This window comes from Chlorocebus sabaeus, chromosome 1 (genome assembly GCF_047675955.1).
Source record: "Chlorocebus sabaeus isolate Y175 chromosome 1, mChlSab1.0.hap1, whole genome shotgun sequence".
NCBI classification, from domain to species: Eukaryota; Metazoa; Chordata; class Mammalia; order Primates; family Cercopithecidae; genus Chlorocebus; species Chlorocebus sabaeus.
Genome location: NC_132904.1, coordinates 87279512 through 87423690, shown reverse-complemented (window position 1 = coordinate 87423690; position 144179 = coordinate 87279512).

Sequence of the window (144179 nt, the reverse complement as noted above, 5' to 3'; positions counted from 1 at the left end):
GAAATATAATTTGTGCTATTATTATTTGACATTTTTGCTGTTTTTGTCTCCATACTAGTAAAAACGTCAACATTAGGATCCACTGTTTAATGCAAATATGAATTGATATCCTTAAGATATATTCTTAAAATAACTCTGGAGGTAAGCAAAATTCTAAAGCATTGCCAATTTGCTCTATTTTTTTACTAATACAAACATCCAATAGTAGAATAGAGATTTCCCTATAGTCTGCAACTACATAAACATCCTTCTTTTCATTTAAGTCCAGTTAATTTGTTAACTGTAGAAGGATATTGTATTAAATGGCCATTATTTTGTAGCCAATAAGATTAAACATGTATTAATATAATTATTAGCAATTGGGACTATGTTTTGAATATTTTCTCTATGCTTCCTTTGCATATTTTTATATCTTTTACTTGTTGATTTGTAGGAACCCTCTCCATTTGAAGAAAAATAATGCTTTTTCCAGGAAAAATATTTAAAACACTGTTCCAAGTTTGTTATTTGCCTTTTTGTTGCTGTAATTTCTTTTCTGATGTTTGCAATTGTTGCTATTGTTTTAGTTGTAGTAAAATCCATGAAATGATCAGCTTTATACTTTCTATTCTTGTTTTCTGGTATAGCAAATTTTTTATACAAAAGAATGTGTAAAAAAAAGCTTTATTTTCTTCTTGAGATTTTATTTATTCTTTTTATATATGTATTCCATTTTAAATTTGATGTAAGAATGTAACAGAAGCTATATTTTTCTATAATTGCTTTATCACAAGGTTAAATCAAATTTGCACAGAAATTTTATAATGCAATTTGGCAATATTTAAAAATACATAATTGTTATAACATTTATGATAGTAATTTGTCTCAATGAAAAATACTTAAAGCAAGGAAAAGCTATAGAGCTATACCATGACAATTGCATAAATTACTAAAGAGTCCATTAAATGCCAACAACTGTGTTAAGGATATGATCCTATATAATTAGCATAAAGCTAGTTGAGGCAGCAAATTACATTGTACACAATTTACAGATGTGAAAATTGAGGTTCCAGTAGTTACACAGCTTTTATGATAGCAATTTATAGTGTTTATACTATGATTGCAACTGTTAATCCCAGATATATCAGATTATTGCAAGAAAAAGAAAATAAGCCAGAAATTAAAAAAGAAAGAGAAAGAGAAGAATAAAAGGAAGAAAGGCAGAAAGAAGGAATACAGGAAGGAAAGAAAGAAGGAAGAAAAATAGAATGAAGGAGAGAGGGATGAAAGGGAAGTAAGGAAATACTAACCAATTCCATAAATTATGCAATTTGTATAATGCATAAGGACAGTAGATGGAAAAAAAATGATAGTAATCATTTTTAGAGTTGTTCTATATAGGGGCATTATCCCCTTTACAATTTTCTGAAATGTTGTCTCTTTATAACAACAATTAAAAACCCTCCATATCTTCTTTATTCCAAGTTAGCTTTTATAACAGAGATAGCTATTCTTCTTTTACTTTTAATTATTTCTTTTAAAAAGTATCCCTTTTAAGCTTTCTTTGTACTGTACCCCAGCTCTTCTATGATTCTTCCAGACAGTCTCAAGGGCAGCTGGAGCAAGAGCGGTTTCTAGACAGTACAATGAGTTCAATTGAGCCTGGCACATTCACTGTATTTTTTTCTTTTTCTTTAACACCTGGATGCCAATTTTGTACACACTTCCCTGATGTGCCTTACATAATAGCTAAGCTATGGAAAAGAAAAACCACTGCTGCCACCCGTCTGTGTGTTCTAGCAATGTGCAGTGGCTCATGGTCCTCATAATCAGAAGGCATGCTGGGCTGCCACACAAGTGGGAGGCCAAAGAGGTTGGGAGGTCCAAGGCTTACAGTGGCGACTCATAGTTTAGCTTCTAAAAGAAGGATAATGATGCTTTACAATTAGGGCTATGTGTGCAACATACAATAGAGAATAAACCAATTATGGGGTTCTTCACTTCATTATAATTGACATAAGTATGGTTTAGAGCTTAAATTACTTGATAATTATACCTCCATTCTTTATCCCACCAGCTCCTCCATCTTTACTCCAATAAAATTCCGTGCTAGTTGCATAATGACATAAATCTCAGTATATTCTAGTTATTGGTTCTTTACCAACCACCCCTTCCCCAAGACTTGCCTCTGGGAGTACCTTAGGACAGGTTTTTTTTTTTTAATTTCATTTATTTAGTTCTCAGAATCTAAAACAGTCTTGCATATAATACATTCTGAATAAACATACATTAGCTAAAATTATTTAAATGTAAATTCTTAGCATGTTTTTTATTTTATTGAGATTAGTTGATAGACCAAAGTTTACAAACAGAGGAATCTGAATGCAAATAATCACTGTATCTTACAGCTATCTTCCCCATAGGCACAAGACAGAACAAAGTGGAAAATATTCGGTCTAATACAGAAATCTTCAATTTCTTCAGGTTGTGAAGGCTCCTTTGAAATTACTTATTTTCCATTATTTTTAGTTTGTAAAAATAATTTTACAATTTTAATCTTTATTCCCCATTGGCCAATTCAAGAAAATAGAAACTACTACTCAGAGGGGGGGAAAAAAAAAAGATTTCTGCTGGTTCTCACAATTGCATTCTTTCTTCCTGCCAGAGACATTTACATTTTGTGATGCTAAACCCATGGTTTTTTTTGTTTGTTTGTTTTAGTTTTCAATTTTCATATACCTTTTTCCTTTTCTCAAACTGCTTCTTAACCTATATACGTTATTAGTGGTATTAATTTTAAGAACATGCCATATCGTATAATATTGGGGCCAAACCACAAGAGGCATGTTTATTTTTTATTATTTATATATTTTATTATTATAATTTAGTGTTTGCTGATGCTACACTGAAGTACATTTTCTTCACTAGGTATGTTTGTCAAGTTAGATAGTAGACAAATGTTCTGCCAAAACATCTTTTTTCATGACAGTGTTTTCCCTAAAGGCTATAGTAGTCATGGAAAGATTAATTCAACGAAGACTCCTCCCAAGTTATTAACCTGTAAACATCAATTCCAAGTAGGGAAATTAAAGTATAGATACTCAGTACCTCCACACTGCATACCCCCCATAAGATATTTTCAATCATATTTTACTCAGTTCTGTATTAAAGAATATATTTGAGTACTATATATTGAAAAATTGAAGATAAAAATAGATTAAAGATACATTTTCTTCTCTCAAGGAGTTCACAGTCTACTAAATGCCAGAATTCAAAATACCATATTCCACAGTATGGTGCCTTGACACACTGAGTATTTTTTAGCTGAAAGGGACAGGAGGGCCTCAGAAGCAAGAAGATCTCTCTTACATTCTTCAGCCCTCCTGTCTCCTTTACATTTTACTCCTCTGAACCATGTCATAAAACCTGGGAAGTTCAATCTCTGACCTACCTTCCCTTAAAGAAGGTTATAAGACCCTCTTGTGACAGATGTACTATGTTATACCTGGAGGAAAGAACTGCTACATAGAGAGACCAAGAAGAATCTGGACAAACAGGCTTTGATGGATTCCTCCATTAAATCACACTGTACTTTCCAATTATGCTTCTTTCTCCACAGTTATCCACTTATTTCATCAGACTTAGCATAAAAATATACAGTTTTCCTTAGGTCTTTGGATCTTCATTTCTAAAGGCTTCCATGTCACATAAAACTTACATTAATAAATCTGTTATACTTTTCTCTTGCTAATCTGTCTTTTGTGATTGGGATGTCAGCTGTAAACCTTGCAATGGGTGAAGAGAGATATTACTTTTTTTGTCATACATAAGAAAGATAGACTAAGTAATAAAATATTATATGCTGTGCTGTAACGCAAGTCAAGTATTTAACACGTTGTTGGAGGACACATCTGGAAAGTCTTCCAAGATTAATGGACAAGTGAATTAAATCTTAAAGGTTTTATGGGATTTGACTAGCTATAAATGAGGGAAGAAATATTCGAAAGAAAGGAAGTTAAATGGTTTGCTAGGAAGGCCTGTGAGAACAGAACAAAACTGAGGAACAGCTGGATTCTGCAAAGATGGGTTGCAGCTGGATTAAGAGGGATGTTGCATGAAAGCTTGGACTTTAACCTGTACTCAAAGAAGATTTACCAAAGGATTAAGTAGGAAAGTGGCATGATGGAATTTATTTTATAACGATTGCAACAGATAAAGCAAGAAATAATGAGCCATAATGACATTCTAGTTTCAGGCAGTAAAAAGCCTAGTATTATGCCTAGTCCACAGTTGTTCAGTATATAACTGCTATGTAAATGAATAGTTGAAAGGTTGGGATAGGGAAGGGACATATGAAAAATATACAGAAATTAGAAATATGAAATTGACAAAACTTTAGGAGTATTTGGATATGGAGGCTGATCTCTAAGTTTCTTACTTGTATGACTATTAATCGAGGTGCACATCATTGAATAAAGCAAACTAGTAGAAGTAACAGATACACAGAAAGAGATGATTTTAGCATATTGCTTCTTGAATTTGAGGTATCTATTTAATGCAGGAAGTTGATTATATAGATCTCAAAAAGTAAGGACTGGATTCAAATTGCAGGTTTGGTAGACACATGCATTTGGGAAGCAAATGTTTGAAATTTTGGGTATGGATAACATTGCCCAGGGTGAGAGGGCAAAGAAAAGGGCTAAGTATAGAACTTTTAAACATAACTATAGTTAAATTGATAGAGAATGATATATGTATAAAGAGTCCCCGATTTTCCCTAGGAAGAGTAAGCAGATAACTTTGAGAAAAAAAAAAAATAGTGTCAAGATATAAGAAAAGAAGAGAATCTCAGGGATAGGAATTATTTAAAAATGCCATGTGCCTAAGAACATTCAGTTGAGACTAATTCAACTAGTCCCTATCATAGGATCTTGAAAAAGTAGAAATTTCTTGTTCATGAGACTAGATGAAAGAAAGAAAGAAAGAAAGAAAGAAAGAAAGAAAGAAAGAAAGAAAGAAAGAAAGAAAGAAAGAAAGAAAGAAAGAAAGAAAGAAAGAAGGAAAGAAAGAAAAGGGAGGGAGGGAGGGAGGGAGGGAGGGAGAGAAGGAGGGAAAGAAAGGGAGAGGGAGAGAAAGAAAGAGAAAGAAAGAAAGAAAAAGAAAGAAAGAAAAAGAAAGAGTTTGTTTATAAAGAAGCTCAGGTGTGAGAGGGTTAGTAAAGGGCAGACAATTTAGTTGTTCCACTTCTATTTAGGGTAGGAGATAAAATAGTGTGTTGAGATGAAGATTTTCCCAAGGAAGAGCAAGCAGATAATTTTGAGGGGAAAAAAGGGAAATAGTGTTGAGAAAATAAGAAAAGAAGAGAATCTGAGAGGGATGTCTCAGACAACTGGGAAACGTAAAGGAAGCTCTGTTTTGTTCTAAAGGACCAGATTCTATTGGAGATCAAGTAGAATGATATACAGATGACTCAAATGTATAAAAATAATTATGCCTCTTGAATGAGAAATGGCTCTTTTCTATAGGTACTGAAGTTTTTTAAAAGGCATATGAATATTCAGGTCTACCCAGAATTATGGTACAAAATTGACTTCTGGGATAAAATATACTGATTCAAAAGAGGCAAAGACATTTTCCAAATACAGACATACATCTTTTTATTAGATTTTGCTTCATAGAGCTTCACAGATATTTCAACTTTTACAAATTAAAAGTTTGTGGTAACCCTGTGTTAAAGAATTCTATCAGCACCATTTTCCAAGACTGTGCTCATTTCTTGCCTGTGTCACATTTTGCTAATTATTGAAATATTTCAGACTTTTCCATTATCTTTATATGTGTTATGGTGATCTGTAATCTGTGATCTTTGATGTTATTAACGTAATTGTTTTGGAGTGTCCATATGAGATAATGAACTTAATTGATACATGTTGAGTATATGTTGACTACTCCATCAAGTGGCCATTACCCATCGCTTTCTCTTTTTTCAGACCTACTTATTTCCTGAGGAACAATATGAAATTAAGCCAGTTAATAATCCTACAATGGCCTCTACATGTTCAAGTGAAAGGAAGAGTTCCAAATCTTTCACTTCAAATTAAAAGCTAGAAATAATTAAGCTTGGTGAGAAGGGCATGTCAAAAGCTGAGATAGATCTAAATTTAGGCCTTTTGCACAAAACAGTTGGCATGACTGTGAATGCAAAGGAAAAATTCTAGAAGGAAATTAAAAGTATTACTCCAATAAACACACAAAGGTTAAAAAAGCAAAACAGACTTTTTGCTGATATGAGGAAAGTTTTTGGGGTCTGGATAGAAGATTCAACTAACCATACAATTTCCTTAAGCAAACTTCTCATCCAGACCATGATCCTAAATCTCTTTAATTCTATGAAGGCTGAAAGAGGTGACAAAGCTGCAGTAGAAAAGTTTGAAGCTAGAAGAGATTGGTTCATGAGGTTGAAAGAAACATGTTGTCTAACAAAAACATACAAAGTGAAGCAGCAAGTGGTGATGTAGAAGTACATGTTATCCAGAAGATCTAGGTAAGATAATTGATGAAAATGACTACACTAACAACTCGTTCATTTTCAAGGTAAAATAGACAGGCTTGTATTGGAAGAAGTTGCCACTGAGAAATTAGATAAAGGGGAGAAGCCAATGTTTGAATTTAAAGCTTTGAAGGACAGGCTGCCTCTCTTGTTAGGGGTTAATGAAGTTGGTGACTTTAATTTAAAAGTAATTCTAATTTATTACTTCAAAGGTACTACTACCCTTAAGAATTATGCTGGCTGAGCATGGTGGTTCATGCTTGTAATCCCAGCACTTTGGGAGGCCGAGGCTGGTGGATCATCTGAGGTCAAGAGTTTGAGACCAGACCGGCCAACATGGCAAAATCCCGTCTCTACTAAAAATACAAAAATTTGCCGGGTGTGGTGGTGCGTGACTGTAATCCCAGCTACGAGGAAGGGTGAGGCAAGAGAATCGCTTGAACCTGGGTGGCGGAGGTTGCAATGACATGAGATCGTGCCACTGCACTCCAGTCTGAGTGACAGAGCGAGACTCCATTAAAACAAACAAACAAACAAACAAAAACATATATATGCCAAATTGACTCTGCCAGTGTTGTCTCAATGGAACAATAAAACTCGATGACAGCACCTGTGTTCACAGTGTGGTTTGTTGAATATTTTAAACTCAATGTTGAGATCTGCCGCTCACAAGAAAATAATTTTTTCAAAATATTATTGCTCATTGACAATGCACCTGGTCATTAAATAACTCTGATGGAGATATACAAAAATACTAATATTTTTATGCCTGCTAACATACGTCTATTCTATAGCTCATGAATCAAGGAATATTTTTTACTTTTATGCCTTATAGTTTAAGAAATAGATTTTGTATGGCTATAGCAGCCATACATAGTGATTCCTCCGATTGATCTGGGCAAAGTAAATTGGAAACATTTTGAAATGATTTAATCTTCTACATGCGACTAAGAACATTCATGATTCATTAGAAAAGGTAAAAATATCAACATTAATAGGAATTGGGAAGAACTTGATTTCAATCCTCCTGCATAACCTTGAGTAGTTTAAAACTTTAGTGGAGGAAATGACTGCAGGTGTGGTGAAAAATAGCAAGAAGAGTCAGGAGTTCAAGATCAGCCTGGCCAACATGGCTAAACCCATGTCTACTAAAAATATACAAAATAGCCAGGTGTGATGGCAGGCACCTGGAATCCCAGCTACTTAGGAGGCTGAGGCAGGAGAATCGCTTCAACCCGGGAGGCAGAGGTTGCAGTGAGCCAAGATCAAGCCATTGCTCTCCAGCCTGGGCAACAGAGCGAGAATCCATCTCAAAAACAAACAAACAACAACAACAAAATAAAAAACAAGAAAATAGCAAACAAACAAAAAAACTAGAATTAGAAATGGAACCTGAAGATCTGACCGAATTCCTCTGATTTCATAAACAAAACTAGAATGGATGAGGAGTTGCTTCTTATGAAAAACAGAAAGTGGTTTCTTAAGGTTTAATCTACACCTGGTGAAAATGCTATGACCATTGCAGAAATGACAACAAAGGATTGAGAATATTACACTAACTTGGTTGATAAAGCAGCAACAGAGTTTGAGAGGATTAACTTTAATTTTAAAGGAAATTATACTGTAAGTACGACAATATCAAACAGCACTGCATGCTACAGAGAAATCTTTCATGAAAGAAAGGGTCAATCAGTGCAACAAAAACAAATATTTCCTCTTTCATTTTAAGAAACTGCCACGGTCACTCTAACCTTCAGCAACCACCACCCTAATTAGTCAGTGGTCATCAGCATTGAGGCAATACTCTCCACACCAAAAAGTTTATGACTCACTGAAGGCTCAGATGATTGATAGCATTTTTTAGCAATAATATATTTTCAATTAAAGTATGATGCTGTTACACACTTAATAGAATATGGTATAGTATAAACATAACTTTTTTTTTTTTTTTTTTTTTTTGAGACAGAGTCTTGCTCTGTTGCCCAGGCTGGAGTGCAGTGGCCAGATCTCAACTCACTGCAAGCTCCGCCTCCCAGGTTCACGCCATTCTCCTGCCTCAGTCTCCCAAGTGGCTGGGACTACAGGCGCCCGCTACCTCACCTGGCTAGTTTTTTGTATTTTTTGGTAGAGACCGGGTTTCACCATGTTCGCCAGGATGGTCTCGATCTCCTGACCTCGTGATCCGCCCGTCTAGGCCTCCCAAAGTGCTGGGATTACAGGCTTGAGCCACCGCACCCGGCCAACTTTTATATCCACTGGGAAACAAAACACTTAAGTGATTTGCTTTATTGTTACTCACTTCATTCCAATAGTTTGGAATCAAACCTAAAATACCTCCAAGGTATGCCTATATAATGACATAAAGTATCACCTGCATTTACTTAGAAAACAACATGCCTTGAGATTATTAAGATAATACAATGTGGTTATGTCTCCATTATCCATGAGATCATGGTGCAATTTTTCCATATTTCTCATAGATGCCCCCTGGATTACCTACCACTTTGACAGCAATTTGATATATTTTAAATGGTTGACTGGATAGTCGAGATTAACATCTTGCTGTAAAATAAAATAATCAACATTGTGTAGGATCCAATAAAATAAAAACTTGGCTGACTAAAAATTAATTCATATTGCCTTAGCTGCTTACATCAGTTCACACTGCCTACCAAGGCCTGAGTGTAAATGAAAATTTAGAGACTGAAGACTGTAAGCATGTGTGAGAACTGTTAATAAATATGCACATAAGTATCTATAATTTGGCAAAATCCTAGGAAAAATAAGTGATATTTATTCACAACTCTCTCCCAAATCCAGAAACTGAAAGGATCAATATTTGAGCCATCCAAGTTCAAAAAGTTTTATGGAACATTCTACTAGCACATTATGTGCTCTGATGACTTGAGAGTGGTATTGAGTAAAATTAGAAAGATTTTAGAACTTCTCCTGTAAGTGGGTCAGGATAAATATGGCTTTTCATTTACATTGTAAAATGGGGTGGAAAAATCCAAATCATGAATAAATAAAATATCTGACTCCAAGTAGTAGAATGAAGTTTGTAGACTTTAATGTCTCCACTGATTGTGTAATTTTTCATATCTATCTCTCTTGTCTAATCAACTGGAGTCTCCATAAACATAAAAAAGGATTAAGATTTGTGATGTTCAATTGTTATGAGACAATCAGGAAATGGCCTTAGGGCAAGTTATAAATTAAGTATTATTCAAAAGTTGAAAATGGTACATGCAATTAAAAGAAGTTTAAAACCTATAGCTGAAATTGAAGCTGTTTGATAGTTTAAGAACTTTGTTTATAGAAGTATTTTCATGCAATCTCCTTTAACTATATATTGAAAATAAAAATGCTCAAAGAAAACAATGAAGAACTAAAAACTTACTTTTGTTTTTTCTTCTACTTTTGTATTTTCCCATGTATACCATAGAACTATATGGGAAATTAAATTGCAAATGAAATTCAAGACTTTATTAAAACTTTTAAAAAGTGATTTCTATTATATAAAATGAAATCTAGACATGCTTTTTTGCATATATCTCTTATCTCTTTCTCTCTACACATGCACAACAAGCACATATATGTCTCAGTTTATAATATTTAATTCCACAAAATCTATAGTGTATCTTGCATAGAAATGAGACTAAACTCCTGCATCTTTCCTTTACAAAATATAAATCATAAGCAGAAATAAGCACATTTAATTTAGTGTACTAAGATTAACCCTGTCTTTGTTAAAATTTAAAAAGACCACTTGTTATTGGGTCTGATTTTAAGAACAGAATTTAGGTCATGTGAGAGGTAATAAACACTAGACAATTAGTTGAAAAATTTACTTATTTATTCATAAATAAATAGACACATGATCACATTTCATCCTATAAAAGGGAAAGTCTGTGTGATATAGTGGGATCCTAGTCTGACATAAGGTAAATTCAAAGATGGGTTTAAAAGGTGTGAGTAGTGCTATGGGTTTGAATGTTATCTCCAAACCTCATTTTGAAATTTACTTGCAATTTCAAGTAAATGACAGTATTAAGAGGTGGTTAAATCACAAGGGCTGATAAGGTTTGGATGTGTGTCCCCTCCAAATCTCATGCTGATAGGTATTTGGGTCAGGGGGACAGATTTCTAATGAATGGCTTGGTGTCTTTCCTATAGTGATGAATTTTTATGACATCTAGTTGTTTAAAAGAGCCTGGCACCTCTGCCTCTCTCTCTCCCTTGCTCTCTCTCTTGCCATATGATATCCTGACTACCTCTCGGCCTTCCACCATGATTGGAAGCTTCCTGAGGCTGTGCTAGAAGCAGATGCTGGTCCACTTTTTAATAGTCTGCAGAATGGTAAGCCAAATAAACCTCTTTTCTTCATAAAGTACCCGGCCTTAGGTATTGCTTAACAGCAATGCTAACAGACTAACACAAAAGGTCTGCCTTCATGAATGAATTAAAGGAGCTATCATAAAAGTGGGTTACTTGTTGTATAGGAGTGGGTTTCTGATAAAAGGATACCATTTGGCCTCCATCCTCTTGTCTCTGTTTTATATGCTCTTTTGCCCATTCACTTTCCTAACAGAATTACAAAGCAGAAAGGTTCTCATGAGGTGCCAATATCATTCTTTTGGATTTCCTAGCTTCTAGAATTGTGAACCAAAAAACTTCTATTGCTTATAAATTTCTATCTGTGATAGTCTGTTACAGCAATACAAAAAAGACTAAGAGAAAATTCGATGTCAGAAGTGAAGATTCTGCTGTACCTGCAATATCTAAAAATATCTGAATATGTAGAAGTAGCTTTGGAACAGGGTAACGGGTAAAGGCTGGAATAATTTGGAGGAGCATACTAGAAAAAGTTCAGGTTTCTGTGAATGGAACAAGAACTACAGTAAAAGTCTGGAACTTTTTAGGCATTACTTAAATGCTCATGATCAGAATGTTGATAGAAATATAGCTGATAAAGGCCATTTTTATGAGATCTCAGATAGAAAGGAGGAACAAGGTATTGGAAACTGAAGTAAGGGGCATTTTTATTATATACTTTCAAAAACTAGGCAAAATTTTGTCTGTGTGTTGGCTGTTTATGGAATACAGAACTTGAGATAAATGAACTAAGAGTACTGAGAACAAGACTAACATCAAGCCTACAGAACTATAGAGCTACTAGCATTCAATGCCAGCCTGGGATTATTGCTGGCACAATACTCCAACACATGGGAGCTGCTGAGTGGACTGAGCCAAACAGAGCTCTAGAGCTGGGGTTGCCTGAAGCCTTGGGAATCCAGCCCTTGCCCCAGTGTGCCCAGGATATGAGACATTGAGTCATAGAAGATTAGTCTCCAGCTTTAACATTTCATTTTGTTTGCCTTACTGAGTTTCAGACCAGCTTGAGACCAGTGATCCTCTTTTTCTTGCCTATTTCTCTCTTTTGAAATGACAATGTCTATTCTATGCCTGTACCATCATTGTATTTTGGAAGCAAATAATTTGTTTTGATTTCACAACGTCACAGCTGGCGGAAATTTTCTTCAAGATTAATTGTGCCTTGATTCTCATTTATATGCAATTTAGATGAGTCCATTAGGCCGTTTTTGCATTGCTATAAAGAAATACCTGATATTAGGCAATTTGTAAAGAAAAGAGGTACAATTGACTGATGGTTCTGTAGGCTGTACAAGCAGCATGCCAGCATCTGCTCAGTTTTTTAGGAGGTCTTGGGGAGCTTTTACTTGTGAAAGGTGAGGTTGGAGTTTGCATGTCACATTGTGAAAGCAAGAGTAAAAAAACGCTGGGGGAGGAGCCATACACTTTTAGACAATCAGATCTCATGAGAACTCACTTACTCATCACCAATGGGGTGGTGCTAAGTCATTCATGAGGGATCTGCCTCCATGATCCAAAGACCTCCCACCAGGACCCACTTCCAACATTGGGGATTACAGTTTGACTTGAGATTTGATGTGGACATAGATACAAACCCTATCAATGAGACACTAGTCTTTGGACTTTGGAGCTGGTACTGAAATGAATTGAGACTTTGGGACTGTTGGAATGGAATTAACATATTTTGTATGTGACATATACATGAGTTTTGAGGGCCAGGGGAAGACTACTTTGGTTTGAATTTGCCCTCCAAAACTTAAATTGAAATGCAATTGCTTATTTCCTTCCCAGTCCCTAAAACCATGAGACAAAAGTCTACTCTTTATAAATTACCCAGTCTGTGATATTCTATTATAGCAATCTAAAATGAACTAAGAAAGGTAGGGTTAAGGGAAACCAAAAAGAAATGAGAAAATGTGCTTGGCCTAGTTAAAATGAGAGCTTTTTTCATCCCTATACTTTTAGTGGCAAGGGAGGAAATAATTGCAGGATTTGTGGTTTTAACCATAAGTAGACATCATGGACTTTAACAGAGGGATGTAGCCACTGCTAACTTGAAGCCCAACAGAGATGGAGCTGAAGAAAAAATATTTCATGTTTACTCTCCTTCTACCCTCCAATCTTCCACCAATACCTTCTGTAGGTTTAACCCAACTTGGGGTTAGATAGCAAACTGGCTGGTTAATACAATTCATTAGGATGAGTTTCTGGGCAACAGAGCATAATTAAATATAAGTAGATCTCAAGATGCAAATGAGAAAATCCAGCCCTGGAATGGACTGAGATTATGTTGGTCCCTTTTTCTTTTCCCTGTGTATGGAAATGCACTGGCCTTTTGAAAATTTGCAGACAAATTCCTCTTGATTAAAACTTACCATAATCCAGTGACCTAAAATAGTTCAATTTCTCCCAATATAATATGAATTTTAACCAGTAATTTCCTGAAAAATATTAGCAAAATATGTATTAAAATATTACAAAGTCGATAAGAAGATGAATTCATATTGACAGTGTACTTTAAAGACAGCATGTTCCTTGTTAAATTTATTTTTGTCCTCATTGGTTAAACCAGGTAGAAATAAAATAGAAGACTTAGAAAGTATTAGAATGTTTTAGCATCAGATTCATTACCAACCAAGGACCACACCTTATAGTTAAGTTTCCTATGTAATTTAATGTCTAATGAACTTTTAATTTGGTAGAAAGGGTAAATGGCTAAAATGTAAATAATTCCATCAACTATTTGATTTTTTTCTATATAAAAGCAGCAATTATTTGAAAGACAAGTGTGTCTATTTTTCCATATGTCATGAGATTTTCTCCCTAAATGGTCCATGAAATGTGAAATTAACATGAAGAACATGGCATCTCCTGACAAAAATGCCTAAATTAAACAGTATGATAGATAAATGAACACAGGATTTAGAGGGAAAAGACTTCAGTTCAGGTCCAGTCTCTGTATATAAATTTGGAGGTGATCTTGGGCAAATTTTTTTACAGGCTATAATCACTTCATTTGTAAAACAAGTATATTGGTCTAGGTTGATGATGTTATCAGTCATGTTTCCACCAGATATATAGACTATATAAGTTCAACTAGTATATATACTTGAATATACACATAATATAATATTATAACAATATATACATAATATAACACTATTATATATTATATTATATTATTATACATATATAGATAGATAGATAGATAAAGGGATTTATTACAAGGAATTTACATGATTCTGGAGGCTAACTAGGCAGGTCTGAAATATGTAGGGAAGGCCATGAAGAAGGGCAAGCTGGAATTCTCAGGCATAAATCGAAGCTTCAGTTCACAGCCAGAATTTCTTCTACAGAGTGACCTCACCTCTTAAAACATTTCTCTTAAGCCATTATCTTAAAATCTTTCAAGTGATAAAATCAGATCTACCAAGATTACTTAGGAATATCTCCTTTCTTTAAATTCAACTGATTATAGATGTTAATTACATTTACAAAATATCTTCAAAGCAACACTTAGATTAGTGTGTGCTTAAATAACTAGGGACTATAACCTAGCTATATTAGCATATAATATTTACCATCAGAATCAAAACTTCTTGATTTCATGGTTTAGTAAACCCTTTTCAAAAGCAAAGGGTGATATAGTTTGGATATTTGTCCCTGCCCAAATCTCATATTGAAATATAATCATGGGGGCAAATCCCTCATGACTTGGTGGTATCTTTGCAGTAGTGAATGAGTTCTCATGAGATTCAGTTATTTGAAATGTGTGGCACCTCTGTCCTCACAGTCTTTTTCTGTTGCCCCTGCTTTCACCATGTGACATGTCTGCTCCCCCTTCCCTTCTGCCATGATTGTAAGCTTCCTGAAGCCTCCCTAGAAGCCAAGCAGATGCCAGCACCATGCTTCCTATAAAGCCTGTGGAACCATGAGCGAATTAAAACTCTTTTCTGTATAAATAACCCAGTCTTGGGTATTTCTTTATAGCAATGCAAGAACGGCCTAATAGAGAGGAGAGTGACTTTGGTAGATTGTTCTCCTTTTACCTTTGCAATATGAATCTATCTTATCTGGTAAAAGATTATGTATTTATGCATTAATATAATACATACGTGTTAACCAATTATTAATAGGAAATAATTGTTTAAGTAGAACATAATTAGTCTTGACAAAAAAAGAACTGTTCTTATTTTTCTCATTTTACTAAAATTGTCATGAAACAACTCTAGTTGTGGATTTTGGAAACCACTGAAGAATATCGTTCCTACTGTCCCTTTCAGCTCTGAATTTCTCTGAATCTATGGAACCAATCAAATGACAAATGCTTGCTATATATATGGAGTTCTAAATGTTAACACAGACCAGTTTAAAATAGGTGGTGTTTTGGTAACATCGTCACAGTGTGCTTATTAGCAGGTGTTTTAGAGTCAATCGCTAGAGTAATCTTGGGCAAATGAACTCATCTCTCTTTGTCTAAGACATTTATTACAAAATGAAAGCAATAGTGCTTACTTTTTTGGATTGTTCAGATGTTAAAAATATAAAGTGTTTAGCACATGTAGTTCATTGGAGGTGTTTTATACATACTGGTTATTTTTGTTATTACTATTATTTCTTTTTGTTATACCTTTCAATTAGTTTTAGATGATCATCTTCTGGCCTTTTACGTAGCAAGTACAACTTCTCATACCCAAGAAAAACATAAAATAAGTTCTGCCTAAGCAAATTGAGTTTCTACTACATTGTCTAAATTGTAGATATCATGCTAACATTTTTTAAGCAGTTAATCCTGTCCACAACCCTTTCAGAAAGCATTGTTATCTATATTTTATAGATCAGAACACTGAGGGGCAAACATTCTAAATAACTTGTTCAATATTGTGAAGCTCAATATGTAAAAAAAAAAAAACAAATCATTATTTCAACTCGTATTCTATTCAAAATACTTTGTTATTTCTCTACATATTTCTGATTCTTAATGGATTTGTCTAGTTTAGCTATAATAATGAATTCCTTGATAACCCATCATAGTTCTTTCTCCCCTCTTCTCCTCATAACTTTTAATGGGGTAATGGATGTCAGTGAGGTTGCAGCTCCTGCTGGGTAAATTCAGCTGAAGAGGGGCACTGATATAATAGGAAAGCATTCCCAAACTCCAATAAAAAAACAAAGTTTAACTGCCTTTCAGTATTTCCTCCATACATTTTTTTAACTTGCTTAATATTTTCTTCTTTCATGTACTTCTTATCATTGGGTTATCATACCTTCGGTGGTACACAGAAGTGTGCCAGATACGAGAGATGTTACATATCCTGATACTGAAAATTCAGAGAAATGGAAAACACACGGTCTTTGATTTAGTAGACATTCCCATTAAAACAAAAACTAGAATATAATACAGCAGCTATTCACTTGGGAAGGCTATTACTTCAAATACCATAACAACATGCATTACTATAAATACAATTTTTCTTTCTTCACATACATATCTTTTTTTTTTATTATACTTCACGTTCTAGGGTACATGTGCACAACATGCAGGTTTGTTACATATGTATACAGGTGCCATGTTGGTGTGCTGCACCCATTAACACGTCATTTACATTAGGTATATCTCCTAATGCTATCCCTGCCCCCTCACCCCATCCCACAACAGGCTCTGGTGTATGATGTTCCCCTTCCTGTATCCAAGTGATCTCATTGTTCAATTCCCACCTATGAGTGAGAACATGTGGTGTTTGGTTTTCTGTTCTTGTGATAGTTTGCTGAGAATGATGGCTTCCAGCTGCATCCATGTCCCTACAAAGGACATGAACTCATCCTTTTTTTTTATGGCTGCATAGTATTCCATGGTATATATGTGGCACATTTTCTTAATCCAGTCTGTCATTGATGGACATTTGGGTTGATTCCAAGTCTTTGCTATTGTAAATAGTGCTGCAATAAACATACCGTGTGCACGTGTCTGTATAGTAGCATGATTTATAATCCTTTGGGTATATACCCAGTAATGGGATGGCTGGGTCATATGGTATTTCTAATTCTAGATCCTTGAGGAATCGCCACACTGTCTCCCACAATGGTTGAACTAGTTTACAGTCCCATCAACAGTGAAAAAGTGTTCCTATTTCTCCACATCCTCTCCAGCACCTGTTGTTTCCTGACTTTTTAATAGTTGCCATTCTAACTCGTGTGGGATGGTATCTCATTGTGGTATTGATTTGCATTTCTCTGATGGCTAGTGATGATGAGCATTTTTTCATGTGTCTGTTGGCTGCATAAATGTCTTCTTTTGAGAAGTGTCTGTTCATATCCTTTGCCCACTTTTTGATGGGGTTGTTTTTTTCTTGTAAATTTGTTTGAGTTCTTTGTAGGTTGTTGATATTAGCCCTTTGTCAGATAGGTAGATTGCAAAAATTTTCTCCCAAAAAAAGAGAATTTTAGACCAATATCCCTGATGAACATCGATGCAAAAATCCTCAATAAAATATTGGCAAACCTAATCCAGCAGCACATTAAAAAGCTTATCCACCATGATCAAGCTGGCTTCATCCCTGGGATGCAAGGCTGGTTCAACATATGCAAATCAATAAATGTAATCCAGCATACAAACAGAACCAAAGACAAAACCCACATGATTATCTCAACAGATGCAGAAAAAGTCTTTGACAAAATTCAATAGCCCTTCATCCTAAAAACTCTCAATAAATTCGGTATTGATGGAACGTACCTCAAAATAATAAGAGCTATTTATGACAAACCCACAACCAATATCATACTGAATGGGCAAAAAACTGGAAGCATTCCCCTTAAAAACTGGAACAAGATGGGGTGCCCTCTCTCACCACTCCTATTCAACATGGTGTTGGAAGTTCTGGCTAGGGCAATCAGGCAAGAGAAAGAAATAAAGGGTATTGAGTTAGGAAAAGAAGAAGTCAGATTTTCCCTGTTTGCAGATGACATGATTGTCTATTTAGAAAATCCCATCATCTCACCCCAAAATCTCCTCAAGCTGATAAGCAACTTCAGCAAAGTCTCAGGATACAAAATCAATGTGCAAAAATCACAAGCATTCTTATACACCAATAACAGACAGAGAGCCAAATCATGAATTAACTCTCATTTACAATTGCTTCAAAGAGAATAAAATATCTAGGAATTCAACTTACAAGGGATGTGGAGGACCTCTTCAAGGAGAACTACAAACCACTACTCAATGAAATAAAAGAGGACACAAACAAATGGAAGAACATTCCATGCTCATGGATAGGAATAATCAATATCGTGAAAATGGCCATACTGCCCAAGGTAATTTATAGATTCAATGCCATCCCTATTAAGCTACCAATGACTTTCTTCACAGAATTGGAGAAAACTACTTTAAAGTTCATATGGAACCACAAAAGAGCCCTCATTGCCAAGACAATCCTAAGTCAAAAGAACAAAGCTGGAGGCATCACGCTACCTGACTTCAAACTATACTACAAGGCTACAGTAACCAAAACAGCATGGTACTGGTACCAAAACAGAGATATAGACCAATGGAACAAAACAGAGCCCTCAGAAATAATACCACACATCTACAACCATCTGATCTTTGACAAACCTGACAAAAACAAGAAATGAGGAAAGGATTCCCTGTGTAATAAATGGTGCTGGGAAAACTGGCTAGCCATAAGTAGAAAGCTGAAACTGGATCCCTTCCTTACTCCTTATACAAAAATTAATTCAAGATGGATTAGAGACTTAAATGTTAGACCTAAAACCATAAAAAACCTAGAAGAAAACCTAGGCAATACCACTCAGGACATAGGCATGGGCAAGGACTTCATGTCTATAAATATAATTAATAAACTCAATTCCTTTGTAGTTTGGAAGTACATTTAAAAAACAAAAACAAAAACACTCTGTGGTCTTTTGCATTGGATTACATTTTAAGAGGGCATTTTGATCTCTGTGAAATATTCACCTGATGTCTGTGACACATTTTCCAACCCAATCTTTTGCTCAGCAACACAAATGAGTTAATTTTCAAAAGTTAACCAAGTACATTGAAGTTGGAAGGCAAGTTTGAGTCATGTTTTCCACTTTTGGGTTGATAAGTCAACTTAAGGCATTGATCTTGACAAATAATAGTAAAAACTTTTCAAAAAACATTATTCAAATAATAAAATATTTCTTTTAACTTGAAATTGTTCCTTAAAAATACAAAAGAATATAAAATCACTTTACTTGCAGAAGTAATCTTATTCTACTTCCTTAAGTTGCAAATCATGCACTGTTTCACCTAATAGTTTTCTATTTTGCTAAATTTCAAAAGTGGGTCAAAAATTTTAGATGTTGCCTTTTTGATTTTGCACTGTGTTAAGCATGTTAGGACAGAAGAATGAGCGGACTTTGAGTATTCATCTGGCCAAAGTGTTCCAAACAGCACTCTGAAGAATGGTAATATCAGACTGCCTACATCAGAATTACCGAACTGAACTTGTTAAAAATAGATTCCAGGGGCCAGTAGCGGTGGCTCACGCCTGTAATCCCAGCAGTTTGGGAGGCTGAGGCAGGCAGATCTCCTGAGGTCGGGAGTTCAAGACCATCCTGACCAACATGAAGAAAACCCGTCTCTACTAAAATTACAAAAAAAATTAGTCGGGCATAGTGGTGCATGCCTGTAGTCAGTCCCGTCTAATCAGGAGGTTGAGGCAGGAGACTCGCTTGAACCAGGGAGGCAGAGGTTGCGGTGAGCCGAGGTTGTGCCATTGCACTCCAGCCTGGGCCACAAAAGTGAAACTCTGTCTCAAAAAAAAATAGTTTCTAGGGACAAATTCCATTACAAATTCCTGTTCTACTGAGACAAAATCTCCCAGAGTAGTACCTGAAGATCCCTGTATTAAATAAATCCTGAGAACAATTCTCATGCCCACCCATGGTCAGTAGCCATGGTCAGTAATATATCAAGTCCATTTCTTTCCTAAATATAGGGTATAGAAATTATTCCACAAAGAGGAGACATAATTCTTGTTTTGGAAGTAATATATTTCTCCCATTTTTCAATAGCCCTTCTAATATTTCACAACTTTTGGCTTTTACTTATTTTTATGTTTTTTAAACAGAATAATTTTTTATAGTTCTCTTCTAGTGTACACATTATGTACAGGGAAAGAGAGGAGCTTATATGAATACATATACAGTTATCTCATAATATTGCTGATAGAGAAAATACTGATTACCTACACACACCTTAATTATTTCTCTTCTTTTCCTAAAATCTCCTTTTACTTGGAATACTTCCTCTTCTTTCCACTCCCCTTTTCCTTCTGTCCCAGTCTTCTTAACCATAGCTCTTCACATTGCAACCCATACATATTTTAGAATAGTTTTATTACTTTCTCATGCTTGAGGGTTTTATTTATATATTATATGCAATCATTGTAATCAACTTTATAATTTCCTCTAACTTTGAATACATTTCTAGCTTACTGAACTAAAATGTACAAATAAAATGCACATATTTATATATATAGTTAGCTGAATTGTAACAACTACATATATCCAAGTAACAACTATCCAAAAACAACAAAAAAAGAAAATAGAAAATTTCTATCAATGCAGAAAATATACTTGTGCCCTTTTGTTGGCAATGCCTCCACCCAGAGGTAATGACTGTTTTTATTTATGTCAACACAGTTTAGATTTACCAGTTTTATGATTTCATGTAGAAGAAATATAAAAAGATTTTTATAACTCTAGATTTTTTCATTTAATATATTTAATATTTTATATTCCTTTATATTGCTTGTCATTTGAATACAAGTGTTTTGGTAGACATATGTTTTCAATTATGTAAGGTAAATTTCTTGTTCATTAAATAAGTGCACATTTAATTTGATCGAAAAACTACCTATTGGGTACTATGCTTGTTACTTGGGTGATGAAATAATCTGTCCACCAAATGCCTATGACACACAACTTACCTACATAACAAAACTGTATGTGTACACCTGAACCTAATTTTAAAAAAGTGCAGAAGAATTTATCAAAGTGGTTGTAATATTTTATACACCAAAAATATGATAATCTGAATTACTTCATATTCTTGATAATATTTGCTATTGTCAGATTTTTGTGTTTAGTTTTCTTGTCTTTCTACTGATAGTGTAGTCATACCTGAAAGTTAGTTAGCATGTATTTCATTGATGACTGTTGACAAGGAGCATCTTTTCCTGTGCTTATTAGCCACACACACACACACACACATATATATATGTTAAAAATATATATTATATATAATATATAGTCTATATATTCTTTAATGTTGTGCTTTTCAAGCATTTTAATTAATTTGTACTTCTGTATAAATTCTGGATAAATCCTTTGTTAGAAAATATTGTGAATATTATCTTCCAATATATGGTTTGTCTTCTCACGTTCTTACACTGACTTTTGAAAAACAGAAGATTTTAACCTTAATAAATTCCAATTAATTCATTTTTTTAGCTGATAGGATTTTTATGACCTACATGAAAATTTTTTATCTTCCCCATGAAATGTCTTCTATTACAAATTTAATATCTTTAGTAAATACATAGCTATTTAGATATTTTATTTCTTCTTGTCTTACATTTGGAGTTATGTTTTTTAAAATATTGTGCTATTTAATTACAAAGTTGATGGCATAAAGCCATTGATAATATTTTCTTATCTTTTTGATGTCATTAGGATCCATAGTGTTATCTTAGCAAATATTATTGATACTAGTAATGTGTTTCCTTTCACTCATTCATTCTCTTTTCAATTGTTCATGATTAGATTTTCTAATCAATAAAATCAATTCTATTACCCTTGAAAGAGCAACTCCTTTTAAGAGTTGGGATCTCCCCTCTATCACAAAGACTGGAATGTGGTAGTATGATATAGCTCACTACTGCCTCCAACTTCTGGGCTCAAGCTATCTTCCTCTCTTAGCTTCGTGAGTAGCTGGCTTATATGATTTAGATCTGAGTCCCTGCCCAAATCTCATATTGAATTGTAACACCCAGTGTTGGTGGTAGAGGCTGGTAGGAGGTGATTAGCTCATGGGGATAGGTTTCTCACGAATGGTTTAGACCAACCCCTTGATGCTGTGGTTGTGATAGTGAGTTCTTGTGATACTTGATTGTTTAAAACTGTGTAGCACCTTCCCCATCTCTGTTTCTTGTTCCTACTCTGGCCATGTGAAGTGCCTGCTTCCCCTTCCTCCATTATTGTAAGTTTCCTGAGGCCTCCCCAGAAGCCTAGCAGATGCCAACATCATGTATCCTATACAGCCTGTGGAACCATAAGCCAATTAAACATCTTTTTCTTATTAATTACCCTGTCTTGGGTATTTCTTCATAGCAATGCAAGAACAGGCTAATACACTGGGACTACAGGCATGTGCCACTGCACTTGACTATTTTTGTTACTTTTTTTGTAGAGATGGCATCTTGTTATGTTGCCCAGGTTGTTCTTGAACTCCTGGAATCAAAAGATCCTCCTGCCTCAGCCTCCCAAAGTGCTGGGATATATAGGAGTAAGCCACTGCAACCAGCCAGCAAACTTTTGGCCTTATTGATTTCTTCTATTATTTGTAATATATAGCCCATTGATCTGTAATTGTTCTATTTATTATTACTTTTCTTCTACGTTCTCTCTGTTTTATTTACTAATTTTTTTAGCTTGATATGAAAGTGTAGATAATTGATGTTGAATCTCTGTTTTAAGCATATAATCTTATACATATCTCCTCTAAACACAGCTTTATCTGCACCCCACAAATGTGTTGTAATTTCATTAATGTTCAGGCCAAATTAGGTTGCAATTTCTCTTGTGTTTTGTTTTTTATCCCATAGATGATTTAAAATTGCATGGTTTCCAAATGTTTTGACATTTTCTAGATTTATTTTGGTTATTTAGTTCTAATTTACATCTAAGATGCTCATAAAAGACACTTTGTGTGACTTAAAGACTTAACAATTAATTGAGTCCTGTTCTATGAGAAAATACATTATCTATCTTGGTAAATATATCACGGTTACTGGAAAAAAATGTGTATTCTGGAATTTTTTATATGTGTTGGTCTTTAAATGTCAATTAATTCAAATTGCTTAAAGGTTGTTCAAATTTTCTATATAATTACTGATTTTTTTTCCATCAATCAATGAGAGAGAATTAACAAAATCTACAATTTGTGAATCTCTATTTCTCTACGTGAACCTGACAATCTTTATTTCATTCACTTTGAAGTACCAATAAATCACATATTCATTTAGAATTATTATATTTTAATAACTTAACACTTGCATTAATATACAACCAACTTCATTATCTCTGCATAAAGAATCTACTTTGGAGTCTTTTTTCTGACATTAGTGTAGTCATTTCAGCTATCCAATGATGACTTTTGCATGATATTTTGGTTTTCATCCTGTTATTAATAAAAAGATTGTTTTTAGATGTTACTTGCATTCCTTATAAACAATATTAAGTCAGATATTTCTATTTAATCTAGTCAGTCTCTGACTTTTAAATGGTCAATATGGTTGAATTTATGTCCATTATTTTGCAGTTTTCTATTTGTCCCTACTGTCTATTTATCTTTTCTTCCTTTTCTTTTTTTTCTTGGTAAAGTCAATAACTTACTGTTTTAGTCTAACTCACATTTTGACTTTAAATTTACATCTCTATAGTTTTAAGTAGTTTCTCTAGAGATTTTCTGTGATATAACTTATTGCATACTGTCTTGATTTCATGTAATTTTACATAATATGTAACAAACTGGTTACTCTATAATTACATATCTAGCTATACCCACACTTTGTGCTACTGTTATGTACTTCACACCTACATACCTTACATACTTCACATTTATTTGTTATGACTCTTGCTTTAAGTAATTTAAAGTTTTTAAAGATAGAAAACTTGTCTAATATATTTATCCATATATTTAACATTTCAAGTACTATTCCTTTTTTTCTGGGGAATTTACTTTCCATATGGTGTCATTTTCCTTCAGCCAATAGAGTATTCTTCTGTTTTTGTTCTGGGGTGTGTGTGTGTGTGTGTGTGTGTGTGTGTGTGCATTTGTGCATGTTTGTGTGTGTTTGATAGTACAGGTCTGCTTGTGAAAAATTCTTTCAGCTCTCAGTCTATCCAAAAATGTCCTTATTTTGTATGTATTTTGAAGAAAAAAATTACAGGATATAGAGTTCTACATGAAAATAATTCTTTCAACACTTTAAAGTTGTTACGCCATTTTCTTCTGGCTTTCATTACTGATGGAAATTCAGCTTTCAACAATATTAACGTTTTATCATACATTTTTTTTTCTCCTCTTGCTTTTAATGGTTTTCTCTTCTAAAATTTGATTATGATATTCCAAGGTAAAATCTGTTTTGAACTTCTATGGTGTTTGCTGAACTTCTTGGATATGCAATCTCCCCTTTTTGATCATACCTGGGAATTTTTTAGCCAGTATTTATTCAAAAACTTATTACACTAATCTTCTCTTTTGATATTTCAAATATGTATTTATTAACTCATTTGATAGTGTCTCACCAACCAATAAGCTTTCTTGATTTTCCCCCTCTAGATTTATTTTTACCTGTTTCCTGGTTCACTGATATGCTCACCTACTGTTTATAATTTGCTACTCTTTTTTTAGATTTTGCATTTTCTTCATTTCTAATATTTCCTTACAGGTAATGTTTATAATTTTTAGCTTTGTAAATTTATAGTTTTATAGTTGTTATAATTTCCAAATACTTTCTGAAAACTTTACTTTCATTTATCTTTTTATACAGATTCTTTCATATATTTATTATAGTTATTCTAAAGCACATGTCTGCTCATTACAACATCTAGATTGTTAGTACATCTACTTCGCTTTCATAAATTTTCTCTTGACAATGAATCAAACTTTTTCTGTTTTTTTTTAATCCTATATTTATTGTATTCCAGAAATAATGGATGACACATTGTATAGACCTCCCGTATTTTCTTATCTTCCCCTAAAGAATGTTAAGTATTGTTGTATTAAGCAGTTGAATTACTGATAAGTCACTTTCAACCATTCATAATTTAGTTCTATGTTTGTTAGGGTAAGTCTACTTTGCTTTTGCTGTTAATTTTAAGATGAACGTATTAGTTTTGGCTTTGTGCCTAATGTCTTCCTAGAATTTACTCAAAAGGTTGGCTTTTTCTTGGTGGGGGTGGGGGCATTTTAGTGGAAAGTCTAATACACTTTGAAGTCCTGCTAATTTTATGGGACTTGAACTCCAAACTCTTTTATCCCTGTAGTAGACAGCAGCTGTAATCTATGCTCACTTATTTCAGTCTTTTAGTTATTGTCTCTTTCTAATATGCTTATAATCTCAGCTGCACATGCCTAAGTGTCAGCTAATGATTTAAAGAGAGCTTATTTTCATTTTGAGGCCTTTCCTTCTGGAAGATTCTTCCTACATATATTGCCCTGAAATTGCCAGCTTTTCTGGTTTTTATATTTCTGTCGTTTGACTTCTAAGGCCACAAACACTACAACCCTCTGCTTGAATTCTGGCTGCCTCATGTTATATCTTGAGGTGCTGCCCTTGGGGGGAAGCTATATACAGATTGATTTCATCAATGTGGTTTTCTTTCAAAGGACGCATTCCTTCTAGATTCTTTCTGCTTTAGTCACTTACCTGTGCCTTCACACAGTTTGTTTTTAATACTTTTCCCAGGATTTATGTGTTATGACTGGGGGGGGTTAATTCAATTAAACTATTCTGTCATCACCAAAACCAAATCAGAATCACCTTCTTCATGTTGTCTAGTTGTGTCTCTTTTGTCTTCGTTTGTGTGTGCATGTATGTGTGTATTAACTTCTGTTTCTTTCCTCTCCCTGACTCGCTTTCTCTCTCTCAATAATAGTTGCTGAATTCATGTATACAGAAGGACTTTTGTTGTCATTTTCAAAAAACTCTCTTAGAAACCAAAAGATATGGAGCAGCATAAGATCTATTTCCTGTTATTAGATTTTTTAATTTATATAATCATACCACAAGTCTCTTGTGTGACTACTATATAGAGAATTATGCTAAGTAATAGAAATATTAAAGAGATACAAATGTAAATGAATAAATCAAAATTTCACAGAGTAATATATTAAATATCTGAATTCATATATGATTTCAAACATCATTTGAATGTGTAATATGTTATTTAATGTACAATGACTTTTTGTATAACCAAGATGTCTCTATTTTATAACTATGACTTATACTTGTTACTCCTTTTACTCTCTAAGAAATATTTACAAAATCAGTTTCCAGGGCCCTACCCTGTAAGATTTTAGACTATGATAATATTTGTTTATTAAGCTCCCTGAGAGATTCTGATGTATAATTAGATTGGTGAATCACTTTTCTGATTATATATACATATCAATATACTTTTGCCCCAAAACCTAAGAAAATTTTATTACCCAAGTATTGTAATCAAATAAACATATTCTATTTTCATCTTTCATGTGTGTGTTGGAAAATATCTCCACACTTGAGCTAACAGTCTGATATCCCTAGCTCTAATATTTTGCAAAGTTATATGCCACAGTAATGGCTTAAAATTATTCTAGGCCGGGCACGGTGGCTCAAGCCTGTAATCCCAGCACTTTGGGAGGCCGAGACGGGCAGATCACAAGGTCAGGAGATCGAGACCATCTAGGCTAACACGGTGAAACCCCGTCTCTACTAAAAAAAAAAAAAAAATACAAAAAACTAGCCGGGCAAGGTGGCGGGCGCCTGTAGTCCCAGCTACTCGGGAGGCTGAGGCAGGAGAATGGCGTAAACCCGGGAGGTAGAGCTTGCAGTGAGCTGAGATCTGGCCAATGCACTCCAGCCTGGGCAATAGAGCAAGACTCCGTCTCAAAAAAAAAAAAAAAAAAAAAAATTATTCTAAAAGACTCAATAGAGGAAAAGTGGATGAAAAAATAATGTTCATAAATTAAAAGTGTTTTTGTTTTCACTATTTTGGTCTATACCATGGTGGGAAAAATCTCTTGCCTACCTATCTGTATATTTCATTGCTAGAATCAAAATGATGTTAAAATAACTATTATCAAAGGAAACCAAAATATTACTCTCTAAAATACTGGAGATTGTTTAGCTAAAAAGAAAGACTAAAATGCAGACACACACTCTGACACGCTTCTCTGTCTTTCCCACCTAAATGTAAGTCCATTTACAACACTTGCTGATGAGCTCAGAAACAGAGCTCAGAGACAATGGCACCAGAGGATCTAAGAACAGACTTTAGTCTTCCCCTAAATTTACCTTCACACATTTTCTTGCCATTGAAAAGCCTCAAGATACTCTCTTCTTTGCCACTATATACGAGTTACGACTCTTTACTAAACCACTACTTAAACAAGGCCCCTAACTACTGCCTTAAGAAAAAAATACTTTTAAGCTGAGGCTTCTCCCACATGACCGGTACAGCACACATTAATGAACTTCTGGGGTGTTGCTGTTATTGTTGGTAATCTGACTTTTGTTTTCAGGAAAGTGTTTCAACTAAAATCCTAAAAGGAAAGAAAAAATATTTTTTCTTCTCTACAGTTTGGTGACCCATATGGCACTAACAGGTTCACTTTACTCACCCTGAGACACATAGATGGAATCGAACTGGGAGAAGCCTGCAGAGAAAGGCAAAATTTCTCACCAAAGTAAGCTTCTCGAGGCTTCTATCTGTGGTACCTGGTCAAGAAAGGAAGGTAAAAAGTGTTTCTTGTCTCTTTCTTTCTAGTTTCTGATTGGCGAAAAAACATTTATAATAATTATCTGTTTGGGGTACCTATTTCGTTATTGATTTTTAGTTTTCCAAGGGTCTTTGTTTTCCTGGTCTCTCTCTCTTTTTCATGGTTTGTCATGAGGAATAAAATCATAATAAGGTTCTATTTTCATTTTGTTTTGTTTCTTGAGAAACTTGGCTTGGTAATAAGTGAATTAATTCTCTGATTTCTACCACCCTGGAGGACATAAATTGTCAGGTTCATGTCAGTTAGCCAGCTGGGAGGCCAGCTGGGAGTCTGAAATGTCTGTTTGTCCAAATGCACCAACTCCCAGAAATATGCTTTAATTGTCTCAACCTTCATTGCCTTGTTAATAATGAGGGTCTTTACTTAGGGCCCCTAAGCTACTGCCTTAAAAGGAAAATACTTTTAAACTGAGGCCTATCCTGTATGATGTATTTAAAATTCTTTTAAACTGAGGCCTATCCTGTATAGCACACAATTATAGCTTTTATTTATTTTTATTTTTATTTTAAAATTAACCTGCCTTTTGTTTTCAGGAGGATATCTTAAGTGTAAACCAAAAAGGGAAAAAATATGTTTCCTTTCCTACAATATTTGAGGTGAATGTTTTATCTAGATTTTCAGCATTTTATAAATAAACTAGACGATGATCATGGCAGGTATTGCTTTTCCTGAACTCATTCTGCCAAAATTGACATCTTCTCCTGGGACTTAGAGAAAGAGGTGTTGTTTGATTGATTGCTGGCCAAAGAACTTTGAAGTGAGAGCCTGGTAGTGGGTAAAGAAATTATATTAGACAAATTGTGATAGGAGTCTCAAAAAAAGAATGCAGAAATGCACATCTGAATATAATAGGTACTGTACAAAAATAATTAAATAAGACCCCTTTCTTAACAGAAGCTAATCAAGAATTTAGCCATATTCTGGAATTTCATTTACTTCCTGCAAAAGTGCCACAGTCATATTGATGTCCCCTCTGTGGGGTTCAATTATAAAGATGTACACATAAAGGATTTTGAATGATGAATATAGGATGAAGCTGTCAAATATTACTATTTTTCAAATTGTGTTGATTTGGTGTATCTTAAGAAACAGATTACCTAATGCTAGGTAATATGCAAGTTTTCTCTAACCATCTTTTTTTTTTTTTCTTTTCAGAGAAATTTCAAGAATGTTAGAATTCTAATGATAGATTCAATGAAAAAATAGGCTAGTAGATCTCAGCTATGGCCTCGGTCATGAAGTTTCTAGTATTAAGTTGGAAGTTTCAAGTCTCTCTCTGTAAAGAAATAAACACTCTGAGACAGCTGGTCCTTTATAGTGTTTCAGTGATGATGTGTGACCTTCTATACTACATTACATTTTAAAATATTAATGCCAATATTATTTAATGAAGGTGTGATATTTACATTTCCATGATAAACTAAAACAAAAATCTAAACAGTCATTTATATTATTTTTCATGAAAAAACAATCAATTTTCATTAACAAGCTTTATTATCTAAATGGAACTCAAAGGTATAGGCTGTTTATATCCTCTGGAAAAAAAATTTCATTATAAAAATAAAAATAAATAAATAAATATAAAGATTTAAAGTCTAAAGTTAAGCAATAAATTAAACAAATATAAAAGTTAAAATAAGTAATTTTAAACATACTAAAAATGTCCAGATTTGAACAGAAAAATATATCTGTCTTAATACTTACTGTGACATTTGACCTTATAATGAGACATAATATTGAACAAAACACAAAATTATTGCCACATAAGATAATATGGTGTCAAGAGAAAAATGACCACTTTGACTTTTATTACTATGATCGATCACTAATGTCAGGCACAAAGCTGTGATTTGGCACATGTTGATTATCTAAGTATTGCTGAATGAATGAATATTTAATGGAAGTCAATTGGCAAAGAAGATTAGGAAATGTCTCTTTTAACCACTAAGGTTATTTTAATGAAGTGTTTTCTGCCCTAGGAAATTTGTGAAACAAATAGTAAGCAAAGGATTATTAAAACCAATAGTTTAGATTCATTCAGGCAGTTCATCATTCTGATTAAAGGGATTTCTTACATAAGAGAGGAATTTATTTGTGCTTTGGATTTTTTCTTTTATTTCCTTTCTTTTCTTTTGAGACAGGGTCTCACTCTGTCACCCAGACTGAAGTGCAGCGGCATGATCTCGGCTCACTGCAGTCTTTCCTGGGCTCAAGGGATCCCCAAACTCAGCCTCCCAAGCAGTTGGTACCGCGGGTGTGCTCTGCCATGGCTGGCTATTTTTTTTTTTTTTTTTTTTTTTTTGTAGAGATGAGATTTTTCTATGTTACCCAGGCTGGTCTTGAACTCCTGGGCTCAAGAGATCCACCCACTACCTCGGCCTCCCAAAGTAGTAGGATTACAAGCATCCAGCCAAATTTTCTATCATCTTATTATTATTATTATTTTTCATAAGAAGCTTAGTCTGTCTGAATGACAATGAAAATTCCAGTCCAGGTCAAATTATCTAGCATTATTCTAGAAGTCTGATTAGATATTTTAGAAGTTTATATTTCTATCCGTTCTAGCTGCCCGCACAGGATATCATTATACTTCATGTAATCAACAAGTGTGTTTTGAATAAATAAATGCAAATTCCTGTCAATTCCTCCCCCACAATATATCTTAGATTAGTCTATTTCTCTTTATATCTACTACACTATCCTGATCCAATGAAATAGCTTCCTAAATGGTCTCTTTACAAGAACCTTTAACCTATAAAGCAGGCAAGCTTCCTCTGAAAACACATCAGATCACATTACCCTTTCTTCAATTGTTTCCCTTTGCACTGGTACAATTGAAAATCTTTGCGGAGCGCGGTGGCTCACGCCTGTAATCCCAGCACTTTGGGAGGTCGAGGCGGGCGGATCACAAGGTCAGGAGATCGAGACCACAGTGAAACCCCGTCTCTACTAAAAATACAAAAAATTAGCCGGGCTCGGTGGCGGGCGCCTGTAGTCCCAGCTACTCAGGAGGCTGAGGCAAGAGAATGGTGTGAGCCGGGAGGCGGAGCTTGCAGTGAGCCGAGATCGCGCCACTGCACTCCAGCCTGGGCGACAGCGTGAGACTCCGTCTCAAAAAAAAAAAAAAGAAAAAGAAAAAGAAAATCTTTGCTGTTACTCAAAAAGTCACTTAGAATTCTGTGTCACCACATGTCACATGTAAGCTTCAATCAAGTTGATCTTTTTATTTTTTAAATTTCCTCAACGAAACACTGCCCTTTCCAAAGTTATGATTTTGATTTTTGTTGTATTTTCTTCCTAGAAAACTCTTTCCCTGTGATAACATGGCTGAATTTGCTTTCTGCTCTGTTTATAAACTCCCTGTCAGGCCTCTGAGCCCAAGTCAAGCCATCGCATCCCCTGTGACTTGCAAGTATATGCCCAGATGGCCTGAAGTAACTGAAGACTCACAAAAGAAGGGCAAATGCCCTGCCCAGCCTTAACTGATGACATTCCACCACAAAAGAAGTGAAAATGGCCGGTCCTTGTCTTAAGTGATGATATTACCATGTGAAAGTCCTTTTCCAGACTCCCTGGCTCAAAAAACTCCCCCACTGAGCACCTTGTGACCCCCACTCCTGCCCACCAGAGAACAACCCCCCTTTGACTGTAATTTTCCTTTACCTACCCAAATCCTATATAATGGCCCCACCCTTGTCTCCCTTCGCTGACTCTCTTTTCGGACTCAGCCCGCCTGCATCCAGGTGATTAAAAAGCTTTATTGCTCACACAAAGCCTGTTTGATGGTCTCTTCACACGGAGGCTCATGACACACCCCCAAAGTGCCTTTCCTGACTACCGTATGCATTTCTCTCTTCTCACGTTTTCCTTTCTCCTTATCCCCCATCACGTTATTATTTTCCGTCACTGTATGAAGAACATCCTGTTACCAGCACCACACATACTGATCCCCTTGAATTCTCTGTGAATGACCCCTTTGGATCAGAGTATGTATGTACAACAAAAAGGACATGTATCTTCCTTTTATATATACAGCTCATGCTATACTGCTGAAAGAGTAAATGGTGTGCCATCCCAAAATGCACCAAATTAGTATATTGATTATTTTGAGTTAAAAAATTGGAAACAAGGTAGCTTCAAAATGGATTAGCTGACTGCATGCATCCTGCATGCAACAAGTTATAAAGATCCCTTTGGGAGGGATATCCTCTTCATACCAGGGTGGGAAAATAGCCCTTATCACCAGAGATTGGGAATTAGTGGCTGCAATGAAGCTGAACAAATATGAATAATGAAGGAACTTTTATCTTCCACTGGATCTGCACCCCCACCAATATATTTCCTACTGACTCTTCTAGACATTTACTGTCCCAGTCAGCTTTTCTTTGTCCCATTATTTCCTCTCAAATGTATCATGCTTTGTCTAAGTGTATAAAAGCATCTTGCCTTGGCCAATTCTTTGGAGTTCATTCTCTTGTGAAGATCCCTATGTACATGTAAAACCAAAAAAATTTGTATTCCTTTCTCTCGTTAATCTGCCTGGAGTCAGTTTGGTTTCTAGATACAGCCGAAGAGCCCACATAAGAGCTAGAAGATTGGAGATGATCTCTGTCTCCCCTACACCATGCCTCTTCTATTATCTCTGCTTATATAATAATTGGTTACATTTTAAATCCATGCTATTTCTTCATTTATGTGTTTACTCTGGCTCCTCTTTTACCCTGGAAACCTCCTAAGAACAAGAATCATGCCTGTTTACGTTTGCGTAAATAGGCCTTGGATGTAGAAATCCCTCAATAAGTATTTGTTAAACAGATAAATGAAAAAATATAATTTGATAGAGTTAAGATACAGAACAGAGCAAATTGCAAAATTTCTAAATTATTTGTAAGAAATGACAGGTTTTTCTCTATTTTTGCAAAAATAAATGTAAAGTTTCTTCAGAGCATATTAGAGACTTCACTAAACCACTGTTTAAGAACTTGGACTTTGGTCTTACCTCTTCAACACTATATTAAAAATCCAAAGTGTTTTAAATTATGTAGATTCACATTCATTTGAGATATTTTAGGTAAAATTTTTAACAGGAAAGTCATCCAAAAAAGAAATGTTAAATTAAAATTAAATTCAGTGTAAGTATATTTTTCAAGCTCTGATTTTAATTCTGGAAATGTTGCCTTCAACCTGCCATGTGAAAATTTTTGATAAATTGTAAAATAATTAGATTTAGAGAACACTTTTTATTGAGAAACAATCACTCTCCACATATACTCACAACTATTACCTGACTAAGCCAAAAGAATAATGGTATTACTAATGGCTAGGTAAATATCTTTCCAATAATGTGTTTTCATTAGCACCATATTTTTGATGTTTTTATTTTAATTGTGTGGAGCACTGATGCTTTTTGAATTAGCTCTCAATGTCTGAAAAGGGTTACTTTGGTTATACAATTTTAACTACTGCAAAGCAGTTTAAGCAGTTAACAGTGGGGCAGGGGAGCAAGAAAAATAATAGGATATCTCCTTACAATAACAAATTTGGATTTTATTTCAGTTTTTAGTTTGATCATTTATATTCCTGTCTGCAGAATTTTGACAAAGCTTAACAAATTGTAAGTGGATACGTTATAGAGTAAACAAAATACTATATATCACAGACTATCTTAAGTGAGTTTGACTGATTCATCTGGGTGGGCAAAGTAGAAGTTTTACACTGGAAACATCTTAGGCATAGACTACACGACAGGAAAAAATGATAAAACAAATTTAATTTCAAATTAATTTACTAAGCAATTAGGAACTGCCAACTGAATAGTCCAAAGTTACTAAACTACAGCCTGTGGATCAAATTCAGCTCACCTACCATTTTTGTAAACAAATTTTTATTGGAAAAAGCCATATTCATTTGTTTGTGCCTTGCATAGGGCTGCTTTTGGCTACAATGGCAGTACTGGATAGTTGTAAGGAAGACGATCTGGCCTACAAAGCCAAAAATGTTTACTATGGAGTCCTTCAGCGAAAAATCTGCCAACTTGTAACAATTAAATGGTCTCACTTTATGGCAAATGGCACTAGGTGCTTAGATAATATCTTCTGTTAAGATATTTTTCTGGGATCCACATAATGATTACAGGGCTCAAAAGAGAAATTAATTTTTCCATTTGTTGCGCTAAGAAAGCCATCAGCTAAATGGTACCTAAACAAACTGAAAGAATGAATCATCTTTCACAAGTCTTATTGTAACCTCCCTGTATATGTGACAGCACTTGAGCCAGGACAGTGATAAAGAATAAATAATTGGGTAAGGGGTAATTGACTAGGAGAAATTCTGTGCTAGGTGGGAGTTCAGCAAACATAGAAACTCACGCCTTCACAGATCCTATACTCAAAAGTATAGTTTGGAGAGAGCAATCCATCAGGCACATGTGGATACCGGAAGCTGAGATAAAACACACCTGAAGAATTGCAATCCAGATGAGAAAAAAAAGGCCTAAAGGGAAGGCAATGTAAGGGACCAGCATTCACACAGGTGATCAAGAAGCGAGAAGCCCACAGAAACGAAGTGCAGGAGAGAATAGAAGAAGACATAAATGGAAGCACCAGAGGAGAGCAATCTAATTACTCAGGCTTCCATTATGAACAGGTCCAACAGCCTGGCCGGAGCTTAGCAGAAAAAACCCCTGTGCTGAGCAGAAATCCAAACACCATTCTAGCCTTGCCTTCACCACTGATTGTACCCTCACCCACTCAGCTAGCAGCTCCTTTAGACCCTGGCTGTTTTAATCGTTACTCACTTTCTTCTTTCCACATTCTTAGAACGAACGCCCTTTGAATTAACCAGCCAGCCACTTGAAACTGCTTCTGCCACCTGACTCCAGTTAAGTCAGAAAGCCATTTTTTCTCTTTTTCAGTTTTTGCCCTTTAGTTTTCCATAATTGCTTCATTTATAATAGAACAATGATTCTTAATCCTTGCTGGCCCATGCCCTTCTTTAATAACTTTATGATACAAAGCCCTCTTTAGCATTCTAATGGAATTTACAAAGAATATTAAATACTTATTCATATTACTTAAAAATCAATATAATATCCTAACAGTAATCTAGCAATCTATAAAAGAAATCTAAAAATAATTTATTATAATTTGTATTCAATATGTAAATGCTGTGTCATGGCTACTAGAAAACATAATGGAATGATCATATGCTTGCTTCTGTATATAGGATTATTAATGAACCACACATAAATTCAAATTGAAAGTTATATTGATGACTCAAATATCCCAAAGTGACCTTTCTACTCATGTGATTTTCTCTAAATGGTAAACCACTCCTGTTGAAATTTCGAGCAATGGAAAATATAATATTCAATCTATTTACATGCTATTTTTCCTGGAAAATTTAATGAATATTAAAATGATGAAAACTACTATAATTTTAACAGTTATATGAAGACATGTTTTAAGATTATATTTCTACAGACATGACTTTCACACTAATTAACAGGCACAAATATATTTAGAAGTTCCATGGAATGATGTACAAGGTTTTTGATAGGTGGAGTATTCCAGAACACTGCAAGAATACTAGCATATTCCCTATTTCCTCCTATCTTGAGAGCAGTACTTCCCTAATTATGACAACAAAAAATACCCTGAGGACATTATGACCCATTGAGATAGAGTAAGTAGTGAGGAACATGGATTCCTGGCTCAGCCCTCCTGTTGTCTACTCTTATCCTTTTGTTACTGTTTTGAGCTCTAACTAAAAGATTTCACACTGTGGGAAATAAAAGTACTGAGGAAATTTCAGAAACAAGCCAATTTTCCTGTTATAATATTCTGTTTCTTGCCTAGGAATTAAATTTAGAAACAAGGGAGGGGTTAATAATGACAGGAAGGAATACAGTGAAAAACAAGGTAAGTCCAGCCTAAAGGGTGGCAGGGCCCTGTGGATATACAATTATTTCACTCACAAAAAACTGCATTGACAATAGGCTTAAAGTAGGACCTCAGTAAGTACTCACTGATAATTTACATCAGAAATTCTAGATAAAGGAAACAGACCTGTTATTGATAACTTCATTGGTTTGTACTTAGTTTCTGTTCAACATACTGGTAATGACACTGAAAGACTAAGAGCCACAAATGCACTTTTCAGGAGATGATAAAAGTCACATTTGTGAATTTGCCTTCTGTTTAAATTCCAATTAGAAAGCAAATGTTAATAAGTTTATTTCTGTTTTATGCCTGAAGCACAGGTGTTATCAGTAAAAAAGCATGGCTTCCTGAGGTGAATACAAAATGGTGAAATTCCAACATACTTATAAAACCCAAGATGATTTTATTTATTAATCTACTTCTGAAGCCGAAATAAAATCATAACATATACAATATAGAAAAAAGGAAAGGGTATGTGAGTTAGAAATGGGAACACAGGATAGTTCATGTATTTGTAATGTCCTTATCCATAGAGATATCTGCCAGAAAATTGATCAACCTTCAAAAATCACTTCCCTTCTATTTTACTCCTACTTTTAGCCTTACCCTTACGATACATACTAAATTCGAAATATTCTCCCTTTTTTGTGGGTTTTGGTGAGAAAAGAAAGTTTAAAAATTCACTAGCCCTGCAATCAACTTTAGCATTTCTAATTTCTCTCATAGTATGAAATAAGGTCAAAATATCTCGTTTTAAAATTTCAAATATCAGTATATCATACTGAAATCTTAGAATGAGCAGAAATTGTGAACTTTAGTTTTCAATACCACATGTCCACTCTTCTTAAAAGTACAAAAAAGAATACTCAAGAGAACGTGGCAGGTTACCATGTGAAACGGACAGGCATCGTGGGAGCCCATGTGGTGGACATCTGCCCACACCTCCTCTATATATGCCATGGGGTACCACCTGAGGGTTAGGCAAAAAATAGACACAAGCAAAAATAGAAGCTAATTCTGCATCTTTCAGTCAGACCTGGGATAAATCACTTAACACACACATCCATTTCTTTGTTTTAAAATGACAAAATGCTTTCTCCCCCAGAAAAAAGTAACTAGAGGTCTTTAAATGAAAGACTGTGAGTCCTATTTTATTAATAAAGTATTATTTTTCTTCTAAGAATAATGATGCTGAGGCACTTATCCCCCAAGCCATCATCCATCAGGGAAGGATAAAGCATTCATAGTGGTTGCCTGTATTTCAAATGATTTATTGTTAATGCTGAATATATATCTTAATGACTTCAAGCTTGAGCAGTGCTGTGAAACCACAAAACTTGATGTTTGAGATTTATTTTTCTGTTCAGATAAAATTTCAAGTGTGTTACAAGCAATTAAAGTATGGGGAAAAGCTTGGTTTCCATTTAGACCTTTTACAAACTTTTAAAATTATATCACCATCTCTCCAACATGAAATAGTCTCCAGCTGGGAACCTATGTTAGAGTAAAACAGTGGTGTCTGTGTCAGGTTGAAAAGCTTGCCTGCAGAGATCACCTACCAACTTTATAAGGCAAAGCACGGGAAAAACATCAACATCACAACATTCTGGCCTTTGGATATAACTGTTATAAGGCAGAATGACATCAGCCTTGGATATGAGAAGGACAGAAACTACAATGCTCATTAAAATTGTCTGCAAATAAAAATGCTAATAAAAGATGGTAGAAAAAGTTTTACAACCATAAGTGGTATCTGAACATTTGTATGTCTAAACACATAATTGACTGGCTACTGGGCATTCTTTACTTATAAAACATTTTATCGTGTTTCAGGGATATCAGGGACCAGGTAAGAATCCCAGGCTGTGCATGCTGCATTTATATCTTCTCTAGTCCAAGAGTTCAACTCTCCCTAGCTTGTTCAAATCACATGAAGTGCCTTCTTATGTTTTGCAAAGCAGTAAATTCAATTAACATGTTTGCACAAAGATTTCTCAAGTAGTTTTTCTATTACATCATTCTATCATTTTATTGTTTTCCTCCCCTGTACACATACACACATACTGTTCTTTACATTTGGTCTCATTTGAATCAATGCTAAAAGCCAAAAATATATTATGCAAATGTAGAAGTAGAAGGACAATATACCTTTAAGAAAATTTAGAGATAACAACTGGATTTTAATTTTTCATTGCTATTTTGACACAACGTAAAAGGGAGCAAAACATTTATTCTTCTTAAAATGTAAATTTATGGAAGTGTCAGATATAAAAACATTTGAAAATCATCATTATGAAGACCAATGTTACTGGCTTTTAGGACTGGTGATATGTATTAGTATTAATGTAGGTTTCATGTCCCCAACAGGAGACGAAACTGAAAATTACAAAATATGCGTTAGTTAATATTCAACAGCAACCTTTTCTTCTATACAAAACTATGCATTAAAAAAGTGATGAATTAAAACTATATGTGGGCTCTGTACCTTGCTCTATCAGAAAATAACAAAGCAACATAGAACTACTCAGTTTCCTTGACTGGCTGATCCAACTATACCCTGCCTCATCACTGATTATAACTTATTTTATGTACTTAAACACATTTCTGTGTAATACAGGTGACCTGTTTTACATTGGAAGATCTAAGAACTAGAGTCATGTGTTCTCTGAGAGTGGATAATTAATCACATAAAGAAATGCAGAAATTAGGTAATGTCAGGGAAAGTGGCAGGGAATTCTGGAGGTTCATTTCTCCTCATAAAAACACTAAAAACTCAACAGAAACTATCAAAATCAATCCTACTGGAAGTCAGGGAGCTAGTCAAAGATTTAGAGCAACCAAGTAAACACTTAACCAGGAGAAAGGTAACTTAAGCATGGGATATGATCTTTGTAGCATTTAACTAGCCTTAGCTTCCTCTCCCTTCCAAACACAGTAGTCTTGGAGACTGTTCATTTTCATGCTGCTGATGAAGACATACCTGAGAACCGGCAATTTCCAAAAGAAAGAGGTTTATTGGACTTACAGTTTAACGTGGTGAGGAGGTCCCATAATCATGGTGGAAGGTGAAAGGCACGCTCACATGGCGGCAGACAAGAGAAGAGAGTTTGTGCAGGGAAACTCCCCTTTTTAATACCGACAGATCTCATGAGACTTATTCAATATCATGATAACAGCATGAGAAAGACCTGCCCCATGATTCAATTATCTCTCACAAGTCCCTCCAACAACACGTTGGAATTCAAGATGAGATCTGGGTGGGGACACAGTCAAACCATATAAGAGACTGTAGCCTACGTTACCAGTGTGAATACTTGATTTCTGAATGAGCAGAGCAGCCCTGTTTCCAAGAAATATTGGGGGTTTGTTTGTTTGTCTTACCTGACAATTTCCCCAAAGTATTAACATGAGGAAATTTTTGGTTTTTGTAAGAATTTTATCAGGCAGGAAAGGCTATGAAAACATTTAAAGACAAATGAAAAGGTGCTGCCACCTGGAGCAAAAAGTAACAGATGGGCCAAGTATCTGACACACTGAAAGACTTGAAGGAAAATCTGTGAAGTGCGAGTTTTGAGGAATAAGTCTGTGAAAAGTTCCTACATATACCAAGTTAACTAAAAGGCCATACACATGAACAGGGTAAGACACTCAGAAAAGACTTGAAGAGATCATAAGTTTGACTTCAGCTAAACTTTAAGCTCCACACTAGCAAGAGGTAAAGGCTAAGACAGAGTCAAAAATGGGCAGGCTAAGCCCCCAAACAGACACCATTTACAAAGACCGAGGGAATTTTTTTTCCTGCTTCCTTCTTTCTTTCCCTTCCTTCCTACGTTTCTTCCTGCCTGCCTTCCCACCTTCCTTTCTCTCTCTCTCTCTCTCTCTCTCTTTCTCTCTTTCTCTTCACCCCCCTCCCCACCACGCCTTCTGTCTTTCTTTCTGTCACTCCAAGCATTTAAAGAAAACTCTGCTGGGTCACTAACTGGTGAGCTAATGGAACAGACAGTTTAGTAACCACATACAAAAAGAAATACAATATCTGCAAAAACAGTTTGAAAAAGCCTCTTGAAAAAATGGACAACTGCAATCTACTATAAGCAACAAGAACTAACCCTGAAGAGTGGGGAGAATCTGATTTGCACAGTTACCACATTTTAAAATTCAAAATAAAAGATAACTAGCTGAGCACTTAAAGAACAGAGACCACAAATGCCAAATGCAACAAAGAATGTAGTATCTACCAAAATACTAAAAATCGAAAGTTTGAAAAAATAAATATGAGGCTTTCAAAGAAATTTCAAAGAAAATTTTCTTTCTTTGAAAAAAAATTTCAAATAAATAAGAAAATATAGTTCAATCAAATAAAAAAATAAACTAATATAAACTGACTCTGAGGAATCAACATCATAGGACATAATGGACAAAAACTTTAAATCAACTATCTTAAGTATGTTTAAATAGACAAAAAAAAAAAATCATAGATGGATAACTAAAGGAAAAGAGGAAAATTATAGCTCAACAAATAGAGAATATAAACAAAGATGAAAATTATAAAAGAAACCAAATAAAAATTTTGAAGCCAAAAAGTACAATAAATGAAATGAAAATTTCACTGAAGAAGTTCAACAGAAGACTTCAGTAGGAAGAAGAAAAATGAGCAGATTTAAAGAAAGGTCAAGTGAAATTATTCAGTGTGTGGAGCAGAAGGAAAAAATAATATTGTAAAATAAGTAGAGCCTAAGAGACATGTGGGAGACCATAGACATAAGGGAAATTCAAGAAAGAGAGAAAGGGCAAAAATACATTTGAAGGTATTATGATCAACAACACTCAAATCTGATAAAACATCTAAGAATCTCGACAAAAGTTTATAGATAGATGGAACCAGAGTGACACACAAAATAATAAAACTGTTGAAATCCAAGAACAAAGAGAATCTTAAAATCAGCAAGAGACAAATGACTCATCTTATTTAAGAGATCCTCAATAAGATAAACTGTAGATTTCTTATCAGAAACTATGGAAGCCAGAAAGGAATGTGATGACATTTTTAAAGTACTGAAAGAAAAGTACAATGAATAAAGAGTTTTATATTCTACAAAACTATGTTTCACAAGATATATTAAGATGATATCATATAAATAAAAGCTCAAGGAATTTTCTACTAATACACCTGTTCTACAAGAAATGCCAAAGGAAGTCTTTCAGGCTGAAATGAAAAGACATTAGACAGAAATTTAACATCACATGAACAAAGAGAATTATGGTTTAGATAAATGTAGATGTTAGTATTATTGTATTTATATTTTGTAATGCTATATTTTCTATATTAAAGAAAAATAAATTGAAAAATTATTATAAATCTATACTAATGGTCACACAATGTATAAAGATGTAATTTGTGACAATAAAAACATAGGAGTGAGATGTATAGGAGTAGAAATTTTGAATACTATTGAAGTTAAGTTAGTATTAATTCAAATGAGGTTTTTATATGGTTAAAATGTTCATTGTAATTTTTAAGGTAGCCACAATAAAATAAGTAAAACCTATATATGTAAAGCTAATATAATGGAATCAAAATGATATACTATAATAAGTCAACTAAACATATAAGTATGCAGTTTTGGAGGAATTCAGTAACCAAAAACACATAAGACATATAGAAAGCAATAGCAAAATGGTAGAATTCTTTCCTTATTGGTAATTACTTTAAATGGAAATTAATTAAACTCTCTACTTAAAATGTAGAGATTGGAAGAATGTAATTTTTTTAAAAAAGATACATCTCTGTGCTGGATAGGAAAGATTCACTCTTTATTCAAAGACACAAATAGGTTGAAAGTGAAAGGATGGAAAAAGATATTCTCTCCAAGTCATAAGCAAAAGAAAACTGAAATAGCCAAATATCACATAAAAGAAAAATGAAGTCAAAACTGTTACTAGAGATAAAGGGCATTATATATTAAGAAAAGTATCAATTATTCAAGAGCATGTAACAATTATAAACACATATTCATTTAACAGCAGAGTCTGAAAATACATGAAGAAAAAATGAAATTACACAATAGACAATAATAAGACAATTAGACAATAATATTGAACATTTCAATAGCTTGTTCTAATAGTGGATAGAACAACTATATACAAGATCTACAACGAAATAGAGAACTTGTGCAATGCTGATACATAGCACTTCACTCCAAGCAACCAGAATGTACATTCTTCCCAAATGCACATGGAATATTCTTTAGCATAAATCATATTCATTCACCAAATGAGTCATTTTTTGATTTGAGCTTAATTTATCTAGCTACTGGTTAACTAGCTATTAATCATCTATCTAACAAGCCAAACATATAATTTTTTCAACTTTATTGATATGTATTAGATATATAAAGTTATATACATTTAAAGCGTATGATTTGATATATGTATACATTATAAAATGATTTCCATGTTAATTACATCTATTACCTCACAGTTATTATTTTTTGCTTGTTTATAGTGAGACCAGTCAAAATCTACTCTATTACCAAATTTCAAGTATTATTAACTATAATCACCATGCTGTACATTAGCTCTACAGAAGATATCCTTCTAAGAACTTAAAGTTTTCTCTTTTTGACTAGCATCTCCTCAATTCCTCCACTTCCCAGCTCCTGGTGACCACTATTCCACTCTCTGTTTCTATGAGTTAAACTTTCTTAGATACCACATTTAAGTGAGATCATGCAACATTTGTCTTTGTCTGGTTTATTTCTCTTAGGATAATGCACTTCCCATCCATCAATGCTGCTGCAGATGGCAAGATTTTTGTTTTTTTTTTTATGGCTGAATAATATTTCATTACATGCATAAACACCACATCTTCTTTATCTATCCACCTGTTGAGAGAAGCTAGGTTGTTTCTATATGGTGGCTACTGTGAATAATGCTCCAATAAAAATGGGAGTTCATATATCTCTTTGACATACTGATTTGATTTCCTTTGGATATGTAACAGAAATGGGAGTGCTGGCTCATATAGCAACTCTGTTTTCTATTTTTTGAGAAAACTCCATACTGGTTGCCATACAGCTTTACTGATTTATATTTTCACCAACAATATATAAGTGTTCCCTTTTCTCTACCTCCTCCCTAAATCTTGTTGTCTTTTAACTTTTTGAAAATAGCCATCCCAACAGGTATGAGGTGATATCATTGTGGTTTAGAATTGTATTTCCTTGACGGTTAGTGCTGTTTGAGTACATTTTCATATACCTGTTGGTCATTTGTATGTCTTCTTTGGAAAAATGTCTATTCAGGTCATTTGCCAATTTTGTAAATTGAGTTATTTGCTTTTATATTTGGCTATTGAGTTGTATATCTTCTTTATATATTTTTAATGTTAACTCCTTGTTACATGCTTTACAAATATTTTTTGTCCCATTCAGTAGGTTGCCTTTTCATTGTGTTGGTTGCTTCATTTGCTGTGTTAAGTAGTTTGGTATCATCCTACTAGTTTATATTTTGCTTTTGTTGCCTGTGTTTTGGTATTACACAAAAAATCATTGCCAAGACTAAGGTCAAGGAGGATTTTCCCTGTTTCTGTTTGAAGTTTTATAGTTTCATAAAACTTATGCTTCAGTCTTTAATCTATTTGGAACTGATTTTTCCCTATGGTGTAAGAGAAGAGTGCAATTTTAATTTTATATGTGAATATTCAGTTTCTCCAGCACCATTTATTGAAGAGACTATTGTTTCCTTATTGCATATTACTGGCAATTTTGTTTTAAGTTCGTTGACCATATTTGCATGTCTTTTTTCAGACTTTCTATTCTGTACCATCAGTCTATGTCTGTTTTGATGCCAATACCATACTGTTGTGATAACAATAGCTTTGCAATATAGTTTGAACTCAGAACGTATAATGCCTCTAGTTTTGTTTATGTTGTTCAAGATTGTTTTAGCTATTTAGGGATTTTTGCTTGTTCTATATACATTCTGGATTTTTTTTCTATTTCTCTAAAACATATATAGAATATTTTATATATAAGAAATATATATGATATAGCATACATATGTGGTATATGTGACATATATGATATATAGCATATCTATAAATCTGTATCAAAAACAGATTGATATATCTGTCTTGCATGTATGTGAATCTAGGTAAAATAAAAGTTTGAGCAATTACTCACTTTTGGCAGTATTCATAGTGAGTTTTTCCATTATAGATTTTCTAGAAATTTTATGTTGCAGAAATTGTATCTGGATAACCCACACTATATAAAGTAATATATTCTAGTGATCAATTAACCCTATGTTAGTATAAGGGGATTTTGTTGAAAGTCATTGTATAAGAAGATGATTGGATTGACTTGAAGACAACGTATGACCAAGATACATGAAAATGATCTGATAATGTGACTGTCTCTCCTGTAGTCCTTACGTTCCTTAAGTGAAGGAAAAGTGTTAACATTTTCATAGTAAACCTTCTTAAAAAAAAAAAAAACACCCCCAAACCTAATTATTTTCCTTTCTGTTGTACAGGTGGGTTGGTCTGATTCTGCTCTACATTCCTCACCCACTATTAAATTAGTAATCTAATTAGAACATATTATTTGCATGCTGATGGCAGAGACACAAGAAGGCAAGCAAAAATATGTTATGTTTCTAAATTTCTAGTTTTGAAACTACCATAATGTCCTGCCTATCCACATGCCAAGGGCTAAATTAAGTCACTAGACCAAGTCCAAAGTCAAGGGCCAAGAGAGTATACTCACCAAAATAAGTTTGTAGTTAAGGGTATGGCTGATATTTGGTTCAATATTCTATTCACAACAATCATGTCTTTTTTTTTTTTTTCCAGAACATCACACAGTTTCTGGTATTCAGGAGATAAATAATAAATATCTGTCAAATTAGACTGAATCAAAGTATTACTTCTTTAACTCAAATCTGTATTTGGTATTTTTGGTTGCAATAGATACTATCTCAAACTTAGGAAATGGGAAATTTGTAGAAATTTTGGGAATAGTTTGTTTAGTAGGAAATTTGGGAGGAAAGGGTAAGAAAGTACAGGAACCAAGAAAACACTAGAATACATGAACAGAAAATTCACAATCTGGGCACTATTGCTAAAATGATTCAGTGCATGTGAATATTTGTAAATATTTGTAAATATTCTATGGAGGTGAGAATTTTTATCTTTTTCGAACATTAACCCTAATACCTAGATCAGTGTGTGACGCAGAATAGAGGATAAGCAAATTAACAAATATATATTTAATGAATAAGCATATGTACACACTTATACTAATCCACTCAAGAATTAAAGTTCTGGGAGATAGAATCTGATGGCCTAAATCAGGTCACATGACTGTCAGATGACGACTAGTTCACCTTGATTTATCATACCATGGATGCTTCATACAAGGGGTAGATTACTCAAAAGGAAGTTGAGATGCTGTTACCAGAAATTATGTGATTGTAATGACCTAAGTATGTGCTCTGAATTGATCATATTACTAGAGTGTGTAAAAATCTGATGACTCATGATTTCATCTATACACAGTTCAAACCTCATTCATACAAGGGTCTTCAAAATATAGTCATGACATTTCTTTCAAGGTTTTGATCTAATCAGTGTCCTCATTCAACCTGAGTCTCCAGCTTTTCTAAACATAATACAAGCATGTCATCTTATCTCATCCTTTCATAGTGTATTGGTTAGAGGATAAGCTAAGCTACTGTAACAAGAGGAACAGAAAATATAGCAGCCCTAATGAGATAAAATTTTATTTTTTATTTTGTGACACTTTAGACGTAGACAGGAAATTGAGAGTAGATGAGTACCAGGTCTCTTCTAATTGTGTTGCTCAACCATTTCCCAGGACAGAGCCCTCACATTCATGGTTAAAGTTTACTCACTATCACCTTGTCTGAATTTCAATATAAAAAAGAGGAAAGGGAGGAAGCAAAAAATAAGCAACTTCCTTTTCAAATTTTATGTTTATTATTACTTTCTTTAGAGACAGGGTCTTGCTCTGTCATCCAGGCTGCAGTGCAATGGCGTGATCATAGCTCACTGCAGCCTCAAACTCCTGGGCTCAAACAATCCTCCCCCCTCAACCTCTAGAGTAGCTGGGCTTGTGGGTATGGACCACTACACCTGGCTATATTTTTAAAGGATATGACCTGGAAAATAAAAACATAACTTTTTTTTACCTTCTAATGTCCTGAATGTAGTCACATGGCCACACCTAGTCAGATAAAAACAATTCCTAACCTCTATCACACATGCTTTTGCACATGTTGTACTCTATTTCTGAAATTCTGTATTTCCTCTTCTTTGTGCCTATAGCAGCCGTAAGTGCCTTCTATTCTGAGAAATCTTTCTGAACTTCTCCTTGCAGACTTATTTAATAGCTGTTACATTTTAGAAATTTAACACTTCCACTTTAGAATTTATCATTTACTATGCATCTCCTTGAAGACCAGAAACATATAGTGCTTATACATATTTTTATTTCCAGAGGGTAGGTCAGTGCATTTTTTATTTAAAAAATCAACATCGTAAGATTGTATTTTCACTTCAATTTACTATCAGATCACAGAATATATATCATGCTCATTAGTAAGATGGAGGCATATTGAAAAGCATTTGTTAGGAAAGGAAGCTAATGCACAAAGAATTTTGCCTTCATCTCCTGTCTCTTAAATGGGTTTACTGAAGCTTAATAAAGAACACTCTGGATGCAAATTTTCTAGGAAAGTTTTGGCATTCTGTATTAAAACCTATACTGCACACGGTTGTATTGTTAGGAGACATCCAAATACAGAAGTTTTCTAATGAGGACTTTGCACATGTGTAAAGAATATTTAAGGGACAACGCCACAATAAGTCAGCATGCAAAGCAATATATTTCTTCTGTTACTGGTTATGTTCCAAAGCACAGCTGAAAGCAAAGACAGCTGATAATTGAAAAAGCCATTCTGTGCATTTGTACTTCAATATGGTGAATGCAATTTCTATTAAACATAATATTTTTTCTCCACAACAAACAATAACAAATAAAATCATAGTCACTACTTGGCCTTTCAAAACTTCATAGTTGTTTTTTGTCTAATGCAGTTTGCTGCTGTTAAACTACTATTTAATGATTGAAACAGCTCCCTGGGTAAAAATAATAATAATAATAATAATATAATTAATACAATAAAACAGGCTCAAGTTGACATAGTTTCCTCATACTAGCTTAACTAATTTTGCTCAATCAGTTAAAACAGGCAGAAAAGCAATTATAAAAAAAAACAGCAATTTTCATGAAACTTGGAGACTAGTTTTGAGTTCCTTAGGTAAGACCTGAGAATATCTGGATAGAAATTAAAAATTCAGTCAAACTACTAACTTGGTTTCATATAGGCCACAAAAATATTGTTAGACTAAGTAGTCATGTGATCTATTTATTTTTTGTAATTCTGGATTCACGTAAAAATTATAAGTAAAGACTCATCTAGATGTTTTAGAGAAAATTAGCTCAGTTACTCATCTTCGTGTGTCTGTCTTCCTCAGTATAACTGAACTGAAAAAAATAATGTGTTTTACTGATTTTTGAACCTATGATAATCTTTCTAGTATCTTTTTTCTGGTCTTCATGGTCATGAAGACCTCCTCTTTTTTATAGAACTAAGTGGATAGTTGATGTCTTTTTAACGAAACTTGAAAACTGTCACCAGGACCCTGGATTGAAAAGTAAAACAAAAAAATTTTTTTGAAAAGTGTTGTGCTGCCCAATCTAGTTAGAAATGTTGCACTATAGCTAAAGAGAATGTCCTAGTGTTAATAACAAAAGACAGACTCAGTGTTCTAGAAAATCCTAATAGATATTCACAAATATTAAAACATTTTACATATCCATACATACATTTTCTGGGTAACACATTTAATAACTCACTTGTTTCATATCTCAGTAAGAGTTCAACAATAATATTTTTAAAAGCAATACATAATTATCTAAGATTAAACATTGGTTTTAGAAGATATTTTAAAGACTCTTGCAGGTAAGTGTTCCTATGACTTGCTAGATGCTCAATTAAAAAGTTTTATTGGTAACTGTCTTCTTTAGGGTTGAGCCACTTATTGTATAAAATGAAGTAAAATGTAAGCCCCATCTCAAAATATTTTCCAAACTCATTCTAGTGCTTGATTTTACCCATATTTTATATCACATTCTTCAAATTTAATTGAAGTTAATTGAAGATTTCATTCAAAATGTCTTTTTTGATTAAACCTACAGTGTTTTATCTTCTTAAGTTCAATATTCTTTCTTTTTAACGTTTTTTGATGTTCCTAGTTTCACTTTCACAGAGTTTGGACTTCCAAGTGCATTTGGTCTCACTATGTATCAATCAGGACTCAATCAGTACTATTAATACTGTGAGTCTTACAGAATAAGGAATTCATCATGCAAATTTAACAATAGGGGAAGGAACTATAAAAATAAAGTCATCAAAAGGAATTGGAAGGATCAGAGAAAAACCCCTACCCAGCTTTGGCACAGTCAGTTTGTAACGAAGTTAGAAAGAATAGGCACATCCAGCTGCTAGAGTTGAACCATGAAGGGGGGTTGAAGGCAGACTCTTGGTTCTATAGAATTTGCACATCTAAGTTTCTAGAAGTGTGTAGTGGTTAGCCTCAGGTCACTGTTGGTCGTAGGGGTGGCACTCTCACAGGAAAGCTGGATACAGACCAGACAGGAACAAGTAAACATTATAGTCCTCTGGAAACTATATTTGAGGCTTACTGCTTCTAACCAACAACCTGTGAAACATAAAGGTTCTGTTCTTTTATCTGCCAAATCTCACACAACTGCGACTTTTGTTAATTCCAACCTGAAACCACAGAGTTAAGGGGATTCTGGAAAATATTTTCCCCAACATAATACAATTATACAACTGACAATTAAACAGTCCAGTTCAGCTCATCCTTTGTCAAAATGACATCAACACATACCTTTTTTTTTTTTTTTTTTTTTTTTTACCATATTTAACTTCCAAATAAACGCAGTAGCAAAGTCATGCTTCTTCCTAATGTGATCCAATAATCTTTGCTTTCACACAATTCCAAACACCATGACACTCTCCCTAAACATGACACCTCAGAGTTCCATTTATCTATCTCTTGATGATGTTCATTTCTCTTCTAGTAGTCACACTATTTCTCCTAAATTCTACAACTTAATAATGAGATATAAAGTTAACCACTCTAATATATCCTATGCTTGATATGTGCATGTGTGTGTGTGCATGTGCACACAAGTGATATGATTTAGCTCTGTGGCCACACCCAAATCTCTTCTCTAATTGTAATCCCCACATGTTAAGGGAGGGACTTAGTAGGAGGTGACTGGATTATGGAAGTGGTTTCCCTTATGCTGTTTTCATAATAGTGAGTGAGTTCTCCCAAGATCTGATGGTGTAAAAGTGTTTGGCAGCTCCCCTTTTGCTCTCTCTCTCTCTTCCGCCACCATGTAAGACATGCCTTGCTTCCCCTTCACCTTATGCCATGATTGTAATTTTCCTGAGGACTCCCCAGCACTGCAGAACTATCAGTCCATTAAACCTCTTTTGTTTATAAATTACTCAGTCTCAGGTAGTTCTTTATAGCCACATGAAAATGGACTAATATTCTGTGTGTGTGTGTGTGTGTGTGTGTGTGTGTGTGTGTGTGTGTGTGTGTATTATGTGTCTCATAAGTATTACAGATCTTGTTTCTGGTCATATCTGCTATTTACTTCCTTCTTCCACTACCTTATGCAAAATTAACTCATTTGAAGATAAACTTATTGTCTTAAGAAGATTGAATTCTGCTGCATGTTAAGGAAAAGATTTGCTAGTTTAAAAAATCTACAAATACATTGTCATAACTGAAAATCAAACCTCTTGTATAAATTTTTAGAGAAGGTCTCCTCGGTTGAGTGTGGTCCTTCAATCAACAGCATACATGGGGCTATTTTGAACAAAGTTTTCCTAGTGTTCTAAGCCAGTATTGCTTAACCATGGCTGCATATTAGAATCACCGTAGGGAGTTTTGACACTATTAATGCATTGGCCCTGTTGCTTATAGATTCTATTTAATTAATCTGGGATGGGGCCTGGGCATGAATATAATCTGAAAGTGCAAAGGTGACTGTAAAATACAGTCTGGGTGGAGAACCAGCCCCAGCGCTATACCCATCATGAAATATCAAAATATATTTTACTCTGTCAGAGAAGAGTAGCTGGGCAAACTGGTTCAATTATTCGAATTTTAATTAAAGTATTCTAATATTTCAAAAGTAAAATTGTCATTTCTTCACTGATTTTTCACTTCATTTTATCCTTCACCAAGATATTCGGGGGGGAAAAAAAACTACTATTTAGTAATATCATTTCCTGCTTTTTTCCCAATAAACCATCAAATTCATCACCTTGCTATATGTTCCATTTTCTCGTATTTGATTGGGTACATTACTGAAAAACCATCATTAAACTCTGCATGGGCAAAACCCAAACATCTTTCCAATATGAGATTATTTTTCATCTTTTGATTGTCTTTGAAACACAATTTAATCCCTTCGATTCTGACACACTTGCTTTGGACTCATTGCAAGTTGTATTGAGGTAATAGATTTGGATAGTCAAAATGCTTTTTTCAATTATTAAAAAGTGCCTTTGAATTCTCTTAATTAGGAACCCCAGTTGGATTGCTCTCTCTCTTTTTTAATCTGTACTGAGTCCTGACAAATAATTAAATAATTAATGGTAAGTGCCAGAGAATCCCAAGTGAGTTTTCCACTTTTCCACTTACTAGAAACCTTACTAGGTGGTTTTATTTATTTATTTATTTATTTTCTGACAATGAAAAGACAGAGGATTCTGTTTTGTTTGGTTTGGTTGTTTTGCCAGATAGATAGATAGATAGATAGATAGATAGATAGATAGATAGATAGATACTAAGGGTGTGATTTCTGAAGAGAGGCTAGTTGGTAATTTATCCTTTCTAAGTTTAATAATTTATCCAAAAGCTCCTCCCCAGTGCTCTTTTATTTTGTAAGCAGAGATATTTTCAGTGAATTATGAATATTGACTATAACGTAAAAACCCTTCCTTTGCAATAAATATCTTCAAATGAAGATATTCACCTCCAAAATATGACCAATAAGCCTGCAAAAGGCAGTGACCATAATATAATTGCAGTACTCCTTATTAAAATGCTCAACCATTTGCTACAGATGCACAGTTCATGGTTACAGAAAGGGGTAATTTGTTTAATAATATATTCACTCAGTTACACATAATGTAATTTAATCGGCACATTATATGCAGGCTTCAAATATAAAGTATCTCAAATGATCAAAATGAATTATTAACAGTTTACAGTCATCAAGTCCTCTTGGGGGGAGGGAGACATGAAGATTTATGTTATCCCCTTATAAATCTTTTTACCTTTCAGCAGCATCTAAAGACAAGTATTCTGAAAATTACCTGCTATATAAATATTAAAAAAAAAACAAGAATAACTGGTCTTATGATTTGATATCAGTTTGTTCACACTGTAAGTTCATTTCATTTAAGAATAATGTATCAGTCACTTATTTTTCAGGCCAAAAACTTCTCTTCCTTTATACCCCATATTGAATCTATTACACATTCTTTAGCCCTACCTGCAAAATGTAATCACAATCTGACCATTTTTCTATTGCTGTTACACTGAACCAGGACACCATCTTTTCTTACTTGGGTCATTGCTACAGACTCCTGGTTTATCTTTCTACTTTTGCCCTTGTCTCTTTTAAGTACATTTTCAATTCAAGATTCAGAATGATGCTATTAAAATGAAAGCCAATTCCTGACATTCCTTTACTAGAAATTCTCCAGCAGCTCCCCATTTAAATAAGAATAAAAGTCAAAGCCTTAGAATTACCTGAAAACTCTTCTTGTTATTAGACCCCTATTAATGCTCCGACCTTATATCCTATTACTCTCCCCATGGTTCATACGGTGCTCTTCTAACTGGCCTCCTCTAAGTTTCTTCAACGTATCAGACATCTTTCCATGTTCAGTCTTGCACAGACTTTGCATCGGTATGGGTTATCCTTCCCTCAGATATCCTAATGCTTTACTCCCTCGTCTCCTGCAGGCATTTATGAAATGTGGCCTCCTTAAAGAGGCCTTCCCTAATGGCCCCATTCAAAATTGAAAGTCCTTGGCTTTCCCATTTCACCCTGCCTTATTTTTTTCTCAGTGCATATCACTTTCTGCTTTTACTTATATATCTAAGGTATATATTCTTATTTAAATATTTTGGTGTTATATCTCTGGCATGTGGCACAGAATTAGTAACTGTACTGGATTAGAAACTTATTGAATTCATGACTGTGCTGGAAACAGTGAACATCAGCAACAAACTACCTCTAGACCTATGGCTTGAATGTGCCCACAAATATGACTGTTTTCTTTTGACATGATGGCAATAGTGACAGAATTGTCCCCAGATTTGAATCACCAGTTAAGAATTCCACTATGCTATATTAATTATCAATTGTTGAATTAAAAATTACCCCTAAAACTCCATAGTTAAAACAATAAGCATGTATTTAGCTTTTCCTTGCTGGACTTGGGATTAGTTGAATAGTTTTATGGGTTTATGCCAGGTTCACCTGATCTTGATTAGCGTCACTCATGGGTCTATGGTCAGCTGGTTGGTTGATTGTGAGAACTGACTGATCTAAGACAGTGTGAACTGGGATGATTTGGTATCACATCACATAATTTTTAATCCTACAGCAGGCTAACCTCGGTATGTTCACATGGTGTTCTCATGGGGCAAAGCGAAAGAGTAAAGCTCACCCAGCCTCTTGGTCTAAGTTTGGTCTAAATTTGGAGTAGGCACATCTTAATTTCATGCACATTCTATTAGCCAGTGCAAGTCACAAGGAAGCCCAGATTCAAGGGCTTGAGAAAAGAGATTTTTCATTGATGGAAAAGCTGCAAAGCCACATTATAAAGAACATCTACCACATAAAGATTTCAACAATATCACTCAGGGTCATGAATCATTAAATCCTTACAGTAATGTAGAAAGTTTGGGAGATGATCTCTTTGCATACCACATAATGGTAAAATCGTTTTTACCCATTCTTAATGGAATATGTATACATATCCCCATTGTGACCAAGATCTGGTTATACTGGTATGTATACAAAATTTTCTTGTTTTATTTTCATACTCTTAATAGAATCAGTGTATATAATATTTTCTTAAAGAAGGGTAATTAGCTTAAGTCTTTTATTACTAATATGGAAAGATACAGTGAATGAAAGTATTTATATGCAACTTTAGCAAGGACTTTGCAAAAATATCTTGAATGAAGCACACATCAAAATCATACAAGAGAACTTGGCATTGTTTGCTAATTATACATCAGAATATTTTAATGGGGAGAGCAGTGGTCTTGAAAAAAAGGTGTAATTGTTCTGTAACTCTTGCCAGAGTAAGCAGTTAGATGTGAATAAAAAAATATGCATTCTATTTGTCTTTATACATATTTAAGTACATGTATTTTGGTTATTGATATTTCCTGGGTTTTTTTGTTTGTTTGTTTTTTGACATGGAGTCTCACTCTGTCACCTAGGCTGGTGTGCAGTGGCACCATCTTGGCTCACTGTAAGCTCCGCCTCCCAGGTTCACACCATTCTCCTGCCTCAGCCTCTCAAGTAGCCGGGACTACAGGTGCACACCACCAAGTCCGGCTAATTTTTTTGTACTTTTTTTTAGTGGAGACTGGGTTTCACTGTGTTAGCCAGGATGGTCTCCATCTCCTGACCTTGTGATCCACCCTCCTCAGCCTCCCAAAGTGCTGGGATTACAGCCACCACGCCCAGCCTATTTTTTTTAATTTTTCGCTGATTATCTATTCTTGTCTTGTTTGATTTTTCTGCCTTTTCTCTATGGTGAACCATAATTCTTTTTCCTTCTCACTTTTCTGATCTTGGAATAGGGTTACTCTTCTTTCTATCATATTCCCTTTTTAACTGGGTTGGAAGCTTGAGTTTGAAGGAAAGGCTGATTTTTGCCTTATTCTGAAGATATTTAAAGAATCCTAGGGGGTGGGGCCAAGATGGCCCACTAGAAGCAGCAGCCATCAGAGGCTGTCATGGAAAAAAAACATAATAACCTTGTGAATCCTTCATTGGCAACCATGGTATCCAGGTTCTCTCATCAAAACTGACTAGAAGGTTGGCATAACCCACAGAAAGAAGAGAAGTGTGGTGCTACTGAGAGAGGAGACCACTCCTCATATTGTCTTATACTTAATTTCTTATTTGCTGAAAAAGGAGAAGTTAAAAGAGTAGGCAGAAGTGAAAAACATAGTCAGACAACCGGGTGCCACATTTCGGGCCTGGTAGTTAAAATTCAACCCCTGACCTCACTGCTGTGCTATCTATAGATTCCAGACATTGTATGAAAAATCATTATGAAACTCCCTGTTCTGTTGTTTCATTGTGATGACTGGTGCATGCAGCCCCCAGTCACAAACCCCTCACTTGCTCAATCGATCATGACCTCCCCCTCACACAGCCCCTTTAGAGTTGTGAGCCCTTAAAAGGGACAGGAATTACTTATTCAGAGAGCTCGGTTTCTAGGACATGAGTCTGCTGATGCTCCCAGCAGAATAAAGCTCTTTCCTTCCACAATCCGGTGTCTGAGGGAGTTTGTCTACGATTCTTCCTGCTACACTATGGCCTACATGACAGCCACAAGGGGAAGGAGAACCTCTGCTCCTAGCCAAGGGAGGCAGTGTGTGAGCTCGCTAATCAGCCAGGGAAACTGTGCTTTTTCCATTGAACTGGGTAATATCCTGAAGTGCAACCCAAAGATCAGAAGATCCCATTCGCGATCTCACACCACCGAGGCCTAGCGTCCCAACCCAGGAACTGGCAAATTCTTGCAGCCTCTCAGCTGGAATCTGCTTAAGCCTACTGAACTCCCTGCGGGAGCAGCAGCCAACACAAGCTCTATCTAAGCTGTTTGAGCTCCTTGCGTGAGGGACAGCATCCAGCACTGGGGCTAGCAACTGCCTAACACACTAAGCTCCCTGGGCAGGAGAAGGTGGGGGGCACCCATTTCCATAGCTCCAGGCTGCGCTTTTCCCCTACTAGAGCCAGGGAGGCTGGACAGCTTGGTCCTAAGACTTGTCCCCATAGGTGAACACACCAGCTGTGGCAATCTGCAACCAGAGTGCCTCTTCAGATCTAACCCTGACACATCTTTTCTCAGTGGGTGAGGCTTCCCTGCAGGCTCTCCAATAACTCCAGCCAGTGGCTCCAGGACAGAATTCGGATATACCTGGGCCTAAACCCCTAGAGGGGAGGGGTAGCCACAATCTACAAAGCAGCAGACTAACCCTCTCCTCCTGGTAGTTCTGAGGAATTCAGGCATCCCAGATGAGTGGGTTTCCCCCCAGTGAAACATACCCTCTCCACCATGGGACAAAATGCTTCGTTAATCGGATCCTACTTCTCATGCCACCCAACTGAGTGAGACCCTCCAACAGGGGTTGTCAGACACTCTACACAAGAGAGATCCCACTGGCATCGGGTTGGTGCTCCTTGAGGTCAGACGTCCCAGAAGAAGGAGCAGGCACCCAGCTTTGCTGCTCTCCAGTTTACTTGAGGGATATCTCCAGGCATGGGAGCGAATCAGATGCATAGGGCCTGAAGTGAACCCCCAGAAAACTGCAACAGCCCCACAGAAGAGGGCCTTGACTATTGCAGGAAAAATAAACAAGCAGAAAATGACAACAGCATCATCAACAACAACATCAAAAAGTCCTCCACAAAAACCCCATCCAAGGGTCAGCAGCCTCAAAGACAAACTCATGAAGCCACTAGACAAACTCATGAAGATGAGAAAGAATCAAGGTAAAAGTACTGAAAACCCAAAAGGCCAGAGTGCCTCTTCTCCTGTAAATGATCTCAACGTCTCTCCATCAAGGGCAAAAAACTGAGCAGAGGATCTTACGGACATATTGACAGAAGCAGGCTTCAGAAGATGGGTAATAAAAACTATGATAAGCTAAACATGTTCTAACCCAATGTAAAGAAGCTAAGAACCTTGATAAAAGGTTGGAGGAATTGTTAACTAGAACAACCTGTTTAGAGAGGAAGATAAACGACCTGATAGAGCTGGAAAACGCAGTACAAGAACTTGGTGAAGAATAAACGAGTATCAACAGCAGAATCAATGAAGCAGAAGAAAGGATGTTGGGGTTTGAAGACCACCTTACTGAGATAAGACATATAAACAAGAATAGAGAAAAATGATTAAAAAGGAATGAATGAAGTCTCCGAGAAATATGGGACTTCATAAAAAGATCAAACCTACGATTGACTGGAGTACCAGAAGGAAACAGGGAGAATGAAAATAAGCTGCAAAAGACACTTCAGGATATTATCCAGAACTTCCCCAACCTAGCAAGACAGGCCAACATGCACATTCAGGAAATACAGAGAACACCATTAAGACACTCCATGAGAAGATCAACCCAAGACACACATTCCTCAGAATCTCCAAGGTTAAAATGAAGGAAAAACTGTAACGGGCAGCCAGAGAGAAAGGCCAGGTCACCTACAAAGGGAAGTCCATCAGACTAATAGCAGACCTCTCAGCAGAAACTCTACAAGCCAGAAGAGATTGGGGACAGTATTTAACATTACTAAAGAGAAGAATTTCCAACTTAGAATTTCATATTCAGCCAAACTAAGCTTCATTAGTGAAGAAGAAATACAATTCTTTCCAGACAAGCAAATGCTAAGGGATTTCATTACCACCAGGCCTGCCCTGCAAGAGCTCCTAAAAAAAGCACTAAATATGGAAAGTAAAAACTGGTACCAGCCATTGCAAAAGCAATAGAAAGACCAATGACACTATGAAGGAACTGCATCAACCAGTGTGCAAAATAACCAAATAGTAGCATGATGACAGGATCAAATTCACACATAACAATACTAACCTTAAATGTAAATGGGTTAAATGTCCCAATTAAAAGACACAGACTGGCAAATTGAATAAGGAGTCAAGACCCATTGGTTGCTGTATTCAGGAGACCCATCTTACCTGAAAAGACACACACAGGCTCAAAATAAAGGGAGGAATGAAAATATACCAGGCAAATAGAAAGGAAAAACAAACAAACAGCAGTACAGCAGTTGCCATCCTAGTCTTTGACAAAACAGACTTTAAACCAGCAAAGATCAAGACAGACAAAGAAGGGCATTATATAACAGTAAAGGGATCAATTCAACAAGAGTTAACTATTCTAAATATATATGCATCCAATATAGGAGCATTCAAATTCATAAAATAAGTTCTTAGAGACCTACAAAGAGACTTAGACTCCCACACAATAATAGTGGGAGACTTTAACACACACTGTCAGTATTAGACAGAGCAACGAGACAGAAGACTAACAAGGATAAATAGTATTTCATTGTGTGTATATACCACACTTTCTTTATCCATTCATCTTTTTATGAACACAGCTTGACTCTGTATTTTGGCTATTGTAAATAGTGCTGCAACACATGGGGTGCAGCTCTCTCTTTGATACAGTGATTTTCTTTCCTGTAATATTGTAAATACACAGTAGTGGGTTTGCTGGATCATATGGTACTTCCATCTTTAGTTTTATGAGACGCCTCTATGCTTTTTTTCTTAATGACTGTACTAATTTACATTTCCATTAATGACGTATAAGAATTTTCTTTTCTCTTCATCCAGGATAGTGAGATTACATCTCATTGTCATTTTGATTTGCATTTCTTTGAATAATTAGTGACATTGAACATTTTTTCTTATACCTGTTTGTCATTTCTTTTTTTAAGAAATGTATATTCAGCTCCTTTGCTGAATTTTAAATTAGTTTTTTTTTTTTTACTGTTGAATTGTTTGTTCCTTGTGTATTATGGATATTAGTCCCTTGTGGAAAGACTAGTTTATAAATATTTTCTCCCATTCTACAGATTATCTCTTCATTCTACAGACAGATTTTATTGCTGTGTGAAGACTTTTATATTTTAAATAATACCATTTGTCAAATTTTGGTTTTGATGCCTGTAGTTTTGAGATCTTACCCATAAAATCTTTACCTAGACCAATGTCCTGAAGCACTTCCCCTACTTTTTAAAAATATTAGTTTTCTAGTTTGGAGTCTTACATTTAAGTCTTTATCTCTTTTGAGCTGATTTTTGCACATGAGGAGAGAACAGGGTCTAGCATCATTCCTCTGCAAATAGACATCCAGCGTTCCCAGAACCATTTATTGAAGACATCTTTACCCAATGTATGCTCTTAGTTCTTGACAGTCTTGTCAAAAATTAGTTGGCTGTGAGTATGTGGATTTATGTCTGGGTTATCTATCTCATTCCATTGGTCTATGTGTCTGCTTTATTTGGTTACGATTACATTGCAGTGTATTTTGATGTGCATTTGCAGTGTATTTTGATGTAATGTGTAGTGTATTTTGCAGTGTAATGTGATGCCTCCAGTCTTGTTCTTTTTGTCCAGTGTTCCATTAGCAATTAAGGGACTTTGTGGTTCCTTACTAATTTTAGAATTTTATTTTTTCTATTTATGTGAAGAATGTCATTGGTATTTTGATACGTATTGCATTGAATCTACAGATTGCTTTAGATAGTATGGTCATTTTATGAACATAAATTCTTCTAATAGATGATCATGGGATGTCTTCCCAATTTTATTATGTTCTTTATTTATTATCTTTATTATATCCTTTATTATGTTCTTTTCTATTTTTTCATCAATGTTTTATAGTTTTTATCATAGAGATTTTTCACTTCCTTGATTACTTTTATTCCTATGGAGTTTTTTGTTGGTATAATAAACAAAATTGCTTTCTCAGGTATTCGTATTGGTATATAGAAATGGTACTGATTTTGGTATATTTATTTTGTAACCAGCAACTTTACTGAATTTATTTATCAGTTCTAAGAGTTTTTTTTTTTTTTTTTTTTTTTTTTTGTCAAAGTCTTTAAGTTTTCTATATATAAGACTATGTCACATGCAAAGAGGGACAATTTGACTTTCTCTTTTCTAATTTGAATGCTCTTTATTTCTTTCTCATGCCTATTTTCCTGTCTAGGACTTTTTGTACTGCATTGAATAAGTGGAGTAGAGGAACACATCTTTGTTTTGTTCTGGTTGTTAGAGAAAAATCTTTTAGCATTTCTTTATTCAGTTTGATGTTATCCGTGGGTTTGTCATATAACCCTTACTGTGTTGAGGTATGTTCCTTCTATATCTAATTTGCTGAGAGATTTTATCATAAAGGAACATTGAATGGTGTAATTTTTTTCTTTATCTATTGAGAGAGTTATCATATCTCACAATAACAGAATAAAGGACAAAAACCATATGTGTATGTTGAAGCATCCTTGCATTTCTGGGATAAAATGTGTGATCATGGTGTGTCACGTTTTTGATGTGGTGTTGGATTTAGCTTGCTAATATTTTGTTGAGGATTACTGCATCTATGTACATTAGGGATATTGGCCCGTAGTTTTTTTTGTTGTTGTTGTGTCCTTGTCTGGTTTTGGAATCAGGGTAATGCTGGCCTCATATAATGAGTTTAGAAGTATTCCCTTTGAGTCTGTTTCTCGAAAGGGTTTGAGAAAAATTGCTACCAGTTCTTTAAATGTTTGGTAGAATTCAGCAGTGAAGCCATCACATCCTGGACCAGGTGAACAGCCCTCCAGCCCCTGCTCAGCAAACCTGAGCTTCAATGGTGGCTGTGGCGGTCCCATGTGGGCTGGTTCTCAATCTCTAGGCAACAGGCAGGTGCACAACAGCCAGCTGCTATAGCGGATGGAGTCTTTGGTAGTCCTGAGAAGGTGGCTCTTAGGTTTTTATAAGCAGATACTATGGCTCCTTTCATCTTGATGACAGCTTCCCCTATGTAGTGGATGGCCTCTTCTCTGGGGTATAGAGTACAGTATGGGCTGGGATGGTGGGAAGGTAACTGCACTGCTGGGTCCATCTGGTATTGCAACGCTTTCAGCCCTTTCAGTGTATGTGGGGAAATGTTGGTGGAGTTCCAGGGATTTGGAGATGCAGATGCTATTGTGCCCCAGGGCTAGATGTAGTCTGATGTTTGCTCATCTCTCAAAACGGTGCTACAAAGCAGCAGCCTGGGTCTCAAGGGTAAGGAAGGCCTAGCATGAATTTTTCTCTCTGGGACAATGCAGTCACAGGGACTCCAGGCAGTTGAGGGCCCGTGAGGGCAATAGGGCTCTCCTGTATCAGGAATGCAGGTATCCATTGTGGGAATGTGGCAGGCGGCTTTGCTTCCCTCTTTACGCTGCCATGTGAAGTTTCCATGCTTCACGGGATCGGGATCTTTGTTATTTCCTTGATTTCCAGTGTTTTTTTTTTCTCAGAAGCTTTACTGGACATGTGGTTATCAATTTGTTGCTTTGGTTCTTCTTTGTGGAGGACATGAATGCTGAATGCCTCTACTCAGCCATCTTGATGATGCCTCCTAAAAAAGATCTCTTTAAAAAATTCTGACAGCTTGCCACTTAGTGTTGCTACTAAGAAACAGAGAGGGTGAGCCTATTATACTTATCTCATCTCAAATGAGGTAATGAAATTTGATTGGATAGCATAAATGCAGTAACAGGTGCTCTTTGAGAGATGAGGAAATTGGTTAGAACGCCTCTACATTTGAAGCGGCTTCCCTGTGTGTGTAAAATCCCCGGGGTATGTCTCTGAAAAATGTATGGTGATTTATATAGGCTTAAATGCATAACACATAAATGGATCTTAAAAGCAAAAGACTGAAAAAAATGTGTTATTACATCTGAATGGTGTGCAGTACTGTGCTGAGTAGTGAACAAAGGGGCTGATCTGTAAGTCTTTTACATTCCTCACATTTAACTAATTGTTTATGAGTATTATATTAGGCAGTAGATAGTGCTTATGATGACTCTGAGACATATTAATATTATAAAAATGTAGTAAATAGTTTCAATAATTTGCAAACATTTCCTATTAATCTATAATTGCAATTTAGGCTCCCACTAGGATCAGTACATTTCCAGAACAGCTATCAATTCTACTTGATGATGCTGGGTCACAGTAACCAAAAGCCAGAGGTCACAGCCACTTTAAAATTTCACCCCAAACCCAGTCAAGCTCCATCCTACTTGGAGAGTCCGGCTTTATCTGGAAATCATACAAAAAAAGAACCATCCTAGAAGTCTTGACTTTACTGGAATGTAGGAACAGGGGAACTATTAGCTGTATCTTCCCATGCTAAATTAGCTTCTGGGCACCCCATTTCTATGTTTCCTCTCTGGTACTTTAATGTTCCAGACAGTCACTGGGCAATAATTCCTAGTAGGCTATGTTTGTATGCCTTGGAAGCAGGAACCCATTTTCTGTTCTTGCTAATATTCCTCTTGTTCTACTTCATGCATCTGCTTCATGCGCCCAATAAACTGGTTCTGTACCCTCTTTTGGACCTGAAGGGCCTATTATCCCTTCCTCATTTATGGTGCCTGGGTATATAAATTATTTCAGAACGTGCTTATCCAAATTTCCTATTCTAACCCACCTGTTCTTCAACTTTTCTTTTCATGCTACAAATTTCAAGATTCAATTCAATAGTGATTAGTAGGCTTTACTGAAGCTTCCAGTTGTAACTGTGTGCTTCAACTCAACCTGCTTTACCTTGGCCTACTAACCCAGATATTAATAAAATACTGCTTAATTTATCTACACTCTGCTGTTTCATGTGTGCTTAATATGGGTTAATACATGTGGGGAGACATTGTGAGTTATGTTTTATTCATCTCTGTGTCTACAACCATACATTAAATACAATCAAATCCAGTGAGCAGAATTAAGGAGAGTAGTAGGGAAATGGCTTGATATTTGAATATGCAGGCAGAGCACACAGAAATAGTTCTTGTGTTTGTATTGAAGCTTTCTCTAACTCTCAAAGTTCTCTTTATAGGACAATGCCATTCCCAAAGTCTGGGCAGAATTTTCCATACCTCACCAGTAGTATATTGAGACTATTGAGGGTAGAATTCAGATCTATGAAAGGAAAATGTTTTCTTCTCTAGCCAGGATACTCAAAGGTCTAGCAAAGTAAAATGAGACATAAATGTATATTAAGCAGTAATAAATCTATAATGTACATTTAATTCAAACTAGACATAGCTCCCAGAAACACAGGGAACAAGCTGGCAATTTTGGATTGCTGTTTAAAAACCAATTCCTTAGTCTTTGTTTGTTTTTTGACTTTGTTTTCTTGTTCATATATTTATTTACTTTTTTAATGTTGAAGAACAAAGCCATGGATCAAAATTCCAGAGTGACAATTCAGACATATAGGCATGTAATTCTTCACCTTAAGATACTCAACCAATGTAACTCCTTCTGCCACGCTGGCCTTGCCTTCTTCTAACTCCTCCTTTCTCGTTGTTTTCCCTTTCCTTTCCTCTCCATTTCATTCTTTTATCCTTCTTTATCTTCTTCCTCCTTCTCTCCCTCTTCCTATTCTCCCTCCCTCTCTTCCCTATATGAATTCTTCCCCTTTTTTCCTCTTGTTCATTCTCTGCTCTTTCCCCATTGTTTTCAATTTTCTTAGATTTTCTTTATATACTTCTTCCTCTTTTCATCATTTTCCCCTTTCTCTTTTTTTCCTGTGTGTGCTCCTTCTGCTCTCTGCATTTCTCCAGAAGAATCACTCTGCTCTTGCTGATCTAACACTTTAGTCTTGTTCAAAATGAATTAGAATGTCTGTCTTTAAAAAGAAATTCAACATATGCATATAAATTATTTAATATTCTCTAGTAGTTTTGATCAGTGAAATTTACCTGAAGCACATGCTAATGGACTTTAAGGTTTTAATATGTGCTTTATTATGCTTTCATATAACATTTTCCTATTATCTGTTAGAGATGAAAAATCTCTAGACATTTTTACCAGCTTAATGAAGCAATAGAAATGAATAAGAATCATACTATTAGCTGATAGAATTAAGAAAATATGGAAGAACCATAAACCTTTTTCTGGATTATGTTTCTATGAACCTCTAGGTGTAATAAATCTCATTTAACTGTAAAATACATTTACCAAAAAAGTCTTCTTTTTGTTAAAAATAATGAAGCCTAATAATAACTTAGCATAATTGTAAAACTATAATAAAACATTCATATACTATTTTTATTAATCTTTCCTTTTGCGACACAGCATTTCAATGTAAAATATTGAGATAATTTCCAAAAGATCTCAGCCTATATGCACTTTTAAAGGATAAAAGATAGATAAACAAGTTGCCAGAAAGTCAGTAAGATGATAACATGCTAAACAGCAACCTAGACTCTTTAAAGAATTTCCCATTTAATAATAAATACTCAGAATCGGTTTAAGTATTGTCAATGATGAGTGATATTTTAGATGATTTGTGTAGTTAGAGTTCACCAATGAAACTGTTGCCTCCAAATTAAATTACACATGAATAATACAATTAAACAATTAAATTGAAGCTAAACAATAATTATGATATCTCAACAACTCAAATTTACCACATGAATTATCTACTCCAAATGCTTCAGATAATTATAGATTAAGCACATTGTTTCCTAATAAACAGTTCCTATACAACTAATAATAACCCAAATTCTACTGGAACATTTAACAATCTTCACTACTTTTCAGTGAGGTTCTGGGCCCTTCTGTTTTAAGTATGCTATAAAACATGTGTATTTACCAAAACGTAATGAGAAAAGGGTAAGGAGAAAATAAAGGAATGTTTTGCAGGCACACAGCTCCTAAGTGTTTCTCTGTGTCTGACCACACTTTGTGTGGCAGGAGGTGCTGCTGGCATGAGAATGTATACATGAGTCTCAATGAAGAAAGACCTACTTGTGAATTCCAGACTTAGCTTTATTCACCATTTGTGCCAAAATAAATTGCTACCTAATTTTATCTAGCAGCTGAGACAAGTGACAAGACATAGATGTTCCATATGTGAATACAGCTATGAAAGCACAACATAATCTTATGAATCACAAGCAGCAATATTTACATATTGCGACAAATGCCAGTGTAGACTAGTTGAAAACATCTCAGTGACTGCTTTTCCAATATCTTCTATTCTCCATTTCTGTCTTTGTGTGTCTGACTTTCCAATTGGTTTCATCTCTTATTTGTTGTTGTCCCATTTTTTATCATTTCTATTCTCCTTTATTTTCTTTAAAATCTCTACCTTTAAATTTGAAAGAATATACTAACAAAATAGATTATTGTTTTAACTTGAAAAATAGAAGAGTATAAACATCTAGGAATCACTTGGTACTTCTAAAGTTTCTATTTATGCACATAAACAGCTAGAAGTACAGAATCTGCCAAATATTTAACAAATCAAATATGAATTTATTTATCTAAGGAAATATTTCCTGTGAGACTTTATTTTCCTTCCCAGTGGATCTGTTGCTTTCAAATAAATAACTAAATTATTTTTTTTAAATATGCAGGTATATGAAATATAATCATTTTTACACAGAGGTATAAAGTGCAACGATGAGGCATTAAGTCCTGTTCTACTTCTTAGATTTAAAAAGTACAATTTGCAGCACACATTTGTTGATTCATTTTTTTAGTGGAGTTAACTTTATATGGCACATTTCTTATGTTATTCGTCTCAGTTTATGATACTACGTAAAATTTTTTCTCATAACTTCTTGAAACACATATTCTAAAAATGTAGGTCCTTAAATAGCTACACCTTGCTATGTTTCTATTAACATTAACTTTATTTGAATTTGTTAGCAATTCACTATTATAAAAAGTAAACATATTATTAGCATTTTAATAAAAATAAAATACATCTACATGTGAGATCTCAATGAATTTAAATTTGATGGAGTATCAATATTTTCCCATCGAATTTTTCAACGGTGCTTCCTAATACAATCCTCATGCTTTGGTATTCTTTCACCATTTCAAGCATTAATGTTTAACAGAAGAGTACTTACCATATTCCAGGTAATCTGTTAAGGAGTTTACATTCATTTTTCCTAGTTCCCAAAACAATCCTAGACAGAGATCCTACTATTTCCACTTACAGCTGAAAAATCTGAGGCTCTGTGAAATTAAGTAGCCTAATGAAATTCACAGAATCATAACTTGAATCTAACTCTGTTTGGCTCAGAAGTTCTTCCCTCTTTACTTCCCTAATTTTACACTTTTAAAAGTTGATTTTGACTTAGATATGTTTTATTATTTCTAAATCAATCACTGAGGAGTAAAATGCAATAGCTATAATTGTCTGAGATAGTTGTTCTTAACTCGGGGACAATCTTGCCTCCAAAAGTACATTTGACAAATTTGGTTAGGACAATTTGGTTGTGACAATTAGCTGGGGCTGGGATTCTGGGGAGAAGGCTACTAGTATCTAGGGAATGGAGGTCAGGGGATGCTGCTAAACAAACTACAATGCACAGAACATGCCCCTTCCCCCACCAGAATAGCTCATAATGTCAATAGTAACATTGTTGAACAACCATGCTTAAGGGCTTCGATAAATGTGCTGTCATATCACTTCCTAATCAAATACCAACTGACTTCCTCAACATGCCACAGTATATCCACAAAGCAGACTATAAGGAGATAAATTATTAAGAAACAGAAGTCAAAGTGACTGAAAGAGCAAGCTTCAACTATTGATTTTTTTCAAGAGTGTATATTAATCAGGCAGGTATCTTATTTTGTGCCCTGCCTTCTCAGAGATACCTGTACTATGTTAATACATGTGACCTTTCAGGAATTATACTCCATATTAATTTCATGAAATGTTTACGGTTAGTATGCTATTTTATTCCATAGCATTACTTAGAATACCTGAAATACAAAATAAGCATTTTTCTGAAAAAGTTTTGTAAGTACATGTAAGTAATAGAAAATATAATACAGATATTAACGCATTAAGTTTTTAGGCTATACATAGGCATTAAGTTTCCAGGGTGCCTTCAGTATAAAAAGTCATTCAAATGAAACGTAAACATGGAATAGTTTCTTATGGGGGTGAAAAAAAAATCAAGATTTCAGGGTTCATTTTCTTCAACATCCAGCCTCCTAGAATTTCATACTTAATGAACATTTTATATCCTGAAAGCAGCAAAGAATTTTCTTTCAGCTCTGTATCAAACTGCCATTTTTCCTTCTACTATTGTTATTTCTACTGCATTGTTGTATTTGATTTGTGATCCCTTTGTTTCCTGTCACCCAAAAGACAAAATCCAGGCAGTAGCAAGTGACTTTCTAGACTTACACTCCAGAGGCCCTTAAATTATACGAGGAACAGAGGTACTGCGACCTTCTCTGGGACCCAAGGACAAGGAAGGGCAGGATCGTGATCTTTCTGCTGGTAGTTGCCAACTTACTTTTTCTCTCTTCCTTACCTTTTCCGTCTTAACCAGAGAATTCTTTTCTACTCACAGTTTAATCTCTGATGAACTATTTAATTTTCCAATATTCCTATATATTATATCCCCATATTATTGTTTTCATATGCTGCAGTAACAAAGGCTTATATCATAGGTCTAATTAATAAAATATTTTGTCTAGGAAATTAACACTAAAACCTAGGGAGAAAGTACAAAGCAAAACATTCAGATATATAATTTATTACTCACCAGTAATAAATTGGAAGATCTCGGAACATTATCTCTAAAACATAAGCACAATTTGTATATTTAAAAAAACAGCTCCTTCAGCTAGGTGTAGGGACTCAAAGCCACATTCCCAGCATTTTCGGGGACCAAGGTGGGAGGACCGCTTGATGTCAGGAGTTTGAGACTAGCCTGGGCAACAAAGTGAGACCCTGTCTCTACGATAAATAAATAAACCCCAGCTCCACCTATAATGAGTGTAAACACTATCAAAAATGAAGTGTGCTGATATTGCTGAATGAGTGCTAAGAATTATACAAATGAAGCTTCAGGACCTGATTTCCTAGTATTTTACTAGGAACACACATGCCAAATATAGAACTAACAGTGTAAGTGATGGTGGTTATTCCAGTAGAAAATAGATGCAATGTTTAACCAACCACATCTATTAGCTGAATCATTTAATGCATGAAGTAGAGTGGTAATTGTAAACTAATGTTATTTCCAAGACATATAATAAAAATGAATTTTAAGAAAAAATAATTTGATTAAAAACATTTCAAACCCTATTCACTAATGTGATTTTATCTGTTAAATAAGCTTCTGTGTACCATCAGTCTCCAAAGAAATATGTATTAAACTATTATTTTTTACAATGCTGTTTATTCTAACATTTCCAGAAATTTCTCTGCAAGTAGTAATGAAACTGCCCACATTAAGTTTATTTTATCCACATTTCAAATTTTATATTTATGCCTGAAATTCTTAACTGTTCTGTTTTTTGCTTCTAGTCACTCAGCTTGAAAAGCTTATATAGATTAGTCTTGCTGAGCTAGTATCTTTTCCACACAAAAGGAAGGAATTATCCAAAAGAATGAACAATGAAAATAGGCCTTTATTAAAATCCTTCAGTATATTGAAGTTGGGATATTTAGATTTGGGTTAATGAGATGTATGTTATTTAGGTATAAATAGCATATATCACATTATTTGAGAAAATCACTACACTCAATTTCCATGTGCCTTAGTTTTCTAATTGCTAGATTACAAAATATTTACAATATTGTCCCTTTTTCTTTAATTTATGTGAAAAAGGAAAAATATATCTGATACAAAAAATTTCTTCACTAATTCAAGCAAATATTTTCTTGTTGATTTGGATTTAGTTTACTAAGCCTGTAACGACTAATTTAATGGCGCCTAAAATTGGAGTTTATTCCAACAACAGTAAATAGTCAAATAATTTTTTTAACTGGTAAATTAAATTGTAAAATGCCTTTCTTATATACCCTTATTTTGCTTCTCCTTTACTAGTTGCAATCAACAGCATATGCAAATAACAATAACTAGCCTGTACAATCCAGGGGCTGCTGCTATGAACATTACAGATGAGGTTATCACTACTTATATGCCTGGGAATAGGCAATAATATAAAAACAACATTTCTTGTTGGAAAAATCATATGAGAAAAACTCATACATTGAAACATGAATCAACTTTAATGAAAAGACTCAGTTGTGATCCATCTAAACCAACATTTACTGGTTGAATATTGTATATCGAACATTAAACTAGTTACTAGAAATACAGAGATATAGATAACACATTTTCAATCTTCTAAGATTTTAAAAATCAGAGAAAGAGAAAAATTGCTAATATTTATTGAGTGTTTACTAAGTAGTTTGTGTCCTTGTAGGCAGAGAGCTTTATTAACTAAAAGAGTAGAGTACATTGGTTAAGTGTAAGTAGTTTGCCACAGCTGAAGCAAATGGAATTATTAACTTCATTTGAATAGTCATGAGTCAACAGCACTTAAAAAAGTAGATGCTGATACAAGCACTAATGCATATGCAGATATCACATACACCTAACAGACACATGCCGCCATAGGATAGTCATGTTTTCAGTCACTATCTCTACCACCTGTTTATATTAGTGACTTCTTTTAAGTCAAACCAAAAGAACTGAAAGTTGATATCCAGGATCATCAACCTGGCCTTCAAAGTTTTGTGGCATTGATTAGATTTAGAAATTAGATTTAGAAATAAAACATGTAAACAACCAGACTTACATATTAATGCATGTTCTAAATAAAACTTTATGTGTTAATGAGTGTTCAAAATCTAAATTGATCCTGAGTCTTACACGTATGCAAAATGAAGGGCTAATCAGTCACTGCCACCCACCAAGTAGTTCATTTTGTTTTTTTCTTTTGTTTTGTTTTGTTTTATAATTTATGTTCTACAGTACGTAGGGAGGAGGGAAGTAGTTCATTTTGAGCTTTCCTCTTGGGTATACAATTCTGCTTTAATGTTCTATGTTAATTTATGTAATCATGCCTTTGTTCAACGTTCCACCAAGTCTTCATTGCATCCTTTCTCTGAATATGCTTCAGTATTCAGTTTGACAACTGAAAGAGAAATTTTTGAAAGAAATTTATTTTAACAAATTTCTTAACAAAACTCTGATTCAGAATACAAACGGAATTGGTCAATGAGGGAAGGATATTATCTGAAAGGAGCAAAGACACAGCTTGTAGGAATAGTTAGAAATGGCAATGACCAGAAAGAAAGAGCAACAGTGTGGTCTTTGCGGAAAAGCATAGAGATAAAATAAAAAGAGAATGAAGGAATGAGTGCTCTGGACCAAAGAAAAACTCCCCCACTTCAGTTCTAAGCAGACACACCACATCTGGCCCTTATTAATGAGAAACTGCTGCTATAAAGTCAGTATATTTGCTTTAGAAAGGCCTAAGTTGCTTTAGACGTTAAATAGGAATTACACCCACTTAAAGTTCAGAGATGATACTTTTGTATCATACCATATGTGTGAGAACTAAATTGTTTGAAAATTGGAACATGGCGTAAATGAAAGTTTTATTGACCTAAAACCTCAGGGGAAAAACGTTATCTTCTTTCACTTCAATTTTGCTGACAGAATTTGTATAAACTTTTTATTCTGAAAGAGATGCACAGGAAGTTCCAACGGTAATATAAAGTTGCCCATGTACACTCCCTCAGCTTTTCCCATTGGTTGCATCTTATATAACTAAAGTACAATAGCAAAACCAAAAAATCTAGTCTGATAATAGGGCTGTGTAATTTAATCACATGTGTAGATTCATGTAACCTCCACTGCAATCAAAGTACAGGATTACTCCATTACCAGAAAGATTTCTCTTACACTGACATTTGCATAATTTTCTGTGGCTGCTATAACAAATTGACATAAATTTGGTGGCTTAAACCAGTAGACATTTATTTTCTTTCAATTCTGGAGGCTAAAATTCCAAAGGTGTCTGCAGGGCTGCACTTCTGTGGAAGCTATAGGGAAAAATCAGTCCTTCCTTGCTTCTTTCTGCATCTATCAGATATCAGCATACCTTGTCTTGTGGCCATCTCTCTCTCTGCTTCATTTTCCCATCTCCTTCTACTCGGCGTGTCTTCCCTTTGTGTGTATATCTTATGATACTTGTGGCTGCATTTAGGGTCCACCCACAGAATAAATTCTTCATCTCAAGATCCTTAACTAATTCTATCCTTTGTCATAAAAGATAATATACACAGGTTTCAGGATAAGGATGTGGACATACTTTTCTGCAGGTCACCATTCAACTCACCAGTCCCTTTATAGCTATATATATCCCCATCTGTCCCGCTTCTAATCTCTAGGATAGCTAAGCCCTGACAAAAACTAACTACGTAACATCTCTAAAATAGCATCATTTTATTAATGTTAAGTAATGGATTTGCACAGTACCTTATCTTTTGATATTCAGTGCTTTCATTTAGTATAATGTCCTTGAGCTCTTTTCAAGTTGTGTGCATCAATATTTGTTTCTTTTTACTGAAGAGTAACATTCAATGCTATGATGTGCCAGTTTGTGCAACCATCAACCTACTTTAGAGGGTTTCCAGGTTTGGGTTTCTATAAATAAAGCTGTTATGAGCAATTATGTAAAGGTATTCGTGTGAACATATATTTTCATTTCTCTAGGATAAATATCCAGGAGTGTGATTTCTGAGTCACATACTAAGTGTATATTTAGTATTTACAAAATCATCCAACTATTTTTCGGAGTGGCTGTAACATCTCACATTCCCACCAAGAATATATGAGTGATGCAGTTTCTGTATGTCCTTGCCAGTATTTGATACTGCCAAAACTTTACATTTTACCGGTTCTAAATAGATGTATAGTGGTAGATCTTCATTTCCCTAGTGGCTAGTGATGATGGACATCTTTCATATGCTTATCTACTATTGGTATATCTTTTGGATGAGATGTCTCAATGTCTTTTGTTGATTTTTTAATTGAAGTATTTTATTTGTTTTGTTTTGCTTTTTATTTTTCCTAAATTTTGAGAGTGTATTAGATATGTTGTTTGAAAATCTTGTCTCCTAGTTGCTAGCTTTCTTTTTCATTCTCTTATAGCATTTTTTTTCTTACAAAGCAAAGGCTTTTAATTTTAGTAAAGTCCAGTATATTATTATTATTTTATGAATCATGCTTTTGGTATCATGTCAAGGAACTCGTCACAAAGCCCTAGGTTCTAAAGATTTCTTCCTGTACTTTCTTTTAAGTTCTTATGGTATAATTATTATATTTAAATTTATGACCCATTTTGAGTTATTTTTTGTATAAAGTATGAGGTTTAGGTTGAAGTTCCTTTTTTTTGCCTATCAATATCCAATAATTGTTCCAGTACTATTTGTTGAAGTTATCTTTTCTCTATTGAATTGCTTTTGCAATTTTGTTTTAAAAAATTGACAGGTTGTACCCACATGCAGCTAGGTATGTGCTCTCTATTCTGTTCTGTTGATCTATATATATCCATCCTTCTGCCAACACTATGTAGTGCTAATGACTAGTTATATAATAAGTTTGAAATTGGGTACAATGATTTCTTTCACTTTACCCTTCTTTTTCAGAATTTTCCTAATTCTAATTCCATATAAATTTTAGAATAATCTTTCCTATATCAATAACAAGTATTGCTGGAATAGAAATTTGGCAAGAACTGACATCTTTACTGTATTCAATTTCCCTTACCCCCAATTTCCCTTTTCATTTTCCTTACCCCGAATTTTTAGCCTTGAGCAATTTCAAAGTTCATACTCCACTCAACCCCAAGATGTACAGAATCACTGATCTGCTTTCTGTAACTAATATTTTAATTAATTTTTCTAGAATTTCTGATAAATTGAATCATACAATATGTATTTTTGTGCTTCAATTGTTTGGGTAAGCACAATATTTATAAAATTAATCTTTCATATTTCTGAGTAGGATACCTTTGTGTGTATAAACCACAGTCTATTTATCTACTCACCTGTTGATGGCCATTTGGAATGCTTCCAGTAATTTGGGCCATCATAAGCAAAGGTGAGTAGATATGGGTTTTTATTTTACTTGAATAAATATGTAAGAATTGAGTTGCTGCATTGTATGATAAATGTGTGCCTAATTTTATAAAGCATTGCCAAAATGTTTTCCAAAGTGGTTATATCAATTTACATCAACAGCAGCAATGCATATGAGTTCCAAAAAATAAAAATCTTCTTACTCTAAAAGAAGTTATCTTCTGCTCTGCTCTGCTTAGGAATTTCTTCCTAACTGTATTATTCCTATCATTGTTAAACCCTTTATATTGGTTATTAGGTTATTTCTTAATCCTTTTTTTAATATCTGGATACCGCCAGTCTCACAACCATTAGTCAATGGAAATTAACATTAGTCAATGGGAACACTGCCTTCTCAAAAGCTGGTCAACAAAATGAATTTCTTCCTTGCTCTCCATGTCATTTCTATAGGATATAACTCTTTTTTCTTGATAGCATCTTCTCCAATGTCTTTCATTACAAAACTTATGAATCAACAATTGATTAGAAGGCATAATATGAGGGATGAACATAACTTTTTTTTCCAATAATTACTTGCATTGAGCTTAGAGAATCATTTTGAATCTTAAACTCTTTTACATTTAAGTGGTTCCATAATAGAATACAGATAATTTTGAGGGACATTACTAAGATGAATTAGAATAAAACTTAAAGAGACAGATTTGATTCAATACAATTGTATTAGGATGTGGTCTTTCTTAGCTTGTGCTGGTATAATAAAATAGTACAGACTGGGTAGCTTAAGCAAGAGACAACACTTCTTGATGTTATAAATGAACAGTTCTTAACTTTCTAAGTTCTGGAGTCTGTGAGGTTCAAGATCAAGTTGCCAGCTGGAGGATCCCACTCTCAAGACTCCATCAAAATCTCATTACCTACCAAAGACTCCACCTTCACATATCATTGCTTAGGGAGCTGTGGCTGAGCATATGAATTTTGAGGAGACACAAAAATTCAGTCTATAACAGGATATATGTTAATATTAACTCCTTCTCCTCTTTCTGCTTTTGACAGACACATATTTCCAGAACTTGTCACAAATCAAGATATTTTTTCAAAATGAGCCACTTGAAATATTATTTAAGCAAGGAAAATATATGTAAAGCCTTTTAACATACAACATTCAACATTCAAGTGTTATTCCAGTTTGACGAGTTATCATGTGGGTCAAGAGAGCTTTGGCATCATGATACACTTGTTCTCCAGCAGAAAAGTGAAGTTCCTTTTAATTTCAACCAGGAAAACCCCAAAACTGAATTTCTAGAACCTGGCCAGAGGGTCAAGGTGAAGAGAAATCTTGATAATTTGGGAGAGCCAAGGCATTAAAGAGACACAGGGGCTCAGGAGGGAATAATGAAGTAGCATTCCTCTAGGAAAATGCTCCCCTATCCAAAATAAAGATTAAAGGAAGTACAAGTAAGATACAAGTGAGACAAGCTAAACAAAGTAAAAGTGCCTCTCCTAAACCCTCTCAAAAGATATGTTTTGCACAAACTGCAGTTCCCAACCAAAGTCTGAAGTAAGGAATTACATTTCTATCCTTATTGATTGTCTCTTGTGTATTGGTTTGGCTAACAGTAACATTTTTATTTTTTGATGTAAGACTGTATTAAGAACTCAGTCTCTAGATATGAATATAGTTAAGTGCTTTCAGGAGAAGCATGATTTCAACTTTTACAGCTGTTGGTGAGATTGTGAATTATTTGACAATAGATGTATTTGTTTTCAAGCAATGGGAATTGACATGCACTAGTAGAATGAAAAACTTACATTTTTGGAAACTGCCTCCAACAAAGAGAAATAATACTGAACAGGGAAAGTTTAATATAGACAAATATTAATAATAATAGCAGAATAACCATAAAAGTATAAGAAAAACACAAAAGATTAGGCTAGGGTTGAAGAGGCATAACCAAAGAATGAACCACACAGGTGGAGAGGAGCCCTCCTACAAGACTGGAAATCAGACCTCATTGGAAAATGCATGCTATGGACAACTTGATGGTGGAGATGTTCACTGGGATGCCCATGCCAGAGCTGGTCCACAGACACTAGGTAAGGAGGAAACACTTCTGGAATGTAAGTGGGCAAGGTTAGTGAGCCAGCATGCAGAGAAAATTGGCACATTGGGAGCATACAGGGCAGTAGTGCCCAGCCTGGGATGTGCAGTTATTCACATCAGGAGGGCCACAAGAAGCAACCTGCAGGCTGGAGGCAGGCAGAAGCTAAGAGGAGACACACAAAAAGGATCATTGTGTCAGACACACAAAAAGAATCATTGTGTCAGAAGCTCACTCACTGGAAGCATCGCACTAAGCCTGGATTAGTGTCCACTTCAAAATAATTGCAGTAACGTGATCAATGGGGTGTGACCAGATGTCCAAGCTTAGAGAGAGAGTGTGTACTCTGGTTTCACAGCTGAAGCAGAATGCCTCTGGTTTTGGCATACCAATGTGAAGAAGAAGAAGGAGAAGGAAGAGGAGGAGGAGGAGGGGAAGAAGAAGAAGAAAAAAAACCAGACATACAGCAACAAAGAGAAAACCCTTTTTCCTAGAGAGCCCTCTGGCAACCTCAACTGACACCATGCTTACTGCAAAGAAAACGTACCTAAAGGTCCCAACCAATAATTACAAAGCAAATTATGAAAGTGTGAACTTGGAGCTGAAAGGCAATAAATTGACAACTGGCACAAAATTTAAATGCAGTTCACCTTTGACTAGGCATGTGGTCTTTTGGCTCTGTAAGGGGTACTTACAAAGAAAATGAAAATATATAAAAAGTGATTCACACAGAGTAGTGCGCATGTCTCTCTTTAACTACTTTTAATCAGATATTGGCCTGCATATTAATCAATTACAGTATTCTAATATAAAATTAGACAAAATATCTTCTTTAAGATATTAAAGTAAACTAGAGATGACTCTAAATCATGAAAATTAGATGCAGAGTTCTAAAAAATAGCAAATCAAACCAATGATATAGAGAAAACACCACAAATAATAATCAAGTAAGCTGTATCCCAGGAAGATTGATGTAACCCTAGAAAAAAAGATCACTATAATTCACCATATTAACAGACTGAAAAGAAAAACAATATGATTCTTTTAATAAACATATAAAAATATTTGACAGAATCCACCACTGTCATCTTATAAAAACTCTCAGCAAACTAAAATTGAAGGAAACTTCCTGACCTTGGTAAAGGGCATTTACAAAAAAAAAAATAATAATCTCCATCTCACACCATACTTAATGGTAAGAGACTGAATTCTACTAAGACTGGGCACAAGAGAGCATATCTGCTCTTACCACTTTCATTCAAACTTGGACTAGAGTTTCTAGCCAGTGCAATCATGCACCAAAATAAATAAATAAAATGCAATGTGGAAAGGAAGTAAAATAGTCTTTATTGTCAGAGAACATGATTTTCTGTATGTAAAATTTTATAAAATCTCCCCAAAAAGCTACTAGAATTAAAAAGTGAATTTGACAAGGTGGTAGGACACAAGAACAATATAAAAACATCAAATGTATTTCTATATATGAGAAACAATTAGAAATTGAAACGTAATAAAATTCAATTAATCACAAAAATATGATGTTTCCTTAAAATATGTGCATATGAATACTCACAGGCACTTCATTTGTAATTGTAGTAACTGGAAACAATGCAAATATCTATTAACAAGCTAATGAGTAAACAAACAGCGGTATATCCAAATAACTGAATACTACTGAGCAATAAAGAAAAGAATGACTATGACATTACCAAATCTTAAAATAATTATGCTGAGCTTAAAAGGTAGATAGAGTATATACTCTATGACTCATAAATATTATAGAAAATAGGAACTAATATTTAGTACCAGAAAACAGATAAGTGGCTGCTTGGGAATGTGAGGAAGTAGTTGAAGACTGATATTATACAGAGCCACAAGGAAACTTTTAGGGAATGGATATGTTCGTTATCTTGATTGAGGCCACAGTTTTACAAACCTAGAAATGCATCAAAATCATCAAATTATGTATACCTTAAACATATGTGGCTTAATATATGTCAAACTTACAAAACTTAAAAGCAAAGAAGAATATCTTTACAGCTCTCAGAAACACTCTTATTCCCTCTCGCTCTTCAAGTCAATCATTTATACTTACTTGAGAATCTTTTCCCAAATTTCCTGGGTGAAGTTAAATCCTTCTATGTCATGCTTTACTGCTGTTTGTATCTACCTGGAGCATCGCAGCAGTCTGTAACCTGGTCTCTCCAGTGCCTCTTGCTCTCCCTACAATATATTTCCATAGAGCACCCAGGGTGATAAAATCAGATTATATCACTCTTCTGTTTCAAAACTGTCAATGATTTTCTTAGCTAATGATTTAGAATACAATTAAATTCCTTAACATAGTCTACAATAATGTACATGATGTCTACCTTTCTGAGCTGATTTCTTACATTTGTGCAGTGTTTATTTAGTATACAACTCTCATTTGGTTCTTCAAATGCTCCAAGCTTATAAAGCTTATATTGTCTTTAATGAATAGTTCTTAAGAGCACTGCAAATGAATAAATTACCCTGAATAAAAATTATTTAATCGTATGGTGATTATTTGTGTAACTTTCTGTCTTGCAGATTCAAAGTGCCTAAAAATACTCCTTTTGTCTTTGTATCTAAGACCTTAGTGGTATGTCTACTAGAGATACTATTGATGAATGCTTGAAGAATTATACTATGATTAATGTTGATTCTGTCACTTGTTATTAAAACTCTTCAGCATCCTGAGAATTACCCTATTGCTAGAATGATAACACAAATGTCCAAATATGAACCAATGCTCTCATTGTTATTTCTTGATATACTTATAATTCAGTTTCACAATTTCCTCAAACATAGGTCTTTCCTTCTTAATTGATAATTTTATTGCCTAATAGTCATCATAGGTTCCTCTTCAACATAATGCTGTATCTCTGAGATCTTCATTTTTGTGGTTTTAGAGATACATTTTAAAAATATGTTTTAGAGGAATAGGAACAGCTCCAGTCTCCAACTCCCAGCACGAGCGACACAGAAGACCAGTGATTTCTGCATTTTCAACTGAGGTACTGGGTTCATCTCACTAGGGAGTGCCGGACAATCGGTGCTGGTCAGCTGCTGCAGCCCGACCAGCAAGAGCTGAAGCAGGGCGAGGCATTGCCTCACCTAGGAAGTGCAAGGGGGAAGGGAATCCCTTTCCTAGCCAGGGGAACTGAGACACACAACACCTGGAAAATCAGGTAACTCCCACCCCAATACTGCACTTTAAGGAAACGGGCACACCAGGAGATTATATCCCACACCTGGCCGGGAGGGTCTCACACCCACGGAGCCTCCCTCATTGCTAGCACAGCAGTCTGTGATCTACCGGCAAGGCAGCAGTGAGGCTGGGGGAGGGGCACCCACCATTGCTGAGGCTTAAGTAGGTAAACAAAGCTGCTGGGAAGCTCGAACTGGGTGGAGCTCACAGCAGCTCAAGGAAACCTGCCTGTCTCTGTAGACTCCACCTCTGGGGACAGGGCACAGTAAACAATAACAAACGCAGCAGAAACCTCTGCAGATGCAAACAACTGTCTGAGAGCTTTGAAGAGAGCAGTGGATCTCCCAACACGGAGGTTGAGATCTGAGAAGGGACAGACTGCCTGCTCAAGTGGGTCTCTGACCCCTGAGTAGCCTAACTGGGAGTCATCTCCCACTAGGGGCAGTCTGACACCCCACACCTCACAGGGTGGAGTACTCCCCTGAGAGGAAGATTCCAAAGCAAGAATCAGACAGGTACACTCGCTGTTCAGCAATATTCTATCTTCTGCAGCCTCTGCTGCTGATACCCAGGCAAACAGGGTCTGGAGTGGACCTCAAGCAATCTCCAACAGACCTACAGCTGAGGGTCCTGACTGTTAGAAGGAAAACTATCAAACAGGAAGGACACCTACACCAAAACCCCATCAGTACGTCACCATCATCAAAGACCAGAGGCAGATAAAACCACAAAGATGGGGAAAAAGCAGGGCAGAAAAGCTGGAAATTCAAAAAATAAGAGCACATCTCCCCCTGCAAAGGAGCGCAGCTCATCTCCAGCAATGGATCAAAGCTGGAAGGAGAATGACTTTGACGAGATGAGAGAAGAAGGCTTCAGTCCATCAAACTTCTCAGAGCTAAAGGAGGAATTACGTACCCGGCGCAAAGAAACTAAAAATCTTGAAAAAAAAGTGGAAGAATTGATGGCTACAGTAATTAATGCAGAGAAGCTCACAAACGAAATGAAAGAGATGAAAACCATGACACGAGAAACACGTGACAAATGCACAAGCTTCAGTAACCGACTCGATCAACTGGAAGAAAGAGTATCAGCGATTGAGGATCAAATGAATGAAATGAAGCGAGAAGAGAAACCAAAAGAAAAAAGAAGATAAATAAATGAACAAAGCCTGCAAGAAGTATGGGAGTATGTAAAAAGGCCAAATCTACGTCTGATTGGGGTGCCTGAAAGTGAGGGGGAAAATGGAACCAAGTTGGAAAACACTCTTCAGGATATCATCCAGGAGAACTTCCTCAACCTAGTAGGGCAGGCCAACATTCAAATCCAGGAAATACAGAGAACGCCACAAAGATACTCCTCGAGAAGAGCAACTCCAAGACACATAATTGCCAGATTCACCAAAGTTGAAATGAAGGAAAAAATCTTAAGGGCAGCCAGAGAGAAAGGTCGGGTTACCCACAAAGGGAAGCCCATCAGAGTAACAGCAGATCTCTCGGCAGAAACTCTACAAGCCAGAAGAGAGTGGGGGCCAATATTCAACATCCTTAAAGAAAAGAATTTTAAACCCAGAATTTCATATCCAGCCAAACTAAGTTTCATAAGTGAAGAAATAAAATCCTTTACAAATAAGCAAATGCTTAGAGATTTTGTCACCACCAGGCCTGCCTTACAAGAGACCCTGAAGGAAGCAGTAAACATGGAAAGGAACAACCGATACCAGCCATTGCAAAAACATGCCAAAATGTAAAGACCATCAAGGCTAGGAAGAAACTGCATCAACTAACGAGCAAAATAACCAGTTAATATCATAATGGCAGGATCAAGTTCACACATAACAATATTAACCTTAAATGTAAATGGACTAAATGCTCCAATTAAAAGACACAGACTGGCAAACTGGATAAAGAGTCAAGACCCATCAGTCTGCTGTATTCAGGAGTCCCATCTCACATGCAGAGACATACATAGGCTCAAAATAAAGGGACGGAGGAAGATTTACCAAGCAAATGGAGAACAAAAAAAAGCGGGGGTTGCAATACTAGTCTCTGATAAAACAGACTTTAAACCATAAAAGATCAAAAGAGACAAAGAAAGCCATTACATAATGGTAAAAGGATCAATTCAACAGGAAGAGCTAAGTATCCTAAATATATATGCACCCAATACAGGAGCACCCAGATTCATAAAGCAAGTCCTTAGAGACTTACAAAGAGACTTAGACTCCCATACAATAATAATGGGAGACTTCAACACTCCACTGTCAACATTAGACAGATCAACGAGACAGAAAGTTAACAAGGATATCCAGGAATTGAACTCATCTCTGCAGCAAGCAGACCTAACAGACATCTATAGAACTCTCCACCCCAAATCAACAGAATATACATTCTTCTCAGCACCACATCGCACTTATTCCAAAATTGACCACATAATTGGAAGTAAAGCACTCCTCAGCAAATGTACAAGAAGAGAAATTATAACAAACTGTCTCTCAGACCACAGTGCAATCAAACTAGAACTCAGGACTAAGAAACTCAATCAAAACCGCTCAACTACATGGAAACTGAACAACCTGCTCCTGAATGACTACTGGGTACATAACGAAATGAAGGCAGAAATAAAGATGTTCTTTGAAACCGATGAGAACAAAGATACAACATACCAGAATCTCTGGGACACATTTAAAGCAGTGTGTAGAGGGAAATTTATAGCACTAAATGCCCACAAGTGAAAGCAGGAAAGATCTAAAATTGACACTCTAACATCACAATTAAAAGAACTAGAGAAGCTAGAGCAAACACATTCAAAAGCTAGCAGAAGGCAAGAAATAACTAAGATCAGAGCAGAACTGAAGGAGATAGAGACACAAAAAACCCTCCAAAAAATCAATGAATCCAGGAGTTGGTTTTTTGAAAAGATCAACAAAATTGACAGACCGCTAGCAAGACTAATAAAGAAGAAAAGAGAGAAGAATCAAATAGACGCAATAAAAAATGATAAAGGGGATATCACCACCGACCCCACAGAAACACAAACTACCATCAGAGAATACTATAAACACCTCTATGCAAATAAACTGGAAAATCTAGTAGAAATGGATAATTTCCTGGACACACTCTTCCAAGACTAAACCAGGAAGAAGTTGAATACCTGAATAGACCAATAGCAGGCTCTGAAATTGAGGCAATAATTAATAGCCTACCAACCAAAAAAAGTCCAGGACTAGATGGATTCACAGCTGAATTCTACCAGAGGTACAAGGAGGAGCTGGTACCATTTCTTCTGAAACTATTCCAATCAATAGAAAAAGAGGGAATCCTCCCTAACTCATTTTATGAGGCCAACATCATCCTGATACCAAAGCCTGGCAGAGACACAACCAAAAAATAGAATTTTAGACCAATATCCCTGATGAAAATCGATGCAAAAATCCTCAATAAAATACTGGCAAACTGGATTCAGCAACACATAAAAAAGCTTATCCACCATGATCAAGTGGGCTTCATCCCTGGGATGCAAGGCTGGTTCAACATTTGCAAATCAATAAACATAATCCAGCATATAAACAGAACCAAAGACAAGAACCACATGATTATCTCAATAGATGCAGAAAAGGCTTTTGACAAAATTCAACAGCCCTTCATGCTAAAAACGCTCAATAAATTCAGTATTGACGGAATGTACCTCAAAATAATAAGAGCTATTTATGACAAACCCACAGCCAGTATCATACTGAATGGGCAAAAACTGGAAAAATTCCCTTTGAAAATTGGCACAAGACAGGGATGCCCTCTCTCACCACTCCTATTCAACATAGTGTTGGAAGTTCTGCCTAGGGCAATCAGGCAAGAGAAAGAAATCAAGGGGATTCAGTTAGGAAAAGAAGAAGTCAAATTGTCCCTCTTTGCAGATGACATGATTGTATATTTAGAAAACCCCATTGTCTCAACCCAAAATCTCCTTAAGCTGATAAGCAACTTCAGCAAAGTCTCAGGATACAAAATTAATGTGCAAAAATCACAAGCATTCTTATACACCAGTAACAGACACACAGAGAGCCAAATAATGAATGAACTTCCATTCACAGTTGCTTCAAAGGGAATAAAATACCTAGGAATCCAACTTACAAGGGATGTAAAGGACCTCTTCAAGGAGAACTACAAACCACTGCTCAGTGAAATCAAAGAGGACACAAACAAATGGAAGAAAATACCATGCTCATGGATAGGAAGAATCAATATCATGAAAATGGCCATACTGCCCAAGGTTATTTATAGATTCAACGCCACCCCCATCAAGCTACCAATGAGTTTCTTCACAGAATTGGAAAAAACTGCTTTAAAGTTCATATGGAACCAAAAAAGAGCCCGTATCTCCAAGACAATCCTAAGTCAAAAGAACAAAGCTGGAGGCATCACACTACCTGACTTCAAACTATACTACAAGGCTACAGTAACCAAAACAGCATGGTACTGGTACCAAAACAGAGATATAGACCAATGGAACAGAACAGAGTCCTCAGAAATAATACCACAAATCTACAGCCATCTGATCTTTGACAAACCTGAGAGAAACAAGAAATGGGGAAAGGATTCCCTATTTAATAAATGGTGCTGGGAAAACTGGCTAGCCATAAGTAGAAAGCTGAAACTGGATCCTTTCCTTACTCCTTATACGAAAATTAATTCAAGATGGATTAGAGACTTAAATGTTAGACCTAATACCATAAAAATCCTAGAGGAAAACCTAGGTAGTACCATTCAGGACATAGGCATGGGCAAAGACTTCATGTCTAAAACACCAAAAGCAACGGCAACAAAAGCCAAAATTGACAAATGGGATCTAATTAAACTAAAGAGGTTCTGCACAGCAAAAGAAACTACTATCAGAGTGAACAGGCAACCTACAGAATGGGAGAAAATTTTTGCAATCTACTCATCTGACAAAGGGCTAATATCCAGAACCTACAAAGAACTCAAACAAATTTACAAGAAAAAAACAAACAACCCCATCAAAAAGTGGGCAAAGGATATGAACAGACATTTCTCAAAAGAAGATATTCATACAGCCAACAGACACATGAAAAAATGCTCATCATCACTGGCCATCAGAGAAATGCAAATCAAAACCACAGTGAGATACCATCTCACACCAGTTAGAATGGTAATCATTAAAAAGTCAGGAAACAACAGGTGCTGGAGAGGATGTGGAGAAATAGGAACACTTTTACACTGTTGGTGGGATTGTAAACTAGTTCAACCATTATGGAGAACAGTATGGCGATTCCTCAAGGATCTAGAACTAGATGTACCATATGACCCAGCCATCCCATTGCTGGGTATATACCCAAAGGATTATAAATCATGCTATTATAAAGACACATGCACACGTATGTTTATTGCGGCACTATTCACAATAGCAAAGACTTGGAATCAACCCAAATGTCCATCAGTGACAGACTGGATTAAGAAAATGTGGCACATATACGCCATGGAATACTATGCAGCCATAAAAAAGGATGAGTTTGTGTCCCTTGTAGGGACATGGATGCAGCTGGAAACCATCATTCTTAGCAAACTATGGCAAGAACAGAAAACCAAACACCGCATGTTCTCACTCTTAGGTGGGAACTGAACAATGAGATCACTTGGACTCGGGAAGGGGAACATCACACACCGCGGCCTATCATGGGGAGGGAGGAGGGGGGAGGGACTGCATTGGGAGTTATACCTGATGTAAATGGCGAGTTGATGGGTGCTGACGTGTTGATGGGTGCAGTACAGCAACATGGCACAAGTATACATATGTAACAAACCTGCACGTTATGCACATGTACCCTAGAACTTAAAGTATAATAATAATAATAAAATGTTTTAGAATTGTGTATTTTATTTCTTCTGCATGTAGTAATATTTACATCTAGAAATATGGACCAGCATAAGTATTTCATTTTCCATTAATGTATCTGTAAAAGTGAAATAAAATTATTTAAAATTTTTGGCTAACAAAAAACCCAATTCTTCCCCTCCAAATTTCAGCATCCTTTTCTGACTTCATTATATTTTTCTTCACTTTCGCTCTTGCCAGCAATAGGTATGTGATTTTTAATGCCACTTTTAGTTTGCATTGGGGATAATTATTTTTCTGTGATATGATAGGAATATAATTCTACTATTGGAAAAGCTGTTATTTTTTTTTTCTTTTCTAATGTGGTTCTCTTGCCATCAAAATCCAGGGGTGGAGAATGTAGCAAATTTCTAAACTGAACTCACATCAAGTGTGGTTCCTGTTATTTTGGGAGCTTAATACAATTTCCAACTCTTATCTTAGACTCGGATCAGCTTGATAACTATATTTTCCTCCTGACTTTCCTCCTCTGATCTGTAATTACTGTCTGCCACGTTCACTGGTGTGCAATTGTAACTTCTCAGATGTTTTCTCTCTGACTTCTTTGCATACTGAAGCTGACGTTTACCAGTCTACTTTCCTTGATAAGTCACAATTCTACTTAATTTTATTTAGCTCTTGCAAATTTGTTATAAAATAACAAATCATACCAAAAATACAAATAATAATTTAATTTATATAATTATCAGCAAGGTCTCAAGCTTAGTATTTCCCACATTTTGGTCTACTTTTTAAAAAATGTTTTAAATTGACTTTCCAACACAATGATAATTGCCTTTAAATATTTCACTATTTTTCAAAATATAAAACATTTATTTCAAATGTCACTATATAAACATAATTTTATTACCACACAACGGAAAATTAAGAATAGTTCTTATCATAATCTAATAACAGTTCCTTACTTAAATGTCTCCAAATTTTTCCAATGAATCACTTACAAATGATTTGACTTTGGTTACACTTTTTAAAAATAATATAAAATAGACCCATATGTTTCGTGGCATTGATTTGTTGAAAATCAGGTCAATTTTTCCCACAGAATTTTCCAGCTTTATGATTTTGATGACTGCTTTCTCGTAGTGCCGTTGCATTTGTTCCTATATCCTACATTTCTCGTCAATTGAAATTAGATCTAAAGATGTGATTAGTTTCAGATTAGACAATTTTGGCAAGAATAGTTAATAGTAATTCTATATAGTTGTTTTGTATTATTGCAGTCAGGTGAAATGTGGCTGTTCTACATTGTTTATACTGATAAGTGGGTTCAAATTACAGCTGTTTTACTTATTTTTATTTTTGTAACTTTATTTTTTATACATTTTCAAGCTTCAGACAAGTTGTGAGAATAAAACAAGTAACACACATACATACTCTTTACCCAGAATCATCAACTGATTACATTCTGCCTTTTTTGTCTTATCTTTCTCTGTCTTTACACATACATACATACACACACACACGCGCACACTTAGATATTTAAAACTTTGATCTGAGTAATTTGAGGGTAAGTTGGCTCTAAGTGCTTTATCCCTAAGTACATTACTGTGTACTTATTAACAAGGACATTCTCTTTCATATTCTACAGTAATTACAATCAGTCAATCTAACTTTAAAGTAATATTACTAGTATTTATTCCAGAAACTAATTTCAATTTTTGTCAATTATCTCTATATCCTTTGCCTGTATATATTTCCTAGTACAGAATCCAGTTAAGTATTATGCGTTGTAAATGGTCGTGAAGCTTTTTATTCTCTTTTAGTCTAGAATGGTTTTTCTGCTTTCCTTTATGCTTTATGATGTTGGTATCTTTAAAAATCCCAGGCAATTAATTTACAGGATATCCTTTAAGTTGGGTTTGTCTAATGTTTTCTAATGAATGTATAAATTCAGAAAGTCAGATTCACTCTTAAAAATGCAGATTGGTTTAACAATCAACTAAAACCCAGATTAGAAAATGCTTAGCACACTTCATTTCTTCTTTTCTACTCCATGAAAGATAATGCTAACAAGCAAAGGCTCTCTTTTCTACACAACTAAATTTGAATTCAGAATACTTCCTAAAACAGCACTTCCTAAAGCCAAAATAACTCAAAAAGAAATACCCATTTGACACTTTTTTTCCTCAGACTCTTTCTGCTACTCAACATACATGGTTACTTTTCTCTATTTTGCCTATTTCACCGTATTCTACAGCCACTGAATGCAAGATGTCCCATAAGAAAGTAGTAGTGCAATAAGCATTGCTTAAATGGCATAATAGGGAGACAGTATGATTTGGGATGTAAACAAGCACTAGAACTTAATTTTACTGGGAGATTCTATCCCAGTTAGGGCATTGTCATGGTAGGGAAATGCCTTATTTGTTTTTAATCTCAATGTTTTCATCTGTGTAATAAATGGTATTGCTTATCTTTTAAGGTTAATGTGAAGAAAAGAGATATTGAATATATACTTTAACTATTGTAGGGATTGGGCAATTTACAATTACTATTGCTAGTTTTATTATGTGCTAGACTAAGCTCTAGAAGTTACTTTGAATTATATCTTAATATTTTCTACTAACTGTGATTGAGAGATAATGCTAATGAAGTCATATCAAAAAGCACATGGAAAACAATCATACACAATTAGCTACGGAGACTGTGTAAACAATCAGAAAAATGCGGAAAATATCCTGGGAGCCCTTAAACTTTGATTGTCTAGATCTTCATTGCACTAGCTTAAAAGTTTGTATTGATAGAGAGAATAATGTTAAGCAATGTGGTGTGATTAAAATAATACATAAATTGAAGTTAAACTTGCATTTGAATCTTATTTTGGTTACTTATTGGCTTTTAACTATATTCAAATTATCTTTTACCCTTAATTTTATCATTTATAAAATACAATTATTGCTAAAATTAAGTGATATTTTATATTTTTGCAAAGGATCTTACATATAGTGGTCCTTCACTGATACATAAGTATTATTTATGGTTACTGAAAAGATTAAATTTATAAAATTTCTTAGGGCATGTATTTAGCATTTTTATGAAGATGTCTAGGATCACATGTCTTTTAATACTTATACCATTTATATATCACATAATCCAAACCTTAATTTGTAAGCAAAGCAAGAAATAATCATACCAACATTTTAATAGCTTTCATATCTTTACAGATATATCTGACAAAGTGAACTTGAAAACTTAGTTTGTGCTCCGGGCGCAGTGGCTCAAGCCTGTAATCCCAGCACTTTGGGAGGCTGAGACGGGCGGATCACGAGGTCAGGAGATTGACACCATCCTGGCTAACACGGTGAAACCCCGTCTCCACTAAAAAAATACAAAAAACTAGCCGGGCGAGGTGGCGGGCGCCTGTAGTCCCAGCTACTCGAGAGGCAGAGGCAGGAGAATGGCGTAAACCCGGGAGGCGGAGCTTGCAGTGAGCTGAGATCCGGCCAATGCACTCCAGCCTGGGCGACAGAGCAAGACTCCGTCTCAAAAAAAAAAAAAAAAAAGAAAACTTAGTTTGTACCTTGGCATTTCTACCTCTCTGAATGAATCTTGAAATACTAAATTAATATTTAAAATGTATCCTGTTGTTCTGCTTCCTGTGAGATCACATTTATTGTAGGATTTTTCAGTGTAATTTAATAGGCAAAACACAACAAGAGGCAAAACAGTATACTACATATGAAAATGGAGATAGAAATTTACTAGCCATACTCAATTTGATGACAACAGATTATCTAATTACCTGAAGACAATTAGAAGATTCTTTCAAATTGTATGTGCTAATCACATTGTATCTTCTGTTTTCCTGTGACCTATCTTCCCAAGCAGAAGCCTATGGATGTCCTCAAAACAGCTAGAGCCATATCAGTCCTTTCCTCAAGACCAACATGCTTTGACTATTCATTGTCTTTCCAGCTACTAACTGGCTATCCATCCGAAATTCATTCACTCTCCTCACAGTGTCTTTGCTAAGCAATCACACTGCAGTGTTCAATGCTGTTTCTAACTTTCCAAGAGCAATAGTCCTACTTTTCTTTTTATTTTCAGCATCTTACTCTTTTTAAACCTCTGCCACCTGAATTTTCTTGAATACACCAATCATGTTGATTTCCTAACACTGAACTATACACAGAAAAAAAAAAAAAAAAAAAAAAAAAACCTGAATCAGTGATAAAACTGTTGCTAATATTAGGAGCTTAATTTTCTATTTCGTAGTACACTCTTGCTTTGTACCAGGATTAATAAACTTTACTGATCCCAATATCAATGACGAAATGTTGTGTCTACTAAGGACCCTACACTTCACAGAACTCTTTCAAAGACTGTTTCATTTTATCTTCAAAGACAGTTCACTGTTGTGCTCAAGGCATAAATTATTGTATACATCTTAAAGATAAATAATCTCAACCTAGGAAATGTCAATGAATCCAAAGTATCAGAGCTAGTAAATTGATCAGGCCACAAACTGGTTTTTTGAACTCCATACACTGTGCTATTTCCACTATATAATTTTAGTTGATCACTTTACGGTTGCTTTCGGGTTTCCTGAAGTCCCTAAAAAGAATCTGATGCCTATGAAGCATAAGAGAGAGTTAGACTCAGACATGTCATTTGTGTGGATACAATGAAGAATTTGGGATCTTTACTCCTAATTCTTCTATCCTTAGCAGTAGTGGATACTTATCTGTATTGCGGCTTCTTTTACACATCCATTTTCTCTATGCATGACTCTTTGAACTAAATTCCTTGGATCCTTTATCCTCAGCTGAGATAATTTGGAAGGTAGAAAGGAACTAATGACAGAAATCTCTCAGGTTAAACAGAAATCAACTCTAATTTTTTAAAGAAAGAAGAAAATAAATTATCTTACCTACTTTCACTAACCACCTAAATTACCATGTCAGGTCCCATGGCTTTAAATACCTTCTCTATGATGAAGTATATTTCTAGCCCCACCACCCAACAACTCCAGACTTGTATGCCCAACTGCCTACATGACATTGCTAACTGTATGTTTAAATAACATCTCAAAATTAACATGCCTCAAAACCAAACTCTTGGAATATATTCACCCCTAAAAATATCCTCCTCTCCTAACCACATTTTTCCACATCTCAGTAAACACCAACTCCATGTTTCCACCTACTCAGATAAAAGTCTTGGATTGATCCTTAACTCCAATCTCACACCTCATACACAATTTACCAACAGGCTCTGTATGTCCTGTCATTTAAAAAAAAAAAAAAAAAATCAGTTACAGAATCTGTTTCTCCACCACACTAAGGGCACCCAGGTGCAAGCCATCATCATTTCACACTTTAAATGTTGAAATAATATTCTAAAACGTCTCTTGCTTCTACCCTTGTCCCCATGTCTAGTCCATTGGCAATGCAAAAACCAAACTGATCCTTTTATAATAAAAGATGTCACTTCTATCTTCAGCACCCCCCAGTAGTTTCTCCTTTCATTTAGAGTAAAAGCCAAAATTTTATAAATGGCTGACAAATTTCTCATAATCTGCTCCCATCCTAACCCTGTTACCTTACCTCCTACAACTTTTATCCTGACTGATTCTGTTATGTTTATCAAATATACCAAGCACATTCCTGTCTCAGGATACTTGAACTTGCTGTTACTTTTGCCTGGACTACCTATTTCCCAGATATGGTTAAGACTCACATCCTCACCTCCATCAAATCTGTGTTCAAATGCCACCTTATCTGTGAAGGCTTCCTTAATTGCCCTATTTAAGATGGCTAATCCTTCTTCCCCAACTCTCCTTATTCTTATTATGTAGCTATTTATCTCACAGCACTTTTCACTACCTGATAAACAATATATTTTACTTATTTGTTGGTCAATGGTTTACACTAGCAGAGCTGAAGCTCCTTGAAGGAATATTTGTTATTCAATGTATTCCTAGAACCTAGAATAGTATCCAGTCCATAGTAAGCACTCAGTACATTTCAACTTAATTTAATATAATTTTTTTTGTTATGAATTTACCTTATGATAAAACAGATCAGTGATAATAGGTAACTTATTCAAGGGGATACAGTATAATGACCGACAGTGACAAGACTGATAGGGAAGAATGAAAACCCTAGTTCACAAGGACTGCTAGCTGACTAGGCTTAGGTGTCCCCAGCAAATATAAACTGCTCAGACTTGATTCAGTCATGAAGGTCAGTGGTTAAATGTCTACTCTCATCACTTCTATTGAGTTTTTTATGAGCTGTGCTAAATTAACATTGAGTGGTATAATGGCAATAAAAATATTATTTGAGTTTAGAAGAAGACAGTTGCATATTAAAGTATATAATAGCTACAAAGTTTCAAATCAGACAATGCTTACTCAAAGCTGACCACTAATCAGAGAGTTTATTAGTTTAACATTATTTAACCTTGATGACATACTAGTAGAAGAGAATGATACATTTGGTTTAATGACTTGGAAGAATATATGAGGAAAAAAAAACCTCGAAGCAGGAGAGTGACTACAAATGCTTTCTTTTGAAAAATAGGAAAATTTAAATTTCAAAAATAATTTGGTTGCTACGAGGAAAAAAGTATTATAATGACCTGTATGGTAAAATACTCAGACAATATAGGCATTTCAAGTAAGAAATAGTGTTCCCTTTCTGCCAGAACTTAGTAGGCAAAGCCACAGCGACAGCCACAGAATTCATAGCTAATCAGAAAAATATGCAAATCATTTGTACATTATAGTTAACTTGTCAGTTACCTTTGGTGTAAAATATTAACTTAGGAGAATAAAAAAGGAAGTAGCTATAAATAAATACGAAGTGTTTGAAAATAGTTTATCCAGTAAAAACTTATTAAATCCTAGGACTTGGCAGATATAAAGCTAAAAGATAATTCAAGCTATTGGGTTAAGATTGATACATAAGCTTACATACTTTTCTCTTTTTTTAATCTTTAAATTGACAGTGATGAATTTTTAAGGCAGTAAATCTATAAAAGAAAATAAATGAGAGTGGGGCCATCAGGAAATAAGACATTTTACTACATGTTTTAAAATTGAGGCGAAAGGCAGAATATTGTCAGGTGAAATAGAAACTCCACTCAAATTTGCCCAATATGTACTAATTGAAGAAAGAAGGATCTCAAAACTCTGGACTTGGAATCTACTTGTGTGATGAAAGATAAAAGGGAGATGGGCTAAAACAGGATAATTCAGTATCAACATAACAATAAATCAGAGGTTAAAGAATAGAACTTAATGAATATTATGTCATTTGGAAAGTTGAATAAAGAGTGTAATATAATCTTTATTAGGTCATTTTAAGTAGAAAAGGCATTTGTAGGAAGAGCCCTATGTAGCTCACAGAATTTCTGGGAAGACTGGAAAAAACAGAAATTAGAAAGAAAGAAAGAAAGAAAAACAACAAAAAACGGCACAATGAGATTCCAGGCAAGCAAACTACATTTCAAATTATCTTTTAGAATAAGCCTGTGTGTAGCAGCACCACTGAGTATTGAATTTGTAGCTGTACTGCTGCTGGAGAGAGTTGATAATGACTCTCCAAGAATGAATTATCCACTTTTAAAATATTTCTTACATCACTAACTCCACAATGAAACTCCAAGACTACACATTGGGTACAGTGTACACTGCTCAGGTGATGGGTGCACGAATATCTCAGAAATCACCACTAAAGAACTTATTCATGTTACCAAACACCACCTGTTCCCCAAAAACCTATTGAAACTTCTTTAAAATGCAGTATTCAAAGAAAAAAAAAAAACTCCAGGTCTTTACAGCTATATAGCTGAACCTAGTTCATATGTGAATGCCCTGACTATGGGAATTATAAGGTAGTAGGATCTGAGGGTGTTTTCAATAGAGATGAGGCAATTTCTGCTGCCAACACTTCTTTAGTGAGTTTCAACATTAGGTAAACAAATGAATACAAAACTTAAACATTGAAAAACAACCAGTAATTGCTAGTACTATTCACAATAGCAAAGCCATAGAATCAACCTAAATGTCCATCAATGATAGATTGGATAAAGAAAATGTTGTACATATACATCATGGAATACTATGCAGCCATAAAAAGTAACAAGATGATGTCCTTTGCAGGGGCATGCATGGAGTTGGAGGGCATTATGCTTAGCAAACTAATGCAGGTATAGAAAACCAAATACTACATGTTCTCACTTATACATGGGAGCTAAATGGTGAGAATACATGGACACTTAGAGGGAAACAACCCACATTGGGGCCTATCAGAGGGTGAAGGGTGGGAGGAAGGAGAGGGTCAGGAAAAACAATTAATAGATACTAAGCTTAATATGTGGGTGATGAAATAATCTGTATTAAAAACCCCCATGACACACACATACCTGTGTAACAAACCTGCACGTCCTGCACATGTACCCCTGAACTTAAATAAAATTTTAAAAAAGTGGGGAGAGGTAAATGAGAAAGAGTCTGTGTGTGTGTGTGTGTTGTGTGCATGTGTATTAATATTTTACATGCAGTAAGAAATAATTTCATCTATGTTTATGTCTTTGTACAAAAAGTTAGACATAGATGAACTTGGTTTGGTTTGTTAGTCTAAGATAGAGAAGACAAGGAGGGAATATCTGGCTGCTTCTTATTAAAAGTGTTGCTTTTCTACTTGATTTTGTTTTTATTGCATCCATATATGTGACAAGTGAATTTAAATATAATGCATTTGATCAATAAATGGTGAGTTTTCACAAAATTAAGAGAGATTGAACTAAAGATTGCCCACTTCCAAGACTCTGACTTGGTTTTCCATGATTCTGTGGAATTATGATTCCAAATCACAAGTCCAGAACCCCTTGCAGTTTCTGGCAGCCCTGCCCTCTTATCTGAGGCTGCTGCCACTGGGGATTTTAGAAATATCTGCCCTGCAAAACACAGAAGGAAAATTGTTTCATTTTTAAAGGGAAAACAAGTTCTATTTCTGGCAAGAAAGCATGAGGAGCTCTCCAGATTCACACGCAAGTAAAACTGGTGAAAACTGCTAAAAAATAAAATAAAATAAACTATTTCAACTGACACAAAATACCTCAAAACCTAAAATAAAAAAGCAAAAAATTAAGATTAAAAAATTAAAAGCAAATTTAAAAAGTAAATGATTTAAAGTTTCTGGAAATATGCCTAAGGTCATGCAGCAAATGAAGGAACATTTACTCAAAAAAATGACCAAAATTCCATAAACACAGCAAGAGCCACCTACCTTTCATTTTTTGTCTCAGAGATCTGGACACTATCCTCCAGATGGATATAGTCAAGAGCACAGGACTCCCTTTCCCCTAACTTCTCAAAGGACTATCATTCCAGGAGGGCCTTATATCAGTATTTTTCATTCTGCTCCCAGATAACTGTTGTTCAGACTAAGTTCTGGGCAAATGTACCTGGGAGAAAAGAGGGCTCCCTTATCCTGCACAGCCACTACCTAGGCAACAGAGATTCCACTTTGAGTGCAATGCCATTAAGAATACTGGGGCCTGGATCACTCATATGCAGGCTGAAGTGGTGAGGATTCCATAGTGAGAGGGGCACGCTGAGGGGACCTAGAGCTACTGCTTTCCCCATCCACAGAGCACTCAGCTCCTAAAGCAGGAGTGTCACTCAGAGAAACTTGATGTCATTTTTCCTGCCCACAGCACCAGGCCTATTGCTCAGAGATTTTATCTGATGGAAAAGTAGATCATAAAACCATATTTAAAATTTCTCCCCTAAGCAACTGACTTTATTTACAACAGAGTATGGAGAAGTTTAAACCTATGAGCATTCTCAACAACAGTGGAGTTTGTAGTGGAGGAGATTAATATATCCACTGGAGATATCAGCTAAACTGTGAGCTAGCTAGTTTGCTTGAGAGAAAAGTGGGAGACAGATGGAAATAGCCCTCCTTGGATCAGAACAAATTTCAAAGACTGACTTTAGAAATTATTTCTTCAAGCAAATCTAACTTTGTTTAATATGGGAAGCAACTTATGCTTCCAGATATTGTCAAAACAATAAAAAAGCTGAAAATTCATGGACCTTGACAGTTGGGTATAATCAGGGAATGAGACAGACAAAGGGAGCTCTGGCAAAACCACTGACAACAGAGTGACTATTTATTTATTGAAGCCTTTGCCACTGAGAAGCAATCTCAGAGACATCACACTGTTGGTAAGGGTGGGGTGAGGGTCATAGCCTTTACTACAATAATCCAGTTAATAACTAAACAAGTAAAAACTCAAATAAAAATAACAAGTCTGGCATGAGAGGGAGTACCAGTACCCAGATAATATATTGCTGCAATATATTATTTAAAGAGTTCAGTTAACAACAAAAATTATGAGACATACAGAGAATGTGAAATATAACTCATTCACCAGAAGTTAGGCAACAGAAAATGCCTGTGAAAGTAATCATATGTCTTATATAACAGACTAAAGCTTAAAAGTAGCTATTATAAATATATTGAAAGACCTAAAGGAAATGATAATTAAGAAAGTAAATAAAGGTATGAAAATGGTATTGCATCAAATAGAGAATATCAACAAATACATAGAATGTATTAAAAAAGAAATTTCCAGATGGAAAACCTGGAGCTAAAAAGTACAACCTAAATAAAAAAAATTAATAGAGAGAAACAACAGTGAATTTGAACTGGCAGAAGAAAGAATTGTTGCACTTGAAGATAGATTAATTCATACTACGTAACCTAAAGAACAGATAGAAAGACGAATAGAGAAAAAAATAACAGAGCCTAAGAGAAATGTGGGACACCATTAAACTCATCAACATAAACATAATGAAAGTATCTAAGAGGAGAAAAAGACAAGATAAATATTTGAGCAACTATTGGCTAAAAACTTCCAAATTTATTGAAAAGCATTAATGTATACATACAGGAAGCTCAGAAAGTTCCACGTATAATAAATAAAAAGGGTTTCACAAACAGATACATCATAATAAAAATGCTGAAAGCCAGTCACAAGGAGAAAATCTTGAAAATGGCAAAGAAAAATGTTTCTTTATTTAAAAGTGAATCAAAATAAAATTAACAGTTGATCTGTAAGTAGAAACAATGAAGGCTGAAAGGCACTGGGAATGAAAAAACAATGAAGGCTTAAAGATCTGTAAGTAGAAACAATGAAGGCTGAAAGGCTCTGTTATTTTTTGAAGAGCTGAAAGAAAAAAAAGTGCTAATCAAGAATCCTACATCCATCAAAGCTGTCTTTGAAAATAAAGGTAAAATAAAGAGGTTCCCTTATGAACAAAAACTGTGAAAATTTTGTTACCAGAAGACCCACTTTAAAAGAAATACTAAAGAATGCTTCAGGCAAAAAGCAAATGCAATAATTCAATGTTTGAAATCATTAATCATCAGGAAAATGCAAATCAAATCTACAATGAGATACCATTTCACACCTACTAGGTATAATCAAAAAGTTGGATAATAGTACGTATTGATGAGGATGTAGAGAAATGAAACACATGCAAACTGCTAGTGAGAAGGTAAAATGATTGTATTAGGCCATTTTCACATTACTATAAAAACTTCTCTGAGACTGGGTAATTTATGAAGGAAAGAGATTTAATTGACTCAGAATTCCACACAGCTGGAGAGGTCTCAGGAAACTTACAATCATGGCAGAAGGGGAAGCAGTTACCTTCTTCACAAAGTGGCAGGAAAGAGCATGAACATGTGAAGGAGGAACTGTCAAACAGTTATAAAACCATCAGATATTATGGTAACTCACTCACTGTCACAAAAACAGCATAGTGAAAACCACCTCTATGATCTAACCACCTCTATGATCTAGTCACCTCCCACCAGATCCTTTCTTTGACGCATGAAGATAATGGGGATTACAATTCAAGATAGGATTTGCATGGGGACACAGAGCCAAACCATATCATTCTGCCCCTGACCCCTTTCAAATCTCATGTCTTCACATTTCAAAATGCAATCATGTCTTCCCACAGTCCCCAAAAGTCTTAACTCATTTCAGCTTTAACCCAAAAGTCCAAGTCCAAAGTATCATCAGAAATAAGGCAAGTTCCTTCTGCCTAGCTGTCTGTTAGATAAAAAACGAGTTAGTTACTTCCAAGATGCAATGAGGATTCAGGCATTGGATAATTGCTCCCATTCCAAATGGGAGAAATTGGCCAAAACAAAGGGACTACAGGCTCCATGCAAGTATGAAATTGAGCGGAGTAGTCATTAAATCTTAAAGCTCTGAAATAATCTGCTTTGACTCCATGTATCACATCCAGCGCACAGTGATGCAAGAGGTGGGCTTGCATAGCCTTGGGCAGCTGTGCTCCTGTGGCTTTGCAGGGTATGCCCTCCAGGCTGCTTTTACAGCTGGCATTGAGTATCTGAGGCTTTTCCAGGAGCATGGTGCAAGTTGTCAGTGGATACACCATTCTCAGGTCTGGAGGACAATGGCTCTCTTCTCACAGCTCCAGTAAGCAATGCCCCAGTGGGGACATTGTGTGGGGGCTCCAACCCCACATTTTTCTTCCATGCTGTCCTAGCAGAGGTTCTCCATGAGGGCTCCACTCCTGCAGCAGACTCCTGCCTAGACATCCAGGCATTTCCATACATTCTCAGAAATCTAGGCAGAGGTTCCCAAAGCTCAACTCTTCTGCGCACCTTAAGGCCCAGCATCACATAGAAGCCATCGAGACTTGGGTTCACACCCTCTGAATCAATGGCCCAAGCTATACCTTGGGCCCTTTTTTGGAACGCTGGAGTGACTGGAATGCAGGACACCAAGTCCCTGGGTTGCACACAGCAGAGGGAGCTTGGACCTGGCCCATGAAACAATTTTTTCCTCCTAGGCCTCTATGCTTGGATGGGAGGGACAGTTATGAAGGTTTCTGACATGCCCTAAAGACATTTTCCCCGTTGTCTTGGTAATTAACATTCCCAGCTCCTTGTTATTTATGCAAATTTCTACAGCCGGCTTTAATTTTTCCTCAGAAATTAGGTTTTTCTTTCCTAACACATGGTCAGGCTGTAAATTTTCCAAACTTGTACTCTCTCACCTCTTAAACACTTTTCTGTTAAGAAATTTCTTTTGCCAGGTGGTATTGAATAAATGTTCCCATTCCAAATGCCAAGTGGCATAAGAAATCCACTTCTGTGAGGTGGCAGAAGGAACTTCTTAGCAGCAAAGTGTTCAAGAGGTGACAGAGTATATTCTGGAAAAAATCATCTCTTTTTATTTTATGTTGGAATAAATGTATATTTAAATATATATATTTAAATTGTCTTTTTAATTTTATTTTGGAATAAATATATATTTAAAAATAAAAGTACATTTTACTTTGGAGTAAATCATCTCTTTCAAGTCCAAAGTTCCACAGATCTCTAGGGCAGGGGAAAAACTCTGCCAGTCTCTTTGCTAAAGCATAGCATGAGTGACCTTTGCTGAAGTTCCCTCAGCCTAAACCTCCTTGTCTATATCACTATTGGCATTTTGGTCAAAATTATTCAACATCTCTCTAGAAAGTTCTAAACATTCCCAGATCTTTCTGTCTTCTTCCAAGCCCTCCAAACCGTATCAGTGGTAAAGCCACTTTGGAAAACAGTCAGACAATTCTTCAAATGTTTCAACAGAGTTATCCTATGACCCAGAAATTCTACTTCTGGGTACATAACCAACAAAATAACAACACATGTCCACACAAAAACTTGTACAATAATGATACTATGCATGATGGCCAACCAAAAAGTGGAAATAATCCAAATGTCCATTGACTGAAAAACAGATAAATAAATTTGTGGTATCCTCATATAATTGAATATGTTTATACTACAAAGGGGAACAAAATCTTGATATATGCTACAACACGGATGAACCTTGAAAACATTATGCCAAGTTGAAGAAGCCAGACACAAAAGACTACATTTGATATGATTCATTGTATAAAAAACATCTAGAATAGTCAAATCTATAAGCCAGAGAGTAGATCTGTAGTTTCTTAGAGGTTGCAGGGTTGGAGACTAGGGAGTTTGACATCTAAAAGATATGGGGCTTCTTTTTGCTATAATAAAATATTCTAAAATTGACAGTGATGGCCATTGTATACAATTCTATAAATACATTAAAAACCATCACATTTTATATTGGGATAATGAGAATTATTTCTCAATAGATGTTATTAATAACAAAACAATTAAAAGAAAGAAGAACACACAACTGTCTTATGGTGAATCATATAAAATAACTTGTAGAGAAGAAGGAGATCAACCTTCAGTCCTTGTACTTGAAAAAATAGTTCAATATATATTACAGACATGGAAAAAGCAATCTGTGGAAATAATTAAGCAGTGGTTTGACTCAAATGCACTTCTGGTTAAAGTTATAAATAGAATAGTCATTGAGCCCTTCTTAGCGTGAAGGAGTTTCAAAATACTGTCTGCCATTGCTCAGGGGTTCTGGTTAAAAGATACAAATGTAAAGAAACCTACAGAGTTTTGTGGTCCAGATGGGTGCCAAACTTTGGGAATAATAAAAATAGAAACAGATTTTTTTTTTCTTATAACTAAATGAACTGATTTTCAGGTTTATTTTTTAAAAAATCAAGTATAGCCAAGGGAAAATGTAATGACAATAAATTATTCTTATAAGATACTGAAATGCTTAGAAAAATTTATAACAAATAAAACAATATAGTACTGGCTCATAAATAGATATGTTAATGGAACTAAAAAAACTCAAGACAAACTCAGTATATAGGGATATTTAGATTTCTTTTTAATATTTCAAATCAGTGAGGAAAATATGGACTATTCAACAAGTGATATTCAAACAATTTGGTAGTTATCTAGAGAAGGAAATAAGGTTGAATCAATTTCTCAAAATTTTGATTCTATAAATTCCACTTTTCATAAAAAAATTAAATGCAAAAATATAAATATATGAAAGTACAAGCTGATATAATAAAACACATTTAATTTCTCTACATTTGGAGAGAACTTTATACATGTGACACAACTCCAAAAGAAAAGATTGACAAATTAAATCTCAAATATATACTGAATAACAGAAATCATCACCCCTAGAGGAGTTACAACAAACCAGGCACGATACTTGTAATTATACTATATACTCTATTACACATTATATAATACACATGTGCACACATGCACACTTTATATTAAATGATTAATTAAAAAGTTATCTAATGCATAGTTTCCTAAAGAGTAAGTAGAGACTAAATCAACAGAGACAAAGGAGTGAACATAGACACAGGCAGCTCAAGTGGAAGGAGAATACTGAAGACTCTTGATGAGTTGAAAGAGAATGACATTCGTTTACTATTAGAGTATGAGCATTATATGGAAGAGCAATAAGGACTCTTCAATTATTCTTATGAAAAGGCTTATTCTTTCTAAGGCAATGGCTCTGATCTTACTTTGCCCCTTAGGAGATACAATCAATCTCAACCTGACTCAACCATTCCTAAGCAAAAAAGAGATTTTTGAGGATTTGGATTATATTAGGAATATTACAATTTCAAGAATATTCTATTTATATATTTTCATTACCTGTAAATACGGGGAGATACACATATATCTTATTTTTGTATTTGTACAAATTTATGCTTATATATTTGAGTGTATTTAATATTACCCATAAGTTTCATTTTCCCCAATAACACACGATAAAAATCTGCTAAGTAAATTACCCTAATTTAAAGTTTTTTGACCTATATTCACTCTTTTCCCCTAACAGCTATACTTTAATACATGTCTGTGAAACATCTAAATGGTGAAAAACACTACATGAATTTAATTAAAATGAAAATGTTGCTTATGAAAGGAGCAATGTATGATTTTAGAAAGTCATGTATATTCAGTACGTTAGCTGTTATATCTCCACATGCATTTCTGTATTCCTAATACTGGGGCTGTTATCTGGTGGTACATTTAACGACTTCATGCCCTGTGTTTATGCTATTTTCTTGCTTGCTTTTACAGATTTAGCACCTATTTATGTTCAAGCAGATGGGGTCTGTGAAATGCTGCCATTGCAAACAAAAGGAGACTGTGGGAGACACCATTTCACATCGTTAGTGATAGCAATATGGCAGGGGTCAGTAGACACAATTCTCTGAAGACACAGGTAAATCTTCAGAAGCTGATAAGCTGGACTCAGGCTAACAGCTCTTCCCTTGCTGATTTCTACTATTAGAGATACTGACCAGCTGAACTTTTCTAGAATGTAAGGTCTATGTATGTGAAGATAGACTGACCAGCTTGAAAACTGCTAGTTATTTGACTTTGAGCATGTTATTTAACCTCACTATGCCTCAGCTGCATCATTTTCAAAATGGTGCTAGTAAGTTTCTTATCACGATTAACTATCTTCATGAATCTAAAATACCTACAATGGTGTCTGTAAATTACACAAAATCAATCTTATGAACCATTTACATAAGAGAAAATGATGAGGCACTTAGCATCAGAAGAGCAAATCTGAACATACAGATTAGATTGAGTATATAGGAAAGTCTCCATTTGCATGGTCTGTAGCATAAGTTTAAATTAAATAATTGCCATCTTGAGAGATAGCATACTATTTAAATACAAATGATCTTAGAAATCAGACTCTCCTGACTTTCAGTTATAATTCTGAATTTTTTCAGCTCTGTGGCTTTTGGTGAGTGTTTTTTATTCAATTAACAAGTATTAACTTAGTGGTCATTGTATTCATAGTATAGTAACAGGTGCTGGGGATAGAGAAGTCAAACAACTGTGAGAAACTTAGGATTATAATCAGCTTTTGGCTTGACGTTTATAATCTCAGACTCAAAACTCAGGCACATTCATAAATCACTGCCATGCTTCCTGTGTACATTAATCTGCATGAGGATGCTGGCTAACTCTTACCTTTGCACAATTGTGGAAGAAACTACTTGCCTAACATAATAAGATCCAACAAAATACAAAGGATAGCAAAAGAAAAACCAGAACCCAGGAAGAAATATACTCATACAATGATCATCAAGAAAAGAGAAAGACCCTACCCAAACAGAATAATCTTATTACAATAATTCATGTTCTATTGAACATATTGGGGAACCGATATGCACAGAGATGGACAGGGCAAGGTCTTTGCCTTCAGGGAACTCAGAGACTAGACAAGGTAGTCAAAATGTGAATAGATGAGTTAAGACTGAGCATGTTCATTCTGGCTGACATATGGACAAAACACAATATTATAGGAGTACACAGAGGGAATTTCTCTTTTTAAGAAGGGAAGGCAGATGGACATAATATAGAAAGTTACATGTGAGAAGACTGGAAAAGAAGTCTAGGGATTATCAGACAAAAATAAGCAAGGATCTTTCAGATAGTAACATATGCAAAGCATTAAACAGCAAATGACTGGTGAGTTTTAAAACGAGAAATTTTACTGACCTTCACCCCCACATTTAGTAATTACCTGACTCCACACAACTCCATCTGTTTACAGCGTCATCAAAGGGGAATTAGATGGATTTGGCTGGAGCCTAAGAGTGTGCAATTAGAAATCAACAGCTAAGTCTAGAGACTTAGGTTAGATCCACATTGTGAAGTATTGTATATGCCATTATTGAGTGTGGACTGTATATTTTATATAACAAGACATCATAGAAGGCACATAAGCAGAGAAGTAAATACATTAGTACTCACTATAATCCCAGTAGCAACTTGTGTTATAGACATTAAGCTGAATATTGAAGGGGTGTAACTATTGTAGACAGTAACCTGATCATTTGAAGGAGATGGATGAGTTCTTATTTAAGGCAGTGGTACTAGAAGAAAAAAAAGCACGAATTGAAGATAAACTAGCAAGAATAGGTAGTAGGTTTTATTTTATTTATTCAACCAATAATCATTGAACATCTACTTTTACTTTAAGCGTTTTTGTCTTCTCATTATTCCTTTCTCATAGAGCTATGCTTTATCACTTGTCTCTGCAATGATTGTGTGGTGAAAAATGTCATTTAAATTTAATTAAAATGAAAATATTACCTATTTAAAAAGCAGTGAATGATTTTTAAAGGCATGTGTTTTCAGTATGTTGCTATTATGCCTCCACTGCATGCTCTAGTTTCTGAGATTTAGCTAAACAAGATATATATAATCCCTGCCCTCATGCAGCTTACATTTTAGTGATCTGAAAGCTAGGGAAACATCTAGCACATGATAGTTACTCAATAAATATTTTTGGAAGAATGAATAGTTGGTTTGAATTAATTCAAAGATAGAAAATGACTTCAAGTTAGGAGATTGGTTAAATATTAAGACTGTTACTTACAGCAGATATATACTAAGCATATTTATTATCACTGGAAGAGAAATAAAACTAAAGTTCTGTGCCTCTTCTTCATGAGATTGTCCTTCAACTAAAAAACCAAGGTTGAGGAGTTGGGGGTGTGCACTCTAGAATGAGGAGAGTGAGAGATAGAGGTGGGGTAGGGGGAGAATGTATAATTTAGGAATCCCAATGAAATGTAAGTACCAAATAAAATACATCAGTGTTTCTCTAGTGATTCAAGATGGAGAATACGGTCATTGTATAACAAGATAAGTTTCACAGAGGAACTGAGACTTAGATTGTGATTGTGATCAAATTTGAGGAGGTACAGGTGGGAACATTAAGTATTATACCAGACATGGGAACAGTGTGATCAAAATACGTGAATATAAGGAAAAGCCAAGTACATTCTTGAAGTAAAAAAGGGAGTTAGTGGAGTAAAGAGAATGATAAAGACAAGTGGGACAGATGCAGTTGAAAGCAGGAAGCAAATTTAAGGTGGTATTGATGAAAGAAGTTTTTTTTTTTTTTTTTTTTTTTTTTTTTTTTAAATTATAAACCTTGCTTATATCTTTTTTTCTTTTGATTCTTAGGGAAACTAACATCAGGCAGAATGTGTCCAAAATTATGTTCTGCCTCAGCTGTTTTTTGGTAGCCATCACACCATTAACAACTAAAATGTTACATATGTATACATGTGCCAGTACTCTATAACATAAAGTATAATAAAAAATAGTAATAACTAAAATGTGAGAGGCTCTCCCATTGTCATACTTCCAGGCATAATATTGGACTACAGAGTGTCTACTTATATTTGAACTTTAAATACACCATACACACATTTTTAGTATACATATGTTTCATGAAATATTTAGGATATACTTAGACTAAAAAATCACTTAGCTATTTAATTTGACAAATTTAATCCATCTACTGTGGATTAAATTCAAATTTAACTGGATGTCCTATATTTTTGATAGCTAAGTCTGCTAACTCTTCCTAAAACTATGAAAGCACTGGACTTGAAGCTGTTCTCATCTGTTAGTGAAAAGATAACAAGAATAGAGTATCTATAACAATCTTCTTTAAATTAAACTCATCTAATGTTTGATATGGCCATGTATGAGAAGAGTAAATGATTTTCTCCATAAGAGTTATCACTTTGTAATAATTTGTACAGGGTTTTTTTAAGTTGAAAAGTCAAGGGACAAAAATAAAGGAAAAGAGGAAGAAAACATTTCAAAGTGAAGTGATTTCAATATGACAAGTACCATAAGCAATTGCCAATTGTTTTTCCTCATTGTGGGCTAAGTTCACGAAAGGGTTAAGCCTCAAAGCTCCCTTCAGCTTTTTGCCCTTGGACTCTTGTTTACTTTAATGGAAATCACTTTTCCAAGGCACCACACAGAGATTTGAAATGCTTGGTTAAAGGTCATCGTGCAACTCAAAGAATAATAAATTTGCAATTTGTACTTTCCTGACCTCTAGAAATATTTTTAGGTGTTTGAGGCCAAAGAAAACAAAGCAGTGCTTTGAAGGGACTGGGGAGCTATCAATTGATCAATTTAAGTGGGATTATCTGATAATTGGGTAAACACATTGTTATTGATGTGCAGAAGGAGGAAGATGTGCCAAGAAAACATTAATGCCTAGGCCTAGATTTATCTACTAATCCTTGAAGGAGGCAGTGTACTGAGGACAAGAGTAATTGCTCTGCTAACAGATTTATTCTTCATTTAGGCCCCATTTGGGGCTTAAACCCTCCCCTCTCTTTCCAGCAACTCAAAATGTGGCCCGAATCCCACTACCCACAGTGTCAGACTTTGCAAACCAAAAAGTCATGTTCAGATTCCTATTTCTTTGCCTTTACATGCACTGCTACAGCTATGCGTTGGTGCTCTAGCCAGATGTGCTTTATCTGAATGAACTTTCAGGAATTTTGCGTTTGATTGGCTACCTGGAGAGACTTGCCTCTTTTCTCTAGTCATATTTTAACCAGACTGTTTTTAAATAGACACCTCAGGACAACAAGGTTTAGTGGGAAGATCCTTGGGTTGGAAACCAGGAAAACAAAAGTTCTAGATTTAACGCTGTCCTTAATTATTATGACCTTGATTAATCTTTTACATTATCTAACTGTTTGGCCTTTAATTTCTCATTTGTGAGTCAAGGGAGTAGAGCTGATGTTGCTTCCAGATCAATGAAAGAATGAAGTAATTGATCTACATTTTATGTTGAGCATGTAGACTCAACTACCAGGACTTTTTAGTATTCTCATTTGTATCCTTCCTGATGATAGCCACATGTTATTTCTACAACATGAATCACACGTGGGTGATCTTGCAATTATCACTGGGAAAATTAGGAAAATTGCAAAGTAGGAAAATTTTTTATTTATTCAAAATTTTTTTGTAGATTTTCCTGTGACTATTAAACTATTCTGGAATCCAACTATATATGGTTCGTTCTATTACAGGAATAAGGTCCTTTTAGCAAAATTATTCCCCAAGCCAAATATCTAAATATGTGTGTATAATCTTCCCCTGTAATCCCTCATGTTATGATAACTTATTTAAAATTATAAATATACTTATCTAAGTGATGATTCTTTTTTTCATGGATTTCTTGATCTGCTTGGGCAGATTTCATGTCTCAACTCCATAGCTACCCTTTCTAGAAACATCTATGATTAAAGCTGGCCATACTCAATTAAGCTTCTTTCTTCTTTTCTCTCTCTTTCTTACTTTTTTTCATCTATCTGTGTATCTATCCACCTACTTATCTATGCGCTGACTTGGATTTAATAAGTTTGAGATATTTAAAGCTATCTGAATTCACAAGGTCAAATTTAGTACCATGATATTAAGAGACATTTTTTCAGCATACATCTTTTTGGTGAGCAAAAAGTCTTAACAACACTAACATTTCATTTGAGAAAAATCTAAAACAACCCATCATACAATCTGTTAAAAAAAAAAAAAAAAAGAGTCATTAGATGATGTAAAATATATTACAGAGTACATTACTTATGGAATAGGCTAAGCTTCTTAAGAACCAGGAAATAAGAACTATTGTAGATGAAACAAGATAGAAGTTTTTCAAATACCAAGGTTGACAGGAAGCATAAACAAAAGGCATGTATGTGTTGAAGCAGTTAGGCAATGTGCAGGGAGTAGGTGAAGGGAAATTTGTCAGAAGCCAGGGTGGAGACCAATATTAAAAGGGAATCTCAAAGATCAGATGGCTGTAGATGTGTGGTATTATTTCTGAGGACTCTGTTCTGTTCCATTGGTCTATATCTCTGTTTTGGTACCAGTACCATGCTGTTTTGGTTACTGTAGCCTTGTAGTATAGTTTGAAGTCAGGTAGCGTGATGCCTCCAGCTTTGTTCTTTTGACTTAGGATTGTCTTGGAGATGCGGGCTCTTTTTTGGTTCCATATGAACTTTAAAGCAGTTTTTTCCAATTCTGTGAAGAAACTCATTGGTAGCTTGATGGGGATGGCGTTGAATCTATAAATAACCTTGGGCAGTATGGACATTTTCACGATATTGATTCTTCCTATCCATGAGCATGGTATGTCCTTCCATTTGTTTGTGTCCTCTTTTATTTCACTGAGCAGTGGTTTGTAGTTCTCCTTGAAGAGGTCCTTTACATCCCTTGTAAGTTGGATTCCTAGGTATTTTATTCCCTTTGAAGCAATTGTGAATGGAAGTTCATTCATGATTTGGCTCTCTGTTTGTCTGTTACTGGTGTATAAGAATGCTTGTGATTTTTGCACATTAATTTTGTATCCTGAGACTTTGCTGAAGTTGCTTATTAGCTTAAGGAGATTTTGGGCTGAGACAATGGGATTTTCTAAATATACAATCATGTCATCTGCAAAGAGGGACAATTTGACTTCTTCTTTTCCTAACTGAATCCCCTTGATTTCTTTCTCTTGCCTGATTGCCCTAGCCAGAACTTCCAACACTATGTTGAATAGGAGTGGTGAGAGAGGGCATCCCTGTCTTGTGCCAGTTTTCAAAGGGAATTTTTCCAGTTTTTGCCCATTCAGTATGATATTGGCTGTGGAACACTTTTACACTGTTGGTGGGATTGTAAACTAGTTCAACCATTATAGAAAACAGTATGGCGATTCCTCAAGGATCTAGAACTAGATGTACCATATGACCCAGCCATCCCATTACTGGGTATATACCCAAAGGATTATAAATCATGCTGCTATAAAGACACATGCACACGTATGTTTATTGCGGCACTATTCACAATAGCAAAGACTTGGAATCAACCCAAATGTCCATCAGTGACAGACTGGATTAAGAAAATGTGGCACATATACACCATGGAATACTATGCAGCCATAAAAAAGGATGAGTTTGTGTCCTTTGTAGGGACATGGATGCAGCTGGAAACCATCATTCTTAGCAAACTATCACAAGAACAGAAAACCAAACACCGCATGTTCTCACTCATAGGTGGAACTGAACAATGAGATCACTTGGACTAGGGAAGGGGAACATCACACACCGGGGCCTATCATGGGGAGGGGGGAGGGGGGAGGGATTGCATTGGGAGTTATACCTGATGTAAATGACGACTTGATGGGTGCTGACGAGTTGATGGGTGCAGCACACCAACATGGCACAAGTATACATATGTAACAAACCTCCATGTTATGCACATGTACCCTAGAACTTAAAGTATAATAATAATAATAAATTAATTAAAAAAAAAAAAAAGAAAAAGGGAATCTCTATGGCATGAAGTCATCCAAGTCATTACCTTCCTTACGTCTTGTTCGATATTCACTAGAGTATTCCTCTTACCTGAATAATAAATGCTGGCTTTCATTTCAGCTCTATATTTCACCAGATGAAAAAAGTAGAGTAAACAACTTATTGATATACAAGTGACACAGAAGTATCATATATCATTTCTGTCCACATCCCTAAAGCAAAAGCTTAGTCATATGGTCACTCCTAACAGCAAGGAAAATGAAAATGTCATCTTTGCCTGGATGTCTATGCACCCCATATTCATTCTACACTTCTTTATTGTAACAGATGTTTTGTCAAAATAGAATTTAAAGCTGAAATTTCTATTGCAATAAAACAGTGGAGAATGAACATGGAGTGCATATAGCAGTCTCTAGTACAGAGATATGCCACATTCTCATATTTCTAAAGAATCTCTTCATCAGTTAGCAAAACATTTTACAATCATTCTATGAGAAATTCAGTGATTGTAAAATCTTGATAATAATGGTAATGTTTCCAAGACTAATAATATCTCTAATTATTAAAAGGGCAAACTTATGACAAATAATTAACTTGAGACATTTCTCACCAACATAAAAACCTCCAAACTCTTAAGAGAGGTTTGCTTTGGGGATATTCTTCCAAGTCTTCTTGCTGTTGCTAAATCTTTAATTATTGAATTCATTTTCAATTCAGATGTATATACTTTATATTTGTGAACTGATGTTGATACATTTTTGCCCCAACTAGACAGATGTTAGACATATCTTAAAGATTATAGTCTTATTAATCCTTAGAACAGGGAAGAACCTAGCTCTAAGGGTAAATTACATTCACAGTCTTTCTTTCTTATAGCATCCATATTCCTCTCTATGCATTTGTTTCATTCATTTGCTCCTCCTGAACAATCGGCCTATGTTCCAAATTGTAGAGAAAACAATCAAATTTACATGGTTCGTATTTGGCGTAGCTCTTTGCTGGTGCTCATCTCATAGTCACTGGACAAGTTATGGAGTGACTGGCCCTGGGCCAGGTGTAACTTCCAGAATAATCGTTTTCCATAAATATCATGAAACATTAGAATTCCTGAACAGGTGGCTATTAGTGGGGTAGTGTTATCTCAAAGGGAAAGTTAAATATTGTCAGATATTATGACAAATAAAATTAATAGCATATTCTATCCAAGTTGCCATTGATTTAAAGAGACATTATTATTTTACATATTACCAAAAAAGAAAACAAATGCTGCTGTTTAAGCACGTAATTGATAAAACACAGTTATAAAATTATTGATAATAGTAGAGTTGAAAACCACCAGTTTTAAGCAATTTCTATATCGCAGAGGCTGTTCTATGTGATCTATGTTCTATGTCGCAGAGGCTGTTCTATGTGATTTATTAAATCACTTGATTACCAGAACAATCTCATACAGAACAGAAGATATTTAACAAAAAATGCAAAAATTACACTTACTACATCTCTGATAAGTAATCACTCATGCTTTTAAAAATAAAGATAGGGAAGCATACTATCTCACATAGTAGAAAATTCATGTTTGAAGGCTCCATTACTTTGACAGTTTTTTTCTCTCTTGAACTTAATAAAGATCCTCAAAAATACTCTCTCTAAAGTGATTTTTATATATCTTTCTTACAAGTGAAGTCTTCTGGATAAATTATTTAAAATTTGCCATCATGCCACTCCTCGATCCTCTATGACAATCTCCCTGGGACCTACAAATGTTTTTCAAGCCACGTAGCAGCCAGACTGGTTGTGATTCTTTTTACCCTCCACTAGTCAGAGTCCATTAAATCCTCCAGCTGGTATCTAAGGCTAGGTTTATAAGTCTCATTAATGAGTTGGCTGGCTACCTAAAAGAGTAGTCATATCTTAGGGATTCTCCTAGGGCACTGCCATTTAACTATGTGCCACAAGCTGTGCCCCTCATGCCAAATGGGAATTAATCTTTCAGTAACTCAAGTGACTTGAGTTGCAGAGGCTACAATAGAATCTACATTACATCAACCATCTTGATAAGCATGTAAATATATCTCTAACCCACATGAATTAAATGACATAAAAACTGAGAAGTGGCTATTACTTTTGGTTATCTATCTGCTTTGCAACTAAAGACAAAAAACTAGAAAGGGACTCAAAACTAGGAAGTTGTTAAGATAACTGTTGTGTTAATTAGAATAAACAGATTCAAAGGTACAAGGATGTTTGTAATTATTGTTTCCTAAATAATTCTTATCTAAAGTGTTTCATGATAAAGGGGAAGATAATTCACCTATATTTCAGAGCATCAGAAGGTGAGAAAATAAAAACAATCTAGAAATACAGTCTATGTATTCATTTCTCCTATGAAACATCATATGAATTATTTTCTCAGCCTCAACTTTCTCTTTTATGGCCAAGAAAATAACTCTATCTTATGTGTGCCTCACAATTCCATCACTAGTTAATGACTCATTAAGATTTTATCCTTTTGATGACATGCTATTGAACCTATTCTTCTCAGGCTGGTCCAGTGATTACAGATGCAACTGGCAAATGCTTAATCGCCCACTTTATTATCTCATTAATAATAAATACCAGAAGAAAGGTGTATATAATTACATTGCTAGTTTAGAAGTGACATGAAAATGGTGGCAATATTGGAATAGTAATGTAATTTGAACAGTATCACATTGGTACTTGGGGCAACAGATGTGTTGAAGCATGAGAGAATATAAATACTTGCATTTTCAACCAGGAAAACAATTGGTACATTGGTGATGCTTTATTGAATGAGCGATCCTTTCAATGGAACCTGGAATGCATCTAAATATTAGTGTTTCCTTAAGTAAACTGTTGCACAGTCTCTCAGATGATCCTGGCTTTCAGCATTTGGAAGGTTACAGTATTAAAATGGCTCATATATGTCAAAGATATAGAGGTTCCAGATAAGGATTGTCCTTCTGAAAATATTAATTTACCTACTTAGTTATCCTAATCTTTTTATTATTAAATGTTGGTGGTAATAAGACAGAATTTTAAATAAATGTGGGTGGTTCTTCGTACAAAATAAGGCAATATCAATGTATACTTTCCTATCACAGTTATTACAACTAACAATATGATTTAGCATGAAGAAGTCCTGTATTCAGAGCCCAACCTGCCTAATGGGTGGACATTCTTTCATTCAATCAGCAAGTATTTTTTGAGTCCCTACTATGTGTCAGGCATTAGTCTCCACCACAGAGCAGTCTAAGATTTATACTGCTATTACATATGTAAGTAATGACATTCACTGATGACAGATGGAAAGTCTGGCATGAAGAAGCAATGGCTTGAGCTAAAGCCAGCCCGACATTTGTCTATGTTACATGCCTCTCAATATGAAATTCCATGAAATGTCAGCTATTGCTCCATTTTTCTCTGGAATTCAAGGAATAGAATTGACATGTAACAAAATACTGTTATTCTACAAATAATATTGAATATTGACCTTACCTTAATTTATATGACATGAATATTGAGTACTTAAAACCATCTAAGTAGCAAATTGCACATAACACACCAAGACTTACTAGCACATCAAAACACTGCTGCCCAGAACCAAATCTTTATAAGTCCTATGCTGCTTAGAACCAAAATCTTTCCATGTTCTGTAAGTTCACTTGAAATCCCCCTGATATCTCTACATGTACCAATTTCATTCTTGCTTCTCTTTGTTTAAAGTTATTTTTGTATCCTAAAATTTCCTTGTTTTATATGTAAAGAATCTAGTATCTACCTATCCACCAAATCTCAACTCAAATCATCTTCTTCCTCTTAATTCTATCCTAAATATTAATGCAAGTAAAAATCTGTCCATTTATTGAATTCCCATTTTAAGAGCTTATTACATATCTACAATGTATATAGCATGATGCAACTGTCCATTTGATTTGCACCAATCACCACAATTTAAATTTTTTCAATAGAATTTCTTCTATTAAAAAGTTAATCTATTTTTTTTTGACAGGGTCTTGTTTTGTCATCCAGACTGGAGTGCAGTAGTGTAATCATAGCTCACTGCAGCCTCAATCGACCAGGCTCATGTGATCCTCCCACCTCAGTTTCCAAAGTAGCTGGTACTACAGGTATGTGCCACTATGTCTGGCTTATTTATTTATTCATTTAAAGTAGAGACAAGGTCTCACTATGTTGCCCAGGCTGGTCTCCTGGGCTCAAGCAATGCTCCTGCCTGGGCCTCCCAAAGTGCTGAGATTAGAGGCATGACTCACTGTGCCTGGCCAAAAAAAATTAATCTCGCTTTTTAATTACCATGATGGGAAGTATACGCATATGACTTATACTTCTTTTTTTCTTACAACATAATACAGTCAAGAAATACACCGTGTTAAAATGTTCATAGATTGATTAATGCTGATAATATATTCTCTATCCATCTATACTACTATGACTAAAAGGTAAATTAAAGGTAGGAATCCCAACATCACCTGGGAGATGGTAGGAAATGTAGAATTTTGAAAATCACTCTTGATTAAATAAATTAGTTTTTGTATTTTTAAAATATGCTAAGATAATTAAAATGCACAGTAAGTTTCTGGGGCACTGATTAAACTAAGACACAAAATTTTCTAACTTTCCAATATTCAATTTATCTGAATTTGGTAATGGTATTATTCAAAAATAACTCTTTACCAGAAAACTGAAGTAAAAGGGGAAAAGATTATTTTCTATTTTTAGCCAATATTTTTAACATTAATAAGCACTTCATATCAACATTAGTACATCCACCATATAACATATGCAGTCCAACATTCTACTGCTGATTAGTAGACTAATATATCTAAAAATGATATATGACTTGGTAAAATGCACAAAACCAGTGACTGGCACGTTGAATTTTGGCTCGTTGTTTGTAAAATTATTATTTAATATACCCAGGAAGCCTATAAAGTTAATATTACTACTAACTCCATTTCTATAATAAAGTAGTTAAAGCTTAAAAATGATAAGAAGCCAAGTGCAGTGGTGTAGTCTCAGCTACTCATGTGGCTGAGGTGGGAGGATCACTTGAGCCCAGGAGTTTGAGGCAGCTTAGATAACATAGCAAGACCTCATTTCTAAAAAAAGAAAAAAAAAGAACATAGGAATTTCCTTTAAATTATAAAGCAAGGAAATATATCAGAGATTCACACATGTCTCTGTTATTCAATACCATGATGTTAATCATGTCATTCTATGATCACAACCATCCATACCATAGATTTCCAAAGATGTGAAATAGAGAGAAAGCACGGCAGATGAAAAAATGTCAGAGGAGGCTAATTTAAAAAGAAAGCAAAGTGGAATAACATATGTTGATGCTGAGAAGGAGGAAGTCTTTATTTTATGACCAAGTTACATATTTATATCTTCCTCAAAACAGTAGTGAATCACTTTAAACAGGAATGTAATATAAGTAGTTTTGAGTTGTGAACAGATTACCCTGGCAGCATTATGGAGGACAACGAGGAAAGAAAAATAGAAAATATGCCGAAATATGTGTTATTATTTTATTGCCAATGTCTAGTCAAAGGTTAATGGCTACTTCGACTAGTGAGTTTGGCACTGAAAATACAGAAGTAAACAATGAATTTGAAGACTATTTGGAATGAAATTAATAGAAATTGAAAATACATTTTGGTATGTTGAGTGAAGGTAAAAAGAAGTCTCAAATAACATTTTTAGGTCTTTGACTTGCTATTTGAATAGAAGAGGGTATACTTATCTGATGAAGATAAGAAGCCACGGAAGAATAATAGATAAGGACATCTGAGTTCAACATATTGAATTTGAAGTGCAGTTCAGCCACTAAACTTCAGCAGACACTTGAAAATATAGGTCAGTGAATCAGAGGATATTTTGTGCTAAACACAGTAGTTATTTGTGTATGGAATGAAAAGTATTGTGGCTCTAAGATTGAGGGTTGAGTAATGCCAACAGTAATAATTCTGCAACAGAGTTTTAGAAGTAGCAGACAGAGTGGGAAGAAAGTTATAAGGACATGTTACCTTGGAGGTCAGTGGAAAAGTAACTCGAAAAGGACCTGAGTAAGGTAAGTACAGAAATATCTTCCTTGGAATGAAGCCTACAGCTATCATTGGTAATTACTTTGACAACTGTTTTAGTTAAACAAGAGAAAGATATAAAGGGCATCCAAGTAGAAAGAGAGGAAGTCAAACTACTCCTATTTGCAGATGACATGATCTATATCTAGATAATCCCATAGTCTCAGCCCAAAAGTTCCTTAAGCTGACAAAAAACTTTAGCAAAATCCCAGGATACAAAATCAATGTATCAAAATTACTAGCATTCCTATACCCCAACAAGAGTCAAACTGTGAGCCAAATCCAGAATGCAATCCCATTCACAATTGCCACAAAGAATAAAATACCTAGGGATACAGCTAACCAAGGAGGTAAAAGATTTCTACAAGGAGGACTGCAAAACACTGCTCAAAGAAATTAAAGATGCCACAAATAGATGGGAAAACATTCCATTCTCATGGATAGGAAGAATCAATATTAAAATGTCCATACTGCCCAAAGCAATTTATGGATTCAATACTATTTCTATCAAGCTACCAATTACATTCTTCACAGAACTAGAAAATATTGAAAAATTCATATGGAACAAAAAAAGGAGCCCAAATAGTCAAGGCAATCCTAAGCCAAAAGAATAAAGCTAAAAGCATCACACTACCTCATGTCAAACTATACTACAGGGCTACAGTAACCAAAACAGCATAGTACTGGTACAAAAACAGTCACAAATACCAATCGAACAGAATTGAGAGCCCAGAAATAAGGCTACACACCTACAGCTATCTGATATTCAGCAAAGCTGACCGAAACAATCAATAAATGTTGCCGAGATAATTGGCTAGTCATATAGAGAAGACTGAAACTGGATCCCTTCTTTATACCATATTAAAAAGTTAACTCAAGGTGGATTAAAGACTTAAATGTAAAACTCAAAGCTGTAAAAACCCTGAAAGACAACCTAGGCAATCTCTTTCTTGATATAGAAATCGGAAATGTTTCATAACAAAGATGCCAAAATCAATTACAAAGAAAAGCAAAAGTTGACATATGAGATCTCATTAAACTAAGGAGCTTCTGCACAACAATAACAACAACAACACAAACTATCAATAGAGTAAACGGACAACCTACAGAATGAGAGAAAATTTCTGCAAACCATGCATCTGACAAAGATCTAGGAACCAGCATGTAAAACTAACTTAAATTTACAAGAAAAAAAAAAAGAAAAAACAACAACAATCCCATTAAAAAGCAGGCAGAGGGACATAGACGGATACTTTTCAAACGAAGACATACAGCAGCCAACACAAATATGAAAAAAAATTCAACATTGCTGATCACTAGAGAAATGCAAATCAAAACCACAATGAGATACCATCTCATACTAGTTAGAATGGCTATTATTAAAAAGTCAAAAAATAATAGGTGCTGGTGAGGTTGCAGAGGAAAAGGAATGCTTTTACACTATTGGGAGTATATATAGTTCAACCATTGTGGAAAACTGTGTGGCAGTTCCACCAAGACCTAAAAATATAACCACCATTTGACCCAGTAATCCCATTACTGTGTATATACCCAAAGGAATAGAAATCATTTTGTTATAAAGACACATGCACATGAATGTTCACTGCAGCACTATTTACAATAGCCAAGACATGGAATAGACCTAAATGCCCATCAATGGTAGACTGGATAAATAAAATGTGGTACATATACACCATGAAATACTATGCAGCCATAAAAAGAAGAATATGGATCTAGCTGGGAGGCCATTATTCTTAGCAAACTAATACAGGAACAGAAAATCAAAAACACCTGTTCTTATTTATAAGTGGTAGCCAAATGAGAACATAAGGATGCATCCAGCGGAATAAAAGACACTGGGGCCTATCAGAGAGTGCAGAGTGGGAGGAGAGAGAGGATCAGGACATATAATTAGTGGGTACTACGTTTAATATCTGTCTGGGTCACAAAGTAATCTGTACAACCCTTCCCCCGACACAAGTTTACCTATATAACAAACCTGTACGTGTACCCTGAACTTAAAATAAAAGTTTTAAAAAGTACATACTGACTCTAAAATGTGATTTGAAAGTATGATTTCATATGTCTATGTTTTGTAGGAATACATGTTTGTGGAGAGCAAGTATATTGTGTAAATATACATTTGAATGATATTTTAGAGGACTTTCAAATATAATGCCAACTTACTGACTCTCCTTATACTATCAAAAATAAACACTAGAATTGTGCCTATACATGGTGGAAACTCAGCAAATATTCATTGAGTAGTTGAATACATAAATGCATAATTTTCGGAGATTTGATATATTGGAATGGAGGGTGTCAAAGGTGATTAAAAGGCTCTTATCTTTTAATAGAATCAGGAAAGTTTGTCTAAAAAACCTCTCTGGCAAGGCCACTAATAATACTTTCCTGGAGGAAATAGGGAACGAAGAACATTTATCTTTTAACATATGATACAATATATTTTAATTGTTTGCATATGGGATTCTACTGCAGGTAACAGAAACATAGTAAACTTCAAAAAGAAAAAGGAGGGTATCTCCATAATGACTTCTGAAATTTGAACAGATAAACTCACTAATGGATTTCCCTTAACCCATTAAATAAAGCAACACCACGAAATTAAAATTGTGAGGTTTAAAAGAAAAAAAAAAAAACTATTCTTGTTTATTTACGTTTCTTATATCTCTGTATCTCAAAAATACATCATTCTTCTTATCCAATCAAAAATGACATGGATTTCCTTATTATCTGAAGCACTGCCAATATCCTAAAAAGATAGTGATTACTACTACATCAAGAGCTTATTGCTCAGTTTATTACTTCTAAGGCCTTTGGAAAGCTAAATTTTCAATTTCCTCTTCTTTTTGTATCATATGTGATCATTAGAATCCTTTTATACTATTCTTTTGTTTTCCTTCAAACTTTTTCATAATTGATGTATACCAGGTTATTTTTCTGTGGACCAAGGGCCCTTTGTTCCCCAATTATATTTTCCTCCAGCCTGATTTAGCTAATGTTTGCAATATCACAGTTCATCACCATGGAGATAACAATAATGTGACAAATATTGAAACAAATTAAATGGAAAAAGAGTAGTTAGAAAGCAGAAGTAATCCTTTTGAGAGAATAGGCCTCACAGTAATCAACTATGCGTGTGTGTGCGTGTGTGTGTGTGTGTGTGTGTGTGTATACATGTCTCTTTTATTTCTTTCTCACTGAAAAAAAAACAAAAAACAAAAAACAAAAACTTGACTACATTAATACGTATCCAAGTATACATTCCTTTTTAGAATCATTTTTTAATTTTACTTTTAAAATAGCAATAGAACTATATTATGTAGTAAAAATAGCATTTTCTTAAGGATCTTTCTAAATAATCCTAATAAAAGCAGAAAGTTGACATTTGGGAGTATATTTGGAATTACTTCTCAACCTACTGAGGCAATGTGCTATATTGGAAAGAGAATGTTAGAGAAGAGACACTTGGGTTTCACTGTCGGCTCCATTCACTAGGGTTACTTACTAGTTTTATAACTTTCAGAAAGTGTTTCATAGTGAACATGAGATTAAATCACTTGAAATATATATATGTATATAAATGTGTGTGTGTGTGTATGTATATATAAATAAAAATCCCAGAGACATGGAGACTAAAATTTTTATAAATACTGCATTTGGTATGTTTTACTTCTGGGATGAAACAGTAAAAAAATAAAATAAAATTATGATCTCCAATCTTTCGTTTTCCTGACACAGAGATGACAAGCTTCCATCAGCCTGAATGCTGGAGTGACCATGTGGATCAGAGTACTTGCCAAATGTTCACCAGACATACAAAGTGAGCAAGAAATAAATATTTGTTACATTAAGTCAGTGAAATTATGGATTAATTTTTTATACATTTGTAATTACTACCTATAGTATCACATATCCTACAGAATATGCTTGGTAAAAAATAAATCAAAATGTAAAAGATACATTAAATATATTACTAATTCTATACTTATGAATGTTTTTGGTTCATCTCACTTCTCATTACTCAGTATCCTTAAGACCTTATTCTTTTTCTATATCAGCCAGTTTTGTACATTCCTATCAGGAAGACTTCTGTTGACTGCCAGGAAACACAACAAGCATTATCAGTGTTTTTTAACTTGTTCCCTTGTAAGTTGTAAAATAAAGTTTTGTTATATTTAGCTTATAACTAAACTATTTAGTCATAATTATTAGTACATATTACTATATTATCCTAATAATTCAAATATATAATCCAATTATTCCTTTTCAACATAATAGTTTTATATGTTTGCTCAATCTATGTTCTCTCATGGCAAGACTGCTAGTAAGTGGCACCCTTTCTGCAGAAAGTAAACTAGCCTTGCTGAGAGACCCTTTGTCTCAGTGTTGATTTTTGCGACACCGAGCACCGTTCCCAACAGTGAATATACACACCTAAAATCACTTACTTTCTTGTTAGATTATGCTAAATCCATTTTTGTAGGATTGAAGAATGAAAAAAATATATGTACAAAAATAATTTAAAAATAAATACTGACTTTACAATTTTTAAGCAAGTTGCAATTGATCATTTAACTGGCATAATATATATTTTTCAACTTTTATCACACATGTGAGTACTGTTATCAGATAAAATAACTGTTTTGTGGACTAATTTTGCTCTTTCTTATTCCAAGACTTTTGTGCACATACTAAAATGACATAATAACTGGTTATTCATTGGTTTCATTAAAATAAATTTCCACACAATTACAGGGTAATTATTTTATATCAGTGGCATGAAGTACTTAGAATAAAGTATCAATTATTTCCAATAATTAATCATTTCTATATAATACTTGTGGACTCAGATAAATTTTTTAGAAGTCTTATCTGTTTAAGAGAAAACATCAATATCACTTTCAATGTAATTCATTTAAAAAGTTTAGTATTAGATAAAAATTATGAATTATTTTGGTAAAGATATGGATATAAATTTTGATGTAGCATAGCATCCTGGTAAAAATCACATTCTCATCAAATTAAGAAATTTGTGAGGTAGAAATTACAAAGTATTCAGATTTTGTTGCAACAATTATACAACTCAAAATTTCATCTAAAGAATTTTAAATATTTCAGAAATTAAAATAGAAGCCACAGTTGTCAAACTTAAAAAACTGTCATATATGCACAGTTAATATAACTGTGAGTATACTGATGTCTATTAAAAATGTACTGCAGCATGACCGTTCATGTTTTCTGTCTTTGTTGCTAGCCAATTAAATGTTAGAAATGTTTGAGACTTTGGAAACTACACTTAAAATAAATATTAGTATCTTAGAATCACTTTTGTTTTATAAATTAATAAACTTTAATTTTTAGAGCCCTTTTAGGTTCAGAATGGAAAGTACAGAGATTTCCTATAAACCCTCTGTCTCCACATATGCTCAAACTCCCCAACTATCAACATCCCATACCAAATTGTTATATGGGTTACTGTCAATAAATCTACATTGACACATCATTTTAACCCAAAGTCCATAGTTTACATTAGAGTTCACTGTTAGTGTTATACATTTTACAGGTTTTGACAGATGTTTAATGACAAGTATCTACTATTACATTATCATAGAAAATAGTTTCATTGTTGTAAAAACCATCTGTGCTCTGCCTGTTTTTTCCCCCTCCTCCCTAAACTCTGGCAGCCACTGATCTTTTTACTGTCTCCATTGTTTTTCCTTTGCTAGAATGTCATATAGTTGGAATGGTATAGTATGTAGCCTTTTCAGACTGGCATCCTTCATGGTAATGTGCATTTAAGTTTCCTCTGTGTCTTCTTATGGCTTGATAGCTCATTTGTTTTTCATACTGAATAAAATCACATTGTTTGCAGACACCATGTTTATTTATTCATCCATCACTAAAGGGCATTTTGGTTGCTTTTAAGTTTTAGCAATTGTGAATAAAGCTGCCATAAATGTTACGTGTGAAATTTTGTGTGGACATACATTTTTAATCCCTTTGGCTATATATTAAATAACTTCATTGGGTTCTGTGGTAAGAGCATGTTTGGTTTTGTAAGAAACTATGAAATTTTCTTCAAAAGTGTACATATAATGTTTCATTCCCACAAGGAATAAACAACAGTTCCTATTGCTCCACATCCACTCCAGCATTTGATGTCAGTGTTCCAGAGTGTGGCCATTCTTATAACTGCATAGTGGTGTCTCATTGTTTCAATTTGCAGTTCCCTAATGTTCTATGTTATTGAATATCTTTTTATATGCTTATGTGACATCTGTATATCTTCTTTGGTAAAGTGTCTTTTTGGGTCTTTTGCCCACCTTTTAATCAGGCTCTTCATTGTTTATTGTTGAATTGTTAGTTCTTTGTATATTTTGAATAACAGCTTTATTTCAGAAGTGCCTTTTGCAAATATTTTCTTCCAATCTGTGACTTACTTTCTAGTTTTTTTAGTCATTGTTTTTCACAGTGAAAAATTTTTAGTTTTAATGAAATTCAGCTTATTGATTGATTTTTCATGGATTGCATTTTTCATATTGTATCTAAAAAGTCATCAAAATACTGAAGGCCATCTAGGGTTTCATTTATGTTACTTGCTAGGAGTTTTGTAGTTTTGCATTTTACATTTAGGTCTATGATCCATTTTGAGTTACCTACATTTTTTGAGAAGGGTGTAAGGTCTATAGTTAGATTTGTTTGTTGCATGTGAATTTCCAGGTTTTCTATCACCATTTTTTATAACGATCATCTTTGTGCCATTGCATTGCCTTTGTTCCTTTATCAAATATCAGTTGACTCTTTTTATGTGGGTCTATTTCTGGGCTTTCTACTCTGTTCCACTAATGTATAGATATATTGTTTCACTAATACCACACTGTCTGGATCACTGTATCTTTATGGTACATCATAAAGTTGGGTAGTCCATCTTCAAATTTTTTTTTCATTCAAGATTGAATTGCCTGTTCTTGGTCTTTTGCTAGAATGTCTTTTAAACGTAGCCTCTAAATATAGTTGCCCCATATTCAAAATGAGTTAAATGTGTTAAATATAAGTATTCAACAAATGCTATCACAGAAAACATTTACTTGCAACAGAAAAATTTAAATAACTTGAGCTCAAATAGTGTAAAATTTTTAATTTTGAATCCAATAATTTTAGTTTGGAATATTTCAACTTGTGAAAAATATTTAATGAAATTCTTAATTTTATATCAATCAATTCATATTCTGTGCCAGAATAAGATGAAGGTAAAAATATCCATATTTTATGGATATATCGATATCCATAAACTCAAATGACATAAAGCTTCCAAAATCATTATAAGTAGACAAGAGAGTGGTACTCTGATGAAAATGAAAACCAGAGCCTGTGAAGATATTTGAAATAAAGTATCAACTATCTATTCATTGCAATATAAAACAAATTTAATTAAAATATATTTGATTAGAAACATTTTCTGTGAGCTGCCATATAACCCGACATGGGTGGAGAAAGTATTTTCAATTAAAAACAACATAGTTTATAGCAAAGAGTCTAAAAGTTTTTTAAAAAATTAAAGAAGGTTGTAGATTAGAATTCACTAAACAACATGAATCTCTTACTTTTTTAGTTTATCTATAATTCCCAGTTTTCAAGAAATTATAAAAAAAAATCAGAAAAAAATTTATTAGTTCTTGTATTAGTCAGGATTCTCTAGAGAGACAGCAGTAATAGGACAGACATATACATGAAAGGGAGTTTATTAAGGTTTATTTACTATATGATCAAAAAGTAAAGTCCCACAATAGGCCATCTGCAAGCTAGGAACCAGGAAGTCATTCCAAGTCTTAAAAATTCAAAAGTAAGGAAGCTAACATTGAAGGCTTCAGTTTGTGGCCGAAGGCCCAAAAGACCCTGGCAAACCACTAGTGCAAGTCAAAGAGTCCAAAAGCTGAAGAACTTGATGTCCCAGGTTCAAGGGGAGTAAGCATCTAGCATGGGAGATAGATGAAGACTCAGCCAGTCTAGTCCTTCTACTTTCCTCTGCCTGCTTTTATCCTAGCCACGCTAGTAGCTGATTAGATGGTACACACTCAGATTGAAAGTGGGTCTGCCTCTCCCAGTCCACTGACTCAAATGTCAATCTCGTTTGACAATGCTCTCACAGACATACCCAGAATAATACTTTGCATCCTTCAATCCAATCAAGTTGACACTCAATATTAACTGTCACAGTTCTACATTTTTATGTATTTATGTTTTTAGATAACATCACAAGTTGAGTTTCAACATGGTGGCATAGAAGCAAACTGGCTTCCCCATGTCTCATGATTTCTACACTGGAAAAAGTGAAATCAAAGTGGACAACCAGTTTTCCCACATTTTGGGTCTCTTGGCAGAGAACGTATCCCTACCTCAAACAACAGGAAGCATTGGGAGTAGTTGAAGGGAGAAATATCCTTGAGAATATCTAGAAACAAAGGTGGAAGTGGGACTACCATCCTTGCCCTGGAAACTGCTATGTAATTCAGCCAAAGGAGAGTACCAAATTAGAATGGCTGTTGTGGAGCACCACACTGCAAGAGGTTTGTTTCTAAGGTCCCCTAAACACAAACCCCTAGCCAACCTTCCCATATTGCTGGAATATCCCTCACCACTTAGGATGGGGCAATCTGATTGTTTATTAGAACCAAAGCAAATCTGTGGTTAAGGGGCCATTGAGTGCAGAAAAAAGAGTCAGTGATCTAGCATAAAAATAATAAGGAAGGAGAGGAGAGGAGAGGAGAGGAGAGGAGAGGGAATCAACAGATAAGTTAAACAAATCTCTAAGCAAACATTATAATAGAAACCAAAATATGCCATAGAGAAAGAGAAGACTAGAATAATTAACTAAACTTTCAATGCAAGAACACAGGCATACATCCACAAGGAACAACAGCAAGTCACCACCAGTAACTGACCAGAATGAGATGACAATATGTAAACTACCTGACCAAGAATTCAAAATAGTAGGTTTTTTTATTTTTATTTTTATTTTTTATTTTTTTGACATGCAGTCTCGCTCTGTTGCCTGGGCTGGAGTGCAGTGGCGCAGTCTTGGGTTCATGCCATTCTCCTGGTTCATGCAGTCTCCTGGGTTCATGCCATTCTCCTGCCTCAGCCTCCCAAGTAGCTGGGACTACAGGCACCTGCCACCGCACCCAGTTAATTTTTTGTATTTTTAGTAGAGACGGAGTTTCACCATGTTAGGCAGGATGGTCTCAATCTCCTGACCTCGTGATCCACCCGACTTGGCCTCCCAAAGTGCTGGGATTACAGGCTTGGCAAAATAATAGTTTTAAGGAAACTTAGTGGTATCCAAAATAACACACACACAAAAAAAGCAATTCAGAAACTTATTGGAGAAATTAACCAGAGATTGAAATAATTAAAAAGTCAAACAAAAACCTTGGAACTGATAAATATATTTGCATAAAGAAAAAAATCACTAGAAGCTCTCAACAGCAAAATGGATCAAGCAGAGGAAAAGAATTAGTGAGCTCAAAGACAAGATTTTTAAAAACACACAGTCAAAGGTGAATAAACAGAATGAGAAAGAAGAAATATCAACTAAAAGATATAGAAAATATCTCAAAAAACAAAATAGATCTAAGAACAATTGGTGATCAAAGTTCAGGTGAGCAAGAGCAAGGGAGAGAAAGCTTATTCAAATAAATAATAGGAAGTTTTCCAAAACTTGAGAAAAAGATAAATATCTAGACATAGGGAGGTGAGAGAATGCTAGAGAGTTTGACCCAAATAAGACTAACATAAGACATATAATAATGAAACTCCCAAAGTTCAAGGACAAAGGATTCTAAAAGCAGCTAGAGAAAATATTTAAACAAATAACATACAAAGCAGCTCCAATTTATCTGGAAACAGACTTCTCAACAAAAACCATACAGAGCAGGAGGAATTGGGATGACATTTTCAACATGCTGGAAATAATAAAAAATAAAACTGCCATCCAAGATTAATGTATCCAACAAAGCTATCCTTCAAATATGAAAGACTGATTCAGTTTTTTCTCAGATAAACAAAAAGATTAGAGAATTCCTCACCCTCAGAACCATCTTACAAGAAATGCCAGTGAGTTCTTCAACTTGAAAGCAGAAGAAAACAAAAACACTAAATTGCAAAACCAAAACACTTTTCAAGGCAGAAAACCCAACTGCTGACATTAAGTACACAGACAAACCAGAATATTAAAATACCATAATTGTGGTGTGCAATCCACCTGTAAGTCAAGTATAAAACCCAAAGGAAAAAATATATTAAAAACAATAATAGCTACAGCAACTTGGTAAGATATATGAAATATTAAAATATGTAAATTGAGAAAACATAAAGCAGAAATGTTGAGGATTTGGAGTTAAAGCATAGAATTTTATTTGTTTCATTTTTTGATTGTTTCTATTCTTTTCTTTGTGATCTTGTATAAGATAAGTTGTCATCACTTTAAAGTAACTTTGTATATCTTTAAGATTTTTTTTTTTTTTTTGTAATCCTCATGGTAACAAGAATTCAAAAACCTAGTAAGAGATTCACTAAAAATAAACGCAACAAATTAAAACATATTACTGGAGAAAATAACATAATCACAAAGGAAACAGGAAGAAAGGAAGAAATAAACAGAGAAATTAAAAAACAACCAGAAAACAAGCAACAAAATGGCAGTAATGAGTCCTTATGTATCAATAACAACACTGACTGTAAATAAACTCAATTCTCCCTTTAAAAGGCATAGTATTGCTCAATGGATAAAGAAAGGAGGAAATTTTATACTGCCTACAAGAAACTCACTTCACCTATAAAGGCACACATAAAGGAAAATGGAAAGAAAAGAAGATATGACATGTAACTAGAAACCAAAAATAAGCAAGATTAGATATGCTTCCACCAAATAAAGCAGACTGCAAATCAAGGTGAGTGAAAAGAGACAAAGAAACTCCTTATATAATGATAAAGGGGTCAATTCAGCAAGACGTTATAAAAACTATAAATATCTATGTACACAACACTGGAGCACCCCAGTACATAAAAGAAACATTAATAGATATAAATGAATAGACGGACTGCAACACAACAATAGTAGTAGATTAAACACTCCACTCTCAGTAATAGACAGATCATCCAGACAGAAAATCAACCAAAAATAAAGAAGTTAAATCACACACTAGAAAAAAAAATAGGTCTGACATTATAGAATATTTTACCCAGTGAATGCAGAATACACATTTTCTTCAGAAAATACACATACACATGGAAAGTAAATAATGTGATCCTGAATAGCCAATGAGTAAAAGAAAAAAATAATACATTAAGAATTTTCTTGAAACAAATTATATTAGTCCATTCTCACACTGCTGTTAACAATCAAGATTTGGTAATTTATAAAGGAAAGAGACCTAATTGACTCAGAGTTCCACAAGGGTAGGGAGGCCTCAGAAAACTTACATTCATGGCAGAAGGCAAAGCAGGCACACCTTACATAGCATAGGGCAAGAGGGAGAAAATGTGTGTGCAGGAAAAATTAGCATTTATAAAACAATCTGATCTCATGAGAATTCACTCACTCTCATGAAAATATCATGGAAGAAACTGCCCCATTATCCAATCACTTTCCTCCCTCAACAGGTGAGGATTATAATTCAAGATGAGATTGGGGTGGGGACACAGAGCCAAACCATATCACAATGAACATGGAAATATAACAAACAAAAATCTATGGGATATAGCAAAAACAATACTAAGAGGATTATAACAATAATCACCTATATCAAAAAAGTAGAAAGTTGGTTTAAATAAACAACATAACTAGGAAATCAAGACTAAATAAAATCCAAAGTTATTGAAGAAAAATTATAATAAATATCAGAGCAAAAATAAATAAAATTGAGAATAAAAGCAAACACAGAAGGTCAACAAAATTAATAATTGGTTATTTGAAAAGACAAGAAAAAAATCTGCAAACCTTGAGCTAGATTAACAAATTATAAAAGAGAAGACCCAAATAAATAAAATCAGAAATGAAAAAGAAGATATAACTAAGATCACAGAAATACAAAGAATCATTGATGACTATTATGAACAACGATATGTCAACATATACCAGCAAATTGGAAAACCTGGAAGATATAGATAAATTCCTGAACACATAACCCACCAAGATTGAACCATGATAAAATAGAAAATCTCAGCAAACTAATAAGAAATAGGATTGAAGAAACAATAAAATGGTTTCCACCAAAGAAAAGCCCAGGACCTGATGTGTTCACTGTTGAATTCTACCATACATTTAAAGAAGTACAAACACAAATTCTATTCAAACTCCTCAAAAAAGATTGAAGGTGAGGGAATACTTACAAAATTATTCTATGATGCCACAATTACTGTTATACCAAAACCAGACAAGGACACACACACACACACACACACACGCACAAAGAAAAGTAGAAACCAGTATTATTAATGATCATAAGTGAAAAATACTCAACAAAAACATAGAAAACCAAATTCAACAACAAATTACAAAGATCATTCACCACAATCAAGTGGGATTCATCCCAGGAATGCAAGGATGGTTCAACTTATGCAAATCAATAAACATTATACATCACATTAACAGAAACAAGAATAAAAACTATATGATCATTTCAACAGATGCTGAAAAAGCATTCAGTATAATTCAACAACCCTTTATGATGAAAACCCTCATTAAGCTATATATGGCAAACCCACATCTAATATCATACTGAACAGTGAAAATGGAAAAAAAAAACTTTTTCTCTAAGATCTGGAAAAACACAAGCATGCCCACTTTCAACAATTTTTTTCAACATAATGCTGGAAGTCCTGGCCAGGGCAATTAGGCAAAAGAAAGGAATAATGTACATCCAAATGGGAAAGAAAGAAGTGAAATTAGCCTTGTTCATAGATAACTCCTTATATTCAGAAAAACCTAGAGACAACACCCCAAACCTGTTAGAACCAATATTCAGTAAAGTTGCAGGATATAAAATCAACATAAAAAAATCACTAGCCCCTAATATTTCAGTAGCAAACAATCTGAAAGAGAAGTTTAAAAAGCATCCCATTTACAATACTTAGGCAAAAAAAAAAAAAAAAAAATCACAACCTAGAAATCAATTTAACTGCAGAAGCGAAAGAGGTATACAAGGAAAAATTATGCAACACTAGTGAAAGAATTAAACAGGACACAAAAAATGAAAAGATACTCCATGCTCATGGATAGGAAAAATTAACATATTAATTTAAAAATTAAATTTAAATTAATATGTTAAAATGGCAATACAAACCAAAGAAATTTACAGATTCAGTGAAATTACTATTACATTACTAATAACATTCTTCAAAGAAAAAGGAAAAAAAGTCTAAAATTTATATGTTACAACAAAAGACCCTGAATAGTTAAAGCTATCCTGAGCAAAAATAACAAGGCTGGAGGCATCACATTACCTGGCTACAAAATATACAAAGCTGTAGTAACCAAATCAGCATAGTACTGGCATAGAAACAGACACATAGACCAAGGATCAGAATAGAGCATTCTGATATAAATTCACACATGTATAGCCAACTTATCTTCAACAAAGGAGCCAAGAACATACAGTAGAGAAAGGAGTTTCTCAAATAAATGGTGCTGGGAACACTGGGTAACTATATGCTGAAGAATGAAAGTAGACACCTATCTCTCTTCATATACCAAAATCAAATCAAAATGGATTAACCACTCAACTTTATGCCCTGGAACTATGAAACTACCAGAAGAAAATGTTGTGTATACGCTCCAAGACGTTGGTGTAAGCAAATAATTTTTGCATAAGACCTCAAAAGGACAGACAATTAAACAAAATAGTTAAATGGGATTGTATCATGCTTAAAAGCTTCTTCACAGCAAAGAAAACAATCAATGAAGAGACAAGTCAGAGTAAGAGAAAATATTAATATTTGCAAATAGTTCATCTGACAAAGCGTTAATAGCCTGAAAATATAATGAACTCAAACAACTTAATAGCAAATAAAAATAATAATTTAAAATGTGCAAAATATCTCAAGAGACATTTCTCAAAAGACATACAATAGCAAACAGGTATATGAAAAAGTGCTCAACATCACTAACCATCAGAAAAATACAAATCAAAACCACAATGAAATATCATCTCGCCCCAGTTAAAATGAATTTTATCAAAAAGACAAGCCAAAACCAATGCCAACAAGGATGTGGAGAAATGGAAACCCTGGTACACTGTTGTTGGAAATGTAAATTAGTACAGTCACTATAGAAAACTTCATGACGGTTTCTCAAAAAACTAAAAATTGAACTACCATATGATCCAGCAATTCCATTACTGGATATATACCCAAAAGAAAGTAAATCAATACATTGAAGAGATTTCTGCACTCTGTTTCTTGCAGCATTATCCGCAATAGCCAAAATATGAAATACACCTAAGTGCCTATTGATGAATGAATGAACAAAGAAAATGTGCACAATATTCTATATATACAATATTATTTAGGCATAAAAAGAATAAAATCCTGTCATTTGTAGTAACATGGATGGAACTGGGGGTTAATATTGTAAGTGAAATTAGCCAAGCACAGAATGATGAATATCATATTTTCTTAGTCATATATGGGGGTTAAAAAGTTGAATCTCATGAAAACAGAGAGTAGACTGGTGATTTTCAGAGGCCATGAAGGATAGCAAAACAGAAAATGCAGAGAGGTTAATTAATGGGTACAAATATAAAATTTGATAGAAGAAATAAGTAAGACCCAGTGTTTGATATATGAGTAGGGTGACTATTCTTTAAAATAGTCTACTGCATATTTTAAAATAGCTAGAAGAGACTAATTCAACTTTTTCTAGCATAAAAATGACCAATATTTAAGGTAAGAGATAGTTCAATCATACTGGCTTGATTCTTATATCTTATATGAATAAATACATTACATTATCATATATAGCCCATAAATACATATAAAAAAGTTACTCTCCACCTGCCCATGTATCACTGAACTTAAAATACAAGTTAAAAATTTAAAAAGTTACTCTCGTTTGTCTTCTCACGAGAAAGGACACGATTGCTTAATCTTATAGGAAGGTTTAACTGATATTGCCCTGTCATATTAGTTCTGTAAAGAAAATCTGTCTTTTGAGAAAGTAGTGTTCCAATCCATATAAATAAATCTCATATGGGTGAATTTCAGCATTATTTTAATAACAGGTATTATTTAAGACATTAATATATTCAAGACTTTGTGTAATGCAACAGGACACAGATATATAGGAATGACTCTAATTTCAATAAGCTTATCCTCACAGGAAATAAATTTACATAAGGAATTCATGTATATCTATATCTATCTATCTATCTATCTATCTAATCTTTAGAACCTAATCTATCTATCTATCTATCTACATGATCATACATAAATATATTATGTGAAAAATATTTTAAAATCTAGAATATTCTCTCCAGGATACTGGTAGAATTGGCTTAGGTTAAGTCTTTTAAAAAACTTGAGTTCTGCGTGCTAAATCTAGAAAAGAAGTAGAAAGGTAATAAACAGGAAACGAATTCAGAAATTCAACAATCTAGCAGACTATATATGAAAGATAATAAGCAGGATCATTGTTCTGCATAGCTTTGGAGCACCAGTATCCTGGATAGACCTAGCTTTGTTATCAGATGTCGGGAAGGTGGGAAGGATGTGTTTGTTGCGGAGTGGATGGAAGTGGGAGGTGGAGGGATTAAGATAGGTAGGATAATACATAAGTACAAACATACATTTAGATGGAACATATAAGTTCTAATGTTTCATAGCAGAGTTTATGACTAGAGTTAACAGCAGTGTATTGTGTATTTCAAAATAGCTAGAAGCAAAGATTTGCAATGTTTCCAACACACAGAAATGATAAATTCTTGAGGTGATAAATACCCTAAATACACTGACTAGAATATTACACATTCTATGCATGCAACAAAATATCACATGTATCTCACAAATAAATACAAATATTATATACCAATAAAAACTGTAATAGCAATCTTTGAATATACACAATTTCAGGAAAATATTTTTATACCAGGAAAACATGAATGTATTAGTAGGAAGATAAAAATAAAGATGATGATGATGGTGAAAAAAAAAAAATCCAGTCTGCCTTAAAGGGTAAGTTTTGATGGGGACAAAAAGCAGTTGGTGAGGGGGAACAGGGCAATAGAACTGCAGAGGTTTAATCATGGTATCTAGAATCAATTAGACCTGTTTAGATAAGGAATACTGGTTATCAGCAACATAAATTATGACAAGTTATTTAATTTCTCCTAGACTTAGTGTCCTCATATTAAATAGGTGTAAATAATAATATTTATGTTATGTTTTAATTAGATAAAATACAAAGTTCTAGGCACCGTGCCAGGCACATACCAACTATTTAATAAGTGCTAGTATTATCATTTTAGAAGAGAGTATAACATGAGATGGGGACAATATATAAAAACCACCACCACTATAAAAAAATTGGCTTATCTGTGACCTGAAAAGTCTCATCTAACTTACCTTTATGAGAGTAATAACTTTCAATTAAAAAATATTTGAAAAATGAGCACTGTGATTCTGGAAATTAATGGAATAAATTCAAGCAGAATTCAAAAGTAATTGTATTTGGTATTTAAATGTAGATCACCTTTCAATTACTTTGCCTTCTACCTAATTGCTCTCTGGTATGTGTAAAGTTTTGTAAATCTCAAGAGTTTCAGTGGCTTATATTATGGAGAGAAACTTGAGATTTGATTTGGATTTAAATGGTTTCTGAAATATGTATCTTGGCAGAGGCATAAATCAAATTCCTGTTTATCTAGACTGGTCAGGGAATACAATGTTCTGGTTGACTGAATATTTAGGTTAATAGGTCATTAGAATGTATGCATACCATGAGTTAATTGCATATTTTCAACACATACTAAAACAAAAATGAAAATAATTAATCTTGTTTTGAATGTTTATGGCTCATTTGAAGATCTTACTGCGTCTCGCATTCTTCATATGAATGTCACTCATCTCTTACCTAAGATCTTTTCCAAACTGAGCTAACATAGACTCAATGATTTTTCAGCTATTTCTTCATTGTCTTTGCTTGGTCAGAAAGCCTCCCTTCCTCTATCAATGTAACATGGCATATCTTTGGCTCTAAATTGGGGTTCATAAGTAATCCTGCAGAAAACAAACATATCAAGAAGAACAGCTTTCAGTATACATTAATGGCATCCAATCAAGTATGTACCCTCAATCTTGCCAATTATTTTAATTTTAATCATAATTATTATTTTTAGAAAGGACAGTTTTTTTCTCTCTTCCACAGTTACTCCAAATGTTTACTATTTTTCTCAAGTCCTCTGCATCTTACTGCCATCACCTCTCTCTAAAGGTCAAATGGCCTTCATTTTTGTATAGAGCAGAGAGAGATTACGTGACATGCATACATATAACCTCCTAGACCCACCTACATATTTACCTGTATCTACCCTAATTCTTATCTTCTTAGCTGTCTCAGAGGGAGAACTAAGGCCCCTTCTATTTACTCACATAAATCATTTTGAGGAAGTACAATTCTCCATGCATGTCTATAAACTCAACGGGCAAGTCACCCACTTAGAAATTCTGCACCAAAATATCTCATGCATTGTTTTTAAAATTTTGTTCTAATGGACTCAAACTTCAATTTCATATACTGTTCTGGTCTCCAACTTCTATTTTCCCATCCCTACAACATAATAAGAAAAATATTTTTAAAAGATTATACTTTTAGTCATTCTCTCTGTGTACTTTCTTTTTGTGGATGGATACATTATTATTGTACTCACACAAGTAAAATATTGTCAACCTTTAGAACTATACATATTTGAATTAAAATATATCAACATATGTATGTGTTTATAAGAAGAGTTATTCTTTGTCCTTGAAAGAGGATTGACTATGAAAAGTGTTTGGTTGAAAAAAAGAAAAGGCCTGGTGCAGTGGCTCATGTCTGTAATCCCGGCACTTTGGGAGGCTGAGGCGGGCGGATTACCTGAGGTCAGGAGTTTGAGACCAGCCTGACCAACATGGTGAAGCACTGTCTCTACTAAAAATACAAAAATTAGCTGGGCATGGTGGTGGGCACCGGTAATCCCAGCTACTCGGGAGGCTGAGGCAGGAGAATCTCTTGAACCTAGGAGGCAGAGGTTGCAGTGAGCCCAGGTCGTATCACTGCACTCCAGCCTGGGAGACAGAGGGAGACCCCATCTCAAAAAGCTATGCTCCCCACAGTTTTTTTTCTTAGTTACATTATTTGCAGTTACACTTCTATCTTTCTAGTCCTTTCCACTTAAACTAGAAAATCTCTAATCAATAGATTTAACAATCTTTTGTTTAAAGTAAATTTTCTTAAGACTCCCAACCTTCTGAATGATTTCAGCATATTTTGATCATTTTCATAATTTGTACAAAACTAAATAGTATTTTCCTCACATAAATATTTCTCACTCACATACAAAATTACATAATGTATGATTTATATATTTTGTACACACATATCAAACAGTACAACTACTCTTTTTTTCTGATTAAATTCTCACCTGTGCCTAACCATAAAAAAAATTGCAAAATCAAAAATGTTACTTGAGTTTGGGAGAAAAACGCATAGAATTTCCAAAGTAAAATTCATCACAGGAAAATAAGTAAATCTAATTTTCATGTTTGGTAATCAAAAACTTCTGGCAAGCTTCTTTTAATGAAGCATGACTCAAAATTTGTGAAAATCTTAATAAATTAAGTAATTCAAATGAGTACTGTTGCAAGGATACAAAAATGTTAAAATTGTAGCAAAAATACTAATTATGTTAACATTATGAAAAGACAATTATATTAACATTATAACAGTTTCTATTTCCATGGCTAATCTGACTTATTTACATAGTGGAAGTGTATTGGCCATTATAAACTTGGGATTCCATTTCTTTTTATAGTTAACACATAACCAAATACTTTATTCTAAATTATGAAGGTCTATTTGAATTTATATAATGCAGCTTCTGACTTTTTCATTTTACTCAGAAGATCAGACAAACTGTAAGATCTCTATTATGTACACCCTGGAGCACCTCCTGAGAGGCTGATCTCTGTAACCCCTATTTTCTTTGTCTTTTCAAAACAGTAAGGTAAAGATCTTTGAGTTCTTAACACGAAATATTGTTTTAAAGCCTCATTAATTTAAAGATGCCAAACCCTTCTTACAAAAAAACATGAGAGATATAGTATTACGAAAATTGATTCCTGAATTAATGACATTTTGATTACTTGTTGGTAGTGGATGTGGAAGAGAGCCACCCAAATACCACTTCAGGACTGAGTGATTCCATTTTTCACCTTTCAAGCGCAGTGGCTGCTCATGCATTAATTTTGAATATTTTGCTGGGAAAGCCACCATCATGCAATAACTGATTGATGGGGCAGTATAAAGGTGCAGGTCCTTGCCTTGATAGAGAACAATTCTATAGGGCTGTTCCAGCTCCAGAGCTACCCATAGGATCGATTGAGGTCACTGATATGAAATCTTGTAGCTCAACCTTTCCCTCAGCCCAGTCCTGCTTTCCTCGCTCCCTCACACATTTATTCCAGAGATAACCCCCTAATCATGCTCTAATAAACCTGCTGCATGCAAATCTCAGAGTCTAAGAGTCTGTTTCCCTTGGAACCCAAACTGTGACATTTAGTGTCCAAAGCAGTAGCAGGAATGCAGATCCGAGAATGACACTTTGGAGCTGAATGGCAATTAGGAAAAGGAATTTGTAAACCATTCATGGATGATGAGATTCAATGGGACAATGATGAAAGGAATTGCACTAGCAGGTGTAATATCTCAGGCCATTGAGAAATACTGAAGAATAGTAATTGTAAAGATTAAACAGTCATAGAACTGTTGCTAGGGCAATTGATACATTATAGAAAGTCTATGAAAAACTGAGGGCAATTAATCATCGATTTAAACTCAGTCTCTCACCACATGAGGGCTTCCTTGGCAATAAATATATTCTTAGCTTCCTTAGCCAAAGGACAAAACAGCTTTAGATCAGGCCAATGACTTCAGATACAGTGACAATGTATCTGAAAATTTGATACACCAAGATCAGACATCTAATATGGAAGTAAGTGGACTCTGAGACACTGGGTAGAGACACTTGGGTGGGACTCTGAGACATTGGGTAGGGACAATTTGTTCTGTCTACAAAGTAAAATATCTTAAATCCCCATGATCTCTTGAACCCTCTGAGACTATTGAAGTTTCTCACTTTATTGTGGCTTACGGGCGATTAATCCCAGTGGTTTTCTGATAAGTACTTAACAATCTGAGAAGAAAATCAAACAAATGGCCAAAGCCCTGACATGTAGCATTTGCTGCTTTGCATGATGTAAATAAAAACATCATAGTTGATTTCAAGCTACCAACAGTTTAGCAATTGGCTCACAAAATTTCTGAAATGCTTCACAATTTTCTTCCACGAGTTGGTACAAGCCAGCTCCAGTGTATCACTAGACCAAATAACATATGCCCTATTGAGGAATACTTTTCCTTGCAATCTGAAAAAATGTAAGCCACCACACCAATTTAAGTCATAATATAACCTGAGGAAATTATTGGCCAAGAGAAGACAAGGACTTTATTCAGAAGTTGCATAATCTTGACAATGTGTACAGTCAAGCATACAGGTTGACAATATGACACAAACTGACTACACACTGGCTAAGGAACTGGATTCTAGTGTGGTTGGGCCACAGTGAGATGTGGCAGAACATAAATTTGGATAAAAGAGAATTTATTAATATGGGAGAACTATTCTGTGACACACATTGCTGTGACTATCTTAGAAACTTGAAGAAAGCAAAGACCCACACAAAATGAAATAGAAATTCCAGGATTTCCATGACAGAAGGGGAAAAATGATAGAAAGTCTCAGAGAAATGGGCATACCAAACATACCTACTACATACATCAAATGATTACAGTCCATAAAAGGATCCAGACGACACTCTATTTACCAAAAATTATAGGAGTGCACTGGTGAGAGAGGCATGGACACTCTTAAGAAACCAATTGGTAACTGTTCTTTGGAGGCTAAGGCTAATAATAGGAGATACAGTTTTAGAACTAGGCTCCCTGATAACAATGGGGATCATAGGATTATAAAATATTAGAAGCCAGGTGGTGATGTTTAACTGACAGAAGGAGGACTAGTGCAATTATCAAAATAAATGGCAAAGTCAGAGTGGCAGCCAGGATGTCAGACTCATAGAAAACTCTGAAATGCTTCACAGAAAGTATGGCAAGTACAATGATGACCTTGATAAGATATATACTCCAGGAATGGGGGCTGGAAATGATCCTGAGGGAGATTCAGAGGCCTGTCATATCAGGTAATATTTTAGGCATCCAGTGGTCTGGGACATTACAGAACATTCTCTTCAAATTCGAGTATAATGTCAAACGAACCTCCTTACCTTCTGAAGGTGTCGTATTCCACATTTTGGAATCTGACCCAAATCCATTTACTGAGTGGTATAAAAGACTGCCTTTTTTGAGTTTGATCAAGCATATGATCAAGCATAGAACAGGGCTCTGGAGCATCTACAGACTGTGATATAGAATATCCTCTTTCATGAGTCATATAATTTGGCCTCCAGTGAATTATCAAAGGTATTTGTTTTGGAGAAACTTGTCTTTCGCAGCTGATGGCAAGCTTCAATAGAAAAATCACAATGGAAACTTGCAGGGTTCTGGAGTGGGATGATGCAATCAGTAACAGAAAATTAGACACTATTCAGAATATAGCCTGTGGCATCGACTGGGTCCTAGTAGAGATGGAATACCTGGCTACTGAACATCAACAGACTATACAGCCAGACTGTCCCTCATAGACTGGATTCTGTCAGAGTCAATAAGTCTTATGTTTGAGCAAGCTCAACAGCATCCATCATAAGATGAAAGTGGCATGTCTTGGTCCAAGGTTGAACACAGCCAAAAAACACAAATAAGTAGCATGGCTGTGTGACTCAAACTCCTGTATAATCCACTATAATTGCACCTGTGACTCTCCTGCAGTTTACACATATGGCAACTTCTTAGGGAGTTCCTCTATGAGCAGCCGATGAAGAAGGGAAAAAGCTAGATGTGGATCAGAGAGGGTTAGCTCAAAGTGTGAGTGGAAGCTGAAAAGAAGAGTGTGGCTGCACTTTAGCCTTACACAGGGATATCTTTGAAAGTCACTGCTTAAGGAGTATATTCCCAATAGGCAGAGTATTTCTCAGTGAACCAGTTTGATCAATTCGTTCCCAATTTGATGGGAAAAAGAAGTACCTGGGGTAAAAATATATGTAGAATCAGAGACAGTGCTTAATGGCTTGTCTTGTAACTCAAGTGCTTAGAAAGAAAAAAAAAAAAATGAAAGGCTGAGGACAAAGAGTTTTAGGGAAGAATCACATAGATGGGTTAATGGAAGTGGGTACAAAGTATGAGAATATTTACCATGGAAAACGGATTTCACATCCAAATAAACTGAATGTCTCAATCAGTTGACACCTGCCAGCCTCTGACATCTGCCACCTCAGTGCTAGCACACTAGCTTATGAACAAAATAGCAATGGTGTCAAGAACAGAGGTCACATATGGCCCCACAGGGATGTGTTTTTATACACCAAGGTTTCTGTAACTACTCTGCTGCTGAACATCCAGATGTCCAGCCAAAAGGAACAATGCTGAGCATTTGAAATGCCACCATTTCTTCAGGAAACCAATCAGCTCTGTTGTGGCAAGTTGATTACATTAAACCATTTTGCTCTGATGTGTCAATAATTCATCTTGAATATATTTAGTGCAGGTTTGTTTCTGCTTTTCCTGTTTCCCAGATCTCAGTCAGCACCACTCTCAGATAACTTAAAACATGTTTGATACATAAGTACATGATACTAAATAACCTCATTTATTAGTCCATTCTCGGATTGCTATAAAGAAATACCTAAGACTGGGTGATTTACAAAGAAAAAGAGGTTTAGTTGGCTCATGGTTCCACAGGCTGTACAGTAAATATGATTCTGGCCAGAGGAGGCTTCAGAAAACTTAGAATCACGGCAGAAGGCAAAAAGGGAAGCAGACATATCTTACATGGTTGGAGTAGTACCCGAGAGAGAGGCAGGAGTTGCCACACACTTTACAAACAACCAGATCTCACAATGACTAACTCAAAATACAGTATCAATGGGGGATGGTGCTAAATCATTCATAAAAAACCACCATCATGATCCATCACCTCCCACCAGGCCTCACCTTCAACACTGGGGATTACAATTCAACATGGTATTTGTGTGGGGACACAGATCCATACCATGTTACCTCATATCAGACCAAGATATCTACATTAGCAAAAAAGGTGCAATGGTGGGTAAATGACAAGATTATTTATTTGTTCTATCTACAAATTGGATGTTATAACATCCAATAAGCAAAGTATTACAGGTACAATTGAAGCACCACCTTGGAAATGGTACCTGAATGATTACAGCCATCTCTCATGATGCATCATATATCTTAAATGAACAATTACTGTTTGGTACTGTGTCCGCATTATGAAGATTATGTAGATTCTATGTTCAGACAATAATAGGAATAGTCTCATTACCATCACTCTGAGTCATCCACTTGGGAAATATATGCTTAATCCTCCATAATTCTAGGCTCTGTAAATGGAATGGAATACTTCCATCTGGGACAAAGAGTCTCATTAAACTGTAATCTATGGAACCCATATAGTCCCTTCAGACTCCTTGTAGCAAAGAGACTTACAGGGATAGAAATGGCAGGAGTTACCATGCTAGCACAGAAAATTGGCTCTAATTACAATAAGCCAACACTGGCATTATGAATGGATGTTGTGGTTGGTCACTGTATCAGGAGGGGTTCAACTTGAGCAGCAGAACCAGTAGGAGATACATCTGGAGGAATGTGTTGCAAGAAACTGGTTTATATGATTGTGGAGCTGCCTAGGAAAGCACAAATTTGTAAGGCAGGTTGTCAGGAAGAGTAGATGTGAACACTTAAGCATGGCTTAAGCTGCTATTACAGATAAAACTTTATGGAAGCCTCTGCTGTGCTTCTAATGCCTTTCAATTAGCTGAGTCAGGACTACTCACATCATTAAGGACAATCTCTTTTAACTTAAAATAAACATATGAACGTTAATCACATCTAAAAAGTATCTGCAAAGGGCTACCCAGAATAGTGTTTGATTGAGTGAGTAACTGAGGACTATAAATGAGAAAAGTTGATACGCCAAAAAAATAAAATAAAATAAAATCACAGCCACCATTATTCCATTTAAGACTGAAGATTGCTGCTGAATGTTCAAAGCTATGTACAGAAATTTCCCTCAGCTGAAGAAAGCTGCTTTGCTCAGACTGTAGCTGTCATCTGATGACTGGTCCTTCTGAGGATACAGTTTCAGAAGTCCCTGTGGGCAAAAAGTTTTGGGAGAATCCTCCTAGAAACAACAGCATTAAAAAACAATGGAAGCAGGATTAGGAAGAAGGAAGGTTTAACTGCCCTGGAAGGACAATAGTGGCATTAGCCACAACTGCAGGGAGTCTGTTTCCAAGGGAACTCAACTTATGCTATGCATATAATTTATAGCACAATGTGTATTTAAGTAAAAAAAAAAAAAAAATACATTTTGGTGCCTTCCCACATTCACCCATCAAATAATTTAGAGGTGGAATAATGGACTGCTAGTTCAACTGCAATCAGAAGGATAACGGGCACTATTCCAGCGAACAATTTGAGAAAAAAAGAAAAAATGAGAATTCTACAATAACAACAAAATTCACAAATGTTGAGTTAGTCCTTACCTATGTAATTGCTGGTATTTGAGATTTTCCCATCCTGGCCAATTTTGTTCCCCAGCAGAGTGGCCATGATGGGATGGAGTAGTTGTTCACAAACACTCTTATCTGAGCTGTCAGTGCCTTTTGTTAATGTAGTCACACCCTAACTCTCTTTCCTATTTGGTTATACGTTAATGCTTCTGCATGTATTTAATATCTCCTCTCATATTTGTCATAAACCCTGCCTTTTTGCTGTTGCAAAAAGAAATATGATATTTCTCTTAGGATTTTTTTGTTGTTGTTGCTGATAAAGCTACTTCCTAGCGTAACATGCATAATGCTTGTTTCAGGACAAGTTGATTCTGAAATCACCATCCAGAAACAAGTCACCTAACATCACTGCCAGGGTTGTGCCCTGCTCCAGGTTCCAGAAGTAAGTACTGTAACACAACCATTTTTATAAGGGTATTTTCTGTCCTTCCAAAAAGAGATACGACTTGGGAAATCTCTCTTAAGTTAGGCAAACCTGCTTCTCAATGCTTCTTACTCACTGTTCACATGGAGGAAAAGTCCCATTAAATAAAAAATACCCACTCTCTCATTTACGAGGCTAAGTATTCCCGTAAGTCTCACTTTTCAATGTCAGAAGATATAAAAATGTGTTACACAGTGTGCACAGCTGGGGCCCTTCTGTTTGAATTATCTGTGGTAAGTATCTCAGGTGGCCCACTTAAATACAAAATAAACACATATTTAATCACGGATGCATGCATTTCCTGATGTTTCTTCAAATATTTTTCACTGTATGGAAATGAAAATAATAAATTAAGTAGTGGCTGTTACTTATTCACTCTATAGTTTTTAATGAGTCCATTTACTCAGCTTTATCTTTGAGATGAGGGTAACAATACTTTTGTGACCTTTACAGCAGATCATGTATATGACAAAATTTTGTAAAGTTCTATATGAATAGTTTGTATTATCATTACCATATTTGTTGAGTGACAAGTAATAGAGGCCTGCAGTTTTCTAAGATGCTGGATGTAGTACTGATTTAGGCTAAATTAAAGAGCACATGGAGAATGATGTTTGTTGAGGCTTATGGAAAAGAAAAACAGGTCATTTTTTTTGAGCAAAAGCTCTGAATTGATGAGATTAACAAACCCGTTAAGGAAGAAAGCCTCAAAGCTTTACAAGTTTTCTCACCTTTCTAAGAATCTGGGCCAGTAGATTCTTATAAATAAATAACTAGCTCAACAATGAATAAGTACTGTGATGTTGTAAATGAAATCAGATCATATATTCACTTTCTAAAAACTATTTTAAAACCCATAGCATAATTCCCAATTTGAACTTGAGAGCAAACCACAGGGCAACTATTTGTGGAATACATACAGAATAAGGCAGACAGGTCATAAAGAAAAAAGCCCAGCTGAATGGTTTCCCTGGCAACAATCTATAAAAGCAATTTCTCCCTCTCCTCCTGTTCTTCTTTGAAAAATAAAAAAAGTAAACTATAATATTTATATCTGAAAGTTAACAGACTCTAATCTGAGTTTGATTCATTATGACAGACAGTGGGTGGTATAAATACCAGGAAAGATGCTATATTCATGCAAACTGACAAATTCTTAGCTTTGCCTCCAAGCTCAGATGTCTCTCAAGCTGCCTGGCACATCTCTGTATTGGGGTTTTGAGCCATATGTGTCCCTCTCCAGTAAGTTCAGGAAACATCTGCCCTATCATTCATGAATAAAGATAAGTACTCGGATATAATTTTCTTCCACCAATACAATTTAATCGTCCACCCTAAATAAAGTAGCCATTTATTGTGCTCCCACAAAACTTATTGACCCATTTCATAAATTATATATGTGTTCTTCAGGCATAAGGCCATGTCTTTTAGTTTTCACAACACAATGTTATATTTCCTTAACGCAAATGTATCACGAAAAGGAACAGAGGGCAAACCTTCATTTAAAAGCCATTAAAAGGAAACATCCAATCCATTTGAATAGTTAACATGGCATAGGGTTTTTCTCTTGCTGAACTCTAAGTCCTATGTGTCCTCAAAGTCACAATGTCTTCAGGCTAAATTTGTAATTTTTGAAGTTACCATTCCATAGCAGTGCCTTCAGGACAAGTAAGTAGGTGCTTTCCTGGAAATACATATGAAGAAGCAACGATTCTCTATCATTAAGAAGAGCTATAGAATTTCAAGCAAGAAGGTGTTCTTTTATTTATTTCTGAATAGTTTTAGGTAATATTTGGGAAACCAATATTAACTTCCATAAAATACCCATAAGACTTGTCAGAAAAATGATACCATTAAAACTGCTTTAACTAAGAATATTTGTTAGGAAAGGAAAATAAAATTATAGACTAATAATTAATATTACATGTAGAAGCTTCAGGGAACTATAAAGTAGATTTTATAGAGCTTGGAGAAAATCTTCCACCATGATAATTGCCATGAAGAGTTTTATGACAATATGACACCATGTTGTAAACTCCTCAAGAGCAGAGACCTTGAAAAGTGTCCTAAATGCTTCTTGAACTGTTTAAGCTGGGCTGGATACCCTATTGTTCTCAGAGCAGTAGTCATCATAAAGCCATGTCTGTCCATTCCTTGGTGACATATTTCCCTGACATTTTGGTTATTTCCAGTGTGAAGAAGATTTAACTAAAGATTTAACTAAAGACTTCCTTCACCTTTAAACAAATGCCCTCAAAAAGAGATTCTTCTCAGAAATAGTTAGCCACCTCCTTTTCTAGCCTCAGGTCAAGGGCATAACTTGGCTCTATCATTCATAAACTATAACTCACAAAAATCTCCTTTTATATATAACTCAAAAACTAATGTACACACCTTCCCTCTCTAATCCACAAGACACGAGGTAATTCTATTCAGCTCATCTCAGTATAACCTGTGATTCATGGGCAGCCCCTGTGTAATAGCGTTTGTTGTTATTGTGTTGACCCAGAGTTGAAGCCCTCTTAGTAGCTGGTCAGTACTCTTTCTGAGTAGCTGATTAAGAACACATCCCAACCACTTCCCTCTCACAATCCAGGCTGCTATGTACCAGACCTAATCTTCTTGGGGCTACCCACCAGACAACCAGGGAAAGCTCTTATGCCCAAAAGCCAGAGGAATTATTCAAATTAGCCAGTCCACAGGGTGCCTGAAAAAACTATCTAACCCTACCTGACTTGTCATATATAACTACCTCCTACTGTTCCAGCATGCTATTATCCTGTCCTCAGGTAGAGCCTCCTGTGTGGCCTTGCCTGGTAGCTTTCTTTCCCTTGTTGCTGTAATTGACAAAGAGTTCTGCCTTTCATCTATTCAAGTGTCATTGTGCTGTGTCTCACCATCAAAACAATCTTTAAACATTATGATACACACTCTCATCAGCATTATAACCTCCAATTTAAAAGCAGCCCTTCCATTGTCCATAATCCAGCAGCACTATCACCCAGCTTTCTACTTCCAACCAGAAATTCCATAACGTTGTGTCTTCCCATTATGCATACAATACAATATTTTATTTTATGAAATGCTTACTTGCAATATACTGCTGATTTTTATTGATTCCATTCATTCTTCTATTCACTACCATTTTTTTTTTTTTTTTTTTTTTTTTTTTTGAGACGGAGTCTCACTCTGTCGCCCAGGCTGGAGTGCAGTGGCCGGATCTCAGCTCACTGCAAGCTCTGCCTCCCGGGTTTACGTCATTCTCCTGCCTCAGCCTCCCGAGTAGCTGGGACTACAGGCGCCCGCCACCTCGCCCGGCTAGTTTTTTGTATTTTTTAGTAGAGAAGGGATTTCACTGGGTTAGCCAGGATGGTCTCAATCTCCTGACCTCGTGATCCGCCTGTCTCGGCCTCCCAAAGTGCTGGGATTACAGGCTTGAGCCACCGCGCCTGCCCTCATTACCATTCTTAAAAGCTATAGCCTATTTTATAAGTACTTTTTTTTTTTTTTACTTTTTTTTTTATAGTAAAGACAATCTTCTAGGTAAACACAAGGTTATTAACTGGGGTCTTTTTTTTTGCAAGATTTAACACTATGTTCTACCTCTCTTTTTCTAAACTTATCACATGGCACTGCTGTATCTTAATTATTTTTTTTTTTCCTAGAGTGTATTCCTTCATTATAGTTTTACTGGTGTTTCTTCTTACTTTTAATCTGATGGGTATCAAATAAGTCATTTTCATAAATCAATTATTAAATATCATTCTAATTCAACAAGTACTTACTAAATATTTATTATGTGTCAGACACTTTGCTAAACAGGATATATAACATTAAAAAACAGACATTGTTCTTAATGCTAAACATTTTAGTCTGATGCGGAAGTCAAGGATTTACTACCAATATATGTTGGATTACAGATAGCATCTCCCTCAGCTCTTAACTTGTTTCCACAGGATTCCTAAATAAATAATCTTATTCCATTCTCCCCTAAGGAATATTTTCATATTCTCATTCACTGTCTTTTCTCAAAGAGGTTCTGGTAAGCATCAGTGTTTTTCATACTCACTAACACAACCATGCTTTTCTCTAAAACCTCTGTGAATTTACGGTTCTGCTGATACTTCCTGTTAATTTTTATTTGCTGACTTTATTAAGTTTTTTCTATCTGAAGTTACCTTTCTTTCATGTTCTATTTCCACATGTTCGAATTCTGCAAAACCTCAAATATGTAGAAAAACAAGGCCTTTACTTATAATTTCTCACATTTGCCCAAACGCCATATACACATTGAAAACATTTTTTCTTCTTCTTCTGAAAATTACTATTATAATTTAGGTGATACATAATACACAAGTCAACTAATTTTTAACTTAAATTTTGGTTTCCCATTTCTCTAGTGTAGGTATATGCATGTGTACATGCCTATATAGCGTACCTGACTCTAAGGGCAAGATTTGACTAATTCTCGGTTACTTCCATAGGGAAGATACAGTCAGTGACAGATAGTTCAATATCTTATTTTAAATTTAGTTGGTACTCAGTGTATGTTTGTCACATAGACATGTTAGATGATTATTATTTTTCACTTTATTCTGAATCAAATTGGATATAAATATAAGATTTGGTTGTTCTCGTCAATCTTTACGGCTCTATTTTTAACAACAACAAAAAAATTTACTTCTCTTTGACCAACGTTGGCCAGTTATATATCTCTTTATCAAAGAGAAATTTTTATTTCTCCCTGACCAATGTGGTTATTTATATATGTCTTAAATATGTTCATACCTCTTATTTAAACATTCAGATAAATTAATATTTAACCTATTTTATAACTTCTATTCTCCTGTTCTCATTTTTTCCACATAAACTTTTTCAAAGAGGCAAATCTCCACTTGAAAATTAAAAGTTAAAAATTATGCTGAATTTATCCAGTGAACTACTATGTAGCTATTTAAACTTATGGCTAGTAAACCTATGCAGCACTATAACATGTGCTTAGGATATCACAATCAATGAAACGTACACATGTATCATAATATGCTCTGTAACAATTGTAGAGAAATTGTCTTAGGAAAAAAATTGGAAATTGGGAGAAAACACTCAGATTTTATTAATATATATTTAAATGGTGGATGTATGGGTAGTTTTTTATGCCTTTTCCTTATTTTGGAATATTTGTGGTAGAATATTACTTTTATATTTAGAAAAACAAATGTAAGAGTAATAGTGATGCAGTCTTATTGTGAAATATGGACCAATTTACTTTTCAAAACACTAAACCTTTTCATAAGAAAATACAATAGCTAAAGAGTTCAGGAAGTAAAATAATGGTTTCACTAAATTGGCCTTAAGTGCAGGCCAATTTATAAATGACTTGAAGAGTTTAAATTTATAGGTGGTCTCCTTATTCCAATACCTGATTCTATATTAGCTTCTACAACTGAATAAATTCCTCAAATGCATTGCAGAGACTGCAACTAACATTTCTGTTTATATTGTAGAGAACCCCAGGTCATCAGAATATTGCTGTGATATGATATAAATATGCTTCAGTCTCAGCAGCAGAAAATTTTACTCATTACACTATGATGCTTATTTTGGAAACCAGTAATAATTTATTCTTGACCTATGTAAATAAATTGTGGATTGCCTCTAATGACTGCATAGGGTTCCCAAGGGTTTCAAGAATGTATATTCAAAGAAAGAAAAGGAAATCACTATTAATTGTGCTGACAACATGAATAAAAGTAACATGCCCCATTATTAAACTCAAATTAAATTACAATCTTGAGATGTATCAGAGAACTCTACCTGACATTTAGCCACTACATAGAAATTTACTTCACAAATGCACTACACTTAGGGAATGGCATCAGGGATACAGAAATAGGAAGTTACTATGTGTGTGTGTGTGTGTGTGTGTGTCCACATTAAACATACATACACACATATATAAAGTTAATATCTTTTTATTATATGTATGTGTGTATATATAATATGCATACATACATTTAATAAGCATATATATGTTAAATTTTACTAAATTATTTATTGTAGTTTTCTGTTTATAACCTACCTCAATTCTTATTAATAACCTCTAATACTATGTTTTCTATTTCTGTTTCTAAAAAATAGAAATACATGAAATACATAAAAGACTGAAGGCAAAATAAAAGCAGCTCTCAGCCCATTCTACTTTCCTTGTTCAACCTTTACTCTTTCTCATTATGCAGTATTAGTATATTTAATCAATATTCTACAGAGAAATAGAACCAATAGATATGGATAAACACACACACACTATGTGTGTGTGTGTGTGTGTGTGTGTGTGTGTATATATATATATATATAGAGAGAGAGAGAGAGAGAGGAGTGGGAGGGGAGAGAGAGAGACAGAGACACTTCTTTTAAAGAATTGGCTCCCATGACTATGGAGGCTGGGACTCCAAGATCTGAAGCTGCCAAGCTGATCACCCAAGAGAACTGAGGGTATAAGTTCTCATTCAAGTCCAATTGTT